Raw genomic sequence first — 124,502 nt, 5'->3', positions numbered from 1 at the left:
GTTGGAGCCAATGTCGCTCTAGTGGCATCCATCGGAGTCTCTGTAGGATGCTATCTCAAACAGCTTTTAAAAGGTTGAAAAACCTTTTCATCTTCCCCTGGAATGAAAGGGGGAAGCAAGAGCAGCATATGGATGAAGTCTTGGAAGAATAGCTTTTTTTTGCAACACAGCAGAGGGGCTGGGCTCCGAGGCAAGTCTGCCAGAGCTTAATCACTGCTCAAAGTTGTTTTGAAAACTCCTATCTAATTAGGAGGAATCAGGGCTGACGTGCTCCAATGTAGTTTTTAGTGTTTATGGACTAAGGAATACCGCCAATATTTGAGGACTTACAACATTTGTTTAAAAAGAAAGATGGCAACACCAAGGAGGAGAAAAGGAATAGGAGTGCCATTGACCCCTCCCACACCTCCCTTGGCAAAGGCTTCGAGAAGTGATGAAAATACAGAGGAGTTACTTGGTCTGATAAAAACTTTGTCTTTGCAATTTGCCGAACAGGCTAAGAGACTGGATACAATCCAAAATTCCATCACCATGCTGCAAGGGGCTGTGGACTTAATTAACAACTCTTGGCAAAAAATGGTGGCGAAGGTTAACGAGCTGCAAGATCGAGTGGCAGTGCAGGAGACTGTCTCACAAGCTTTTCACAACAATTTTTCTGCACGAATCTCCCAATTGGAGGCTTTAAAACACAGAACAAATGTGCGTATTATTGGTATCAAAGATCTATCTACTGATGGAAATTTGCTTACTTTTGTAGATAAGCTCCTGCATGAGATACTTCCTTTGTCATCTGATTATGTACTTGACATTGAGCATACATTCCGTGTGCCAAATGCTAAGGGACTGACTATACGACTATAGTTCAATTTGCAAGAATCTCCACAAAAAATCATATCCTGCGCTTGGCAAGACAGTGGGGAAATTTTTCTTGGGGATCAAAACGAGATAGAGTTATGTTATTTCCGGATTACACCAAAGAAGTTGTTGATAAAAGAAGCTATTTACCAAGGCGAGAAACCTGGCAAAACAAATGAATCTACAATATCATTTAAAATATCCTGCTATGTTTTGCATTTTCTCTGAAGGTCAGATAAAGAAGTTTCTAAATCACGAAATGGCAGAGGTGTGGCTAATTGGAAAAACATGTGAGACTTCTGCTCCAGCTCCATGAACTGGAATTTACAAACATGTTTAGTCTGTAAGATCCAGACTAGGCCAGAGATAGCTGATTATGTATATCCGTTCTTTTTTTTCATCCTTTTCCTTTTTTTTTCTTCTTCTCTTAAAATGGATATGATAGACTGTATTTAAATCTTCTGTGTGAGGGTGTACAAAACTGTGCACACATTTATACATTTAGAAATGATACTATCTAAAATATAGGTAGTATAAAATATATTAGTGATTGTTCTATTTTTTTGTTATTTTTTATCCTTTATAATCTCTTTCTTTTCCTTTTAATTATTATTATCTATATTATTAATATTATGATACTAGGATTAGTAAATATTTCTGGCTGGTTGTTCTTAAGCTTTATCATTATATAGTAGCTAAAAGGCATGATATGGCCAATGGAAATGAACTGTAAGCTTGCTTCTTTGTTATAAGCCTGAAGATATAATATGGAAATTGATTACTTATGCTGTATTGACCTGTAAGATTGGTATAATTTTTAAGTAGAGTGATATTTGAAATTTATGTGTAATGTAGTTCAAATTTAAGTTTGTTATGTAAACTTCTGTTTATATTTTGCTTTGTTTTCCTCTGTTTTTGTGTTTTTTCTTCTTTTTTCCTGTTTCCTTCCCCTTTGCCCTTCTCTCTCCTTTTTATATTATCTCCTTTCTTTTTCTCTTTTTTTCTCTATTTCATTATTGATGGGTCCTCTTAAGAATACTGTAATGTTGGAAACTGTAGAAGATGATTATGTTGTTGGTGTCCTTTGGTTCATTTATAAAGATAAAAGTAGAATAAAAAGTATTAGAAAAAAGGAAGGAAGGAAGGAAGGAAGGAAGGGGGGGTCCATCCCTTTTCTGCTCAACCCATTACAGTTGTGCTTATGACAGGCTGGTCAAAGCTTAGCCATTCTCTGGGTCACCTGGACTATAACAGCAGACTAAGTAGCAACCATCCAGAAGTGACACAATTCAAGGGCCAAGCCTGAATCTGTGTGGAAGTCTGGCGCTTCTTCTGTCATGGCTGGCTCCTGCGATGCCCCACTTGGAAGTCTCATCTCAGAGTCTCAAAATTATCTGGTTTTGTTTACATAGCTCATGAAAGGTGATGGGGGTGAGGGAAAAAATTCCATTCTTGAGAATCCTCCTGCACTGCTCTTCTTTGGCCTGGTCTACCTGTGCAACATCATGAGGTGACAGAATGCTGGAATGGGGGTATGGACTGTTCCAATTATTCCAGTATAGATGATCCTATTTTTGTCCATCCCCCCACCCCCGATAAAACCTCTCTGTAAATAGGAAACTAGCACAGCAGACAAAGGGTTAGATTAGAACATTTCTCCCCTAGCCTATTGTGTTCATTTTCTATTTCCAGGGAGGATTTTTATTTTATTTTAACGTGGAGAAGTATTTTAAAAATGGTACCCACCATCTGCAGTCTGAAGTGGTGCAGCCCATTCTGCCATCCCAGCATTGGCTACTGCTTCATTTTCCAAATACAGCCAAGGTCCCAATCCAGTCTTCTGGGGTTCCTTAGAAGGCTCCCCACACCTTCCCCTGGCCCCACTCCCTTGACCACACACTGTTTAGTGGTTTCCTGTCTGTTGTGTCATCCCCACCCTCCCATTCTAAAAGGTTGACATGCCTCCCTTAAGGCGTAGTTACTGGCAGTAACAGCTGTGAGTTAAAAAAAAAAAATATTTTTGTATTTTTGTCCCTGCCCCTTTTTGCCTTTGCCCCACCCACTACTGGAATGCGGCCCCCAAGAACTTATCCAAAATGGAATCTGGCCCTCAGCCTGAAAGAGGTTCTGCACGCCTGATCTAGAAAAACCGTGACAGAAGGATGTCCCCTCACCCCTTATTATAGGTCCTGCTACTAAAGATAGCGTGGTTGCTTGCCTGGTTCTCTTATACAGGCAATGTAACAGCAAAGTGAGACACGGCACGTCTGTCAGGTTTTAGTAAAAAACAGGTGGAAATGTACTAGCTCATTACCTGTCTCAAAGTAACGGATTTTCTAACCTACCAGTAAGCCAGCTTTCTCCAAGCTGGCGCCCTCCATGCTGGCTGGCAATCATGGGCGCTCCAGTCCAACACATCTGGAGGGCACCAGGCTGGAGAAGGCTGCAGTAGGCAAACTAGGTGTTCACACAGTTATCAAGTGTAGGAGGTGCCGCCCAAACTCCTAACAGGCCAGGCCCATCTCAGGGGCTCAGGGAATAACTGCAGAATATAATCGTTCCTCTTGCCTCGAGGATAAAGAGTTCAAAAATAGGCAGAGCTGCTTCTTTTTTTTTACACTACTGTGTCTTTCTAAACTGGTGATATCCTGCCTCTAGTCTAATGTTTACCATAATTGGGTATAGGTTTGTAGCTCTCCCATTCACATGCTAAGGGTTCAATCCTATGCATGTTTAGACAGAAAAAAGGCCTGCAACTCCTGGCATGCCCCTTGCTGGCTGGGACATGCTGGGAGTTGTAGGCCTTTTCTCTGTCTAAACATGCATAGGATTGCACCCTTACTTGCCGAGTACAGCATTCTTTCCTGTTCTGATCAGAAGTTCCAGTTTCAGTATGTCTTGGACATGGGTAAATGGCAGCTATTTGCTCTGATGGGCTGGACAGCTGAAGTTCCTCTTTTTGGTAAATGCTGGAGAAGTAACCATGTTAGCCTCTTACAAGAAACACACCAAAAAATGAGTGGCACCTTAAAGACAGGTTTATTGTTGCATCTGATGAAGTTGGTTTTAGTCCATGAAGGTTTGTGCCATGACCAATCTATTAGTCTTTAAGGCAGGGGTGCAGAAACTCGGGCCTGGGTTCCCAATCCAGCCTGCCAGGGGTCTCAATTGCCATGTTCCCTTTTGCCTGACCATCAGTCGTTTCCTGGTTTCCTGGCCAGTTTCCGTATATCTTGAGAACATGGGTAAACGTCAAGCATTTGCTGTGCTGGGCTCGATGCTCAAGATAGCTCAGGTACCTCTTTTCTGTAAATCTCAGAGGGGTAGGCACGTGCATCTGTTGCAAGAAACAGAAAAAGAAACAAGGGAGTCTCATCGTGCCTTAAAGACTGTGGGCCGGTTCACATGGCGTGATGGGTTGGTTAATAGGTTGGTTAATTGCTTGCTAAGCCATGCTGCTGCTGACAGACAATCAGGGGCTCGGTGGCTTGCCATGGTATGTTTTCTCCTTCGGATTCCCATCTGCGCCCAGCATGTATCCCAGGGGCCTTTGCAGCACAATGTGTCTATACCCCTGCTGTGATGAGATTCTGCCCACCCACTCTTTCTTGCCTTGCAAAGCACCTACATTGACATATATATATGACATATCTTTGGAATGGAGAGTAGGGGGCTTACCGTACCTTTCAGGACGATGTGGCTGAGGGTTTTATTTATTATGCGTAATTGACTTACCTCTGGGTAAGAAGATGTGGCCCCAATTTGGTACTGTTGTGATTTGGCAAGATGGGATGGGATTTAAGCTTTTCTCCCTTCTGTTTTAATGCTGAAATCCCCCCACACCCCAAATGGGCAATGGTTAAAAAAAGAAAAAAATAGTTGGGACTTTCCCCTCCTTTTTTTTACCCCCACCAATTGGGGGAGGGAAATTTTGGCATGAAGACAAGAGGGGGGAAAGCTTAAATCCCACCCTCCCGAATCACCATTGTCCCATATTGGGGCTGTGCTTACCCAGAGGCGTGTCAGTCATGCTTACACACGTAGCTCATAAGGGGATAAAGGCAGTCACTGTCAAATGAAGTGCCAAGCTGGAGGAGGACGAGCAAAGGGCACTGTGAGAATTTTTTCACCGCTTGGGTTTTTCACCACTCTTGCCTGGCATCTCTGTAGCCCTTTCAAGCAAGCCATGCAGAACCCACGCTGCTGGTTTCAAACGTCACGACAAGCCACCTTGAAAACAAGCCACCTTGAAAAACCCAGCAATAAGCCGTGGGTTCTCAGGGTGGCTTGTGCATGGTTAACAACCCACACTTAAGCCACTGTGCCATGTTTCACTGCCTCTATTCAATCGTCCATATGCCGCCCAGCGGAGCTTTTTAGGGTTGTCCGGGGCCCTTTTACATTCTGGCCCTAAGGACACTATGGAACCATCTGAGGCCTGCTGTAATGCACTGGCTAGGCACTTCCAGAATAAAATCCCTTGCATCTGCCAGGACTTAAGTCTCCAGTATTACTGCAGGTGAATCTGGTGCGGTATCCAGAGCACAGTCTTGTCCAGTTTTCTTGGATGAGTTTTAGTTGGTACAGCTCGAGGACGTGGACAAGGTGCTTGGACAGGTTCATGCAGCCACTTCCATATTGGATAGGGGTGTACAAAACCCCACTTACCTGTCTCCGCTGGGGTTCGCAGGTGGGGGGAAGCGATCGTTCCTCCCCCCAGAATCCTCAATGGGGGGGGGGAGGCAATCCGTTCCTCCCCCCCGGAATCCTGCCTGGCTGGCTCTGCTCTGCGGCTAGGTGGCTTTCAGTACCATCGACCATGGCATCCTTCTGGGACGGCTCTCTGAGCTGGGAGTGGGAGGCACTGCATTGCAATGGTTTTGCTCCTACTTGGAGGGTCACCTCCAGAAGGTAGTGCTTGGGGAACACTGCTCGGCTCCATGGATTCTCCAGTATGGGGTTCCACAGGGGTCAGTTTTGTCCCCCATGCTGTTCAACATCTACATGAAACTGCGGAGTGTGGTCATCTGGAGTTTTGGAGTGCGTTGTCATCAGTATGCTGATGACACGCAGCTCTATTTCTCCTTTTCATCTTCTGCAAGTGAGGCTGTGGATGTGCTGAATTAGTGCTTGTCTGCAACACTGGACTGGGTGAGGGCTAATAAACTGAAACTCAATCCAGACAAGACTGAGATGTTGTTGGTGGGTGGTTATGAAGACTAGATGGAGGGTGTTCAACCTGTTCTGGATAGGGTTGCACTCCCCCTGAAGGAACAGGTCCGTAGCTTGTGGGTCCTCCTGGAGCCATGTTTGTCACTTGAGGCTCAGGTGGCCTCAGTGGCACGGACTGCCTTCTCTCAACTTCGGTTGGTGGCCCTGCTATGCCCCTATCTGGACAGGGATAACTTGGCTTCACTTGTCTATGCTCTGGTAATCTTCAAGTTAGATTACTGCAATGCACTCTGCATGGGTCTGCCTTTGAAGATGGTTTGAAAGCTGCAGCTTGTGCAAAATGCAGCAGCCAGATTGCTAACAGAGGGTTCGAACATATAAGACTGACTCTGGCCCGCTTGCACTGGCTGCCTATATGCTTCCAAGCTCAATTCAAGGTGCCGGTTTTAACCTATAAGGTCCTATATGGCTTGGGACTGCAATACCTGATGGCATGCCTCTCCCAAAACGAACCTACCCGTACACTACACTTAGCATCTAAGGCCCTCCTCCGTGTGCCTTCTCCAAGGGAAGCTTGGAAGGCAGCAACGAGGGAGAGGGCCTTTTCAGTGGTTGCCCCCTATCTGTGGATCAAGCTCCCAGATGAGGTCTGCCTGTCGCCATCATTATTATCTTTGAGGTGCCAGGTTAAGACCGATCTCTTTTCCCAGGCATTTGGCAGCACATGATGACTTTTAATCCGTCCTGGATGTGTCTTTGGTATATTGGCCCTTTGAGCATTTCTGTATGAGGCTTTTATTGTATGCTCATGATTGGTTACTCACAGAAGTTCATGGTTCCTTTACATGATGTTGTCAATCTCCAGGGCATTTCCTGTGATTTCTGACCTTTATCCTGGTTTAAAAAAGACAGGGGGTAATGCAGTAATGTTAATCCATTTTAATGGCCATGTGAAATTGTACAGTTCTGCTATAACACAGCGCCATCCAGTGGCTGTATAATAAAATATTTAGAATTTGCAGACAAAGGTAGTCCCAGAAAAAAAGCTCATGTCAGCCCATCTAAGGAGCCAATCTTAATCCAACAAATCCAGAAGCAGAAGCTGCGGTACATTATGGGATAAAAAGCCTTGTGTGGAGAAGCCCATAATGATAGCAATAACAGGAACACCAGAAAACATCATGTTACATCCTGCCCCCCCTTCCCAGACACATATTCAGCATCTCTCTTAGCTGCCTCATCACTGAGCAATGAGCCAGAAACTGCATTCCATCTTGAGCTGCATTTCTTGTCTCAATTTATTTATTTATATGGCGATTTCTATTCTGCCCTTTTAAGGCCTGTGCTCAGGGCAGCTTACAACAATTAAAAATCACCATCTCATAAAAATATATTGAATATACATTAAAAATGCATTAAAAATGCAACACAAGCAAAGACATAGCCTTCATATAGTCTTTTGCAAGCCACCCTGGAGATTGTTTGATCGATCGAAAGACAGAGTAGAAATGCCTTAAATGCTTGTGCTGTTTCCCACATGGTCAGCTTCCCATACAAACTGGGTATTCGAGCCATAACTCTCCATAACATACATTGTAGCAGGGTGAGGGCAGGGTGGGGACAGTGGTGCAGCTAGGCAATTTTAGACTCTGGACTTAATAGTTTTATGGGGGTACCCTTTAGACGGCCTTGTGTATTACTTCAGTTGTGACGCACATAATGAACATTCCTCTTCTCCCCCCCCCCCCGCCCCATGGCTGTGATTACATGCTTTACAACTGCTTCTACATTCCCTATATGTCAGGATGTTTGCCAACCCTGATACCCCTCCAATTCTCTGAGCATGCGCAGTTCTGCATTTTGAACTCACTTAAATCATATCACCATCATGACTACAGGGACAAAATGGAGTTTGTCTCCGTCACCCTGATGGTCTCTGGTGGTCATTTAGAAGGCGCCTGGGCTGTGGGGCCCTGAACTTTGGCCCCAAAGGTCCAGCCCTAGGTGCCCCACTGGTGGGGTCCATGTTATCCTGTCTTTTCACTCAAGGATACTTTTGCCCCATCCAGTCTGAGCACGCACAAGTGTCTGAGTTGGCCCTGTCTCACCAGCGCAGTGATTTATTTATTAAGGGTGCAATCCTATGCATGTTTAGTCAGAAAAAGTCCTACAACTCCCAGCATTCCCCAGCCTGCATTCCCCGGCTGGCTGGGGAATGCTGGGAATTGTAAGACCTTTTTCTGTCTAAACCTGCATAGGAGTGCCCCTTAAAGTAGGTGTGTGTGTGCGTGAGAGTTGCCCACTTGCGAACCCACTTGGAAGCTCTGCCTCTCCACACAGCCAGCACCATGAGCGCCATTTTTTGGTAGAAATGGCAGGTATTCGGGATGCTGGAGAAATTCGAGAACAACCAAAACGAGTTCAGATTTCTAAGAATCTGACCTGCAGAATCCACCGCGAACAGGCCTCCTCGGGCCATGCAGAGTCCGAGGACTTTCAGGTCTTTTTATTTGTACCGTCCTGAAATTTACATAAATTTATTTGGAGGAAAATATGCATGTTTCTGCTGAGACTGGTGATATACGTGGGGAAACGTTGAATGGAATGGATGACAATATGCTCTGTTACAGACTAACGTAAATTACATACGGCGTTGCGAACCCTCCTACGGAATTATTTGCGTATTTTCCTGCATAATGAAAAAAAAATCAATCTGCGACCGGAGGCTGGACTGAACGACGCTGCACAATCCATGAAACACACACGGGGCGGACTGCACAAAATCCCTAGCGGGTACAAATAAAATAAATACATAAATCCCGAAAGTCCGGGGAGGGAGGGCACTCTGGTTTGCTCAGAGCCGCGCTTTTAAAATTATTATTTTACACGCTCAAGGAATGATCTCAAAGGAAAAACAAACTAGTAACAACGCAGCAACGGTTGCGTTCTTTTCCCCCGGAGAAGGCGTCGGCTGGCACTTTGCGGGAACCAACCGCCTCCCGAAGGGAACAGAAGACAAGGCTGGGATTGAGCTGGAGAGTTCAGCAGCGCCCGGCGGTTTCGCAGGCCCCGAAAGTTTCCCCGGTCCCTCCAAACGGGCCGCCTGCCAGCATAGGCGAGGCGAGGGCAAGGGGCGGCCGGGGGCGCGCTTCCCCCCCTTCCCTCCTCTCCTCTCCCCCCCCGTTCCCTCCTCGCAGCGCCCGAGGCCAGTCCGCTCCGCCAGCGCCTCTCCTCCCTCGCCAGCGCCGGCGAGGTGCGCTCCTGGGCGTGGCGAGCCAGGCCGCTGCCGGCTGATGGCGCTTGACCCGACGGGCAAGCGCTGGAGCGAGATCCGGCCCCTGGGCACCGCGCGGCCTCGCCCCCTCGGTGCGCTCGCTGTCTAGGCAGGCGCCGCTCGCTCCATAAAAGTGCGGGGACGTGGCGGCGCCCGCTTTTTCTCGCCGCGACAGCCGGAGGAGGACGCCGACGCCCGGCACGCCCGTCGCTTCGGCCAACTCCTGCGGCGGACTTTCTGGCCCTCCTCGGCACCTCGGGCGGCGGCGGTGGCAGCAGCAGCGATGGCCCCGCCGGAGCTGTACCACAAGGAGTTTGCCAACGCGGGCCGGAAGGCTGGTCTGCAGATCTGGAGGATCGAGAAGCTGGACCTGGTGCCGGTCCCCGAACCTTTGCACGGCAATTTCTACGTGGGCGACGCCTACCTGGCGCTGCTCTCCGTCAAGAGGGGCAGCGCCACCTTCTACAATCTCCACTACTGGCTGGGTAGGTGGGGCGTGGGGGGGGGGGCATCGCCCAGGGCTGGGTGGACGTGGGCTGCTTGGAGGGCCGGAGGGCGCTTGGCTGGAGTCGCTCACACACTGGTGGCGCAAACACACCAGTGAGCTCCCAGCTTGGGACCTTCCAGATGCGGTGGACTGCCACACCCACCATCCCCACCTCTGAGATGTGCTTGGATTTGCAGAGTACAAGAGCGCAGATCCCAGCCCCCAAGGAGCTTACAATTTTGACCAACCTCGTGCTGTCCGGATGTGTTGGACTACAACTATCTAGCATGGTCATGCTGGCTGGGGATGATGGGGATTTGAGTCCAAGACATCTGGAAGGCACCAGTCTTGACCAGCCTTCCCCAGCCTGGTGCTCTCCAGATGTGTTGGACTGCAGGTCCCATCAAGCCCATGGCTGGCTGATTAATTGGCCGACAATTCTGTGTGCGCTTACCTGGAGGTAAATCCCTTTGAACTTGTATTGCTATTCTGTAAGGCAGCCTTCACCAAGCTGGCACCCTCCAGATATGTTGGACTACAAGTCCCAGCATGGTGGCTGGGGATGCTGGGAGTTGTGCTCCAACAAATCTTGAGGGCTCCACCTTAGGGAAGGCTGCTTTTAAAGTGTGGCTTCCTAGGAGAAGTGAACCCACTGCTACTCTTCAGGACATTACTGATGCTCAAATCTTGCTTGCTTCTGAGATTCATTGTGCCCAAGGAAGGGACACCCCGAGAATAGTTTTAGTGTTCTGTTCTCTTGCAGTTTAGCTGAGGCACTTGGTTCACATGAGCTTGGGAAACTAGCCCAGTGGGGATGGGAAAAGGGAGAGAGAGAGAGAACCTTTCAGGGGGAGTGACTGGGAAAGACAGCCCCAAATGAGTTGGAACGACCACCCAGTCTTAAGAGCCAGTTTATGAATTCATGCAATGTTCTCCTTTTGGGAAGCACTCCTGTTCTCAAGGAGTCCTGCTTCCTGTGGTGCTGCTACACATTCTGAACTTGCTGTCAAAGGGTTTAGGCAGTATTGCCCAATTGGTTCCCCTGGTTAGGGGTGGCGGATCTAGACTGTAAGGTGCCACAAGATTCCTTTTGTGGTTTATGGGAGTTTCTGCATTACTTCTGTCCTTCGGGGCATGTCATGGGTTGTAAAGATACAGCAGTAACAGCTGGGAGAAATGTGTATGTCTTCATTCAGCTTGGCACAGAGTTTCAGGGTTGGTGCCAGGGGATGGGAGTTACTCATCTGCTTGTGTAAGAAGAAGTGATCTTTCTTGCAGGTGCTACAAAAGGAATCTTGTGGCACCTTACAGTCTATATCGGTATTCCAGCCCTGGGCCCATCAGACCTGACTATTGGTCTTGCTGAACGGGGTTGATGGGAGTTGTAGTCCAAAACACCTGGGGGGTGCTGGGTTGGGGAAGATTGGGCTAGATTAGCCTTCCCTAACCCGGTGCCTTCCAGATGTGTTGGAGTCAACCTCCAATCATTCCTAGCCAGGCTGGGGTGATGGGAGTTGTAGTCCAACACATCTGGACAGCACCAGGTTGCGGGAGTCTGCTCTAGATTGTAAGCTTGCTTCAAGGCTTTGCTGTATCAAACTACAGGCTATTTCAATCTGTGCGAAGCCGGATCCACTCACTAGCAATAATATAATAATAACGACCATGATAGATTTATAATGGTATTCCTACCATGCATGCTAAATCTGCTAACTTGTCGGTGACAGATTTCAGAAGGGTGGAGCCAGATTAGTCTCTTATTGTAAAGGCAAGAAAGAATCCTGTGTCACAATAAATCTGTTAGCCTTCAAGGTGACACAAGATTCTGTTTTTGCGTTCAGTGTAACAAATGCTACCTTTCCCTTTCTGGCACTTGCAGGCAGGGCTGGTATCAGGTGTAGGCATAGCTGGGTACTTGCCAAGGCCCACACCCCTGTAGGGCCACACTGTCAATCCCCAGAGCCTCCTGGCCTTGCTCCCCTTCTCTTTGCTGTCACTGTGTTGTTCCACTTTCCTTCTCAGAACATGCAGACAGTGTCCAGAGTGAGAATTTAAGAATTAAGGAAGAAGGCTTCTTTCTAAAACAGATGGTGGGATTCCTATACAGGCCTGTTTTTTTTTTTTTTAAATTATATTTTTATCCCACTCTTCCTCTAAGACACACATGGTTCTCTCCTCCTTATCCTCACAACAGCCCTGTGAGGTAGGTTAGATTGAGAGAGAATGACTGGCCCAAGTTACACAGTAAGCTTTGTGGCAGAGTAGGGTTTGGAACCTGGGTCTCTCTGCTGTTTGTCCAACACCTGAACCACTACACCATACTGGCTCTCAGTAAACGAAATGAAACTATGTCCCCACGTGCTCTGACAACTTCTAAGTACACAGTCCTTAAAAAAAAAGTTTAGTGCTTATGGGTGCGGCAGGGTAGTTGGCGTTCGGGATCCTCAAGCGACTCAGGCCCTGACCTATGGCAGTCGGTAACTGTGGTGGCACCATTTTCTTTTGGTTGGTTGTTCAAGTGGGTGTGGTTTGTTTTGGTAGTAAACAGCATGTCAGTTGAATCTCACCTGTGCCCGCTATGTGGCTGCACTCTGGGCGAGAGCCTATGCTTAGCCACCCGTAGATGTTTAGCTGGTAGCAGACATTGACGCCAGTGTATCTGGGTAATTCAGATTATGCTTGGCAAAAAAAATAAAATAAATTGTATTGCCTGGGGGTGGCAGAATGAGAACCACCGAGAGTCTCAGTGCCTGGTGTATGTTCAAATGAGTGATGTGCACATGAAATCTGGTAAACTCCTTTTTCTGCCGAAAGCCCTGGAGGCTGTTGGCAAGTCTGAGTAGCTAGTGTTTTTGCTAATGAATTTTCCCACCCTCGGTACCGTGTTGTGTGGTATTAGGTTTCATGTGTCTCCTATGATCTATAGCAGAGGCATATCAGCAGAATACCCAGAGCTGTGTAAATCTTCTCTAGTTAACTGTGTGCGCTTCTGCATCCATGAGTGACAGGGAAACAGTCCAGCTGAAGAGCTGTCTCTGCTATTTTTCATTTCCAGCTGTGGTTGGACAGAGTTCTTCGAGATCAAGAATTTTATTTCTTTATTTTCTTGTTTCATCAGATGCCGCTTCTTTGCAACAGGCAAAGCACAGCACTGGCGCTGCTGATAATTACTTTGGCTGCGTGTGGTGGGAAATGATAACTAGCACTGTGATTAAACATTATATTGGAAGCGTGCATCGCCAGTATTTCTAAAGTGCGGGCAGAGCATCTAAATGACGCTTTAAATTAGATTTGGGTGGATAATTCTGCATTCACATGGGGATGCAGACATCAAGAATGCTATAGCACTCAGTTCAGTAGGACCCAAATTGGTAGAGTTCAAACTGAACTTCTTTGAAGACGAAAAGATAATAGAATATAATAGATAATAGAATAGAATAGAGAATATAATAGAATTTGCCCATTACCATTATAGGGATAGTTCAAACATAAAGTGCTTCCAGATGAGACTTTTATTGTGCCATTGACCTGCACGATAAAAATTCACAAATTTTATTGGGGGTCCGGATGACACCATCTTCTATGCGTAACCCTCCTGTGTTTTTCCACCACCACTTTTGTCTTTTTTCGTACTGCTGAAAATTTGTTAAGAAAAAAAAAGATGGAATAGCTGCACAATGCCTTCTGATTGGTAGCGCTAAGAGCCCTCCATCTGGAAGAATCCATAATGTCAAACCCTGGTTTCTGACCCTGGTTTGGAGGAAAGTGCAAACCATAGTTTGCCTACCTGGATGAATTGGCACACTGTGGTTTCCCTCAAACTAGGGTAAGAGATGGGGGAATCACCCAATGCTGGGGGAAGAGGGTGTGTGCATTGCTGAGGCTCCAGTCATTGCTCATTCACATAATGCCAAACCATCATTTGGCATGATATCTGAACCACCTGACAGGCTCAATTCAGACATTATACCAAACCATGGCTTGCACTAACCATAGTTTAGAACCCAAATCGTGAATTAATTTTCAAAACGGACAGAAGGCAGACCATGGTTTGACGCTCCTTGACTGCTTTAGCTTTCTATTCTCCCAGCACTTTGCTTCATAATTTCATTCCTGCCTTCTTGGGCCTACAGCACCCACTGGAGATAGGGGGATGGCCGTAACTATATTTTGTCAGTTCAGTCATCATGCTAAAATATAGCGAGCTGAAACCATGGTTTGCAAACCCATTTAAAACCTTGGTTTCTGATTCTAGTTTGCTGGCTGGTTGCAAACCCTGGTTGACCAATTCAGACATCATGCCAAATGATAGTTGAGCATTCTTAACTATGGTTCGGCCTAATGGGTGAACTGAGGTATAGCATGTGGGCTGACCTGGTCTCTTCACACTCTGTTACCTTTACCATACCACAATAACAGTTTCACATGAACCCACTTTCAGTCTGGTTCAGTGGGGAAAGTCAGGTGTTCGTGGCTTGTTTGCTTGCTCTTTGTGTAGCTGCGCACTCATTTACACGGACGGTCTTAATCATGGCATTTCAGAATGGTGGGTAGCACAGATACTCCTAAAGGAGGTTAATCAACAACAGCCCACCAGTGTTTTCTAAGTACATCCCACTTAGTCTGGATGACCTCAAACGGGTCAGCAGTGGGGGCTGCTAAGACAAATCCAGGCTCTAAAGAGATTCAGTCTGGTCCCACAATTTCCAAGCTAGAGGTGAAAAGTGTGGAGACTGTGGTACATGTGGTATATAAATTCCTAGCAGGCTACTCTGGCCAACTACCACTTAATCCCATCTCAAAACTCTGCTCCAGGAAGGAAAAAAAAAGGTGCTAACTAGGCTAAAAAAAGGTTCCCAACAGTGACATATGTGGATGGATGATGCCATAGAATTACAGAGTTGGAGGGGCCTTGTGGACTGTCTAGTCCAGCAACATGCTTGATGCATGAAACCCAGAGTTAGAGCATTCCCAACAGATAGCAGCCTCTCCTTGGAGACTTCCAGCGAGAGACAGCGCCTCCCCCCCATGTAATTGGCTCCAATGTCAAACTGCTCTTGCCATCAATAAGTTTCTCCTAACGTTCAATGGAGATCCACTCTCCTATAACATGTTCAGTCCTGACTTTGGGGGCAGCAGAGAACAGGTTTTTGCCATCTTCTATGTGACAGCCCTTCAGCTATTTGAAGAGTGCTTCTCCTAAGCTTCCATAGATTCTCCCATGCTCCCTCACCAAACTGAACTCCCTAGTTCCTTAGGAGGAAGCAATGATATCTAAACTGCTGTAACTGTGTAGTACATGCCTTTAATTCACAGTCTCTCCCCCTGTTCTACTGCTTTGCTCTTCTAAATGGGATAATGCCATCTTATTTTAGGAAAAGAATGCACTCAGGATGAAAGCACTGCAGCGGCAATCTTTACGGTTCAGATGGATGATTATCTTGGAGGAAAGCCTGTGCAGCATCGAGAAATCCAAGGATATGAGTCTACCCAATTTGTTGGATACTTCAAAGGTGGCATTAAGTATAAGGTATGCAATAGTGTGATTATGTGATGTTTCTCCTAGAATTGGTCTCTCACACACATACACACACACACAGGGTACCCAAAAAGCAGAAGTAAGGGTGAAGTCACACTAACATAAAAAGCAGGAGTTGAAGTGAGTTCTTCCCTTGTGAATGTGACGTTGCAGTTTACATAATCAATATACATATCACTGCATCCCTTCAGCCAAAAAGTCACAGGCTCAGTGGGAGAGTTCGGACAATCATATCATGGCTTCATAAGCCAGGATATGAAAAGACGTTTGTCTGTACATGCAGTCCCTTTGCTCCTCCCTTGTGTGAGTGGGCAAATAAACCAGAAAGTGTTCCCTTAACTATAGTTTTCCGTTTTGTCTGAACCGGGAAACGTTGGTTAACAGCTTCAGAACAAGCAGGATTTTAAGCCAACTTTAAACCATGGTTTATATCCTGACTTGTTCCAAAACTGCTAATCATCATTTTCTGCGTCAGATGAAATGGGAAACTATAAGTGGAATACTTCCTGATTTGTTTGGGGAGGGGCAGTAGCTCAGTGGTAGACACCTGCTTTGCATGCAGAAGGTTCCAGGTTTGATCCCTGGCATCTCCAGGTAGGGCAGGAAAAAATCCTGCCTGAAACTCTGGACAGCTGCAGCCAGTCAGTGTTGACAGTACTTGGCTAGATGGACCAAATGACTGACTTGGTGTAAGGCTGCTTCCTATGGCCTCTGGTTGTTTGCTTGCTCATGTGAAGGGAGGAGTGAAAGGGCGGTGTTCATCATCAAAAGGCTTGTTCATATCGCAGCTTATGTTTGTCCAAACGTAGACAATGAAGCTGTTGTGGACACTTCTGGTTCCCAACTGAACATGGCCATACGTGGGGCTGTCTGTTCTTCATAATACTCTGGCCCTAACTGTGGCTGTATTCACAATACTTTTCTTGAGTCTGTGGCCTCTTATGCAAAACTGCTCTGGGAACTGGGATTGAGGAGGAGGGTTTGTGGCTGGCTCCAGCCAATCAGCATTGTCCACAACTGGCTTCTTTTGCCATTTTCTTTAGAGTTCACACCGGGGGTGGTGGGAGGGATTATATGTGGTGAGGGTGTTACCCAACCAGTCCCACTGCCCTATAAATATTACTAGGGTCCTAAGTCTAAGTCTTCTCTAGAAAATGATAGCAACTTCCCTATGAGGGAAGCTTACAACAGCTGGGATTGTTTTGCTTGGAAAAAAGGTGAGTAAGGGGAGACATGATAGAGGTGTACAGACTTATGCATGGTGTGGAGAAAGTGAATAGGGAGATGTTTTTCTCCCTCTCTCAAAATACTAGAACCTGGACTCATCCCATGAAGCTGATTGGTGGGAGATTCAGGACAGATAAAAGGAAGCACTAGCAAAAAGCACAGTATGGAATTCGCTACCACAAGATGTAGTGATGGCCACCAGTTTGGATGGCTTTAAAAGGTGTTAGACAAATTCCTGGAGGAGAAGGCTCTCAATGGCTACTAGTTCCAGTGGCTCTATGCTACCTCCAGTTTCAAAGGCTGTGTACACCAGTCACTGGGGAACATGGGTGGGAGGGTCCTGTTGCACTCAGGTCCTGCTTGTGGGTTTCCCGTGGGCAGCTTGTTGGCCACTGAGTGAACATAATGCTGGACTAGATGGGCCCTTGGTCTGATCCAGCATCACTCTTCTTATGTTCTTACCTTGATATGCCCTGATTGTGCATCAGCTACAGCCTTCCGCAACTTGGTGCCCTCCAGATGCTTTGGACTACATCTCCCACCATTCCTGACCATTGCCTATGATATGTGGGGATGTTGGGAGTTGGAAGTCCCAAACGTCTGGAATACACCAGGCTGGGGAAGGCTAAATTATACCAACGTTGGATATAATCTGTTGGGAACACAAACTCTGCTGAATGCATGGAAATGATGCAAAAAGCACACGTTGCATGTAAAGCAACACTAGAAATTCTCAATCATTGTCACTATAATATGTGTTTCATGCCTTTACTCATGCCCAAAGTCAGTTTTGTCTATTGATTCAAATATTTAATGTAATTGGTGGTGCTGAGAACAAGGACAAGCCACCAGGCACAAGTCCTTTGAAACCACTGGAGCAGGGGTGGGCAACTTGTGGCCCCCTAGATGTTTTGTGCTAAAACTCAGCCCTAGCCATCAGCCCTAGCCAGCGTAGCCAGTGGTGTGGGATGATGAGAGTTGTAGTCCAAAACTTCTGGAGGGCCACAAGTTGCCCACCCCTGCACCCAGAGGACAGCTGAACTGAACTGAACAAACCCTAGCCCCTTTCAGATGTTACACTGACTGTGGTACAGGAAAGAGCAGGACTGTGCCCAGTCCAACTCTGCTCTCTATGCAGGTTCATGTGAAAACGACTTCTGTGTTTCCTTTGTAACACTACAGTCAGGCTTGGGGAGCACTTGCAGGAGATAATTGGCCAGTAGGAATGGTGTGTGACCCTTCCCTAGCCACTGATTCTTCCATGCAAATCCCACTCCCCCATGCCTGGCTAGAGGAAAAGTGGTTTAGTCAAGAGAGGTGAAAATTGCAGCCATGGGATGAGCATCCTGAGAGCCAGTGTGGTGTAGTGGTTAGAGTGTTGGTCTGGGACTCGGGAGATCTGAGTTCTAGTCCCTACTCAGCCATGGAACTCACTGGGTGACTTCGGGTCAGTCACTGACTCTCAGTCTAAGCTACCTCACTGGGTTGTTGTGAGGATAAAATGGAAAGGAGGAGGACCATATAAGCTGCCTTGGGTTCCTTGCAAGAGGAATAAAGGCAAGATATAAATGTAATAATAAATAAATCCCTCCACATCAATCCTCCTTTGCAAGCAGCACCTCATCCTGTCTTTCCATTGTCTTGGCAAAAGTAGGTTTGGGACTGTGCTGTTGCCGAAACAGTGACTGCATTCAGATGGTTGTATCTCAGCTTGTTAAGCCAAGATCTGCTTGTACCTTTTGCCCATGCATGCAACCCCTTCCCTCCTCCCTTTGGCATGAGCCACGACTAAATCGGGAAGCTGTTCTGGGGAGGTTTGGTCTCATTAAGGTTTTTCTAAAGTGTTTTTTAAACTTCTGTACCATCTCAGGGTCCCTGAGCATGCTGAACCTCTTGAGTCTTGGAGATTCCATTTCTGTTGGCACTGCCAACAGCTACATCTGTTTTTTTTTCATTTTTATACTAGGGTAAGTACAGGGGGCCTGGTCCAGATTGGTATCTTGGTGTGGTGGGTAGGGGGGCTTTAACCACTATGGCCTGAACTGGATTGGAGACCCCACACCTGCCACTTATACTGCAAAATAGTGCTCAGTTTGCTTTAATGGATCACTATTTGCAATATAAATTGCAGGCATGGGGGGTCTGATCTGGATCAGGACTTCATCAGGGGAAAAGGGTTAAAGCCCTCTCTTCCTCCCCGCCAGGGTCCCACTGCAGATTGGGGGCCCTGCACTTACTCTAGAGAAAAAATGAAAAAAGGTGTAGCTGCTAGCAACATCTTTAAAGTAATATTTACCTTGGCCCTGATTGTTGTTATAGATAATGAAAAATCTTAATAACCTGCTGGCACGGAAAAAAGCACACTGTACAAACTAATGCTGAGAAGCTGAAGAACAGAAGCAGACAGGCATCTCTAAACTACAGCTGACTTGTTGTATGTCTTAACGTTCAAACCATGGCATGGATTCTGAACTCTGTGGTTAGTGCAAACATGGTTTGGTGGGGTACCTGAACTGCTACTGCGCATGTAGCAAAGGTCTAGGTTTTCTTATATGGTTGACCACACAAACCAACTAAACATTTGTCGTTTTCTTCACTTAGGCAGGTGGTGTTGCCTCAGGTTTTAAGCATGTCATCACAAATGACCTAAGCGCACGGAGACTTCTGCATATCAAAGGTCGGAGGGTGATTAGAGCCACAGAAGTTCCTCTTAGCTGGGACAGCTTCAACAAAGGAGACTGCTTCATTGTAGATCTCGGAACAGTAAGTTGTCACAAAGCTAAGTTTTCTAAAACAAACAAAACTTCGTACAAATCCCATGAACCCTTTCCTCCCAGCATCCTCCAGCTGGCTGGGGGATGCTGGGAGTTGTAGTCTGACACATCTGGATAGCACCAGGTTGGGAAAGGCTATTAAGGGGTTAGACTTAAAATATTGTGCGCCGTAAGCATTTACACTTGCTGCTGGCCGCTCTCCTTGAAGCACATTTTTAGAAAATGATTTGAGTAGAAAAAGACCCACAGGAAATCCTATTTGTTAACCCCCCCCCCCCGAATCTCTAATTGCAACATCAGCCAGTTGAAAGAAACTGATATATCAAAGTAGAGAACATTTTTATCTTGAATTATTTCTAGCTAAAAGGCAAAATGGCACCAGTATGTGAGAAGCAAATGAATTCTCACAAGATTAGAATCAGACTTGCTATTTCCTCCATCTTATTTACTCCCATGGTGTGTGGTCAAGAGACAAAACCTTGATGAACACAATGTCATGGTCCTGCTTAAGGATGTAGCATTCACGATCAGCTGTTATCATGGGACTCAGGCCGAATGCTAATGATGTAAATTATGGAAAACTGAGAGTAAGCAGTACATTGCAAAAGGAAACCGTGATTGCAGAACCAAGATGCTATGACCAATGGCATTGAAAAACAACAGGGCAAGAGTGAATCATAAGTACCTGTGAGATGTCAGCAAACCATGCCACTTTTTCCTATGGCATGCAAAGAAAAGCAAACTGGAAAATGCAGGAGATGAATTCTCTTGTAGGCACAGAAATATCACGTACCAAGGGTAAGGATGTGGAAGATAGAATTCTAGTTGATAGGGACTTAAGGGAAGTATAGTAGTATTATACACTGAATGCAGGCTACAAGCCTATGTGTGTGTTCTCCCATCGTGCAATTAACTTCATGAGATGGGAGAACAGGTCCTTCCCTCTGGCCCCATTGCCACCATCACTTCCACTCCAGACCCACCTCCCTTCCCGCTCATTAGGGAAGGTCTGAAGAGGGGAGCATAGATTCCTTCCATGATTTAGAATCCTGAAAGAACAGGGTTCTACAGGATGGGGGGAATCAATGCATGCAGAGCAGACTACCCCCCTCTTTAGACCATTCCGATCTGTAGGTCTGGCAAGGCCGAGGTGGGGGCAGAGCCTGCTCTCCCCTTCAGACAATGTTAACTGTGTGAGAGGATAACGCCTGATTAGGGCATTTTGTAACTATAGAGCACAGATCCCAGGTGTGGTCTGTAGACTCATGATGTAGCAACGCTGCTGAAGCTAAGCAGACTTAGGTTCGTGTAGTGCCTAGATGTGAAATTGCCCGGGACCGCTATGTATGTTACAGTGAGTTCCATCATGGAAGAAAATTGGAATATAAATATAGTAATTTTAACAGTTTTTATCTAAGAATCCCCCTTTTCCCGTATAAGCCACCCTGGTCTTTACGTTCTGAGGAGGAGGCCTTGCTTACAGCGCCACAGCCTAATGATGCACATGTGGCCATGGGTTGAGGGAAGGCCGTCTCCCGTGTGGCACTCACCATGTGGCATGATCTCATCGAGGTCAGGCAAGCTCCTAGTTTCTGCTGACAACTAAAGACATATTTGTTTGCTCGGGTGTTTTCCTGACTGCTAGCATTGGCAGCTACATCTCATTAATTAATGAGACATTTTACTGTTTTATTGTTTTATTGGCTGGCTTTATTGCATTTTCTTATGATTTTACTTGGTGAACTGCTTTGGGATTTTTAAAAAAATGAGAAGTGGTATAAAACTTTTCTGGAATAAATAAATGAAATACAGACAATACAGACAACATTAAGCTAAGGGCTTCTTAAGACATTACCCCTCCCATTGGAAGACGTCATCTACATGTTGGAGGAGGGAAGAAAACAAAGCAAATGTTTATAGCAACAGAACTATCTAGTAGGTAGATTTTGATACAAAGGTTGGGACTGGAGCCAGCAGTACTCAGTATAGCAGTACTAGCAGTATTATGTGTAGATTCAGCCAAGCAGACATTCTTTGTACTGCTGTGCATGTTCACACGTGTTTTTGATTAAAGAAAAGCTTCGCCTGGGAAAAAAAGTGATGTTTGGAAGGGCTGTATATCTGAGACAGAGAAAATGAGGCCTATGAAGCATGTGTAGCTTTCTAGTTGCTTATATAGGAATGTCAGCTTTCAAAGAAACAAGAATATGGTAGAACAGCCTTCCCACAACCTGGCGCTTGCCAGATGTGTTGGATTGCAACTCCTGGCAACCCCAGCCCTCACTTCCATGGGCTGTGCTGACTGGGGATGATGGGATTTGTCATCCAACACATCTGGAGGGGAAGGCAGTCCAAGACTAAAAAGGCAAGTTTGAAAACTTGAGGGAACAAGTGTAAAGGTAGTGTCGGGTTTAGGAGCATGAGCTAAGTGACGAGAGTCTCTGGTTCAAATCTAACTCAGCTATGAACTTTCGGGATGGTTTCAGAAGGTGCTTTCCTGCTGCTATCTGTCATGGAGATAATAATGCTTACCTGCATTACAGAGGTGTAGGAAGTATTGAGGCAATGTGTATCAAGTGCTTTGAGTGCTTAGTAAGATGCTTCATAAACACTGTATTATTACAGGGATTGAAAGCGAGGTAAGGAAGAACGTTTCTGAATAATTTGCCCACTCTCATGCGTCTTGCATTGACTGGAGAGGGGCTGTAGCTCAGGCGCAGCGGCCATGCTTTGCATCCAGAAGCCCCCAGGTCCAGTCCCTGGCATCTCCAGTTAAAAGGACGTAAAATCACAGGTGATAGAAAAACCTCCGTGTGCCTTCTCCAAGGGAAGCTTGGAAGGCAGCAACGAGGGAGAGGGCCTTTTCAGTGGTTGCCCCCTATCTGTGGATCAAGCTCCCAGATGAGGTCTGCCTGTCGCCATCATTATTATCTTTGAGGTGCCAGGTTAAGACCGATCTCTTTTCCCAGGCATTTGGCAGCACATGATGACTTTTAATCCGTCCTGGATGTGTCTTTGGTATATTGGCCCTTTGAGCATTTCTGTATGAGGCTTTTATTGTATGCTCATGATTGGTTACTCACAGAAGTTCATGGTTCCTTTACATGATGTTGTCAATCTCCAGGGCATTTCCTGTGATTTCTGACCTTTATCCTGGTTTAAAAAAGACAGGGGGTAATGCAGTAATGTTAATCCATTTTAATGGCCATGTGAAATTGTACAGTTCTGCTATAACACAGCGCCATCCAGTGGCTGTATAATAAAATATTTAGAATTTGCAGACAAAGGTAGTCCCAGAAAAAAAGCTCATGTCAGCCCATCTAAGGAGCCAATCTTAATCCAACAAATCCAGAAGCAGAAGCTGCGGTACATTATGGGATAAAAAGCCTTGTGTGGAGAAGCCCATAATGATAGCAATAACAGGAACACCAGAAAACATCATGTTACATCCTGCCCCCCCTTCCCAGACACATATTCAGCATCTCTCTTAGCTGCCTCATCACTGAGCAATGAGCCAGAAACTGCATTCCATCTTGAGCTGCATTTCTTGTCTCAATTTATTTATTTATATGGCGATTTCTATTCTGCCCTTTTAAGGCCTGTGCTCAGGGCAGCTTACAACAATTAAAAATCACCATCTCATAAAAATATATTGAATATACATTAAAAATGCATTAAAAATGCAACACAAGCAAAGACATAGCCTTCATATAGTCTTTTGCAAGCCACCCTGGAGATTGTTTGATCGATCGAAAGACAGAGTAGAACTGCCTGAGACCCTGTCTGCCTGAGACCCTGGAGAGCTACTGCCAGTCTGAGTTGACAGTAATAGGCTTGATGGATACACCTGGCATAAGGCAGCTTCTTATGATGTATCTAGATTTTTTAAGGAAAGACTCATCCTTTTTTTTTTTTTCTGAAGAAGGATATTGGAGAAGAAATATAACATGGCCATAATTATAGATGTGGATCCCAAGTTGAAGAAAATAGTTAGCTAAGGGCGCAATCCTATGCATGTTTAGACAGAAAAAAGTCCTACAATTTCCAGCATGCCCCAGCCAGTGTGGCTGGCTGGGGCATGCTAGAAATTGTGGGACTTTTTTCTGTCTAAACATGCATAGGATTGCGCCCTTATTCTGTTAACATTCAGATTTGCCTCAAGAAGCATTTCCAAAACCAGCCTCTGTACTTAGGGTGGCCGTATGTCATACTTCAGAGAGGACAGTCCTCTGTTTGAAAGTGTCCTCCGTTTCAAGGGCTGTTCAGTCCAAGTCTGGTTTAAAGATAAAGAACCATCAGAAGGGACTGCAGCAGGGGCCTTGAAGTTGCCCATCAACAGTTAGCACCTGGAAAGCAGACTGGGCACAGGTCACCCGGTTGCAGTGTGGGGAGGTGCATTGTATTTCTATTAAAATTATAGAATTTACAGAATTAAATGTGCATCAATCCATATAAATTAGCATATTCAAATATGATGCAAATCGGTATCCTCTTTTTTGTCCCCCATCTGTGCTTTATGCGTTTCCTCACCGCTAGGCCTAAATCATCCATACAACTCATCTTGTTCCTCTAGAGCCGGAAGCTGCAGAAGTAGCTCTGGGAGAAATTCATGCATTTATAGGAAAACAATGTGCTGAAGGAAACCCTGGGTGGCCATGCAATTACCCGCTCCTACTAATGATTAACTTGTTTAATTCTGCTCCTTCCATTTGTCTGTTCAAAATGCAGGTGGAAAGTCCTATAGTAACGTAGCTAAATGGAATATGAGAGAGTTTTCCAGGGATGTAAACCTGTCTGTGATTTAGGAGTGGGAGTCATCTGATGGGCTCCTGGAAAAGGGCAGGGGAGAAAATATTAATGCTGCATAGTCTATTTCTTTGATGGGAAGATAAATGGGAGATGCTGCCTCAGTGAACAATTAACTTTACTGAACATGGTGTTACAGCTGGACATTTAGGCTGTGCATACTAGTAGCTGTTATAGAGAATCACCGTCACAAAGTGGATTGTACCCATGTTGCAGATATGAGGGCAGGGGTAGACATACCCCTTAGGCTGAGAACAAGAACATCGCTATCTCTCTATCTCTATATATGTTTTAGTTTTGTTTGTTTGTCTTGTAGCCCACCTTTCTACCAAAAATGCCACTCAAGGTGGCTTACAAACACTAATAAAACTTGATAATAATAAAACAAATACATTAAACATAATTAAATGTGCAACAATAGCAGGGCAAAAACAGCTGCCAATCCAACAGGCCCACTTACACATCAAAGGTCTGTTTGAATAAAGTGGTCTTTGCCTGCCGGTGGAAGGACAGCAGAGAGGAATCAAACCTAGCCTCCCTTGGCAGGGAGTTCCACAGCCAGGGAGCAGCCACCGAGAAGACCCTCTTTCGTGTTGCCACCAAACACGCCTCTGAAGGCGGTGGTCTCGAAAGGAGGGCGGCTCTCGAAGATCTTAAGAACCAGGCAGGCTCGTATGGGAGAAGGCAGTCTTTCAGGCAGCCTTTAGGCTAAAGCGTGTGTGTTTGTCCCCCTCAATATTTGTAACATGGGTACAATACTACTGACCTACACTGCGTATAACCTACATTATTTATTATTTGGTCCTGCTATTCTTCTGTTGTGGTGTCCTTTCTTGTCAAAGGCCATCAGGACCACCATAAAGCCCAAGAGGTGCCAGCTGACACTATCAGTGCTGTGATGAATGGGTGAAGGAAGGGTGGGGGAGAGATTCCCTGGTCTTGTTGCAGGGGTGTCTGCCTTACTCCCTTTTGCTCTGCTGGTGGCAGACTGCAAAGGAAGGAAGCCCTCCCTGCCTCCCATCACAGTGAACTCTGGCTACTTTGAACATATTATTTATTTCCAATACTGGCTAAACACACATACATACACCTACGCCCCAAGATAATATGGGTCATATATTATTTTGGTCCAGACCTGCATGGCATGGATGTCTCAACAGCTTATGGTAGCAGTGAAACATTTCAGTCTGAACAGGATGTTTCTCCAAAGTTCTTCATGTTGGAAAATAGAAGTTATTAATGGAAACCTTTAAACCATCTGTTTTCTTACAAGTGTAGCTATGATTTAGTATTTTAAAAACAGTTTTAAAGTGTTTGCAAGGTCTCATGCTCATATCCCTCAGCTTCACATCGGTTTTGTCTTATAAAAGCAAAAATGAAAGAACCACTGATTTCCCTTTTGTGCTTTAGCACTATAAACTTTGTTTTCAGCACCAGGGTTGTCAGATAACACAGGCCTAACCAACCAGTACTCTTCAGTCAGCTGGGCAATTGCTCTTGTCTTCACATGTTCTATCAAAGATTGCTCTGGAAGTTTCCTTGTCTTCAGAAACAGACTGCTGTTCGAGGAGAATAAAGACCCATGGCATGAAAAGTTACTCATGTTATGTCTTTGGACTGTAGCCTGTAACTACAGGATTACTAAAGGGTGCTTCCAGATGAGGCTTTTATTGTGCAATCGCCCTGCTTCATTCATGGAATTCTACAGGGTGTCCAGATGAGGTTGCCTTCAATTTGTAAAAAACACACACCATCTTTTCCCATTGCTGCTTCTGTCTTTTTCTTACCAGAAAAATATCTGTTAAGGAGGAAAAGACAGAATAGCTACATATTGGCTTTTGATTGGTAGTGCAAGGAGTCCTCTGTCTGGAAGCACCCCAGGTTTAAATATGAGCAATAACCATCTGCAAACAACGAATGCCATGTGAAGTTGGTTTGACAGCTAGTAGAGGTTTGCACTTGCTGATGCCATAGTTGGCAATTCACAACTGGGTAGTTTTTGAGTGCCCTATTCCTTAGCGCTGTTTTTTGAAGGTAAAAAAAAGAGAGGTGGTAATGCTCCTTTGTGTTAAAGGCAGGACCATGTAACTACAACTGGGTGCGCACAACATGATAAGCTATGATGGTTTATTTTTTGGAATTAGCCATGATGGTTTATTGTGTCGTCTGCGAGAGGTTTTCCCCAACCACGGTGGTTTATTTAGCCAAAATAAGCCATACTGATAAGCCATGGTCTGATAAGCCATGGTTTATTTTAACCATCATAGCTTATCGTGTTGTCTGGCGCTCCAGAGTGGTTTAAACAGATCGCCTGCAGAGTCGCCTGGCAAGAGCAGTCAAAACCACTGCAGGCACTCTGCTCCTCTTGGGCACTCTCTGTTTCCGAGATCTGCCTAGCAATACATTGCGCTTTCCGTCCATCTCCGCTCTCACCCCTCCCTCGGCGGTGCACTCTGCAAACTTCCAAAGCGTCATACCCCCACGTTTCCCATGGAGAGGCATAGCTGTACAGGGTTTTAGTTCTGCCTTGGATGCCTCTCCATGATGGGAACCTTTGTATGAAATTTCATCCCATTCCTGCAAGTTTCCAAGGGTTTAGAGCCACCACCCTCTTTTTGGTGCAAAGGTGCTTTCACTCGCACGTGTCTGTAATCACACAGGGTTTTGGTTGTGCTCGGGTGCCTCCCTACAAGGGGGACCTGTATATGAAACTTTGTCCCGTTCCTGCAAATTTCCAAGAGATTAGAACCTCTACCCCCTTTTTGGTTCGGGCAGGCAGGGGGAAAGGGCGGTGCAAGAAGAGGTAGGGAGCACTGCAGCTTGGGTGGGGTGATGGCGGTGGGGTGCTGGGAAGCAGGTAAGGATCGATGCTGGGGTGAGATCGGCAGTGACAAGGCAAAGACGGAAGATGCCCCCTAGCATGCAGCCAGCCAATCAGAGAGCAGAACGTGATGTAGCTGCTGCTCAAGGGGCGGCGGAGAATGGTATCCAGCACAAAGGAAGCTGGGATACCATCTTGGCCAGGCGGGAGGACTACAGAGCAAGGAGGGGGGAAAAACCCTACTCTGTGTAGCTTATTTGTTTGTTCATGTAAGGGATCACAGCAACTTATTTCCCAAATAAGCTACTGTGAGTAGCTCATAGACCACCATGGCTTAGAGCATCTCTACACCAGCCTAAAATCTTGCATTTAAAATGGGGCTTTCTGCTTCTGTTTTAAATGCAGGATCACAACGACTCCCTTTTTTACTCGCTTCCTTTCCCCCTCCCCTTTCTCCCTTCTTCTCTCCTTTATCTGAGTCTTCCTTAACGTTCCTTGTTCTCGCTCCTCTTCTTGCCACTTTTCCTCTTTTCACGGAGGGAACTGAAGCGGAACGCAACAGGGTAATTTGATAGCTCACTATCTGCGATCTATTTAAAAACGGAACAAAGGGCATTTAGTGCAGGAGATGCCCTGGAGGTTCACAGCATCATGTAAAGAGCCCACAAACTTCCGTGAGAGAGCCATCTTAATAGCAAGGTGAAAGCTCTGTGTGAAGAAAGCCTTAAGTGACATGCAAGCCTGTCCTATCTGTCTGTCCAATTTTGTATATAGTAGGTCACTTCAGAATGTTTTGCTTCTATGTGCTGAAGGATCATGCCACTTATTCGTTTCTTCTTCAGTGTTATCCTTCTGAGGAATTTCAGGATTACGGTGATACAATTTCTTAGACAATATGCCAAATCATTTTGGAGGTGTGGTCGGAAAACACACAACATCTTTCATGTCGTTTATTTATTTATTTATTTTCATTTCTATACCGCCCAATAGCTGAAGCTTTCTGGGCGGTTCACAAAAATTAAAACCAAACAGCACACAATAAAACAATTTAAAATATATAGAGCATTAAAATCACAATATAACAATACAACCACAATAAAACCTAGCAGCAGTGCAGGAGTTTAAAATACAGATTTAAAACAGCAAAGCTAAAAATTTAGAAAGCTAAAAAATGCTAAAATGCCTGGGAAAATAAAAAGGTCTTCACCTGGTGCCGAAAGGAATACAATGTAGGTGCCAGGCGAACCTCACTAGGGAGCTCATTCCAGAGCCGGGGTGCCACAGCAGAAAAAGCCCTCCTCCTAGTAGCCACCGGCCTCATTTCCTTTGGCAGGGGCTCACGGAGAAGGGCCGCTGATGATGATCTTAAGGTCCAGGCAGGCACACATGGGAGGAGGCGATCCTCCAGATAACCTGGCCCCAAGCTGTTAAGGGCTTTGAATGTTAACACCAGCACCTTGAATCGGGCCCGGAAATGGACTGGCAGCCAGTGCAGCTGGAAAAGTAGTGGCATAATATGAGCTTGCAGGCCAGTCCCTGTTAACAGTCTTGCTGCCCTATTTTGGACCAGCTGAAGTTTCCGGACCGTTTTCAAAGGCAGCCCCACATATAACGCATTGCAGTAATCCAGACGAGAAGTTATCAGAGCATGGATAACTGTAGCTATGCTATCTCTGTCCAGGTAAGGGCGTAGTTGGTATACCAGGCTCAGCTGATAAAAAGTGCTCCATGCCACTGAGTTCACCTGTGCCTCAAGTGACAGTTCTGGATCCAAGAGCACCCCCAAACTACGAACCTGATCCTTTAGGGGGAGTGCAACCCCCTCCAGAACAGGTTGAATATCACCTAGCTGGGCAGACGAACCACCCACTAACAGTACCTCTGTCTTGTCTGGATTGAGTTTCAGTTTATTGGCCCTCATCCAGTCCATTACCGTGCCCAGGCACTGATTCAGAACAGCCACTGCCTCACCTGGTTTTGATGAGAAAGAGAGGTAGAGCTGGGTGTCATCCGCATATTGATGGCACCTCAGCCCACACCTCCGGATAACCTCCCCCAGCGGTTTCATGTAGATGTTAAACAGCATAGGGGATAAAATAGAGCCCTGTGGAACCCCATGGCACAATTGCCATGGCACAGAGCAATAATCCCCCAGCACCACCTTCTGGAATCGGCCATCCAAGTAGGAGCGGAACCACTGTAGTGCAGTGCCTCCAACTCCCAACCCAGACAACCTATCCAGAAGGATACCATGGTCGATGGTATCGAAAGCTGCTGAGAGGTCCAGAAGAATCAACAGGGTCGCGCTCCCCCTGTCCCTCTCCTGGCAGAGGTCATCCCACAGGGCGACCAAGGCAGTTTCCGTTCCAAAACCAGGCCTGAAGCCCGATTGAAATGGATCTAGATAATCCATTTCATTCAACAGTGCCTGGAGCTGTCCTACAATCAAGCACCTTGCCCAGGAAGGGGATGTTGGCCACTGACCTGTAATTATTAACATCCTCTGGGTCCAGGTTAGGCTTTTTCAGGAGTGGTCTAATTACCGCCTCTTTTAAAGCGGCAGGCACCACTCCCTCTCTCAAGGAGGAATTTACAACCTCCTGGACCCAGCCAGACATCCCCTCCTTGTTTGATTTAATAAGCCATGAAGGATTGACCCCTTGGGTCAAGCACACAAGTGGTCGATCGGACTTGGCCAAGCACCTTGTCCGCATCCTCAGGCCTCAGTAACTGAAACTCATCCAATAAAACTGGACCAGATGGTGCTCTGAACGCCTCTACCAATGGAACTGCATTAATCGTGGTGTCCAATCCCCTTCATGGATCACTGCCTTGTTGTGGCGAAGGGGCTTGCGTAACTCAGTGAAGCCATAAGCTATGCCGTGCAGGGCCACCCAAGACAGACAAGTCATGGCAGAGAGTTCTGACAAAATGTGGTCCACCGGAGAAGGAAATGGCAACCCACTCCAGTATTCTTGCCAAGAAAACCCCATGGAACGTATCACAAGGCTAAAAGATATGACGCCGGAAGATGAGCCCCTCAGGTCAGAAGGTGTCCAATATACTACTGGGGAAGAGCAGAGGGAATTTCCAAGTAGCGCCAGAAAGAGTGAAGCAGCTGGGCCAAAGCCGAAAGGACACTCAGCTGTGGATGTGTCTGGTGGTGAAAAGAAAATCCGATGCTGTAAAGAACAATATTGTTTAGGAACCTGGAATGTAAGGTCAATGAATCAAGGTAAGCTAGAGGTGGTCAAACATGAGATGGCAAGATTGAACATCGACATCTTGGGAATCAGCAAACTAAAATGGACAGGCATGGGCGAATTTAATTCAGGTGACCATCATATCTACTACTGTGGGCAAGAATCCCTTAGAAGAAATGGAGTAGCACTCATAGTCAACAAAAGGGTGGGAAAAGCAGTACTGGGGTACAATCTTAAAAACGATAGAATGATCTCAGTACGAATCCAAGGCAAACCATTCATCATCACAGTAATTCAAGTCTATGCCCCAACCACTGAGGCCGAAGAAGCTGAGGTTGATCGGTTCTATGAAAACCTACACCACCTTCTAGAACTAACACCAAAAAAAGATGTCCTCTTCATCATCGGGGATTGGAATGCTAAAGTAGGAAGTCAAGAAATCACTGGGATAACAGGCAAGCATAGCCTTGGTGTACAAAATGAAGCAGGACAAAAGCTAATAGAGTTTTGCCAAGAGAACATGCTGTTCATAGCAAACACTCTTTTCCAACCGCACAAGAGGCGACTCTACACATGGACATCACCAGATGGTCAATATCGAAATCAGACTGATTATGTCCTTTGCAGTCAAAGATGGAGAAGCTCTATACAGTCAGTAAAAACAAGACCTGGAGCTGACTGTGGCTCAGATCATGACCACCTTGTTGCAAAATTTCGGCTTAAATTGAAGAACGTAGGGAAAACCTCTAAACCATTCAGGTATGACCTAAATCATATCCCTTATACAGTGGAGGTGAGGAATCGATTTAAGGGATTAGACCTGATAGACAGAGTGCCTGAGGAACTATGGACGGAGGTCCGTAACACTGTTCAGGAGGCAGCAACAAAATCCATCCCAAAGAAAAAGAAATGCAAGAAAGCCAAGTGGCTGTCTGATGAGGCTTTAGAAGTAGCTGAGGAAAGAAGGGAAGCGAAAAGCAAGGGAGAAAGGGGAAGATATATCCAACTGAATGCAGAGTTCCAGAGAATAGCAAGGAGAGACAAGAAGGCCTTCTTAAATGAACAATGCAAAGAAATCGAGGAAAACAACAGAATGGGAAAGACTAGAGATCTCTTCAAGAAAATCAGAGATATGAAGGGAACGTTTTGCGCAAAGATGGGCATGATAAAGGACAAAGAAGGCAGTGACCTAACAGAAGCAGATGAGGTTAAGAAGAGGTGGCAAGAATACACAGAAGAACTATACAGGAAAGATCTGAATGTCCCTGATAACCATGATAGTACGGTCACTGAACTGGAGCCGGACATCCTAGAGAGTGAAGTCAAGTGGGCCTTAGGAAGCATTACTAACAACAAAGCTAGCGGAGATGACAGTCTTCCAGCTGAGCTATTTAAAATCCTAAAAGATGATGCTGTTAAAGTGCTGCATTCAATATGCCAACAAATTTGGAACACTCAACAATGGCCGCAAGACTGGAAAAGGTCAGTTTACATTCCAATGCCAAAGAAGGGCAACGCCAAAGAGTGTTCAAACTACCGCACAATTGCGCTCATTTCACATGCCAGCAAGGTGATGCTCAAAATCCTACAAGCTAGGCTTCAGCAGTATGCGAACCGAGAACTACCGGAAGTACAAGCTGGGTTTCGAAGAGGAAGAGGAACTAGAGATCAAATCGCCAACGTTCGCTGGATCATGGAGAAAGCAAGAGAATTCCAGAAAAACGTCTATTTCTGCTTTATTGACTATGCTAAAGCCTTTGATTGTGTGGATCACAACAAAATGTGGCAAATTCTTAAAGTGATGGGTGTACTAGACCACCTTACCTGTCTCCTGAGAAACCTGTATGAGGGTCAAGAAGCAACAGTAAGAACCAGAGATGGAACAACCGATTGGTTCAAAATTGGGAAAGGAGTACGACAAGGCTGCATATTGTCACCCTGCTTATTTAACTTATATGCAGAGTACGTCATGAGAAACGCCGGGTTGGATGAATCACAGGTCGGAATTAAGATTGCTGGGAGAATTATCAACAACCTCCGATATGCAGACGATACCATCCTAATGGCAGAAAGCGAAGAGGATCTCAAGAGCCTCTTGTTGAGGGTGAAAGAGGAGAGTGCAAAAGCTGGTTTGAAACTCAACATTAAAAAAGCTAAGATCATGGCATCTGGCTCCATCACTTCCTGGCATATAGAAGGGGAAGAAATGGAAGCAGTGACAGATTTTACTTTCTTGGGCTCCAAGATCACTGCAGACGGTGACTGTAGCCATGAAATTAAAAGACGCTTGCTCCTTGGGAGGAAAGCTATGGCGAAGCTAGACAGCATAGTAAGAAGCAGAGACATCACCTTGCCGACAAAGGTCCATCTAATCAAAGCTATGGTTTTCCCAGTAGTAATGTATGGCTGTGAGAGCTGGACTATAAGGAAGGCTGAGCGCCGAAGAATTGACGCTTTCGAACTGTGGTGCTGGAGAAGACTCTTACGAGTCCCCTGGACTGCAAGGAGGTCAAATCAGTCCATCCTAAAGGAAATCAACCCTGAGTGCTCATTGGAAGGACAGATACTGAAGCTGAAGCTCAAATATTTTGGCCACCTAATGCGAAGAGAAAACTCTCTGGAAAAGACCCTGATGCTGGGAAAGATTGAAGGCAAAAGGAGAAGGGGACGACAGAGGATGAGATGGCTAGATAGCATCACCGATGCAATTAATATGAACTTGAGCACACTCCGGGAGAGAGAGCAGGACAGGAAGGCCTGGCGTGCTGTGGTCCATGGGGTCACGAAGAGTCGGACACGACTGAACGACTGAACAACAACAACAACCAATTCATGACGAATCTGAGCAACTTTATCTTCAAAGTGCCGTGCAAACTCATCACAGCGTGCCACCGAGGGTTCCACCGTCTCTCTCCCTGGCCCAGAATGTAACATGCCGCGAACCACTCGGAAAATCTCCGCTGGATGACACTGAGAAGATGCAATGCTGGTGGAAAAGAACTGTCTCTTTTCCACCCTCACTGCCACAGAGTAGGCTTGATAATGGGCTCTTACCTGTGTTCGGTCAGACTCAGCATGAGTTTTCCTCCACCTGCATTCTAGCCGTCTCCCCTCTTGCTTCATTGCCTTCAGCTCAGGTGTATACCAAGGAGCTGGCCAGGCTCTGCTCAGAGGGAGAAGGCTCTTGGGCGCGATCGTGTCAACCGCCCGAGTCATCTCTGCATTCCACAGAGCGACCTGGGCTTCAACAGGAGCACCAGCCATACCAGCAGGAAAATCCGCCAGAGCCCTCTGGAATCCATGAGAATCCATTAATCTCCGGTGGTGGACCATTTTAATAGGTTCCCCACCCTTGCAGAGGGGGAAAGCCGCCAGGAGTCTAAACCTCAGCAGGAAGTGATCTGACCATGACAAAGGGACAGATGTTAATTCCTCCACTTTCAGATCACCATCCTCCTGCCCAGTTGAGAAAACCAGATCAAGCGTGTGTCGTTTTATATGCGTTGGGCCGGTGACATGTTGGGACAGCCCCATGGTTGTCATGGTGACCATGAAGTCCTGAGCCGCCCCAGATACAGCGGCCTCGGCATGAAAATTGAGATCCCCCAGGACCATCATCCTAGGGGTCCTCAACACCAAGTCCGAGACCACCTCCGTCAGCTCAGGCAGGGAGTCTGATGGGCAGCAGGGTGGGCAGTACACCAACAGAATCCCTAATCTGTCCCGGGTACCCAACACAAGGTACAAACACTCAAGATCTGCACTTGAATGAGCAGGAAGCCTGGAGAGGGAGATTGAATTCCTATAGACCACGGCAATCCCCCCTCCCCGACCCTCAAGTCAGTGTTGGTGCTGCACCGAGTACCCAGGAGGGCACAGCTGGGAGACAGTGACCCCTCCCAGTCTCCCCCCCCAGGTCTCAGTAATACATACCAGGTCAGCCCCCTCATCCACAATCAAATCATGGATGAGGGAGATTTTATTTTGGGCCGACCTGGCATTCAGCACCACCAGACCCGAGGGCAGACTGGTAAGGCTGCCAGGAACCATCAGGTTGGGGGAAGAACCAGAAGAGGGGACAGCTATAAGGTGTCTAGCCCCTCTTTTCCTCAGCTGGCCTGTTAATCCCCCAATACCATACCTCCCCCTGCCCGTGACCACAGTTATAGTGGCACCCCCCCCAACCCCTTGAGTTGCCCAATAGTCCTCCCAGGCACATACTAAAATGTTAGGGTATAAAATGTTCAACAGTGTAAAAGAATATAAAAGAGAAAAGAGATAAAAGAGAACAGCAGCTAAGAAGGAGCAGATAAAGTCCACGTTTGCCCCTTTCTCCCTCGTCTTTAAAGCTGCTGCCCTCTGCTGCTGCTATTTGCTGCTGGTATCTGTGGCTGCTGGTGTCTCTGGAGAGGCAGGTGGGTGGGTCTTCAGGTGCTGTTCTGTGCGACTCCAAGTGCGATGCTGAGGTGCTGCCTCTGGCAGCCCCGCCTTAAGTACCTGTTTGGCGGGGGCAGAAGCAGGCTCAGGATCCACCTGGTGCAGCTGTCTGGTCCTCCTTCCCACAGGCTCCTGATTTACTTTCACAACCAGATCAAGGCTGTGTGTCTCAGATATACCTTCCTCATCCATGCAGCATATTTTCAGCCCCTCTTTGAACATTTTTAAAATTTTTCTTTGAGGTTTGTTTTCTATTTCACAAGCTTACTATATTTCAGTTAAACCAAGAAATGTTGAGATGTTATCATTTCATATCCTAACATGACTTTTCACTTCTTCCATCTGTTTGGAACTTGCTACACACAAAGCAGGCACTGGAGATGCAGAAGCTTGACAAAACAATATGATTAATTTGGCAAACCTTCCATAGCAAACACACGCTAGTGTTGCTAAATGAGAATGATCTGCTTCATTTGCATGAAGCAGTCACCAACAAATAGCCTGATGAAAATGCAGAGTACATTGTAATATAGAGGTGGTATTGTTAGCTGCCACAGAAATAACATTTATCTAGAATTTGATTGATGCATTAAAACTGAGAAGGGCCTCAGAAGTGGTGCCCCACTTATGGAAGAAACTCCTCAAAGAGGTTTGCCTTGCACCTACATCGTCATCTTTTTGCCACCAGGCAAAGAACTTTCTTTTCTCCCTGGCATTTTAGAGACCTAGTTCTAGGTTACTATGGCTGTTTTATCGATTCCTGTGCTGTTTATTGTTTTGCATTATATTGTATTTTATTCTTTGAAATATTTATATTGTATTTAATATTTTTTACTGTTCTGTGGCATTTTAGTTTTTTTAACAGTTTGTAATCCACCCAGAGAACAATAGTTATTGAGTGGATTAGAAATGTTATAAATAAATCAAGTAGGAACTTGAAAAGTGCTCTTGGCTGGAGTTCTAGCCAACTAGTAATGCCTTTTTACAGGTTACTTTATTCCACCACCCCTTCCCATGTTTCCTCCCTCCCCCACCACAAAAAAAAGTCAATTGGTGTTTTGTTCCCACTGAGCATGCTCAGTCCTCATTGGGCTACCCCCCCCCCCTTAGGGTGTTTTTTAAATATATTTTTTGGGCTTCTGCAAACTTTGGGGTCTCTCCAGGTCTTATGCATGGATGGTACTATTTGGGCTACATAAGGATCCACACTCAGAGAATGAGTTCACTATTAGTATATAGAATGATTAAATCCAGGCAACAGAAACAAATAGGCTGCCTCAGGAAGTATATCCTTTCTAGATGGATGGCTCAGTATAGATGCAGACTAGTGATGGAATGAATTCGCCCAAAACTAACTGAACTAATTAAAAAAGATGTTTGCTTAGAAACATATCAGTATTGAGACTCATTTCTATTTTTGTTCTTAAAAAAAACACCCCTGTATGCTATAAAGTTAATAGAGATATTAGTCTCAGATATTTTAGATCAGCTACCCCCAGCCTGGTGCACTCCAGATGTTTCGGACTACAAATCCCATAATCTCTAGCCAGAATATCAAATGGCCACACTAGCTGGGGATGATGCAAGTTGTAGTCCAACACATCTGGAAGGCACCAGGTTGGGGAAGGCTGTTTTAGATGGTTCTGCAGAAGTAGAAAAAAATCCCAAAGGTGCTTAAAATATGATGTTGTCTAGGAATTTCTCTAGTCCTGTACCTCTTTTGGGAGTGTGCCTAGTATTCATTATCAGCCAAGAGCTCCTTGAGCCAAAGGACACGCTGTTTGTTGTTGGAAGATAAATTTAGGCAAAATGCATAAATTTGAAACTGGCTTTTTTTAAAGACTCATCTTTTTCACTTCCCTCCTTCTCTGCTTTCATATTACCTGCATATGTTCATTTCATGAGTTGCTCTCAACAGTGCAACAGTGACAGCAGTTAATGAAAGCTCTCCAAGCTGTAAAGCAGTAGTTAAAACCCAACTATACCATATGCTAGAACATATTTTTTTAATGTTAATTCCCTCCCCGCCACTTATAAAAAATGCAGACAACATCTTAGGAGAACTATTGCCCTTTCAATCTCACACAGTGGTATCAGCTGCAACATATACATGCACCAAAGAAAGTTTGCTTTTCTTCAAAGTGGTTGTTTTAGTTATCTGCATATTTAATTGATTGAAAACTAATCTGATTGATCAACTAAGATTTCCCTAATTGGATGGTAGCTGTACTTAAAGCCAGTAGGTGGAGAACACAGTCTGCTCTACATAGATGTCCCTTCGTTGGACTTTCCTTTTTTTTTTTAATCCCTAGAAGAGTTTTATGGAAAGTTTTCAGCTTTTGATTTGCTTTTAAGCAGGAAACATTGCTGGCTGAAGATAACATTTTCTTTGTGCAGAAAGAACTATTTGCACATGGCATGCCTTCTGAAGAGAGCAAGTCAAAATGCCTGAATAGCTGTTAGTGGTTAGTTTGATGTCAGAACTGGTTTAGCTAGGATATGCTTTAGTAGACAGTAAAACACATAATAGCTTAACTAGTTCTGGCACCAACTGATCCTGGGATTGTTTACCAATAACAAGTGTGCCTTCTTCTTAAATCATGGGTAGAGATACTTGTTTTGCCTACAGTGAACAATTTCAAATCTTCTGAAATGAGTCAAAGGCAGTGTGAATAATGAGATTAAAAAGCATGGACACTTTAAAGAAAGCTTTCGTCATCATTTAATTTATCCATTTCCTAAAATCTGTCCAGAATGAAAAAGATTGATACATTTCCTTTTGTCCTGTAAAAATATTTGTAAGAATCTCAAAGTCTTTAATTTCTACCTCAAAGCTCACCTTTTCCGGAAAGCTTCTGGATCATCTGCCTACTTCCTTCACCTTATTGTAACTAATAAGCGAAAGAACATGTAATTGAAATCATTGTATATTCTTGCTCTGCTTACCCATGCCTCTATTTCTCCTCTTCCTCTGATGTTTCCCTGTGCCTATTTTAGATTGGGGTAGGACTGGTCATACATATTCTTTGTAAAGTGTATAGATGATACTATATAATAAATAAATTGATAAATAAAGTTACCTTATTAGTTCCAAAGTTTTTCAACATTTTTCCGGTAGCCAAACTGAATCAAACTTGGAGAAATGACAGGTTGAGAGTAAAATCTTATCTTGAAAGAGGCATTAAACCCTGATCCAGTGATTTATGTGCATGGGACAACACATTAATTCCCATAGATGGAGCAAATCCATGTGCACAAAGAAAAGCACATGCTGATCTGTTTCTTCCATTTAAATGAATGGTGGAACTTTAGAGCAGGAGTGGGCAACTCGTGGCCCTCCAGAGGTTTTGGCCTACAACTTCTATCAGCCTTAGCCAGGATAGCCAGTGGTGAGGGATCGTGGGGATTGTAGGCCAAAACATCTAGAGGGCCAGATTTTGCCCACCCCTGCCTTAGAGTATGTATGTGGGAGGTCCAGACATGCATTGGATTCATGAATACATTACAAATACACGCGCGCGCGCACCGTTTTCGAGTGCCTGGATGAGCTGGTGCAAAAACATTGCATAAATCTGAACTGCACAAGTACTAAAGCAGAACCGAAACACTCCTTTTGAGAGCAATGGGATTTTCATGTTGAATGTTTTCCGAAGAGCTGTTTCTATATCACAAGAGAAAGAAGGGCAACCTGTTCGTTTCTTTATTAGCTTCAATTTAGGTGGCAAGATCAAAGGTCTTTCTGCAAACTATTCTTAGAATGGTTACCGGTTCATATGAGATTAGACTGTGGGTTGCTGCACACTTTCCATAAAGCTGTTCCATATTAATTCTATTAACCGAAGGTATCTCTGTTTTGTTCTAGGAGATATACCAGTGGTGTGGCTCTACATGCAATAAATTTGAGCGCCTGAAAGCTACTCAGGTTGCTGTGGGCATTCGGGACACTGAACGAAATGGAAGAGCTCAGTTGATTGTTGCGGATGAAGGAAGCGAGCCAAAAGAACTCCTAAAGGTATTGTATATTCACTTGCTTTTCAACCAGCTGTTAGCTGCACAGTTTATATGGCCAGCCCAACAGTCTTCCTGCCTCAGGCTATAGCTCCAGATCTCATGAAGTAAACAGAATGGGGATTTTATGAATCCGACCCATGGATTCTGCAGCAGACTGGCTTCTCCCTGTCAGGTGGATTCCGTGGACTTGACTGTTGTTTTTTTCTTTCCGGTATTGTATGCAAATTTTGTTGTAGAAAAATATGCAAAAATTAAAAAAACCCAGCTGAAAATGGGCATTTCCCCCATAGGCCAAAGAGTGAAAATACGCATTTTGGGCAAATTTGCACGTGCAAAATGTGAGGCCAGCCAGCCAGATCCCTATGACCATCAGTTGCATGGTAAGTGGTCAAGGAGGCTGGGAGTGGGGTCAGTGTAGGTCTGTCTGTTGCACCTCCTACACAGAGTTTATTTTTTATGTATTTTATTTATTTCATTTCTATACAGCCCAACAGCTGAAGCTCTCTGGGCAGTTCACAAAAAGAGTTGCAAACCAACCAGAAAAATGAAAACATGCTTGGTCGGGTGTTTGATTTCAAACCAGGTTCCAGAAAAGGAAAGGTTTTGTTTTTCTTTACAGCCATTTTCTTTTTTTCCTTTTGGTAGCTCTACACCAGGGCTGGGGAGCTGTCAGGGTGGACACTGAGCCCATAGAATCCCAGAGTAGTTCTGATTCTGTGGAAGAGGAGTTGCTCCTGGGAGAAGAGCACACTCCTCTTTCCCAGGGCCAACAGCTGATGGAGATTCCTCCCACCAGCATTCTTAGCTTAGATAGCAGTCCTGGGAGTGACAGAGCGTGGGAAGCAGACTTGATGGACGCGCAACGCCGACGCAGAGAGCGGCGCCAAATGGAGGGCGCGGAAAGGAGGCATAGTGCCCGGTTGGCGTGCAAACAACGGCTGTGCCCAGAGGATCCAAGGGAAAAGGGGAGGGACTCAGTTCAGGGGTCTGCCAGTAATTCCCTTTCAGATGGGGACCAACTGTTCCAACGTAGGGCATAGGTACTCTGCTGCTCATATCTAGTTGCTAACAGTAGAGTTGTTAAGTTGTAAAAGAGGAATAAAGCTTTGAAAATAATCCATTTGTCTGTGTCTGGACTTGGCTACTGGATTAGACTGAGAGAGGCCTCCAAGGAGCCCTTGACAGGAGCCTTTTTCAGCCCGAGAGCCAGATTCAATTTCAGAAAAGCTCTTAGGGCCATTCTGGTGGTGGACAAAGCTGTAGGCAGAGGAATTGGGGCCCGAAATGCCAGCATACTGCAGTTTAATGCGCTCACTGCCAATAACTAAGCCTTAGGTGAGGCATGTCAACCTTTTGGAATGGGGACAAAACTGCAGAAAATCTGGTTTGGGGAAAGGGGGTGGGGCCGGGGAAAGGTGGCGTGCCCATCTGGGAAGCTCAGGAGGGCTGGATTTGGCCCCTGGGCCTAAGGTTTCCCACCCCCGCTCTATACCTTAAGTGACTAAGGGCACGATCCTCTGCACGTTTGCACAGAAAAAAGTCCTACAACTCCCAGCTGGCTTTGGGATGCTGGGAGTTGTAGCACTTTTTTTCCTGTTTAAACATGCATAGGGTTACAGCCAAAGTAGCTTCTGCACTAGTGTTCATGCTCAGACCAGCCCCAAACTGTTGGGCTCTATCTCCTGTGTCTCTCCCTAGACAGACAACTTTTTGGACTATTCTACTAATTCATTTTAGAAAAATGAATATTGCTTGTTTTCCACCCTGCTGTATCATTGGAAGCTGATAGAAAAAGGTATGTTGCATTTTAAACATCAGTGTGTTTTTGACTGTTGAGAAATCAGCATAAACTGGTCTGAAAGCACATCAGGTTAAGAACTACTGACCGAAGTTATGATGAATTGCCAGTTAATTACATTTTTAATATAATTCCGCTTTCCCTCTGTTTGTAATGGAAAAACAAGTAAATAATGAAATATGCACAATAGGACTCTTGAATAAACCAATGGAGTGAATTTGCTTCACTGCTGTTTGGAATATTAATCTTGGTTTGGATGGGAGTTTCCTCACATTATCTGCTTGATGGAGTGTGCTTTGTTGTGGATATTTGCACCTCTGGTTTTTCATGCCAGTTGTGGCTAATAATTGTTTGAGCAACAAAGTATGACAGACGTTACGCCTTCAGGCATATTAGTCCCATATGATTTCCTGATGCTTGAGCTGTGGGGGAGGGGAAAGAGTGCCACAGTTGAGCACGGTGTGTAGTTTGAGCTGAACAAAGAAAGATCCATTGTAATTTTAGAAGCCAATTTCTCTTGGCCCCGGTTCATTCTGTTCAGCTGGGAGTGGAGCAGCTAAAATATCATGGTGGAGGCACAAGGCCCTTCCAGGCTGAATCCAGCAGGAATGGCTGATCATTCACATGGTTTGTGTGGAAAGCTTTGTTCATACCAGAGGCCACGTGCATGGTGACACGAAGGGACTTGCCCTGCTTCTCCACCATGCCGTGTCAGTGCTCTCACCGGCTGGATATATGATCCAGAACTTCAGTGTTGAATCCCTTGTAATTAGTGATGGTGTTTCCTACAAATACAAGCACACATTTGACTTGCCTGGGCTCTCCCTGATCTATGGGGCCAAACTAGATGTGAAGTTAATTGTGTGAATGCAATTAATATGCATGTTTTTTTGATATGTAAATAGCAGCCAGGAGGAAGCCTGAGTAGCCTCCAGACCATGTAAGGTGGGTAGGGGAAGTTTAACTCTTTCTCTCCCTGGCATGGTCCTGACAAAAAACCCCTCTCGGAAGCTGTGGTTTTATAGCAAGGGCCATGGGAGGAGTTGCAGTGAGAAACCTAAGCACAGTTTTCATTTCTATTGCTGTTACAAGTTCTTCTGCCAAAGGAAAAAGTGGATCTATACAATCGCCTAAGGAATCCTCCATAAGAATGTAAGAAAAGCCCTGCTGGATCTGACCAAGGGTCCATCTAGTCCAGCATTCTGTTCACACAGTGGCCAACCAGCTGCCCATGGGAAACCCACAGGCAGGACATGAGTGCAATAGCATCCTCCCACTTGTGTTCCCCAGCTGATATACATAGCTGTACTGATATACATAGCTGTACTGCCTCTGATACTGGAGGTAATATATATCCATCATGACTAGTAGCCATTGATAGCCTTGTTGTTGTTGTTGTTGTTCAGTCGTTCAGTCGTGTCCGACTCTTCGTGACCCCATGGACCATAGCACGCCAGGCCTTCCTGTCCTGCGCTCTCTCCCGGAGCGTGCTCAAGTTCATATTCATTGCATCCGTGATGCTATCTAGCCATCTCATCCTCTGCCGTCCCCTTCTCCTTTTGCCTTCAGTCTTTCCCAGCATCAGGGTCTTTTCCAGGGAGTTTTCTCTTCGCATTAGGTGGCCAAAATATTGGAGCTTCAGCTTCATTATCTGTCCTTCCAATGAGCACTCAGGGTTGATTTCCTTTAGGATGGACTGATTTCACCTCCTTGCAGTCCAGGGGACTCGTAAGAGTCTTCTCCAGCACCACAGTTCGAAAGCATCAATTCTGCGGCGCTCAGCCTTCCTTATAGTCCAGCTCTCACAGCCATACATTACTACTGGGAAAACCATAGCTTTGATTAGACGGACCTTTGTCGGCAAGGTGATGTCTCTGCTTCTTACTATGCTGTCTAGGTTTGCCATAGCTTTCCTCCCAAGGAGCAAGCGTCTTTTAATTTCATGGCTACAGTCACCGTCTGCGGTGATCTTGGAGCCCAAGAAAGTAAAATCTGTCACTGCTTCCATTTCTTCCCCTTCTATATGCCGGGAAGTGATAGGGCCAGATGACATGATCTTAGTTTTTTTAATGTTGAGTTTCAAACCAGCTTTTGCACTCTCCTCTTTCACCCTCAACAAGAGGCTCTTGAGATCCTCTTCGCTTTCTGCCATTAGGGTGGTATCGTCTGCATATCGGAGGTTGTTGATAATTCTCCCGGCAATCTTAATTCCGACCTCTGATTCATCCAACCCGGCATTTCTCATGATGTACTCTGCATATAAGTTAAATAAGCAGGGTGACAATATGCAGCCTTGTCGTACTCCTTTCCCAATTTTGAACCAATCGGTTGTTCCATCTCTGGTTCTTACTGTTGCTTCTTGACCCTCGTACAGGTTTCTCAGGAGACAGGTAAGGTGGTGTGGTACTCCCATCACTTTAAGAATTTGCCACAGTTTGTTGTGATCCACACAATCAAAGGCTTTAGTGTAGTCAATGAAGCAGAAATAGACGTTTTTTCTGGAATTCTCTTGCTTTCTCCATGATGCAGCGAATGTTGGCGATTTGATCTCTAGTTCCTCTGCCTCTTCGAAACCCAGCTTGTACTTCCGGTAGTTCTCGGTTCACATACTGCTGAAGCCTAGCTTGTAGGATTTTGAGCATCACCTTGCTGGCATGTGAAATGAGCGCAATTGTGCGGTAGTTTGAACACTCTTTGGCGTTGCCCTTCTTTGGAATTGGAATGTAAACTGACCTTTTCCAGTCTTGTGGCCACTGTTGAGTGTTCCAGATTTGTTGGCATATTGAATGCAGCACTTTAACAGCATCATCTTTTAGGATTTTAAATAGCTCGGCTGGAATACTGTCATCTCCGCTAGCCTTGTTGTTACTAATGCTTCCTAAGGCCCACTTGACTTCACTCTCTAGGATGTCCGGCTCAAGTTCAGTGACCGCACTATCATGGCTATCAGGGACATTCAGATCTTTCCTTTATAGTTCTTCTGTGTATTCTTGCCACCTCTTCTTAATCTCATCTGCTTCTGTTAGGTCCCTGCCTTCTTTGTCCTTTATCATGCCTGTCTTTGCACAAAACGTTCCCTTGAGATCTCCAATTTTCTTGAAGAGATCTCTAGTCTTTCCCATTCTGTTGTTTTCCTCGATTTCTTTGCATTGTTCATTTAAGAAGGCCTTCTTGTCTCTCCTTGCTATTCTCTGGAACTCTGCATTCAGTTGGATATATCTTCCCCTTTCTCCCTTGCTTTTCGCTTCCCTTCTTTCCTCAGCTACTTGTAAAGCCTCATCAGACAGCCACTTGGCTTTCTTGCATTTCTTTTTCTTTGGGACGGATTTCGTTGCTGCCTCCTGAACAATGTTACGGACCTCCGTCCATAGTTCCTCAGGCACTCTGTCTATCAGGTCTAATCCCTGAAATCTATTCCTCACCTCCACTGTATATTCATCAGGGATATGATTTAGGTCATACCTGAAAGGTTTAGTGGTTTTCCCTACGTTCTTCAATTTAAGCCGAAATTTTGCAAGAAGCAGCTCATGATCTGAGCCACAGTCAGCTCCAGGTTTTGTTTTTACTGACTGTATGGAGCTTCTCCATCTTTGGCTGCAAAGGACATAATCAATCTGATTTCGATATTGACCATCTGGTGACGTCCATGTGTAGAGTCGCCTCTTGTGCTGTTGGAAAAGAGTGTTTGCTATGATCAGCATGTTCTCTTGGCAAAACTCTATTAGCTTTTGTCCTGCTTCATTTTGTACACCAAGGCCATGCCTGCCTGTTATCCCGGTGATTTCTTGACTTCCTACTTTAGCATTCCAATCCCCTATGATGAAGAGGACATCTTTTTTTGGTGTTAGTTCTAGAAGGTGTTGTAGGTCTTCATAGAACCGATCAACCTCAGCTTCTTCGGCCTCAGTGGTTGGGGCATAGACTTGAATTACTGTGATGTTGAATGGTTTGCCTTGGATTCGTACTGAGATCATTCTATCATTTTTAAGATTGTACCCCAGTACTGCTTTTCCCACCCTTTTGTTGACTATGAGTGCTACTCCATTTCTTCTAAGGGATTCTTGCCCACAATAGTAGATATGATGGTCACCTGAATTAAATTCGCCCATGCCTGTCCATTTTAGTTCGCTGATTCCCAAGATGTCGATGTTCAATCTTGCCATCTCAAGTTTGACCACCTCCAGCTTACCTTGATTCATTGATCTGACATTCCAGGTTCCTAAACAATATTGTTCTTTACAGCATCGGATTTTCTTTTCACCGCCAGACACATCCACAGCTGAGTGTCCTTTCGGGTTTGGCCCAGCCGCTTCACTCTTTCTGGCGCTACTTGGAAATACCCTCTGCTCTTCCCCAGTAGCATATTGGACACCTTCCGACCTGAGGGGCTCATCTTCCGGCGTCATATCTTTTAGCCTTGTGATATGTTCCATGGGGTTTTCTTGGCAAGAATACTGGAGTGGGTTGCCATTTCCTTCTGCAGTGGACCACATTTTGTCAGAACTCTCTGCCATGACCTGTCCGTCTTGGGTGGCCCTGCACGGCATAGCTTATGGCTTCACTGAGTTACGCAAGCCCCTTCGCCACAACAAGGCAGTGATCCATGAAGGGGTTGATAGCCTTAGCCTCCCTGAATTTGTGTAAAGCCTTTTTAAAACTATCCAAACTGGTAATTTTGGTCATTCGACCATAATAAAGAGTGATTGATTGATCCAAACTGTTGGCCGTGGTAGCAAATTCCATAGTTTAACTATGCACTGTGTGAAAAAGTACTTCCTTTTATCAGTCCTGAATCTCCCAACATTCAGCTTCCCGTTCACCATTCATTACCCCATGTTCTAGTAGTATGAGAGAGGAAGAAAAACCTGTTCTTATTTACTTTTCCCATACCATGCACCACGACTGCTGACTCCACCCCAGAACTATCTACCAGGCTATATAGACAACCCAAAATATCCACTATCTTTGCACCGGGCAGGCAATTCACCATGCTTTCTATGAGCCTGTTACAGATCTAGCTGTCTCTGTCTAATGATTGAATCGACCATTATTATAAGTCCCCCACTGACACGAATCTCCTACCACACTGGCATTAATAGAAGCATAGCTTCCAAATCCCGGGAAGTACTAGTTCCCCTCTACTTAGCACTGGTTAGGCCTCATCTGGAGTACTGTGTCCAGTTCTGGGCGCCACACTTTAAGAAGGATGCAGACAAACTGGAGAGGGTTCAGAGGAGGGCAACAAAGACGATCAGGGGACTGGAAACAAAGCCCTATGAAGAGAGACTGAAAGAACTGGGCATGTTTAGCCTTGAGAAGAGAAGACTGAGGGGAGATATGATAGCGCTCTTCAAGGACTTGAAAGGTTGTCACAGAGAGGAAGGCCAGGATCTCTTCTTGATCATCCCAGAGTGCAGGACACGGAATAATGGGCTCAAGTGACAGGAAGCCAGATTCCGGCTGAGCATCAGGAAAAATGTCCTGAGTGTTAGAGCAATACGACAATGGAACCAACTACCCAGGGAGGTGGTGGGCTCTCCCACACTGGAGGCGTTCAAGACGAGGCTGGACAGCCATCTGTCAGGGATGCTCTGATTTGGATTCCTGCATTGAGCAGGGGGTTGGACTCGATGGCCTTGTAGGCCCCTTCCAATGCTACTATTCTATGATTCTATGAATCCGCTTCATGGATGACCCTGGATTCTAGTATTATGGGAGAAGGAGAAAAACATCTCCCTATCCACTTTCTCCACATCATGAAGTATTTTGTACACCTCTCACTAGGGGAGGCTGGTGGCTCCAATGCTTTTCACCTTGGATAGCGCCTTTAGAGTTCTGACTGAAACCCAGAGCCGACTCACTGCCCCATTGACATTGGAGCCACCAGCCTTCCCTGCCTCTATCATGTCTCCCTGTACTTGCCTTTTTCTGAGCTAAACCGTTCCAGCCATTGTAGTCTTTCCTCATAGGAAAAGCTTTTTACGAGCTTAATTTGGCAGAACTCCATCAAGGTTGGCACACTCCAATTAACAGCTGCAAAGTCCTTGAAGCTATGAATGTGATGCAACGTTAGTGCACTGAATCCTTTTTAAAGAGGTTGATCTCCAAAAAGAGGGGCAGAATAAAACCTGTGGTACTCGTTCTGCCCAGTGTATGTAATCTGGATTTTAATCTGCACTAGGCAGTCACTTGTTTAAAAGTATGGGATATTTTGCTCTCTATTTAGTCTTTGGAAACAGATCCTTAGCCTTTAAACAAACAGCTCTGGGGTTTTTTTTTAGCACATGCTGGCATCCGTTCAGAGTCAGAGGAAACTTCCTTATAGACTCTATCAACTCATAAAGGTCAAGCACAGTCAGAACTCCCATACTTCTTAACTTGCACATAAGGTGACAAATCGTCCATGCACATTGGCATGGAGTTAAAAAGGCACATGTCAAACAGAAATGCATCTTTTAGAAATGAACAGTGTATATGAGATGCTGTAATGTTTTCATTATAACCTAACCACATGGTACACTAATTGTTTGACGCTGAGGCTTGTCGTACTTTTTACTCTTGTGTAAATGTATGTGGCTCTGATTTGGATCAGGACCACGGCACTCCAGGAGGGTAGCTGTCCTATTCCCTCCCTATAAATCCGCCCCCCTGGGGGGGGGGGGTGGAATTTCAGGAAAAATATGCGTGGGGAGAAGGTTTAACCCTCCTCTCCCAGAGCACCGTGGTCTTGATCCAATAGCTGTAGTTTCTGAAAACACAAAGAAAAAGGGATTCATTCCTGGTAAAGCTCGGAAGGACAGGAGGAAGCCAGGGTCAGGGAAGCCAGCAGGAAGCCAGTGGGGCTGGGAGAGCCAGCTGGTAGCAACCTGGTGTGTTGGAGAGTTGTGTGCAGTGGTTAAGTAATTCTGGACCCTGGACTTAACAGTCTTATGGGGGCCCTTTGGACAGCCTTTGGATCATTGGATCATTCGGTTCATTTGAATGACCCTTTAGATCATTCAGTTGTGAAGCAGACAATTAACATTTCTTCCCCCCACAACCACAACCACCATTCCATGCTTTACAACTGCTTCTCCGTTCCGTATATGTTAGAACAACAACAACAACAAAACTATTTGCCAGCCTTGATTTAAATAATAATACTCTGAGCATGCACAGTTTTGCATTTTAAGGTCACTTGAATCATAGCACCATCGTGACTACAGGAATAAAATTGAGTTTGCGTCTGTTGCCCTCATCACGTGCCACACTCTGTGTGGACATTTGGGGGGCCCTGGGCTGCAGGGTACCACAGTATAGGCGATCTCCTGGGACACCCCCTCCCACAGTGCCTGGCTCTGTGGAAGGACCCCCTCAGAGCCAGGCATTTGGGCCATGCTGGCCACTTTCTCTGGCTGACATGGCTCTACAGAGAGCCTACCCTCTGGCCTACAGTGAGAGGACTCTCATTGTGAGCCAGACAGTGGGTGGCTGAGAGCAGCCGCCCGTCTTCTGTTTCACTCAGAGCAAAACAGAGGGTGGTTGGCTGCTCTGGAGAGCCCCACTGGCTGCTCTCTCACTGTGGCATTTGCCACAGCAGGAGAGGATGGGAGGGGCTCTCTGGGGTACCTGCTACCAATTTGCCACTCCTCCCACTCTGCCTCCCTGCTCCGTGGGAGGCCCAGCCCTGGAGGAGACTCACTCCCAGTCTCCCCGCCCCCCTTGTAGAATGCCAGAGGCCAAGTAAGGAATGAGTATGCCTTAGGTATCAAATTAACATTGGTATGGATTCAGACTTAGTCACGCTTAGAGTAGACCCATTAAAATCAATGGGAAATAGGTTAGTCATGACGTAAGTCATACTGATTTCAGTGCGTCTGTTTTAAGTATGAATATGTCTGGATCCAGCCTGTTGAGAACAAGCGTGCAAAGGAGATCATCAAAGAGCACGAGCCCACGCAAGTGGTAAACCATACCTATCCCTTTGGAGATGGTTTTATGACTATGAGACAATGCTTCATATTAAACAGCATGTCGTCTTCTAAACATAAAATGTTCCAACAGGCAAGCTTGAATGTTTGCTGAGATATTAAATGGAGCTCATTTTAAACCAATATAATTTTTGAACTCATAACTATTTACAGCATTAAATAGTTACACAGAGAAATTGTTTTCTGTTATGACATCTTCTGTGTGTTTGTCCATGTGTGTGTTTGTGTGTGTATCTGTATCTGTATCTCTATCTATCTCTAACTCCATCTCTATCTCTATCTCTATCTCTGTCTCTGTCTATATCTATCGTTTGCTATTTCCTGAGTTGGGTGCCTGTAATGCAAGATTGCAGTACTCATCCAGAGGACTAAATATGGATTTAAGTGACTTGTTAATGTTTCCTCACATGACAATTATTGCAAAGCATGGCATTAATCTTCTACTTCAGGAGAAACTCTACAATGGATGGTTGCAAATGCCCTTTAATTCCTTAGGCAAACTGATGCATTCTTTTATTGGGTGTTTAAACAGCTTTCTAAAGTAATTATGATTTTTTTTTTTAGTGTGTGTTGGGGGAAGTGCCTACAATTAAATTATAGTGTATTAAGTCTGCATGTTGAAATCTACTCAGCTATGCTGTGTGGTCTTCTGCTTGGCATCTTAACTACTTACAAGATTAGAATCTTAGACAGTTATAAATTATTTTCAAGCCTCCACCCTGCAATTATCAAAATGGTGGTTGTTTCTTTTACACACTAGGCTATTATCAAACTGCTATTATTCAGTTGCAGAGAGTGAAATAGAAAATGTTGTTGGTTCCATTTCCCCCTCATCAGATATAGGAAATGAAACGTGGTAGGGAGAGGGTGCCTTCCTGCCTTACCATGGAAGGAGGAGCAGTTTATCCCCAGCCACCCCTGTTTTTGGAACCCAGTCTGTCTCTGCAATTAATCAAAAGCCTTCTGTTATCTGTATTGTTATCTGTATTGCTGAATTGGTTGCACTTACTTTCTCCTGGCTTTCTGTGTTAAGACGCCTTTCCACCTTAGATGAGTCTTCCTGTCATTTGTGGCCAGATACTTTAAAACAGCCTTCCCCAACCTGCTGCCCTCCAGATGCCAGGCTGGCCTGGAAAGATGGAATTGCAGTCCAACACATCTGGAAGGCAGCAGGTTGGGGAAGGCTGGCTTAAGCATTACTGGCCTAGCTTTCTGTTAAACAGTTTTCAAGGCAGCATCCAAATTAACAAAAACAAAATAAACGATCCAGTTACAAATGTAAAATCTGTAAAACAAGAGAAAGCAAGGGTGAAATGCCATTGGGAGAAATAAAGCAGCACAATTACTCTAAAAGGCAGGGGCCCAGTCAAACTGGCACCTAGAACCCGTAAGAGTAGGTGCACCGCAAACAGCTATGGGGAGGTCGCCCCAAAGACAACTTTCCACTACTGAGAAGGACTGTTCCCAGGCATGATTATCTCTGTGCACAGGAAGACACCAAAAACGGCTTTGGTGTGCCACAGCATGAAACGTCATTCCAAGCTGGTTTTATGAAGGAGTATAAATACATCTCCTTGATAACATGTTGGGAACCACACCAACCTGTTCAGCTCTCTTCTTTGTTTTCTGGCACCTGGAGAAGGGACCTTCAGATTATCTCAGCAAACAGGCAGGCTTGTATGGGAGTGTATTGGCCCTGCAGTGGGCGTTGAACTCTTAGGTTAGAGGTGCCAAGATAGTGATAAATCAGATCCAGGTTTACTGATAAAGGAGTACTTTGTTGAGTAACTTACAGCACACAGGCGTACCCAGTGGTTGGATCAGACAGCTTCTCTGAACCCCGAGCCATTGGATACAATGGGTTTTATACTTCACATGTTGGCAATAAGGCAGCATAACAGCAGCAAGCATCCCTAGCATTCATTCCCAGCATAGGCCAGCAGCAGTGCCTGGTTCTCAAGCACAGCTACCTAAGATAAATAGACTGTGCTCCCCAGGCACATCAGAGATAAAGACTCTCCTAATTAGTAAGGAATGCACTAGGAGCCGTGCCTCCCACCTTTTGACTCATCTGGATAAATCAAGAGGCCTGTCAAGGGAAACAGCAGCCCTCTGACCAAAGTCAGAGAGCATTATGGAACTAAGACACTCTACAACTACTAATAGGTTGGTTCAGGCCTGGGGCCTTACAGGGAGCAAGCGGCCCTTACATTATTACTCTCTCTCACGTACAGTTGCTCCCATTACAGCCTGTGTTCTTGTTACTTTCCATGTCCAACCTTTGCAGCATCAACATTTTCTCAGGGGTATAGTGTTGCAAGGATTGCCATGAGCCGTTCTGCTGAAGCTTTCTTCTTCTTTTAATGGAGAACCCATTCTGTTTGGCCATCAGGATTGGAACTCTTCTGCCTATCTCCACAGTATAGCAAGTGGATCCACTATGATATCTGATCACCCATGCTGCCGTTTGCAGTTGCAGACAATAGCCCTATTCAGGCCTTTTGAACCTGAGTAGAGCAAACACATGAGAAGAGGGAGCGCTCCAGCCCCGCCCCCCTGTGTTGTCACATTTGTGGAGGGCATCTGTCCGAAGAGGAGAGCCTCCTGTATCAGTGGAGGGTCTCCACAGGAGCCAGAACTCTGGAAAATTAGCGTTCTAGCTCACACGGAGAGCCTCCATGGATAGAAGAGCCTTGCTTCAGACAAACACCCTCTACAAGTTGAGGGTGACAGACATGATGACAGAGGGGGCAGGGCTGAAGCGTTCCCTCTCCTCATGCATTTACTTTGTTTGGGTTCAGAATGCCTGAATAGAGCTAATGTTTGCATGTTTTATAGACAGACAACTTCAGCCATTGCCAGGTTGGCCACGGACCTAAGAGCCTCAAACCTTCTTAAAATGCCTCTTCTTAAAATGCCTTTCTCTTCTTGGTTGCTTATCAGTTGGACTGTATAACTCCAATTCTTTATGAACTTCATTGCCTATTTGTTTTTGGACTCAGTTTAACATGCTGGTTTTGGCCTTTAAAGCCCTAAATTCCTTAATTGACCAGTCATGGTTTCTATTGGCATTCTGTTTTTTAAAAAGCATGATTTTAAGGTGGTGTTTTAATCTTTTTATTCTTTTACTGTTTTATCTTTTGTGTTCATCGCTCCGAAATCTGTTTTAGATATGGAGTGGTATACAAATATTGTAAATAAATAAATAACCAAATAACCAAATAAATAACTGGTCTCAGAACTGGTTGCTAGGACTGTTATCCCCTACTTGGCTCTGCCTGGACCTTAAGACCAACTTTGGAGGTCTTGCTGTCTGTGCCATCATTCTGGGTGGCAAGTGAGCAAGAGTGATAGGGCCTTTTTAGTGGTAGCACTGCAACACTGGGATACCCTCTCTGTTGGGGATCTATCAGGCTCCTTCTGTTCACTCTAAGCTGAGAACTGATGGTGGTCTGGGGCTTCATAAATGCTTTGTTGTAGAAAGGCTATAGCATGCCTTCTTAACCATTTATTATTTTATGTCTTTATGCATTTGGCAATGGGCATTTTTATTACTAATCTTTTAGGCAGTTCAGACAGTCTTTTGAATGCACAAAATACTTTACAATTTTTATCATCACAACAATCCTGTCAAAGTCTTTAATGAAGTAAAATTGTACTTGCTGAAGTACAATTCATCTGGAGATTCTACTTTGTTTTCTATGGTTTGATAAAGACAAAGTGTTTTTTTTTAATCACACTATATATGTTAATTACCTCACCATTGCAATGATGTCTGTGTCTGTGTTATCACCCAGCAAAGTTTTGTGAATGGCAACTGTTAAGGTAATCATCACTGTCTGTACTTTTTGCATTTCAGTTCCCTCTGACAACAAGGTTCACATCCCCACCCCAAGCCTGTGTATATAAATCTACCAGTTTGAGGTTAACACTTCATACATCTGATGGACAGTGTCCACGAAAGCTTATGCCAGAACATATTTTTTTTAGTCTGTAAAGTGTCACAAGAGTCTTTGTTCCTTTTGTCTTTGTAAGCTACATCCACACAGAGCTTTTGAAAAATGATTGGTTGAAGGCTATGCACGCACCGAAGTACTACCACAGTTATAGTACCTTGACTGTTCTTGATAGGTCAGTCAAATATCCTGGTCTCATACCATAAAGGGCTTTAAAGCTTTAAACCAGAGCTTTGAGTTGGACCTCAAAATGGAAACAAAATGGAAGCCAGAGCACCTGCTTTCAACAAGGGCGTCACATGGTCCTTATATGTGGCCCTGTCAACGTCCTGGCTGCAGCATTTTGGACCAGTTGTAGTTTCTTTGCATTCTTCAAAGGCAGTCCATTGCAGCAATCCAGGTGTGATGTAACCAAGGCATGAGTCACCCTCGCCAAGTCTCGAGCCTCTACAAATGGGCATAGTTCAAGCACCAGCTAAGCTGGGCAAAGGCATGCCTGGCCACAGCTGACATCTGAGCATCCAAGGACAAAATCCTTGCTAAGTAACATGAGATATTCACAGCCCTTATTCTAGCTAGCTGTAGAAACTACAGCTCTCTTCCCTAATATAAACAGCCATCAATTTGTTTGTATTTTTTGCAAATAGTTCTAATGAACTTTTAAAACAACCTGCTCACAATCACTTTCCATTTTCTAATAGTGCCAAGTCAATATTTGTTTTGATCAGGTGGTTAGCTAAGAAAAAGCAACTTGGCAAAAAATCTCACTGTCAAGTCAAAAAGTTTTTGTGGGAATGTTCTTGAAAATAACGCAGTCATGACAATGGGATTAAATTAAACACTGTGGTGATTTACTTATTTATTTAACAGAGAGATGTCTGCCTCACATTTCTAGTGCCCATGCACCACTCAGAACAACTTACAGCAATTTAAAACTGCAATAGAGTATTTAAAAAATGAGATTCTTCTCATGCATGTGGCAGTTGCAGTTCTGAGGCAGTCTTTACTGAATTCCAGCCATGGATCCCATGATTGGGTTGTATGAATTGTGATGCTACAGTTGTATGAGTACTTTCCCCCAGAACTGATAAGACCGATTCATGTCTTCAAAGAAAACATGGAGGGGGGAAATTCTAACCTGAATGCACTTAGAATGCCCTTTCAGACCTTCCAACTCATCGTGCAAAGGAACATTGGGAGCAGGGCCGGTGCCCACACCCATATACCAGGGGTGTCAAATCTGGCCCATGTGGGTTCCAGCCTGGCCCTCTCGGGTTCCCCAGAAGACCACACCCCTTTCCCCCCAACCAGCAATATTTTGGTGGTTCCCTGGCTTTTGTTCAGTTTGTTCCCATACTAAAAGGTTGCAGTGCCTCTCCTAAGGCTTACTTACTGGCAATAGGAGCTTTAAAATATGTTGGCATTTTGACCACACCCCTTTTGCCTTTGACCAACCCTCTTTCCCCCACCAGCCACTGGAATGTGGCTTCCAAGAGCTTCTCTGAAATGCAATTCAGCCTTTAGGCTGAAAGAGGTTAAACACCCTTGCCCTAAATGCTTAATTCTCCCACCATGTCCTTTGAGTGCTCCAATAGGGCTTATAATAGCATGCGAAAGGGCCAAATCATATTGATCTGGTTTGGACAGCTGATTTGGACAAAGCCGTAGTATATGAAGCTGGAAACAAGTGTTGGGCCCTAAAGGTTGTCCATCCCCCCTTTCCTATCACTTGCTGGTTTTGGCCTGAAGATCCTGGCTTGTATCAAGCCACAGTTCTCCGTTATGTCTGAGCCAGGGAACTCTGGCTTAATATGCATTAACAAGCCAGGAAAATAATCCAGGATGTGATTAATATAAGGATATGTCAGAAGTGTGGCTTTTGTTTATTATCTCTTTCTACAAAGTGAAAGAGAAAAAGTTGCAAAGTGAAGAGAAAAAGATGCATAGTTTTTGGTGCAAGATACATAATTTTTGGTGTAGAGTATTGTACTATGGTGAAGAGTATTTGTACCACATCACAGTATACCTTTAGCATATTTCCAAGGAGCAAATGTTTTTGTTTTGTTTTTAATTGGCATGATGCCAAAGTGGAATGACTGGTGTTTTACAAAATTGAGACTGATACACTGTGAGCGAGTAGCCAGGACACTTGCGATGCTGAAAATGGAAATAGCCTGTGAAATTTTGCTGGTGATTTCAATTTCATCTTCCATTTTATAACATCCTATATAGGAGAACATTGGGTTGAACACCCTGGTGCCATACAACCCTGGTTTCCTCCTTGTGTGAAGGAGCTTTAGGTGTGCACTCATGTATGTGTGCAGAACCCCTTCACACACTTGGCCGAACCTGAGCACATGTCAGGAGGGGGCGGAGTAGCTTGCATGGCCTCATGATTCCCCATATGCATTCTTTTAATGTGAATGGGGAGGTCATCTGGATCCCCCCTTTGGCATAAGTAACTTCAGGAAAACAATATCACCAATAAACATGTGCCACATACATGATACGCCCTTCTGAGACTCAACAGTGCCAACAGAGACCAGAAAAAACAGCTGAAAAGCTGGAAACCAAAGTCAAAAAAGAAACAGCTGCACCAATTGAATTCCCTACGTGTTTCAACACTTGGTCTTTATCAAGGGAATAACTCTTGGAGATTCTTTTGGAGTATTCCCTCTCCCTTGCTTCTTCCAAAGAAAAGTCTTCTTTTGGAGGATTCCCTCTCCCTTGCTTCTTCCAAAGAAAAGTCTTCTTTTGGAGGACTCCCTCTCTCTTGCTTTTTCCAAAGAAAAGTCTTCTTTTGGAGGATTCCCTCTCCCTGGCTTCTTCCAAAGAAAAGTCTTCTTTTGGAGTATTCCCTCTCCCTGGCTTCTTCCAAAGAAAAGTTCCAAAGAGAGGGAATCCTCCAAAAGAATCTCCAGGAGTTTTTCCCTTGATAAAGACAAAGTGTCGAAACGTGTCAGGAATTCAATTGATGCAGCTTCTTCTGAGATTCCCCTGCAGCTGCAGGTCTGTGATGTGCAGGCTACTCCCAGGAAAAGCAGTAGTCCTGGGTGGGAACATGCTTGTAGATGTTGATATGGGGGGCATGGAATGGGCTGGCCACAATGAGGGCAGATTTATTTAATTCAAGGCAGTTTAAATTGGTGATTTAAATTACCTCAATTTTTTTTGACTTAAATCAGATTTCACATTGGTACTTCATATATATCCTAACATTTAGGTCATAGAGTAAATAATGATGCATTCATTTTGGTTAATCGCACCACTAAGACAAGTTAATTTAAAACCAGATAGAGAATTTGCATCACTTAAGAGAACTTGATGTTAGAATTGACATCCTTACTAATTTTAGAAAATGTTACATATTTATGCTGCTTATTATTTAATGGACAATTTTATTAGGAATGTTAACTAGAAGTAAATTGCAAATGCATAACAGTACATATATTACGTTTTGTCCAACTGAACATTTTATGGTTACATAAACCTTTCACATTTGCAGGAGTCCAATTAATTCCCTAGGCTGTCCTTAAATTTTTTGAAACAAACAGATCTCATTCCTCTCTTCCCTCTTTTATTCATAGCCTGGAACAGATATATATGGTGTTCTGCTTTTTCAACTCCCAGCTCATGTGTTTTTGCACATGCAGCTTTGTTTAATGACAACTCAGGACCCAGAACTTTCCAGAAGCAAGGGCCTGTTGGTTACTGAACAGAACAGTCTCCCTTTATAAGATGAAAAGGAAATGTCCTTATTTGTTTATAGACTGTAATATGCAGGATCTGAGAACTGAGTATATTGCAGAGCTGAGGTAGTTAAAGATAACAAAAATAAGAGTATATAAAATCACCCAGGTGTGCATATTGGCTGGTCCTCCTAGAGGCAGGATGGCATCTTCTGCAGGCAGGGGCTGTATCCCAGTGCATGTGATGACATGACACTCCCTGGCCCCCAGTATCAAGCCCACGGTAACAATAAATATATGACCCACTGTGCCATATTTTAAAAGCTTGATCTCAAAAAATATTTTTTTCAGGGATGTTGTGGGAGTTAATCTGAGCCTGGCTCGGATACGAAATGTCTGGGTCCTTAAAAGCCAAAAGAGAGGTGGGCTTCTAGGACTGTCTCCAAGCACTGTAAACCTTCTCTGGCTTGGAGTAATATCAGTCCAACCCCCATCTTCCATAAATCCTCTCCACGTTAACTCTTAAAAAAAATGGTGGACTGGCAGCAGCGCCAAGAGAGCATAGAGGAAGGAGGATTTTCTTTCTCTTTCTCCTTGTATCTGTAGCCCCAACACACCCCACAGTATGTGAGAGCTTCCAGAGCAGCTGTAGTCATGTTGTTGTTGTTGTTATTATTGTTATTTTCATTTCTATACCAAGCAATAGCCGAAGCTTTCAGGGCGATTTACAATAATTCACAAGATAATAAAACACAGCATAAAATTTCAATATACAAAATTTCTAACAATTTAAACAGCTAAAAACAATTTCAGTATTTAAAACAATTTAAATAAAATACTAGACCTGTTAAGACAGCTGACATAAATGCCCCATCATATGCCATTAAAAGCCTGGGAGTAGAGGACAGTCTTAACTTGGTGCTTAAAAGATGACAGTGTTGGCACCAGGTGGCCTCAGTGGAGAGATCATTTAATAATCAGAGGGCCACCACTGAAAAGGCCCTCTCCCTTGTTGGCACCTTCCAAGCCTCCCTCAGAGGTGGCACTAGGAGGAAGGCCTCAGATGCTGACTATAGTGTCTGGGCAGGTTCAGATCGGGTCAGGTATTGTGAGCCATGTAAGTCCCGAGTCATATGTATTTGTGTGGTTTACCAAGTCATATTTATTTCTATGGTTTGCCAGCTGTATACCTGGATTTCACTCTCTATCACAGTAAGGAATACAGTATGTATTAGAGAGGACCACTGCTTTCAATAAGGAAGTTGCATTGTGGTGCCAATCTAGTCATAAAGGACATTGATTGTAAATATTGTGATAGCTGCTTTCAAATATTTGACCATAATAGGACTTCCTGCTTCTCATGAAGTAGACTGCAACCTGCAAATGTTTACACGATGATGATGATGTTGGATCCAGATTTTGTCATACTTTGAGACCCATTGAAATCAATAGAACTGAAGCTAGTCATGATTTGACCCATTGATTTCAGTGGGCCTACTCTAAGCATGACTAAGTCTGGATCTAAGTCGCCAAGGTACCACAAAGATTGCTCCTTTGCTGTTCAGAATTTCAGCCTTCTCTTAACAGGAAGATACATTCCAAACTTCATGGCTGTAGAGAGATTTGTAAATTTGAGATCCATATAATCTAAATCTATATTAATTTGCTTCTTTTGTAGTGTTTTCTTTTAGTTATATTTTTTTCTTAATCATAGCTATAAATCTGAACATGAGCTTTCCAGTTAGAGAGATGGCCTTCAATTTTTAGAGCTGTAATCATACTTTCTGGATCATTTCCAGAGACTTATCCTGATAACCCAAAGTAAAAACAAACTTCCTTTATTGAGCTAGCATCACTGAGAACAAGCTTGTAAAACTGGAATGTTGTTGCTGACATGTTTTGGGTTAACCTTCACATGACATCCCTGCCAATAATTCACATTTTCATGTTCGTTTCTCTGCCCTCAACTGCAGTGGGGTGTTTTTTGGGGGCCAGGAATAAATTGTCCCATGTTTTGTATGCTGAGTTGCATTATGAAGCCATGTAAGATATGTGGCTTGTATTACAAACAGGCATCCCCCCCCCCCCCCGCCAGATATATTTATACAAAAGCTTTAGCATCTATAATACCTCCTGTCACTGTTTCAGATCTGTTTGGGTGTGTTTTAATGCTGGAAATATGGAAAATCAAATGATAGTGGCACTTGGAGGAAAGGCTGCACTTGCTGACTTTTTAAGCCTTGTCAGACCTCAGCAAGATGGACTTGTGCATCCTGGTGCATATGCAAATCTGGGCTGAACCCATGGCCAACAGGATGCACACAATCTCTTCACCACAAACTGGAAGCCAGCCTGGGCAGGCTATTTCCTGCAGCTGTTACATGTTTTAATGGCCACCAAAAGTGGCCCTAAATGCCTTGGAAAAGCAGGTAGCTTATTTCTGTGGACAACTGTCTGTGGGTGGAGACCAGGGAAAGCGTCTGGAAACCACGGCAGTGTAGCAAAGCTCGGAATGGATTATTTATTTATTCATTCTTTCATTCATTCAAGTCGTTTCTGGTTGCCTTTTAGTGCATAGGCCTCAGAACAAAATATAAAATACATTACAACCCTCAAACAGTTTTAAAACACTTATAAAAGAGAAAACGATCCAATTGGGGCCACATGCGGCTACACTAGAATTAAAAACAAAGATTAGCCTCAGCTACATGCTGCACAGTTAGCCTAATGTGTAATTTGACCCTAAGGCCCTTAGGAAGAGGCCACCTGGAACAGGTACATTTTTAAGGCCCACATGAAGGCCTGTATTGTGGGCATGGTGTCCATGTGCCCTCCTTTACAGGGGACAGTCCCCTATTTGAAGGTGTCCTGTATTTGAAGGGCTTGTCCAGTCTAAGTTGTATTTAAAGATAAAGGGCCACAAGAAAGGAGAGCAGCAGGGGGGGGCCTTGAAGTTTCTCGTCAACAGTTAGCTCCAGTCTGGACAGCAGAGCGAGCAGATACACAGATCACCTGGTCACAGTCTTGACCATTATGTTGAGATGTACTGTATTTCTAGTAAAATCATAGTAATTATTTCTAAATTTGCATCTATACATATAAATCACCATATGCAAATTTTATGCAAATCTGCATCCTGTTTTTTCCTCTTTTTTTGGTTTGATTTGTAAGTGGCCCCCCCTAATTGCAGGAGCCATACACCATTCAGTTGGAAGAGACTTCCATGACCACGGTGCTTGTGTCTGCCAACGTAATTTATCTCACTGGTGGGCATATGAGCAAGGCCTCCGAAATGGATTTTAACGTACGGGTGAAGGTGGTTCTTCAGATAACCTGGCCCCAAATTGTTTAGGGCTTCCAGGGTTAACAGAAGCACCTTGAATTGGGCCTGGAAATGTAATGGTATAAAAATGGTGTCAAATGTATACCTGAGGGGGAATTCATCCTTTCCCTGGGCCATTTCCTGCCTGCCATAAGGCCGAGCATTTTGCTGGAGACTGAATCTAACCTATCCACCAGGAAGTGAGTGACATGGGTCATGCAGATGAGTGAAGCATTGCCACTGTGCATACCAGCTCAGAAATGAAGTTGTATGTGAAGCAATCGCTTTTTATAACTGTATAATTATTATGTTTATTTTCTGGGACAGAAAGCCATGCAGGTAGCTGGCTGTTTTGAAACATTGAAGGTGTTCACTGTCGTTATCTTTGCACTGCCTGCCTTGGCAGTTTCTCCTTTATCAAATATTTACTTTGTCAACATGGGACCCCATTCTTTATAAATATCTCCTCCGAACCGGGTGCTATTACATTGCACTTATCTTAGTTAAACATTTTACTAGTTGGATATTAAGCCAAATTAAGTAGCCCTTCTCTGGTGAATGTGAAGTGAATTCAGTGACAGATGTCATACTTATCAGCCAGAGGATATGAAGCAGCCAGCCAACTTCGATGACCACTTTGCTCTAATCTTGAGGCTTAGCTTCAATAACTTGCCATAGGCCAAATTCACCTGTGCGGGCATTTTTAGTTAATGGTTGCAAATATGCTCCTTCCTTTGGTCAAAATGGAGGATACGTTTTTAAATAGAAGTCAGATGAGTGATGTCAGAGACGTACCACCTTTGCCAAGGGATGGAAATCAAGCTACCTAAAGTTGTTGGTGCTGCCCCAACCTAAAGGTCAGTATGTAGTTAAGAGGTGCATCTATTCTTATGTTATGCACAGAGGTGGTTTTGTGGACCCTCAGGCAAGAGGTTACAAGTGGGACCCATCTTAGCACTGGTGCTTCCCTGTCCTCCTTTTAGTCATACGGATTTGCATTATCTAAGTAATCATAACATCAGTTAATAGGCCTGCATTATTTTCTCGATATTAGTTAGGGGTTTGCACTGATAACAATTTTTGGTTTGGACCCCAATTCAGCGACTTGGAAAACAGCCTGATTTAGCTCTGACCAATTCACATTCTGGCAGCTTCGACCTGGGTCCGAACCTGAATCTTGATTTGGAAATCCAAATCTTCATGCCTGCCATTGACAATAATTGGAAATTTAAAAAAAGCTATACTTTTTTCCTGTTTGTCAGTCTTTGATGACATTTGCAGGCATAGAATATCTTACAAGGAGACTACACATGCCACATTTCAGACAAATATGTGAAGGGGATTTTGTGCTGTATCTTTAAGTTTCGGTTTTTTTAAAATAAAAAAAATTAAAAAGGGAATTGCTGATAACCTTTTAATTTCTTAATCGAATTGGATGAAATTTGCAGGGATAGTTGCCTCTTCTGAGAGGATCAAGCCTGCTAAGTTTCAGGTACATAGGTGCAGGTAGCATTGTGCAAGAGCAGCCTTTACAGTTTGAGGGTTTCCAGAAAAGGATGTGCTTTAGCCTGCTACATTTTTGTGGGCAACTGTTATAAAAATGACATACAGCATAGAGATGGTGAGCAAGAAATCTACAGAAATTTCAGAAGGATAGGTGCAGGAGCTAGGGAGTTATGACTAATGAAAAACAGTTTAAAAATTTCTTTTCTCCTCAGTTTGCACTAAAATCACAGAATGTGGAATAGGAAAGGAGTGGATAATGGATGGGGAACATACAGTGGCAGAGGCAGAAGGACTTGAACATCCAGCATTTTCCAAGCAAGCACCCCGTGCTACACCCTCCCAGGTCCCCCAGACTCAACAAGCCTCTTTTAATGTCCCTGCTCCTTGGACAGAGCACTAGCATAGTGCACTTAACATTTTGATCAGTTCTGCGTTATATTACTTCAGCATCCCTCCCCCAGAACACTGGGATTGGAGAGTCCTAGAAAAAACATTCACCGTGAGCTGCCTGTCAGAAACGTACACCCTAGCCTCTCCCTCTCCCTGGTATATAGAGAGCTTGGAAAAAAATGTATCCCTCTATTCTTCTGAATCTTGAATATTCAAGAGTTTTCAGATTCAGTCCACTTTGGAGGAGCCCTGTTCCAATTTGGACATCTCCCAAATCTGTCGGAATCCGCCAGATCCAGTTTGGGATTCGGCCAGATTTGAATCACAACCCTACTCTAAATTGTAGATGGACAACTGAGTGGCTTGCATAAAGCCAACTAATCAATTCAGGGTTCCCTTTGATAAGTTGCTTTCTCCTCTTGCTCCCCCCTTTTACCAAATCTTTATTGCTTAGCCAAAGGTCATCACCAGCGATTTAATAATACAATTAAAAGAGGGATTCACAATATGAGTAAAACAAAAGCCTAACACAAGCCATTTCTATGTACAAAGTATATCCAGTATCTTATACAATGATAAAAACTAAAACATGCTATAGAGATGACTAATGGGGAAAAATCAAGATGGAAAATACTTTGTTGAATATATAAGAACTAAAGCAGGAATGGGCAGATTGCGGGCTGCATGCAGCTCCTGTTGCTCCCAGTGTGCCCCTCTGCCCCCTGCTGCCCCTGCCATGCCTATTTTTTTTCCATCAGAAATTCAGTGGCAAACTGCTATGGATGCTTAGAATGGACAAATTTAACTTATTTTGCAACTAAATTTGCCCCGTTGTAAGCCTCCATAGTGGCAAACCATGACTTTTTCTTTATCTGCCCCCCTTTTTTTGTGGTGCAGCAGTGGCAGTGTGGCCCACAGTGGATGCAGGGGGAGAATTAGCCCCCATACTGCCTCAAGTTGCCTACCCCTGAACTAAAGGAACCCAAATATTTCTGAATATTTCCAACAGGCCATATTAGCAAAAATAACTCTGATGTCAGGGATTGGGCAAACTATTACCTGATGGAGCACCTCTCTGTCTATGAGCAGTAACTGTGTCTATCTGGGGGCAATAAGGGACATAGGCTAGCAAGCTATTTAATTTAGGGCACAATCCTATGGGGATACGCGGTCGCCTCCGAACTCGGAGGCGACCGCCTATCCAATGCAGGGCAGGAGAAGCACCGAGGGCATCATCCCCTCCGCAATTCAGCCACCCTGCATTTGCAGCTAGACAGCCGATTTCGGCTGTCTAGCTGCAGGAAGGTGGAGCACGGGGAGGAGGCTGCTGGACGACACATAGGACGTGTCATACCAGCATTTCCGCCCTCCCTGGAACGCCCCATTTTTGCCACTCCGCGCTCCTCTTCCGAGTGTGGGGCCGTTCTGAGCTGCCTGTGAGGCAGCGTGGGAGGGGAGGAAGGTTGGTTCTCCGGGAACTGACCTCGGAGCGTGGGCTCCGAGGTTAGTTCCCAGAAACTGACATGTCCTATGGCTGTCTACCACTGACTAGGAGCCATAAGATTGCTCCCTTATAGAAGCTTTTAAAAATGGCCAATTTGTTCCTTCCTGTTCAATCTAAGTTGGCCATAGTGTTCCTGAATTTCCCTTATAGTCAGTTCCTGTCCCTTGCGTGCATGTGCAGGCTGGGGGTAGGGCTGTGAATTCTTGGTTTTCGCTTTGCTGCCGGAACCATCACTTGTTTATTTTATTTTTGATTATTGCAATTTATTAATGTAAAATGAATTGCTCAATGTGTTTCAACAGTTGTCTTCACTAGGGCGACAACTGACATTTTTCCTCTATAATTAAAAGGTGCTTTCTAAGAGTTTTAATACAATCTTGATGAAGACATTTGTTGAAGCACATTGGGCAATTCATTTTACATTAATAAATTCTCCTTTAGCGCCTGCTGGTGGTTCCCCCCCCCCTTCCCACTTTTCCCACTTTTCATTTGCTTTTCTGACTGTTTTTGTGCTAACTCTCTCTTACGTTTTTGAGCCACTTTCAAGCCATGCAGCAAGAGAGAATAAGCAACACACCTTTGTGTTTTAACCTGGTAAAAGAAAAATGAACCCTCTCCTTTCTCTCTGAACACTGAAAGGAAAAGACCATGATATTTCATGCCATGCAAGTGTGGAAAAATCACACTACAATTTATTTTTAGCACAAAGTAGCCATGAAATTAAAAGACGCTTGCTCCTTGGGACGAAAGCTATGGCAAACCTAGACAGCATAGTAAGAAGCAGAGACATCACCTTGCCGACAAAGGTCCGTCTAATCAAAGCTATGGTTTTCTCAGTAGTAATGTATGGCTGTGAGAGCTGGACTATAAGGAAGGCTGAGCGCCGAAGAATTGATGCTTTCGAACTGTGGTGCTGGAGAAGATTCTTACGAGTCCCCTGGACTGCAAGGAGGTCAGATCAGTCAATCCTAAAGGAAAGCAACCCTGACTGCTCATTGGAAGGACAGATACTGAAGCTCCAATATTTTGGCCACCTAATGCGAAGAGAAAACTCCCTGGAAAAGACCCTGATGCTGGGAAAGATTGAAGGCAAAAGGAGAAGGGGACAGCAGAGGATGAGATGGCTAGATAGCATCACCGATGCAATGAATATGAACTTGAGCACACCCCAGGAGAGAGCGGAGGACAGGAAGGCCTGGCGTGCTATGGTCCATGGGGTCACCAAGAGTCGGACACGACTTAACGACTGAACAACAACACCTTCCATTAATTCTGAAACTAGAAGAAATGGAAAAATTAGAAGGCCAAATAAGCCATATACAAGAGAAAATTCCTTGGCACATGATGCAACAACCTTACTGAAGCCAAACTGGTCAGAGTTTGATCAATTTGATCTAAATGGGAGATCTCATGGGAGTCCTGTGCATGCTGTCTTAATGAAAGTTGCAGCGGAGGCTGGAGTGCTGGGCAAAAAACAACAGAATGAAATTTAATAGGGATAAATGCCAAGTTCTGCACCTAGGAAAAAGAAACCAAATGCACAGTTACAAGATGGGGGATACTTGGCTCAACAATACTACAAATGAGAAGGATCTTGGAGTTGTTGTAGATCACAAGCTGAATAGGTGCCAACAATGTGATGTAGCTGCAAAATAGGCAAATGCTATTTTGGGTTGCATTAATAGAAGCATAGCTTCCAAATCCCATGAGGTATTAGTTCCCCTCTACTCAGCACTGGTTAGGCCTCATCTGGAGTACTGTGTCCAGTTCTGGGCGCCACACTTTAAGAAGGATGCAGACAAACTGGAGAGGGTTCAGAGGAGGGCAACGAACGCGATCAGGGGACTGGAAACAAAGCCCTGTGAAGAGAGACTGAAAGAACTGGGCATGTTTAGCCTTGAGAAGAGAAGACTGAGGGGAGATATGATAGCGCTCTTCAAGGACTTGAAAGGTTGTCACAGAGAAGAAGGCCAGGATCTCTTCTCAGTTATCCCAGAGTGCAGGACACGGAATAATGGGCTCAAGTGACAGGAAGCCAGATTCCGGCTGAACATCAGGAAAAACTTCCTGACTGTTAGAGCAATACGACAATGGAACCAACTACCCAGGGAGGTGGTGGGCTCTCCCACACTGGAGGCAGTCAAGATGAGGCTGGGCAGCCATCTGTTAGGGATGCTTTGACTTAGATTCCTGCATTGAGCAGGGGGTTGGACTCGATGGTCTTGTAGGCCCCTTCCAACCCTACTATTCTGTGATTCTGTGGTGGTTCTGATGTCAGTGGAGCTGCGAATCTGCTCCAGGTTTCAGTTGTAACCAGTCAGAACTTTAAAGGAGCTATTCAAGGTGCTGAGCCATGGGTTCAGCACCTTGGATAGCTCCTTTAGAATTCTGACTAGTTCTGACTGAAACCCAGAGTGGATTCACAGCCCCACTAACATCAGAGCCACCAGCCTCCCCTAGAAAGGTGGAATAGAAATGTAATAAATAAAATGAAAATGAAACCATGATGACTTGTCTGTCATATAGTTCCACTCCTAGGCATGTTTACTTGGAATTTTTGTTCAGTGCCGCTTACTCCCCTGCCGATGTGTTTTGGATTGCAGCCTTAAGTGCGCATAGAGAAAATGAACCCTGCCCCCATGCAAACACGTTTCAAAGCTGGAAAGAAATTTTAAAAATAAACTGTGTTACCAAGTCGCCATCCTGACAGAAAAAAATACAAGGGAGCTAATTTTTTAAAAAAAGTTTATGTAATTTAAAAACCATACAAAAGCAAAGAAACCTGAAAAACAATCAACATATACCGTTCCTATGTAGAATTAGATCAATGTAAAAATAATGATGCAGACAAAATCTGAGAACAAACACCATTAGTCCTATATTTCTGGTTCAAAAATCTGTAGATCATTGCCATTTCCCCACTGATGTTTGGATGGTCTTCTCCGCACTTGTACAATAGCAATAATACAGTGGCAGTCATGGATAAAGCACTTGCTGATATAAGCATTCTACGCATACCCTATCACACATAAATGCACATTTGAGTAGGCACAGACCTGCCCAGCCCAGTGGCATGTTAACTTTATATGCATATGGGCCAACTCACATAAGTACAGTGGTGTAGTGGATGCAGGGCTCGCAGGGATGCAGCCCCGGCACTTTTTCATTAGCAGGAACTCTGATGTCATCTGCCACCCCCTCAGAATTCCCTATTCCCTCTGAGTTTAGCTGTAATCCTCACTAGCTGTGGGGGGAATGAATCTTCCAAGCAACAATATATTGTTCCATGTTGGAATGCAAATTATTTGGGATGACTCAGTCTGGAATGGGCAATTAAGACCTGTTCGCTTTACCAAAGACGTGTTCCTGGTGGACATGAAAACTCTAGAACTGATTTGTTGATATGGATTGACACAGCTGCCTGAAATTTTTGGACTGCCGTTGGAGACTGTTACAATGAGCTCCTGCATTTCCAAATTTACCACTACCCCAACTGTGTGTGTGTGTGTGTGTGTGTGTGTGTGTGTTTCAATCCAGCTGGAGGTATGGACGTTTCTGTTGGAGGGGGAGATATAATGAAGGAACTTAGGGAAAGCTAATGGGTAATGATGGGGCTCTAAGGGAGTGTGCAAGGAGGCTGTTTAAATGACAAAGGATCTGTCCATGAGGGCTGAGTTGAGCAGGTGAAGCTACTGTAGAGTATCATATTTTGAAAACCTACAATGTTTGTGTGTGAGTGAGTGGGTGAAAAAGATTTTAACACCCCTGCATTTTTTCTCAGACGTCCAACGGAAATACCCCTGCCTTACTCTCAGCTGCACTGTTTTTGGATCCCAGTTGAAGGCTGTATATCTCACAAGGTTTTATAATCTTAGAAGGGGCATGGCTGTGAGGTGGCATGGCTGTGACTGTCACAAAGGGGCCCTGCACTTCTGGATTTGCCACTACACTACTGCATAAATACATCTATAAAACATAGCAACGATGTTGTTTAGAAGAGTGAGCTGGTGGATTGGCTGCTGGGCCAATCAACTAAGTAGGCTAGTGGAAAGGCCAAGGTGGAAGCCAAGAGAACTGGCTGCTCTGCAACATGGAGAGCCAAGTAGCCTCCCTGACAGATCACAGGGGTTGGTGGGATTCTGCTGTCTGCTAGGCTGAATGGGCCAAGGTAGGGGCTGTGGACTAGCAGGTAAGTGGGTTACAATCTTGACTCTTCAGGTACAAGTGCTGAATTGCACAAGCCTTGTTATACACAGTAGCTACTGCCACCAGGAGGAATGCTTGATGAATTTGATCTTTGTAAATTCCAGTACGAACCGATCTGATTCACACCTCCCTAACTAATGTGTGGATTGGAACTTTGGATGTGTCCGAATTTTGCAGTACAGTCCTTGGCTCCATTTAAAAACGCATATTTTAGGATAACATACATGGGAAATACATGCGTTTGGATGAAATACATCTAGAAATGTCTATTTTGTGAGAACATATGTTCAAAAATATGTTTAAATACGTATTTATACATGAATTTTCATGTAGATATATATTTTTTAGAAATTGGACATTAATATGGAAATGGGACAGAACAGACATGACAGAAGACATGTGGAATCGACATGGACCAGAAATAGACTGATCCATCCACCCGTAGGCACCAGTCCTGTCCCCCAGGTGCTGGTGCCGTGTTAACCAGCGAGCTGCCGCTTACCTTGGTCAGCTCACTTCCTTCCCTGTTGCAACTTGGGGGGTCTCTCTGCCGGTGCTTTGATCCTAGCAGATGTCCAGGCATGGTGACTGCTGCAGAGCCTCACTTGGACAGAGAAACTGCATGCAAGTTAGGTAGAAGGTGAATGCCTCTTGAGAGACAGTGTGATGCAGTGGTTGGACTGGAACTCAGGAGACCCAGGTTCTAGTCCCCACTCGGCCATGAAGCTCACTGGGTGACTTTGGGCCAGTCACTGACTCTCAGCCTAACCTACCTCACAGGGCTGTTGTGAGGATTAAATGGAGAGGAGCGGGATCATGTAAGCCGCCTTGGGTTCCTTGGAGGAAAGGCAGGATATAAATGTAACAAATAATAGTAATAACCCCAGCAACTATTAATAATTTGTCAGATCCTGAGGCCAACCAAGAGGCTTATGAAAGATCAGGGCACAAGGTCATTCTGCGATTTGGGCTGTTAAAAGGATCCGCTCCTCACTGCTTAAGGAACTTATTTTCAGTTCTCTTGTCCAAAACCATGGGATGATATCAGTTGGTTTTCTCCCAAGTTGGCCATGTGGGAGAATACCTGAATTCGTTCCTTGACCAATCCGATGTGTCTTTTTTACAGTATTAGTCAGGCTTGTTTTCCTCAGTATATTGAGTCTTATGATTGTTTTAAGCTACTGTAAAATATTCACCCCACAGCTGCTCTGTCCTAGAGCATAGTCTGAAGGCACATGTTGTAGCAACCTTGCTGAAGCTAAACAGGTCTGGGTGCAGTCAGTGCTTGGAGGGGCGACTGCTGGGGAACCAGCAGTCCATGGTTGGACTGCTCCTCCATGGAAGAAAGGCAAAGAAAGAAAAAGATGTTGGGAGATCCAATCACAGATCATTCCACATCATGTAAAATTTGGCCCTCAATTGGTCTTTTGAATCTTCAAAATTATCCCAAATTTCTCACCATGCTTCTAATCATTCCTATGTCAAACATGAAATTAAAGGGACTATTTATATTCACCTTGCAGTACAATCTCTTTCTCTCCCCCCGCCCCCTTTTCATTGAAGGTTCTAGGACACAAGCCGGAACTTCGGGAGGGTGATGACGACGATGATGAGGCTGCTGATATCACCAACAGGAGAATTGCGAAACTCTACATGGTAAGAACAGAACCCACCACTTTCTTCAGGCCTGTTTTATGTGGAATATATTTAATCTGCTTCTGCGGTCTGCTGCACTGGAGGCATGTGCTTTTTATTTGCTTGCTTGCTGGTTTATTTATTGTGTTTATATTAACACCCTGCTTTTCAGACAAGGTCAGTTCCCAAAATGGCTTTCAGCATTTTAAATCAGTTACAGAGTTACAATATAAGATAAGCAGCTCACAGGATGTGTATATGACAGGCCCTTCTGGCTCCTAGCAGCTGATGACAGAGTGCAGATTCTAAGTACTTCCCTCCAGAGGGAAAGGGCAGAAGGAGCTCAGGGATGGCCAACTCTTGATAAAAGTGCCAACCTGCAGAAGCAGCCTTCCATTAATCTGCACACTCTTCTTGTGCAGAAGGAACCCTTCCATTGTGCTGGAAGCAGTGGAACAGAAATAGGTTGTGGTGGAGTACTCTCTTTTAAAGGGGGTTAACCTCATAAGAACATAGGCCCAGCTGGTTCCGGCCAAAGGCTTATTTAGTCCAGCATTGTGTTCGCACAGTGGCCAGCCAGATGCCTGTAGGAAGACCACAAGTAGGACATGACTGCAATAGCACCCTCTTGCCCACGTTCCCCAGCAACTGCTGTACATCAGTATACTGCCTCTGACACTGGAGGTAGCATGTAGCCATCATGACTAGTAGCTACTGACAGCCTTATTCTCCATGAATTTGTCTGATTCCCAAACCTCACTTAAATAAAGGCAGGGTTCGTAAGAACATAAAAAGAGCCCTAATGGATCAGATCAGATCTAGTCCAGCATTCTGTTAGCATGTTGGCCAACCAGATGCCCCAAAGGGAAGCCCACGAGTAGGACATGAGGTCCAATAATCTCAGGTACTGAGACAGGACCAGGCATGAGAGACAATTTGTCCTCTTAGTGTAGTTCAAGGCCTCAGCTCCGTTGCTAGTCTAGCACTGTTGTGGAGGGCTCAAGTCCGGTGACGCCAGGCAACCTGGTTGGGCAGCTGCCGAGGGCCTGGTGCCACCATGCTTTCTCCTCCCTCCTGGCCAAGATGCCACTCCCACTTCCTGGGTTTGTGCCTCTGCTGCATCCTCATCTCCTTCCCTGCAGGTGGGGAGGTGTGCCAAGGGCCCAGACAAAGCTGGATCCAGCCCTGGTAGGGTTGTTATCTTTTTATCTGTCAGGGCTGCCGGCTGCATTAGAGGCAGAAGCCCACCCTTTAAGGCTTTCCCATTACTGTGGAACAGACTGTCTTGGGAGGTGGTGGGCTTTTCCTTCAGCCATCTTGAAGAATGGTGCACTTGCATCCTGCATCGTAGGTCCTTCATTGCACAGGGGGTTGGACTAGAAAACCTCCAAGATCCCTTCCAACTCTAAAATTCTGTGATTCCATACTGCATCTCCATTCCAGGAGAAGCTTCACTTGTTTAATATTTGCCTGTTACGCAGCTCTTAAAAGCACCAGAATCCTGCTGGGGTAGTGGTGGGGTAGGGGGGAAGAGTTGACAACTCACTGTTGTTACTCCTCCCCTCCTCCAATGCAATAAATGATAAGGAGGAAGGAGAAAAATGTGATCCATTCTCTCTGCTAACATGGCGTTGTCATTGCAAGGGCTGGCACGAGGCTGCATTCTCTGTAAACAGGGCCAGCCCTAGCATTAGGCAGAGTGAGGTGGTTGCCTCAGGTGGCAGATGCTGGGATGCCGCAGAAAGATGTTGGAGGAGAAAGCTGGGTGCCACGTGGCCTGCTGGGTGCCCCCTAACCTAGCCTGCTGCCTTCAGGTGCAGTGGAGGATGCTGTCCCATTGCCACTGGGTTCAACTGCCTGTCCAGTTAGCTTTTGTATATGGCATGCCAAGAGCAGCAAAATGTCTTGGGTCATCCCTGTCTGTAATGCAGTGGAAGGGTGGAAATGGGAATTCCTTGGGATGCAGGACACACTCAGTAAGCTGTGCCCTGCGTCCCAGCCGTAGGCGCACGCTTCAGGTGCAGCGACACACAAGTCATGATCAGAGCACCTTAAGCTGATCAGGATGCCAGGCAGATTATAACCGAATACTTTGGTTTTACTGGTTTGTGACTTGGGCTATACAAATGGGGGTGGAGTAGCAGGGCGTACTGGGTTTGCTGGTGGTGGTGATGGTGGCAGTGTTGCTCGTGTGATTCTGAAGGGACAGCCTGTCCAGAGAACTTCAGTTCTTTGATTTAATGTCCCCAACTCTTTTTTTAATTATTTTTATTTACAACATACCGTGACCTCTGTGGCGAGATACTGAGAATACCGATATATTATGTAGACATAGAGTTACAGTGAGAGAAAAGAAACCAGCAAAATCATGAAGGATAATAGCACAGCTCCCTCTTTGGGAAATAATGTGGAATGAAGCATTGCTTCAACTGCTTTCATGTATGGAGCAGATTGGATAAGGCAGCCTTCCCCAACCTGGTGCCCTCCAGATGTGTTGGATGGCAACTCCCATAATTACTGGCCAGCATGTCTATCACCGTGATAATGGGAATTATGGGAGTTGCCGTCCAACACATCTGGAGGGCACCAGGTTGGGGAAGGCTGCAATAAAGCAACATTGCATCAGATTTAATGAAAGGCAAGAGAGCCTGAGAGAGCTGTTTCACACTGCTGAGGCATTGCTCTCCCATAATTAGCTGCAAGTGGAATTAAAACAGAGGCTGCACACAGCACTGAATATTGCACTTTATATTATCCTGCATTGCCCTTCCCCATGTCCAAGATCTTTTTATATTGTTTACTCACAAGTAAGTCCCATTCGGCAAAAGATTTTTACAGTGGTCAGTGAAAAGTTTCCTGTTTGCAGGCCCTGTCCATGTTATTGCTTCCTGTTGAACATAACTGTGGAATTAGTAATGAATAACTTTTAGATTTCCCCTTGAATAGCCCCTCTTAATTTTCCCAGTATCCATTTCTGTTCCTGCAGGAGGAGGGGAAAGCTTTGATTTCTGGTTTCTTTGCATTGTTTTTCAATTATATTGTAAAATTGCGCTATTTTGCAAATAAAAATGAAAAGAAAAAAATGAGGGGAAACTAGTAATTAAAACCTTCCCTTCCCATCCCCCATAGGAACAGAAACAACCGGGACAATTAAGAGATGGTATTCAAGAGGAAATTAAGAGGGTATTCATCAATAATCCTCCAGCCTGTTCTCCCTCAGTCTTTCCACAAAGATCCCTTGTTCCATGCCCCTGTTTTTCTCCCTTCCCATTGTCCATCAAAGAAATAATAATTATTTCAGGCATGAGGCATGCTGGAACCTCTTGACCTTTCCACATTTCCTGTTGGGGGAAGCCAGAATGCCCATGAGAATATTCCCTTTTATAATTAATTAATTAATTAATTAATTAATTAAATTTATTAATCGCCCATCTGGCTGGTCACCCAGCCACTCTGGGCGATGTACAAGCATATAATAAAACAGTTTAAAACAATAAAATTCTACAATAAAAACATTTTCTAAAATACCCTAACCCACCCCAAAATACCCTAACCCACCCCAAAGTTTTCAGAGTTTAAAAATGGGGTGGTGGGGGGAACCCTCATGACCTCATTTAAACAAGGCAAGTCAAACACTCCCCCACAACATTGAAAACTTCACAAAATATCTCCCCTCCCCTGAATTACTGATAATTTCAGCCGAGCTCTAAAAAAAGGGAATGAAGGTGGCATATACTTCAAGTCGGATAATGGTGATGATGGTGGTGGTGCTGGTTTCAGCTTAAAATGGATATGCTGTCCTACAAGAAATCTTATGAAACAAACCAGCAAGATACTTTCTTTCTGTCATCTCTTGTTAGTCTAAAAAGAATTAGGGACATGTCTGGCATTCACAGTTCAGTGGCTACTGAATAGCATCTTCTGTAAGCATGCCTCTTATTTTAGACATAAAAAGTACTTTGAAAAATAAAGCAGTATGAAATCTTTACAAAAATACTGAAATGGTGGATCTGGATTTTGAATTATCTAAATCTGAATATCCCACATTACCAGGTATCAGATGCGAGTGGGTCCATGAAGGTTTCGGTTGTTGCAGAAGAAAATCCCTTCTCAAGGGCCATGCTTTTGTCTGAGGAGTGTTTTATACTGGATCAGGGCATAGCTAGAAAGATATTTGTATGGAAAGGTACGTGACAAATCTCTTCTGTTTTTGAATATTATCACTAACAAATAATCCCATAGCACACTTAATGTGCAAGTGCACTGTTCCAGAACCTTGCAGATGTGCAGAATCCCTGCTCATTTCAGTAGAGGGAGTCACAAAACCTGGGCCCTTAAAGGACTGCGCCCCATGATTGTCTCTCACAAGATGGTGCAGTTGTTCTGAGCCTGCGGGAGGAGGTTGTGTGGCCATCAGAGCTCCTGTGCCCAGAACAGATAGTTGGAACAGGATAATTTTTTAAAGCAACCTTTATCTCACTCATCGTCACAATAATCCCATTCGCCATTTGCACCTTATTTAAAGATGGGAGCTGATGTTGGCAGATAGTGACTTGCATGAGGCCACTCAGTGCACTTATGGCTGGATATGTACTTGAACCCAGGGGTTCTGAGTCCGTGTCCAGCTTTGGAACAGAATGTCTACCTCACTATGATATGATCAAGTGAACGTGTCAAGAAGAAATGCTGAATAGCTATAGCTATAACTCTCTCCTTTGCTCATCTGTATAAAAATTACACATAGTGGGTATTATCCAATGTTAGTCCTACTTAGAGTAGACCCATTGAAATGAATGGGATTTAAGGTAGTCAGGACTAACTTAAGTCCCATTCATTTCAAACGGTCTTCTTTGAGCAAAACTGCCAGTGGATACTACCCAATGTATCTCCTATCCAGATTCCTGATCAGGACCATACCTGCTTATCTTTCTCAACAGTAAGGAAAAAAATGATTTGGGGCAGGGGGAGATGCTGTGGTAACACTCATACTCAAGTTTATATCAGGAGTAGGCAGCTTATGGCCCTCCAGATGTTTTGGCCTAAAACTCTGATGATCCCCCACTATTGCCGATGCTGGCTAGGGATGATGGGAGTGGTAGATATCTGGAAGGCCACAAGTTGCCCACCCCTGGTCTATATGATCACCAGAGATTTTGCTGCTGGCATGCACACTTGCCTATTAATTTACTAGTGCCCCTAAAAGTATTGCAGCCCCAAGCAAAGTTGCTTGCATAATAAAATTAGCCCTGTGAAGGGTTGAAAGGATTTTTTCTCTAGGTTAGTTTAGCTAGTAACCCTTGGGGGAGAGATTTTGGTTTCTCCCCCCTCAATGGCATTGCTTTTTTGGTGTCCCCCCCCCCACCCCATTCCTTTACTTCCTGGAATCATCTGAGGCTACAAGCTCTGCTGAAAGCAACCTTCTGTGGTGGGTCTCCTGTCTGCTTGTTTTGCACCTCAGTGAATGTTTTAATTCAAGAGTTAATTACACATTCAGTAGTCAAAAGCAAACACTGTTTATTGTCAAAATCAGTGAAAACACCAGTTTCCACTGTTTTAATAGATGCAGATTTTTAAACAGTTGTACAAAGGCTTTAAGTCATGCAGTTTTAAGTTTGCTGACCTATGTCCAAGGGCATCATAATGAACCTTGAGTCAGCAATAATAAGAATAAGAAGTAAAAATTGATATATCTATCTTAAAATTTCTAGGAGTTTTCCTTCTTTTTCGCTGTTGTAACCTTTGCTATCCTTTGTTTTAACAAGGTAAGAATGCTAATCCGAGTGAGAGGAAAGCAGCCATGAAATCAGCCGAGGAATTCATTCAGCAAATGAATTATCCTGCTAACACTCAGGTATGCCTGTGAGAGAAACAACCACACTTTAGTCCAGATAATTCCTCAAGATATGGTGACTAAGTGTACTTGATATGAGATCATCTTGTCTCCAGTTGCTATAGGGATAGCTGGTATAAAGCACTGGCTAAGGAAGAAGATGTATAACATGTATAGAGTGGTGGAGCTAATCTAGACATGCCCTCACTTAATTCAAGACTATTCCAAGAGATTAATCCATATGAAGAATGGAGATATAGTGGGGAATGTGGCATTTAAAGAAACCAAATGCTGCAAAAGAGGGAATTACACCCCTCCCCCCGCAACACAGTAGGAATATAGGAAGGTACCTTAGACTGAGTCAGACCATGAGTCCATCTAGCTCAGTATTGTTGACACTGACTGGCAGCAGCTCTACAGGGTTTCAGGCAGGAGTTTTTCCAGCCCTACCTGGAGATGCCAGGGATTGAGCCTGGGACTTTCTGCATGCAAGGCAGGTGCTTCACCACTGAGCGACAGCCCCTCCCATAGTAAAAGTTGTATGAGCGACCTAATAAAGACAGGAGGCATTATAAGACTCTACAAGTGGGAGAAATAGCAGCTGTTATTGAATCGCATGATGGGGCACCATGAACATGTAGAAGTATTGCTGTATATTAGGGGTGGGCAACATGCAGCTCGTGGGCCGCATACAGCCCCCAAGTGATTTTGAACACCCCCCATCTCGGTGCTGAATTGGCCACCACGGAAGTGGCAACAAAGGTGCGATTTTGCTGGAAAACAAGGTACATGGGGAGCGCACATCTTGTTTACAACCACAATTGTACTCCCGAAAGCCTCCCGGGAGTACGATTCTGCCTTCTTTTCTTGCAAAATTGTGGGGGGTTTGGCTGCTGCGGTATCAAATTCAGCAGTAGCACTGATTCAGCTGCAGCCAGGAGGGTGCGCCCCTGGTGTGTTCCAGGGGAAGACTGACAGAGAGATCTTCTGATCTGTGATGGGAGATAACAAATGGTAGATAACAAGTGGATTCCCCTTGGTGAGCAGCAGCTGCACACTTGTCCAGTGCTGGTGGGAGCTCCTGCAAGTGCCAGACAAGTGGAATTCACTTGTCCTTCACCTTCCCTCTGAGGGAAAGTTGAAGAACAAGTGAAACCAGGCAGTGCATTTGTCCAGTGCTTCCAGGAGTTCTTGCAAGCACTGGATGAGGGGAAGGCAAAGAACAAGCCAAGCTGAGCAGCTTTGCCTGCCTGACATCATCTTCCCAGGGTGAGAAGGCACAGGGTAGGCAAAGTGGCTTTGCTGTGTGTGGGTCTCCAATGGGAGAAGTCCTGCACACAGCAAAGCTGGTTCCTGGCGGACATGCCAGGTGGATCATCTACCTGGCGCACCCATCTTGGGCCAAATGATGTCAGGTCAGGGGTGTGGCGCCATCCCTTTGATGTCATTGAAGGCCAGGTGGGGGTCATCTGGCCTCCCACCTGATTTTAGTTGTTTGGGTAGGTAGCCCAACAAATACGTTGGATCAAGATGCATAAACAGAAAGACTGGTCTTTTAACCCCCTGTTCTCAGTGGTTGCAACTGAAATAAATAAACCAAAATTGTAGAATTTCACAGAAAATCGTGCCTCATACCGTGTTTTTGAACACAGACCAGAAATTATGGTGTGCATTTTCCATGCAAAAGCAAATGCTGCATCTCTTGAAATATTTGGAGAGGTTTCAAATTGTCTCTATTTCATGAGAGTTAAAAAAAGAGAGAGGATGCCCTTACATTCACAGCTCTTCACTATATTCCTTCACCTTAGGCAAAAGGTTTAAATTCGGTGATGTATATCAAATAAATCCAGCAATTTCAGCAGAAAACCCAGATCCAGAAGAAGATCCCACACTTCACAAATACATAACAATATATGTATTGTTGATGAATGGAATGTAAAAATAGCAACAAAAGATAGGCACAAAATGCACAAACTGTTAAAGGGCCACACTTGTTAGATGTACCAAGTATCACTGCAAAGTGCTGTCCAAGTCCCTTTATCTTTGTGGGAATCATGCAAACGCTCAATACTTAAAATCAAAATACAGACACCCTGATTTGTTCCTACATCTGATGTCTTAAGTCTCACCTAATTTTCTGTGATGTGATTTCCATTCCAGTATGTACTTCATGCAGGGTAAAGCCTCCGAGATTGTTTCATATGCTTTTGCAAAAGATCTTGCAAGGGAAAAGAGCAGTGATTAGATACATAGAATATACCCTTTCACTGTTTTATACATATTAATATCACTGTGCTGGCTGCTCACAGTTGAGAACTCTGCCGCTTTCTGGAGTAGTACCGCCCTGATTATTTGTGTTAAGGGATAGGAGCAGAAGCAAGAAGTTGGACCTTTTGCTATTCAGGTCTGGTAAATATTCAGAGATTGGGTCAACTGGTGGCTGTGTCTACTTTCTCATAGATTAACACACAGTAGTATTCTAGGAAAGAAATAGAGTTATAGTCTTTCCAACCCTTGCCTAATGGTCTTGTTTGATTTCAGATTCAAGTTCTTCCAGAAGGAGGTGAAACACCAATCTTCAAGCAGTTCTTCAGAGACTGGAAGGACAAGGATCAAAGTGACGGCTTTGGAAAAGTGTACGTCACAGAGAGAGTGGCAAGAATTAAGCAGATTGAATTTGATGCTACCAAGTTACATGAGTCTCCACAGATGGCAGCCCAGTACAACATGATCGATGATGGGTCTGGGAAAGTGGAGGTATGTATGCATGTTGTCTTTTCATTGTTATCTTGCTTCTTGACTTAGCTGTTTAATTGTTGTTCATGGTAGATTTGCAACTCTTGGATCCTGCCCCCCATGCAGCTACATACATGTAGCTCATGATTTTATGAGAGGATCACAGATTGTATATATGAGGGCCAGGCTACATGTTACACTTCGTGCTTACCATGAACTACATTTCATGCTTCGTGCTACATTTTTGTTCTTTAATTAATTACAGGTGTGTGGCAGGTGGATCGTTATTGGGATGACAGTGTATAGGGATGGGGGGGGGGGAGATTTTCCTCCCCCTCCCCAGCTGCAATCTGGACAAAAATCTCTCCCTGACCCACTATGAGGTTTTTTTTCTAGCCCTTGTAGATGTGCAGGGTCCCCAATTTTCATCCCGATCACAGCTGGGGAGAAAAGTTATAAACCTTCACTCCCTGCATGCTGAGGTCCTGATAATGATTGCCCCCCCCCCCATACTTGTAATTCATTAAATAAAAGAACAAAGACATCGCTGAAGGGCTTTTCAGAGTACAAAATCCAACAGGTTTGGAGAGGTTCTGTTCTGACCTCTTCCTTCAGTGTTATACTAAAGTGTGGTGTACCAGTGCATGCAGATGAAGTAGTCAAAGTATCATCCCTCTGTCTAGCAAGATTTGGCATATGTTATTGTCACCATGCTGCCCTCATAGAAGGGGTGAGGGTGATATTTATTTGATAAGGTCGGCTCTAGCCTCTGAAAGCTTAAGCTACAATAAAGTAGTCTTTAAGGTGCTGTGGGACTCTTCCTCATTTTTCTTTTTGTCTAATCAAATCTCCTGAGACATAAGAAAACAGAATGAATGAATGAACGAATGAATGAATGTGAACGAACACTTTGCTGCATTTTGACATCTAAATATTAACCCAGAGATGTGCTTTTCATTTTCCGAATATATAACATTGTCAGTCAGAGGTTCTGCATGATTGCCACTGAAGCAGAATAATCCAGGGCCCATGGTGCATTAAAGAGAGAAAAGATCACTGTTTCTGAAAGAAAAGTATCCTCCTACGACACATTCGGTATGACACTTGGATCCTATATTTATACCAGAACGTGGGAGAGACAGTGCAGTTAAAATAAGGCCAACTTTCTTGGTGAGAGTATAAAAGGATTCAAATCTTCCATTGAGGAAAAGCTCCTGGGAATGTAAAACCTTGGATGCTGGTCGAATAAAAATGATCAGTGTATCAAAAAGAATAAAGAATCTTTCCAGGCTAACAGATTTATTGTAAACTGTGATGCCAAAGCCAAACAGTGATGAAATGCATTTCATGGCAGTTTTGGTCTCACTGTTTATAAATGTACTTGTCTGTAGTCACAGGTGTATACAACTGCCAAATGAGGATAATACTTAATACATCTTATGAAGTGGGCTCTAGTCCGGGAAAGCTTATGCCACCATAACAGTGCAATCCTTTATATATCTATTCAGAAGTCAGTCTCACTGAGGCGTACTCCCGGGTAAATGCGTATAGGATGAAAGCCTAAATGAGCTTAGTCTTTAAGATGGCACAAGAGTTTTTATTGGGTTTGCTGCAACAGACTAAAACAGCAATCCTTTATCAAAAACTCTGTTTTGAGAATCCACCAATGCTGATATTTTTCCAATGGCATCTTCCATTTCTTTAGATCTGGCGTGTGGAAAGCAATGGCAGAATCCCTATAGCACCTGAGAGCTATGGGCAGTTTTATGGTGGTGATTGCTACATCATATTGTACACTTATTCCAAAGGACAGATAATCTACACCTGGTATGTTTAGTTGTGCTGCCTCTCAGCTCACTGTTGTGTCCTTGATGTGATGCGAGTAGCCCCCCTGAAAACACTACCATTTTTGGCAGGCCTTCAGAGACAAACTGTGTGCTGTTCTGCGCCTTAAATAGTTAAATCTACAACAGGGATGCCCAGACCATGTTGTAGTTTGGTTTGGGAGGCCCAAACCAGGCCTCCTGGGAGATTTCTTCCCTCTGGCTCGAACTGTGAGGTATAACTCAAGTGGATTATGCAGGGGAGATCTGGGGGTTATGCATATCCTGCAGAGGAGATGTGAAGAGAGCTGACCTGACAAGAGCCTGAATATGGGGTAGTGTGCTCTGATCACATAATCCAAGATCTCCTCAGCTTCCCTTTGTTCTATACTTATTACTGCCTGTCTTATCCTTATAATTCTAATTAAGAGAGCAGTTCTATGTTTTAAAAACCCCAGAGACAGAAGCATCCAAGATTTTAGGCTTAAGAGTATTTTATGCCCTGCTGGGCCTCTGCTGGCAGAGTAGGAGTGACGGAGGTGATTTTTGCATCTCTGTCCTCCTTTCAGGCAATTTTCTACTGGACAGCCCTTTGAGTTGAGTGCTGCTGGTGGCAGGGACAGGAGCTGGGAGGCTGGTGGATCCTGCTGAGTAAGAGTAAGAGTAAGTGCCTCTGCTCTTACTGGCACACCCCTTCCTCCTCATTGAGATTGCATTGTTTCCTGAGGTTGGAACTCCAACCGCAGTTGAGGAAGCTGCAGCGGAGATTTCTGCAGTGTCTGAGGAGGGGTGCAAAGGGAAGGGGGGGAAATCCCCTTGTCAAGGTTGTAACTCTGTCTGTGGCCTCAGGGGTGTGGGAATCTGCCATATCCTGTGGTCCCTGGAATGCCCTCCCAGGGACCATAGGATTACTTTGTGAATGGCTTGGGGTCAGGACATCTGAAAGACTGCCTCCTTCCATATGAAACTTCCCATAATCCATGAACACCATCTGAGGCCCTGTTGCGCGTCCCACTTCCTAAAGAGGTGAGGTTGATGAGCATGCAAGACAGGGCCTTTTGTATAGTAGTAGCACCTCAGTTGTGGAACTCCCTTGCCAAGGAGGTTAGCCCATCTCCTTCCCTGTTGTCGTTTAACTAGCTGGTTAGGACACAATTGTTCATCCAAGCTTTTAATAGTCAATGCTGCTCCCTGACTTTTAGTGACACCTGATTTTATTGTATTGATTGCCTGTTTCGCTTTTGTGTTTTTGAATTTTAGTCTTTTATTGCATTTAATTGTACATCGCCTGGAGTGCTCTTTGAGCAGAGAAGCAATCTGAAATTTTGCTAAAATAAATAAATAAAATTACAAAAAACACACATCTTGCAGATATCCTTGCGGAGCCTTTGAAATGGGATTGGTTACTAATCATAAAAATATAAGCTTTGCAATTCTGAAGGAAGCCCAGACACCTGAAGCCCCTCCAAAAGGTCCCCTTCCCCACAGTTGTAAGTGCCTTGGCCCATATAGGCACGAGTTCCACTTTGCGAAACCCTGCTGGAGATACATTTCAAATGAGACCTCTGCTTTGTTTGTGTCTTCTCCCACAGGCAAGGGGCTCATGCAACTAGAGATGAACTGACTACTTCGGCATTCTTGACTGTCCAGCTTGATCGGGCGCTTGAAGGGCATGCTGTCCAGGTTGGTGCCTTCCTGCTGAGCATGAAAATACTGATGGCGCAAACCAGCAACTTAAATGCAGCACTTTTTGCTTGGTCTATAAGTCAAAACCCACAACCATTTTTTGCTGGATTTCCCACATGTTTTGTTGTAGTATAGCATGAAATAACTTGTCACATGAATTTGTCAGGAAACCATGCTATTTATTCCACAAGTATTTATTTATTATTAACTCACCCTGTGCAATAAATGCGTATGGCATTCAGCTTAAGGCAAAATCCCTCCCCCCGGCCCAAGAATGTGTGCAGTCTAATGGAGGAAAAGGAGAAGAAATAACAGGGAGGGGAAACATTAAAATGTTAACAATATATATATTTTTAGAACAGTTCAGAAAGCATTGAGAGTACAGTGGAAAGGGCCTTGGGGAAGAGGGTACAGAAAAGATTGGATCCTTGAAAGACAGAGGCATGAATACAGGCATTCAGCTGCAATACGTGTGGACCAAAAGTGGGAAGGGGATGTGGGCGCGCAAGTAAGCCCTGCCCCCCAACATCCCTGCATACCCAGCTGCCTTGTAGATCTTTGCACATTTCGTGCAAAGATCTGCAAAGGGTTCTGTATGCATGCTTTGGTGAACATGCTTACAAAGCTCCAATGAGCGGGAACCTGGACATATTAAAGTTCCTGAACATAGGAGTCTTGTAAACACATTCAGCCAAACACACTTACAGAATCCTTTTCAGATCTTCATGCTAAACACAGAAAGATAGATAAGGCAGCTGGGTGCACAGGGATGTTGGGAGTCAAGGCACACGGACACACCCACATCCCTTCCCCAGTTTTGGTCTACTTAGAATTACAGTATAGTTGTCTCATCTGGGCCTCAGGTGTTATTGGGTTGGTTGATTCCACCAGCTAGAGCTATGCATTGCTGAGTTGTAAATGGCTTGTTGGGCAAAGATGACAGATCAAGAAAAGATTGAGGGAGGATGGAAGTGATAATTTGGGTCAGGTAACTGGCCTGATGCTTTGTTTCCATCAGTGTTCATTTGGTGCCCTCTGTGTTTTTTCTGCATTCTTTTTTTTAATACATTTCGCCAAAGACTGTAATTCATGATTTCATCCTTGTAGGCCTCCTTTGGCTCCTTTTCTTTACAATTTCTTGCTTTTTGATGAAGGGCAAGAGTGATGACTGTCACTTTGTTACGCCTAAAAATCGTTTTCTTGAGATGACAAGATTTCAGAACCCTTGATACAGCTGATACCATAATATACTTGAAGTGCAACTGTCTTTTCAAGTCACGAGATGGCACTGCAGCCTACATTACAACCAAAAGGAGGCTCTTCAAATGTTATGCTAATATTCGGAGGTCTCTGTGAATAGTCCTGAACCATGTTTCCTTGGGAAGCTCGGAAAGGACTGGCTGCACCTGCAAATAATTGCCGCCTCCTTCACACATGCAGTTCATAGTGTGTGAAGTTGGTTTCACTGGCCCTCTCCTTCCCTGATCTGCCCGTCCAGCTGTCAGACATGGAGAACTGCATCAATTACAGCCTCCTGCAGTATTGTAAGGGGAAGAGGAAGAACACTGGCTTTAATCCTTCTTGGTGGGGGCGAGGGGTGGTGGTGGAGGGAAAGACTTTCTGTATCTTCCTTCCCCAGCCTGGCAGCCTCCATATGTGTTGGGCTGCAACTCCCATATTTCCCAGCCAGGGTGGCCAGGATTATGGGAGTTGAAGTCATTCATATTCATATATATATTATAAATATATAAATAAAAATTTAAAAAAACCTGGTGCCCTTCATATATATAACCTGGTTGTATATATAACCAGGTTATATATATAATAGTATATATTAGATATATAACCTGGTGCCCTTCATATATATATATGAAGGGCACCAGGTTGGGGAAGTCAGCTCTGCATCTACAGAGATTTGAGCGTTTCTCTCGACCTTAAAACATGCCGTGTTGCACTGAATCGTAATGCTTCACTACAAATGTGAATTGAATTGTGGAGGAGACAAATCAGATTACGTCGAAGAGCGTGGCTGACACAGGCTGCGTTCTACCTGTGTGGCCTCCAATGCCTATTGTGGTGGGTTTGGGAACTCCAATCCCTTTTCCCTGCTCACCTGTAAGGAATGTGGGTTCTTTATCTCCTGCCCCTCCTTCCCCATTCAGCCATTAGGGCAACTCTGTCCATTTTGTGACCAAGCAAAGCAAATACAGCCCTCCCAGACGTTTATCGAGATTGGCTGAGCGCTTGACCCGCTCTCCCACTTTTGCAGTCATAGCAAGAAGCAAGGTATTTTATCAGGCCCCTAGCACCCCATAATATATGGATGGTCAGCTGTGTGCACTTAATGGGTCGCAACTTGTGGAGGCCTGCGTTAGAGGGATATGAACACCCCATGCAAAATATTGAAGGAACCCATTATGCTCTTCAGTGTCTTGTGTAAGATATGAGGCACTAAAGACGCAATTTCCCCTCCCCAGTGTACATCTGTCTGTGGGGTAGCTTTCTTCACACTTGTTGCTTCTGTCCTTTCCCCCCCTGCTTCCATCCTTAGTAGAATGGCAATGTTAACACCCCCCCCAACACACAGTGAGCCTGTTCACACAACAGCCCACTGTGGGTTACTTTACCCATGGGGGCTCTTGCGTTGTGCCAAGTGCCTGCGGGTGCCATGGGTGCTTGGCTTGCCATGGCTTGTTATGTTGTTTGAACCCAAGTGGCAGGGGTTGTGTGAGGGTTAGACAACCCTCAAATAACTGTAAAACAAGCTGTCGGTTATTTGAGGGTTGTTTAACCCTCAAACAACCCTTGCCGCTTGGGTTTGCACAAACCGACAATCCATGGCAAGCTGGGTGCCCACAGGTGCCATGCAAAGATGGCACCCAGCATAACAGAACGGCTCTGGCAGATAAATTAACCCACAGTGGGCTGTCGTGTCGTGTGAACCAGGTCATTCTGTTTTCTTGGCCTGTCTCTCCTTTCTTCAACTCTCCATCGTTGTCCTGGGTTCTGTAATGCAGGAGGGAAAGTTCTTTGGATGTTCAGCTGTTACCATTTCTGCTTGCCCCAGATAATTCTCCATGTCTTGAAGCAACACTGGTAAAGCCATGCTGGTTTTCAGTAGTGGTCTTAATGCTCCTTGTCCTTACCTTCCAACCTTTCCATTGCCTTCTCTTCCCTTATCTTTCAGCTCTTATCTCCCACTATATCCCTGCCTGTGACTTCTGCTCCTCCAACGCCACCCCCACCCTGCTGCTACTTGAAGGTCTCCTGATTTCTCCAAAGGCGCTGCCCTGTGTGCTTGGAACTGCCTCTCAGGACACTTCTATGATGCTAACCCCCTTGACATTTCTCCTCAAAACTCGTATTTTCTGTGAAGTCTTTCGCTCAACCCCTGACGGCAGCCTTCTCATTTTGGTGCCCTCCAGATATTTTGGACTACAGCTCCCATCGTCCCTAACCATTGGCCATGCTAGCTGAGGCTGATGGGCATTGTCATCTAAGTCATCTAGAGGGCACCAGGTGGGGAAGGTTACATTCCTGTAACTAAGCCTGTAACTACAAGAGTAAGCACTTGTCACTTCCCCTGTTTATTCCTGTCTCCCCTTCCCTTCCTCTGTTGCCCCCCCCCCCCCCCGTGTCACCTTTTGGATTGTAAGTTCCTTGGAACAGGGACTTGCTCCTTGCACTGCAACTTAGACACAGGGCAGTTTGGGTGTGTCAGAACAGACAATAAGAGATCCTTATAGTTCGGTTACAGTAGAGCAGGGATGAAGAACAAGAACCTCAGGCTCGTGGGCCAAATCCAGCCTGCCTGGGGGCCAAATTTGGTCCTCTGATGGTCCCCAGATGGCTCCACCCCTTCCCTGGCCCTTTCCCCCATCAGCCTGTCATTTGGTGGTTTCCTGGCCTTTGTGCACTTTTTTCCCCATCCTAAAAGGATGAAATGCTTCTCCTAAAGCTTAGTGACTTGCGGTGAGAGCTTTAAGCTACAATTTGCTGGTGTTTTGGCCTCATGCTCTTTGCTTTCCGCCCCACCCCATTTTGCTTTCCACCCGCCGCTGGAATTTGGCCCCCTGAGAACATCTTCAAAATGGAATTTGGCCCTCAGGGTGAAAGAAGTTCAGCCCCCCTGCAGCAAGGGGCTATCTGAAGGTTCCAAAACCTTGAATGTGAAGATTCATGCTCTGGCTATGCTGGCTGACGGACATTTTTATTCTTATCTGCCATGTGTTGGACTGTTCTGTACTTTTTATAAGCCACAGCAGTTGCTGGCTGCCACCCGTTCCTATGACAGTAAACTCTGCAGAACAATTGTACTGTTTTTGGTGAGAAAGATTTGCTTTTTTCAAGAATTCTTCTCACATCAATCCTAAATGGCAGCTTTTCTGTTAATCAGCATAGTTTGTAAATTTGCATTCCCAGATGGCTTTATGCTCCTTGCATTCTTCCAACTTCAGGCAGATATATAAACTGGGTGAAAACAGATACGATGATATGCTGCTTTCTGCTGCATTTCAGTGCAGGCCTCCCTGAACCAAACATACACACGCATGCGAATGTTTTGTTATTAAGATTGGAACAGGCATGTCACATTTCTGCTAGCATGAGAGACTGAGCAAGTTTAGAGTGCCATGGCTGCATGCCCGCTGAAGTCACACAAGCTTAAATTATTCAAGAAAACTTGTCGCTCTTAATTCTTGCCATCCTCCTTACCCTATGAAGCATCTGTTGTCCAGGTCAGGCTAGGATGGTAGGCAGCCTCTCACACGGCTTGTAATGCCCTCCCTCCCCTGTGCTGTTACATTCAAACATTTCCACAGATCAGAGTCAGCCAAGGCAAGGAGCCTCCACACTTGCTGAGTTTGTTCAAAGACAAGCCGCTCATCGTTTACAAGGATGGGACTTCCAAGAAAGGGGGTCAGGTGCCTGCTCCTCCGACACGCCTGTTCCAAATCCGCAGAAACCTGGCAACCATCACCAGGATTGTAGAGGTAACCAATTCACCTTCACGTAGACAGACACCTGTGTATCTTCTCTGCTGCTGTAAGCATGTCAGATGGGAAGTGGGGAGTCACATCTTAGGTCTGTCTTGGTTGCGTGTGTGCATGCGTGTGTGTGCGTGTGAAGCCTGGAGGAGGTTACAACATGAAGTCACAGATCAATCAAAGGTCCAAGCCAGCAAGGCTCAAACAAAGAGTACCATGCCAGCCAAAGAAAAGTCCAAATGCAAAGTCACAAGGCAATCCAGGGTCTGCTCATAGGAGGTCTGTCAGCGGGATGGCTAGAGAGTCAAGGCGAAAAAGGTCAGGCATCAAAACTGGCATAAATACATTGTTCCAGCAGCTCTTCCTGCTGAGGACTGAAGCTTATAAACTTCCAGAGCTCCACCCAGGACTTAGCTGCAGAACATGAGAGGCTTCTGGAAGAAGTCCTCATGAGGAGGGCCCCGCTCATGAAGAGCCCCTTGCTCACAAAGAGTCTTCCTCCTCTGCAGTCAGGCACTTCTTGCAGAGGTGGTTCTGGCCTGTCTCTTGAGAAGCCGTCACTATCGGGGGTTAGGTGGTCCCTCAGCCTCTATCTCAGAGGTGAAACTCCCTTCCTCTTGTGGGGATGGACCTGAAGGTCTGTCTCCTGGTCGCTTGGCATGGGCTGCTCCTTGCTATCTCCTTGTAAAAGATAAGGGTAAGGAGTGCAGAACCCTCCCCCATCTTCCCTGCAGCCTGTCTCTCCAACTTCCCTTCTTCCAGCTGAGCTCACTTCTGGAATCAAAGCTCATCTGAGGAAAAAAGCATTTAGGGGGACTGACTGTGTGGACCACAGATGGGCAATTTGTGGCCTTCCAGATACTTTGGACTACAACTTGAATCATCCCTCACCATTGGCTATGCTGGCTGGGGCTGATGAGAGTTGTAGGCCAAAACATCTGGGGGGCCACAAGTTGCCCACCCCTGCTGTAAACTGTGGTGGTGGTGTGGGGGGGAGGGTTCAGCACCCTTCAAACCTGCATCTCCTTTGCTGTTAAAGCTCACGCAACCCCTCTTTCTGTATGATATGGGCAGAGCTGTGTTTAAATACACAGAACCTGCAGCATCATGTCAAGTGGGGCCCTGAGCATAAAATACATAATTTAATATTGCTAACCTGAGCAGCATGTCATTTTGAATAATAAGGTCGCAATACTAAGGGAGGACCTTGCCCGAAGTTCAGTTGCACCCCCCAATTCCACCGTGCTCCATCATTGCAGGCTTTGAAGAAGGCCTTAAACATGTATTATTTTACCATGGCTTTCTCTTGATATGACTGCTGTTGTTGCTGTTGGTTTTATTGTCGGCTTTTATTGTTGCTTTTATTCGCTATTGTATTGTGTTTATGTTTTTATTGCTTTTAGTATTTTAACTGTTTTTATGTGTTTTATTGCGGTGAGCAGCCTTGGGAGGGCTTCTGCCCTGAAAGGCGGCCAAGAAATTGTGTAAATAAATAAATATAACTAAAATTCCGTTAGCATGGAAATGAGAGGTATAAATACCAGCAGCTCACAGGTAAGGGGTTCTCTCTCTCTCTCTCTCTCTCTCTCTGAGGATCTAGAGGCCAGTTAGGTGCATTGGCAGGAACCAGTCACGGTTATGTGGACTTGTACGTACTCAGTGCATACATGTGCATGCACACTTACTTGGCAGTATACATTTACACAGATGCTCTCCCTACCCCATTCAGCAACAAGAAGGAAAGCTTGGCATACCTTGACCCAGCCTGCCTGCCAACTTTCCTTTTTGCTGATGTGTGAATGATGGCTTTACAAATAAAAGCTCTGTGCACATAACAGTGAATGAACACTTCATTCAACTGCTGCGGAGAGGGTCAGGCTCTGTTTTCCTCTGGAAAAGAGACCTGCAGTGACCCACAGATGAGTCATCAAAAGATCACTGTCTTTTTATGTATTGATTTCAGGTTTCACGCATGGGATGTTTGCTGGATCTGTGATTTCTTTGCCACGCTGAAGCTGTATTAAATTGAAGCTCTTACGCCTGTTTCAGTACTTCCTAGGAAGTGCCAAAAGCACTTTAAGAACTTTTTTCGGAGGTGGGGGGAATACAGTAAAACCTTCTTTTCTAGTTTATTTTTAACAGTATAATTGACAATTTGCCTCTCTTTGATGGGTCTTTGATTTCCAAGAGCATTTATCTAGAGTTGTTCTGGGGTTAAATTAATTTTGCATATTGTGCAAAAATCAGAAAGAGAAAAATCAAAAGAAGACTGAAGCTTTCTTGCTCTTGTCTCAGGTCGATGTTGATGCCACTTCGTTGAATTCCAATGATGTTTTTGTTTTGAAATTGCCAAGTAACTCTGGATATACCTGGGTTGGTAAAGGAGCGAGCGGAGAAGAAGAAAAAGGAGCTCAGTATACAGCAAATGTCCTGAGATGTCAAACCTTGAGGATAGAAGAAGGCCAGGAACCAAGTGAGTGTAAAGTCCTTGGGAAATGGGTAAGTGGCTACCTAGCATTGGAAAGAGTACATCAAGACTGACAGTGTGTATGTGTGGATGCCTCTCTCTCTCTCTCTCTTTCTCTTTCTCTCCTGGTAGGACTGAGAGAGTGCTCACATGCAGAAATGTTGGGGTGGGGGAAAGAGGAAGGTGAGACGAAGAAAAGATGGATGGACGCTGGGAACAGAAAGTGGGTGACTATTCCCTCAATGCTTGTTTGCAGAGCATATCACCAAGGAAATGTTGTGTTATGTATTCCAGAAGAATTTTGGAGCGCCCTCGGTGGAAAGAGAAAATACCAGACATCTGCACAATTACTGACTGAGTCAGAAGACCATCCTCCCCGTCTTTATGGCTGTTCTAATAAGACTGGCAGGTTTATAGTAAGTATAAGATGAATATGTTCTGCTCTCTCCATTGACTACCATGGTCATTCCATCTCTAATTCATGAATGAGGCTATTCACATCCCTTGCAGGGCAAGGAGAAATTTCCTTTGCAGGCACAAGGGGGCAAGTTTATTGTAGCATAGAGGTTCAGACATATGCTGCCTCATGGTTGGTGATATTATATGGTGCGGTGAACAACTTGTGGCCCTCCAGATTTTTTGACCTAACAACTCCCATGATCTCTTACCATTAGCACTGCTGGCTAGGGCTGAAAGGTATTGTAGGCCAAAACATCTGGAGGGCCACAAGTTGTCCACTCCTGTTATAAAGGGATGCTGCCATTCATGGCAAACCTGCCATTCTATCCTTTTCTTCTCTTTTTATTTTCTTCTGGTCAATGTTTTTTCTCTCCATGCTCTGACCATACCTTACAGTATATATTTACTTATAATGTACCATGGTCAAACCCTTTGTTGGTGTGGCTTTGGCAACTTTGGGCACTTAGATGTGCCAAGTTCGGAATACAAGCTTGAATGCAATTTCTTCTGCCTCAAGTATATTTCATAGTTAGAAAAGTCCTGCAGAAATGTAACAGGACTGAAGACAGTGGTGTTCTTTAAGAATTTTGAGTCATCAGCCCAGAATACACTCTGTTCAGAGAAGGTGACTTCACCCAATTTCCAAGGATTCCCCCCTTTCCCTCAGCCCCCCAACCACAGACTACCACATTCAGGGGGCCAGAGGGGCTGCTGTGGAAGAGGGGATGGGGCAGTCTGCTTCCACCAGTCCAGGTACACATACCTAATTCTGGCTCTAACCTCATATCTTTTACTCCAGCTGATTTTAAAAATCTGTAAGCCACACAAAGAATCTTCATAGGGTTTGGGTGATCAGTATAGAAGCTATTTTTGTTCTTGGCCTATTTGGACTTACTTAGCAATTTGATTCTTTTCTGTGGAAACAAAGGATGCTTTGGGGTAGTTCATGTTAATGGATCAATAGTTCAGCTTGGTGCTGGAAATACACAATTTCTGCAGTGAGTTTGAAATTATGTTAGAGGGCTTAAATTTTGTTTAGATTTAATGAGAAGGGTTGAAATATCCCATTTAATTGTGTCATTTTTCAGCAGTTCTGTTGCTCCAGCAAGCACATTCTGTTAATGATCTGAACTTCTTAGCATTCTTCTCTATTTGTTAGCTTTACATCTAATCAAATGGTAGCAGCTAACTCATTAGTCAAATGACAGGTGCAATGCAAATTCCCACACACATCTGCCCTGGTTTACAAAAACACAATGTTCTGTACCAAAACCATTTCTCATGAAGAAAATTTGCTAATTGTTTTTTTTTTTTTGTAACGTGGCCGGGTGTCTACTTAATCTAACAGATTTACTGAATTTGATTCTTTATTTAAATCCTTTCTGAACCTGGTTCTGCACTGAATGTACAATATGTACATTGCTTATTTAACAGTCACCATCAGCCTTAAATTCATTGTTCAAATAAGTTTCCTGGCAGCTGAATCACAAGCACTGCAGTGGATCTGTAGGAACATCTCTGTCCAGTGGCTAGTCCTAGTTTCTGACTGGTCAAGAAGAATGGGTGCCACATTCCTTGGTTTGTGGAAATATGAATCATGGAAATTATAATGTCCTATTTGGCCAGGATTCTAGTCTTTATTTTTATTTATTTATTTATTTTGTTTCATTTCTATACCGCCCAATAGCCGAAGCTCTAGAACAACCTAGTCAGGTTTTTCATGTTTCATAAGCAGTGCTTATACACTGCTTTGAGCCCAATAACTGCAAACTACCCTTTGTTTACTGCCTTGTTCTTGGCTCTCCTCATACTTTACCTTGAACTACTGTATCCTGACTGTGAGTCTGTTTCCAGCTGATCTCATGGCTACAATCTCTTTTGTTCAACCGTCTGCAAAATATAGGTTAATTTTTTACCTGTGATTTTGACTCAATCTTCACTAACAGTTATATGACTTCCGCCAGTCCTAACATAATCTAACGCTCAAAACCTCAGTACCTTGGTGTTAAACTACTTCACTCATAAATCAGAGACAAAAATATAATAGTCTCTGCTGTTTTATTTAGGAGAATGTACAGAACAGTAAAGATTTTCTAAAATATATTATAGATTGAGGAGGTTCCTGGAGAATTCACTCAGGACGATTTGGCTGAAGACGACGTCATGTTGTTAGATACTTGGGATCAGGTAAGACTTTTTAAAAATTAATGAAATTCTGTGGGACAAGAGATACGCAAGAGCTGGTCTACACACGTAGCAGCATTAGGCGGTAGAAAGTGCAAGTGGAAGAGTGGGCTGCACCACTTCAGACTACAGGTGGAAGAATCACATTTTCAAATCCCACCCACTGTTAAATCTCTCTGCAAATAGAAAAGCAGCACAGCAGGCAAAGGTCTAGGCTAGGAACTCTCTCTCTCTCTCTCTCTCTCTCTCTCTCTGTTAGGCTTTTCGTGTGTGTGTGTGTGTGTGTGTGTTTACCTAGGGAAAGAAAAGCAGTATCCCCCACTTGTAATTTAAAGTGGTACAGCCCATTCTAGGCTCATTCTGCTGAATGTGTGGCCTCTGTCTAATTAAACTGATGTAATGGAGTAAACAGTTTAAAAGGATAAAGTACTAGAATTCACTTTTAAGGAAATGAATGGGGGAACATACTTTCCTAAAAATGAGGTCAAGGAGGAGCTTTGAGGGGAAAGAATTCTTTAAAAATGACAGTCACAACAGATGTTGAAACTAAGTTTCTTTGGATATATTTAATATATTACTCAATATCATTTTATTTTTGCCATAGGAACATCCTAGCTGCTTGGGGTTTTGGTGGGCCTGTTTCAACATAACATTTGGCATCTCTGGCATGGCAATCGAGCAATTCCCTTAGGTGCAGATGCATGAGAACATTTTGATTGAATGGGTCATTCACACCACTTTGTCATAGAAGACCCTAAGAAATTAGCCATTTTTATTTGGCGGGGTGGCGGTGGTGGTATGTACTATCTTGTATTGTATTGTGCATGCGGCTGTGAAGCCTCACCACAAACTGACTTGTTGACTAAGCAGGGAGGGCAGGGGTTGGTTGAGTGTGCTTCTTAGTGACTGTGAAAGCATCTTTAAAAAAAAAACCCTTTCCCTTCATGGTTCACTAGTTGCTGTCCCACTAGCCCACTCATCTCAGCAGAACAGTTACCGCTCCCTAACCCATGAAGAAAGCACCATTGCCAGCACTTGTTCCCTCAGCTGTGGAGGGGGAACAAAGCAAATTTCTTATCAGCCACCTTGTGCTCTTCCTCGGTATTCTGTCTGTTCGCTACCATTCCAGTTTTGAAAGAGGAGGGTGAGAAACTACACAGACAGGGCCAGCCCTACCATTAGGCAGAGTGAGGCACTGCCTCAGGCTGCAGGTTTGGGGTGGGGGCAGTGGCAGCAGCTTGCCCAACTGTTCTTCCTGAGCTCCTGGACTTTCCCCTCTATTGGAGGACAGAATTATGTGTGCTCCGCAGCCTGTCCTGAGCCCCCTAAACTAGATTGCTGCCTCAAGTGGATGGAGGACATGCCCTCACCAGTGTTGAAGGAAGATTCCATTGCTGGTGCATTTGGCTTCTGTACATGGAATGGGGAGGGCTGCCATCTTGTCCTTAGCCTCAGGTATTAATGTGTCTTGGGCCAGCCCTGTAATAGGACTTCTTGTCTGTGTCCTCCAAGTTCAGTTTTGCTATTCCTACCCTTAAGGAATGGCTGAAGCTCAGTGCTTTATGTTCAGAAGTTCCCAAGTTCAATCCCCGGCACTTGTAGGTAGGACTGGGAAAGACTCCCGTCTGAAACCCTGTAGAGCTAGCTGAAACAATTATCTGACTCAGTATAAGGCAACTTCCTGCGATCGTAGCCCTGGGATAGGCAGAGAATGAGAGCTCACCTATGGCAGAGGATCATGGAAGAAGAATGCACTTTTGGGAGGAGTTGCTAGAAAAGAGATTGCGGAGGGCAGGGAGAGTCACCAGAGTAGATTTATGTGGAGCAGGATTAGTTTCTCAGATTCCACAAAATACTGGCAAAGGAAGTGAGGACACTTTTAAATTTAAAAAGAGAGGTACTACAGCTCAGGCCTGTGAAGAATGCACGCCACGTCCTATATCTAGTTCAACTTGTGTGGGGGCAGTAGCAAGCTGTAGTTGTTTAGTGGCTTGAGGAATGTACCACGTGCATGGTTGGAGGCAATTTTGTATACACATTTGTGGACTCGGCCCTGACATTGAAAACAGAATCCAGGAATGAGGCCTAGCATGCTTAAAAAGTACTTCCAGACAGAGGGCTCCTAACACTACTAGTCAAAAGTCACTGTGCAGCTATTTTGCCTTTCCTTCCTTGATCACTTTTTTTCTGGTAAGGAACAGAAGAAGCGGTGGGAAAACACGAGAGGGTTGCAAATGAAAGATGGTGTCATCTGGACCCCACCTCACTCCAAATTCCATGAATTAGGCAGGGCAATTTCACAATAAAAATGGCAGAGCACTATTATCTGTGTGATTTGGGTGGGCAAGGTTTCTTTTTAAACACATCAAATGTATGTATGCATGTTCATGGTTTGTGTTTGTTGGAGTGGATTATGACAGGACATTAAAACTGTATGCCAGTTTTAACCATTTCCACCCCACTCCACCATAATCTGTGATGAGAAACCAAAAGGTGACATTTTCCCTGCATAGAGATATAGGAAACAAACAACATATATCTTCATGAATGAAATGTAATATGAGAGGTTTTTTCACTGTGAAAACATGCCAAGGGTACAGCCCAGATGTACCATCCCACATGCAGTAACCAGTTAGCTGTTCTGGGGCTCGGAGCAGAGTCTCACCAACTCCTGCCCTCCCCATTCTAGGCAGTCCTTTGCTCATCACAGGATCAACTACTCTTTGCTCCCCCACTAATAAGGAGCTTGCTTGCTTATTTATTTATACATACATACATACATACCCCGGAGAGCAGGCTCCAAAAAGTTAAAATTATAATTAAACATAAATATTGAGAATAGGAACATTAAAACACCACAGTGTAATATAAAAGAGTGGTATAACAGTAGTCACAGGAATTAAAACACCAAGCATCATAAGAGCAACATACAATTGAAAAGCCTGGGAAAATAAAAGCCATTATACCATTTGCTGCCTTTTTCTGGCACCAAAATGACATAAAGTTAGGCACCAGGTGAGCTTGCCTGGCAAAAATATTTTGCAGTTGGGAGCCACCGCTAACTAGGCCCTTTTCCCTGTAGCCACGTTATGTACCTCAGATGATAGGGGCACCCAAAGAAGAACCTCTGTTGAAGATCGTATGGTGCAGGCAGACACATATGGTATCTTGGTCCCAAGCTGTGAAGGGCATCGGAACCAGCACTTTGAATTGAGCCTGGATCATAGTGCAATGGCACTCCAAGTTTCCCTTCTCTCATTAAAAACAAGCAAACAATCCCTTGCTCCTGAGAAGCAGAGTCCTAAGAGGGCCATGCAGATTGGAGGAAAGAGGGACATAGGAATACACTGATAGCCAATACAGGTGTGGGTAGAAGCCTAGCGATAGGAGGAATTCTGTGGTGGTGGTATCACCGGCATAGCACAGACACAAAAGAGACAATGTCAAGGCCAGGGAGCCCACAGAGGTGGGCAGGAAACTCATGGTGTTGAACTTCAAATATTGATTAGAAATCACCGCCATCTTTGCCTGCGTGCCACTGGTATTTTCTAGAGCTCCGTATGTGGGGTTGTGTCCAATTTATGCAACTGTCTGTGTCTTTTGATCGTGTTTAGGTATTTGTCTGGATTGGCAAAGATGCGAATGAAATGGAACGTACCGAATCAGTTAAATCTGGTAAGATACCAAATAGTTAATTCAATTCTAACGGATGCCAAAATAGTTAGATGAATGAAAGAGGATGTTTGAAGGGCTGCTCCATACATTTGTCGGAGGAGCTAGTAATTGGCCCTGAAGACACTGGGCCTGTTCTCAGATTACCTTTGTGATATAGGGCTTTTTCACATGAGGCTGTTAATTGGCTGTTAATTGGCTGTATTTGTGCAAGAGCTCACAGAGACAGATCAATGGTCCTGAATACCCTCTGTCTACACCAGGTGTTCACAACCTTGTTGGCTTCTCCCAGAAACCTCAAGCAACCTGGCCATCCAGGCTCCTGGCCCTTCTCCCTGCTCTAATCCACTCTTTTGCCAAAGGATCCTGACATCCCACACTCTTTTACCTGGAACCTTTTCAGAAAAAAATCCCCAGGGTTGGGGGGGAGAGGAAGAAATAGGCTCTATGGTTTCTGCTATAGAATTCCCATTCCTGGAGCATCCTAGGAGCCAGGTAGGAACCTTCAAGTGCTGCTTCCTAGGACTGTCCAGGGATGCTCTAGGGAGAAGGCTTCTATGGCAGGAACCATTGAGCCCATTACTAGAACATTTCCCTCGCCCCCCCCCCCCGGTTTTTCTTCTGGGGGTCAGCCCCCCCCCCCCCCCCGGACTTGAGAACGCACTTTTTGCATGCCTACTCAAACATATCCCATTCCTTATATGGGCATTTTGCTAATTATTAAAATACATGCCGGATTCAGATCTTTATCAGTTGGATGGAAAGGATCTGCTTTGAATTTGTAACGTTTTATTTGTTAAATTTCCAGATTTCTCTGTAGCAGAAGTTTAGGTGGTTCACAATACAAGGTTAAAAGAAGAAAATGAATAAATCAACAAATTGCCGATAATACTACACATAGTTAAACACCTAATCAATGGAGCTCCAATAACAGTGTTTAGGATGGTGCTGTTAGACACTTATAATGCAATTCTGTGACCCCTGGGAAGGTGTCTTATGGGTCACAGGAAATAATGGGATCTCCCCCTGTGACCTTGGAGGAAGAAATGCAACCTCAGATCCCCCCCTCCCAGCCCTGGCAGAAAGCTCAGTATTGCTCAACTCCCCCACATTGGCACTCTGAAAAGGGGGCAGACTGGGGGAGGCCTTGGGTTTGCAGGTTCCAAAGCTTCCCTGGTCCTCGAACATGCTTCCGACATGGTGGAGGGGAATTTATACCAGCCCTAGGAGGGAAATATCTTTTTTAAAAGATCTGGGTGGGAGAATGCTGCTCATGCCTCACTTCTGCCCTGCTGGCAGGAGCCAGTCAGGACTTTGGCTACATTGGATGCTCTGACCCTGGAGCAATCTTATGCATGTTTACTTAGAAGTAAGTCCAACTGAGTTCAATGGGGCTTACTCCCTATGATTGCAGTCTGAAAAACAGAATAATGGCCCAGACTTCTGACTGTACGAGTAGGATTGCTCTGCCCCAGTGCAATCTTATGCATGTTTACTTAGAAGTAAGTCCGACTGAGTTCAATGGGGCGTACTCCCTATGATTGCAGTCTGAAAAACAGAATAATGGCCCAGACTTCGAGGGTGGGCTGGCTCACATATCTGTATCAGGAAGATTCAGTGATCCTGATTTGATGGAGAACCAATTCAGAAGTGAAGAAAGCAGTGCCAGGTTGTACATTGGGTTGCCCTTCATTACCTGATATGGACTTCACCATTTGTACTGATAGTAGGTTCCTCTGGTTTGCCACGTATACTAAGGGATCAGGACAGGGCCAGTACAGATGTGCTTTTCAGCGATCAAGTGCACTGATACCACATATTAGAGGGGAGAGGAGGGAAAACTATATGGTAATACTTTGCCAGGTAGGTTTTGTCCTTTCATTTCACTGCAGAGAACATTTCACACCCCTACGTGCACACGGAGAGGTGCGCACGAAGCAGACTCTCTATTGATGTGAGTGGAAAAGGGAGCTCAGTACAGGAACAGTGATTTATGGTTGAGCTACAAAATGGAAATTACATTTTTTTCCTCATGATAACATATTACTAACATAATACTATTTATGTGTTTCAGCCAAACGTTACATTGAGACTGATCCTTCTGGACGAGATAAAGGGACTCCACTTGTTATTGTGCAACAGGGTTACGAACCCCCAACATTCACAGGCTGGTTCTTGGGCTGGGATTACAACAAATGGAAAAACTGAACAGCCACAGAAGCCTCAAACCCAGAACAGATATCAGAGCACAGCCATTCTCCGGCAACTTTAAGCATGTACTTGCATATTAGTGTATATGCTGCTGTTGTGGTCCATGTCCCTATCGTGTTTGTGTGTGTATACTGTAACACACACACACACACATTCTATCAGCATAGAAGCATGTTGCAGGATGGAACTGGAAATGCCCCTTCCCCAAATCTATGGGTTGTTCAAGTGTGTGAAGGGGGAAGTCCTTTACCTCTGTGCAATGTTTCTAGATGCCATTGCAAATCCCACTTTCCCCAAAGGCTAGGTCAAGTTTGAAAAGGGACTATGGGACTCTCACAGCGTAGCCTTCTATTCTTTCTGTGGCTTGGCTTATTATGTGCTTCAGTGCAGGCCTCTGTAACGAGCTGTGATGAGCGAATTACCCTCAGGGCCGCTCAGAACTAGCTTGGTAATTGAGAGCTTTCTCAGTGAGCATTCAGCAAAAGCTGTTCTGGTTCTGTCCTAGCTTATAATGTTGGTGCAGCCTTTTTAGCTTTGCTTTCATTTTAGTTATTGCCATAAAGCACCTGTATTTGTCATCAATTTTAGTCCAAGTCCCAGATGCTAATCACAGCTCATCGTCCAAAAGCTGATGTTTAAGGCTCCAGCAAATAGTTGCAGTGAGCTATTGCCACTGGGCACAGCTCAGGGAAGCTGCCAAACCTCAGGGGCAACGGAACTCTGCAGTCCTTCAACTCGTCTGCCCAAGCTCAGGGAAGTTCTTTGACCCAAGCGAACTGAAGCTTATGCAGAGTCTCTCGATATGTCTAAACTTTCTCTAAACTTTCCCCCTAACCCATTTGACTGGCAAAAGCCCTAGAGGGAGACACTGTAGCTTTTTCACCACTGTTCCGAATGCACAGCTGTGATCCCAATGCTGAAAACTATGTATTTTTGCTTTCCGTGCCAAAACTGTGGTCTTTACATTTCAACAATGCCTGGTTGCATACCATCCTACTGCTTTGGGTGTACCATAGTCCTCACACAATCATGAGAAGGGGCCATATTAGGGTGCTTCCAAATGAGGCTTTTATTGTGCCATCTCCCTGCCACATTCACAGAATTTTACAGGGTGTCTAGACCACATTATCTTCCACTCATCAAGCTGTCATGTTTTCCCACCACCTCCTCTGTCTTTTTTCTTACTTTTTTCCTTCTATTCCATATTCTCTTACATCAGGATTGCCATCACCATTTCTCCAGATCAGTCCACATAATCCAGACCACGCTGTGTTATGAGCAGAGGTGAAAAGTGATTAACGGTGCAATCCTATGCATGTTTAGACAGAAAAAAAGACCTACATCTCCCAGCATTCCCCACTCAGCATGGCTGGCTGGGGAATGCTGGGAGCTGTCAGACTTTTTTCTGTTAAACATGCATAGGTCTGTGCCCTAAGATGCCTGCAGAATTGGTACTGAATGCAAGTGTGCATTGCTAATGTAGCATGCAATTTTGGTCAAGACGTTCCCATCCTCAGGAGAATTTATTGGTATGTGCATTAGACAGCAGTGCTAATGGGGATCACAATAGATGTGCATTGCTATTTGGATACTAATCTGGATGTGTACCCAGATCACACGCTCTCTCTATGGGCTTTTCTACACAAGGCGTTTATTGCACGCTCATCATTCCCTACTCACAGTTGTTTACGGGTCTTTAGATGATGTTGTGATGCTCCAGTTTCACTTCTGTGTCTTAAGAGCGCTTTTGGCAAGATTTTTTTAGAGCAGGGAAAATGTGGTATTTAATCATAAAAGTGAAAGTGAAAAAAACGCTTTTGTCACTTGTGTATTTGTGCTGTTCTGCTATACCACAGTGCAACCTAGAGGTTATGCAGCGGAAAGACAGGAAAGGAAAAGCTCTTCATGTAGTGCTCAGATCTCAATTCTGTGTTGAAACAAAAAGTAGATACAGTGGATTAACAGCTGTAATTTTTGAAACATTGTGTAGAAAAGCTCTATATGTATGGATCCTGGTCCAGCAAGGAAACCACATGTGAGGACCTGTTTACTCATACAGCTCTCCCTTCCTGAACCTGGGCACCTGTGTGCTAAGTTGGACTTTTATATAGAATACTGATATAAAAAAATCAAAGAAGCATATACACCATCATAAAGTGACAATAAATGACAATGACAAGTTTCTACACTGATTTAATAATTGGGTTTTTATATAATAAATACGAGAGACTCATTTATAGATGTATGAATCTTATGCTAGCAATTAATAAATGCTTTCCAATTCTGAACAAGCTTTTTACATTGTTGACTTCTTTCTTTTATCCTAATATAACTATATTTGACATAGTATATTCAAGGAGTTTATTTTCCCATTCATTTACCGTGGAGACAGATTATGTTCTCCAGTATTTAGCATAGCTTATTCTGGCAGATGTAATTGTTCATATTTGTTACATTTTTATCTCACCCTTTCTCCAAGGAATTCAGAACATTATATAGTGATGAGAAAAAAATTGTGAACCCTAATGATAATTACGGAAATTCCATAGCTTTACCATGTTAGCCTTTGTGAATCAAAACCAGTCCTTTTCTAAATATCCAATAGGGTTTATATTAACCAATTCTGTGTCTTATGAAATAAAATGATGTATACATTAGGAAAACAATGAGTACTTCAGAGTCAGGGTATGTGCAAAAGTGAACACCTGGTTACATCAGCTCAATTAAAGGGAATAATTAGAATCAGGTGTCTAAGTAATAGGTAGATCTTCAAGTGTGAGTTTGGGAGGCCTCATCCTATAAAAGGATCAGAAACTTTGTGAGTTTGGTCTTCACCATATGGTTGTAGGGATGGCAGAGAATTCTGCCACGGATTCCAGTAAGGCCGGATTCTGTAGAATCCGCCCCCCCGGAATCCGTGGCGGAACGGCCTCTTGCCCGCCCGCCCCCCCCCCGCGGAATCCCCCAGGATGGAACTTACCTGGGGCGGATGCGGCGGTGGCGGCGGCTGGTCTCCTGGCTGGGCTGCTGCAGCCGCCGTTGCCGTCCTTGCAGCTGTGATAGGTTACGTAAGAATTTACGTAGCCTATCATGGCTAACCCCCCCAAAAAAAACCCCGCGTATGCAAATGGCGGCGGCTACAGCGGCTGCCATTTGCGTTCCATACCTTTTGACGTTCTAGCCTACGTAAATATTTACGTAGGCAATTACAGCGAAAAAAAAGGGAACCACAAATAGCGTAGTGGGTGCTATTTGCGTTCTTTTTTTCCTCACCGTTTTATCCTACGTAAATATTTACGTAGGCTTTCACGGCGGAAAAAAAAGAAATGCAAATAGCGCCCACTACGCTATTTGCAGTTCCCTTTTTTTTCGCCGTAATTGCCTATGTAAATATTTATGTAGGCTAGAACGGCGAAAAATAGGGAACACAAATGGCAGCTGCCGTAGCCACCGCCTTTTGCGTACGCTGTTTTTTTGGTGTGTTTTTTGGGCATGCTGTGATAGGCTATGTAAATACTTATGTAGCCTATCATGGCAGCCTTGAAGGACGCAAATGGCGGCTGCTATGGCGGCTGCCATTTGCGTCTCCGGCTGCGGACGGCCCTGGCTGACTGCTCTGCGGAGCCACTGTGAAGCAGAGCCAGCGGGGCAGGATTCTGAGGGGGAGGACCGGATCGCCTCCCCCCCCTTCGAGGATTCCTGGGGGGAGGGGCGGAGCACCTCCCCCCCCAGCAGATACCCTGACTGGAACCAGGTGTTTCGTACATTATGCCACAATCAAAAGACATCTCTGAGGACCTCAGAAAAACAGTTATTGCTACTCATCAGTCCAGAAAGGGCTACAAAACAATTTCTAAGGTTTGGGGGCTCCACCAATCCATTCTTGGACAGACAGTTTACAAATGCAGAAGGTTCAAAACTACAGTCACTCTACCCAGGAGCGGTCATCCTACCAAAATCTCTCCAAGAGCAAACTGGCGCATCATCCAGGAAGTAAAAAAAACCACCCAGAGTAACATCCAAGGATCTGCAGGCCACCTTCGCTTTGGCTAATGTGAGTGTTCATGATTAGAAAAAGACTGAACAAGAATGGTGTTCATGGGAGGATAGCCAGGAGGAAACCACTGCTCTCCAAAAATAACATTGCTCCCTGTTAGAAGTTCGCTAAAGTTCATATAGATGATCCCCAATACTTCAGGAGCAATGTTCTCTGGTCAGACGTGTCAAACGTAGAACTTGGCCTCAATGTGAAACATTACATTTGGCAAAAACTAAACAGGAGAACCTCCTCTGGACGCCACATCCTTCTCCCCGGCGCTAATGGAATGATACAGTTGGATACTATCCCATGTTTCCATATATAATCCTATATTTTGGAGTGTACATGTCCCCCAATATTCTGTTCCCAACTAATATAGCTCTTTACTTGTTCTGTTTCTAAATATAAATCCAGCAAGATTTTACATGTTCTAGAGACAAGATTTTATTTTGTGATACTACTACACTTTTCAATGCAGTTAAATCTCTCAAGTCAAAACCCTGATTATTTATTCCCTGCCCCCACAACATATGCCCACACTTATAAAATATTTGAAAGAGATTTTATTGTCCATCATACATTTACTATCTCTGTAAGATCAGGTCTGATGTCACCTAATGTTGTTGGACTCCCAACTCCGATTGCCCCCAACTGGCAGTGGCAATGGTTAGAGATTATGAGAACAGATTCTCAACCCCACTCTGAATAGATATTTGTACACATAAAAATCATTTTGGAATCAGGTTAAAACATATTTATCTGCCCAGCCATTTTAAAGTATGCTGGTTTGTTTGCTCTGTTGTATTTATGCTTTTAGTGTGGTCATCTTGTGTTGTTTTATTATCTTATTGTATTCTATTGTGTCATATTTTACGCCTCTTGTATACCTCCTTGATATTTTAGGATGAAGGGCAGATTAAAAATACTCTCAATAAATACATTAATTAAAAATATTTCCTCAGAAGTTACCTAAATCACAATTAGGACTGAAATCTAAGGCTGAAATCCTATTCGCATTTACTTTGGAGTAAGTCCTTATTTCTGGGTAGATATGCATCAGATTATGCTGTAATCAAATATTTCTGTAGCAACTGGAGGTTTGCCAGGTCAGTTGGGCATAAAGAAATGCTGATAACTGAATCTTATTTTGAGACTGGGGATATTAATATAGGATTATTTTCATCCTACACAAATAACTCGAATACAGGATCTCCTTTTCGCAAGAGGAAGGACTCCACATGCACAAATTCCCTCCGCCTGATTTTTGGGCATTCCCCCTCCCACACATACCGCACTTCATCCCATTCAACATTCCTGAATTAGCCTTGTTGGCTGGAAGCAATGGGAGTTGGCAAAACATCTGGAGGGCACCAGGTTGAGGAAGGCATTGCCTTACTCCTGTCCTGACACGGTGATTCTTCATAGTCTGCTAAAATTCAAACAGTCTACATCAAGCTTTACTTCCTTCTTAATATACACCACTTTTTATGACCTATGTATGGATAGTACTCGTGGGGGTACTATCATGTCTGACTGGCTCCCCCCCCCCCCCCGCCCCGCTCATCCCATTACAGGCAGGTTGATTGAAACGCCACATGAGATTAAAACATTGAATATATTGTAGTTAAAACAAACAAACACCACTTACTACTGGCCACCATACCTCATGTGCAGAGAGATATCTAAAGAGAGACCCTTTCAAACCTTAGATCTATTGCTTTTTAAAGCTTGTCTCCAGATATGCAGAACAAACAGATTTGTGCATCTGCATCCCATTTCCTCATAACAGATTTGCACAGCTTGTAAGTTAGAGGTCACCTTACAGAAAACAACAAAGCCTATTACTATTTGCTCTAACACACAAATTTCCTTATATAATGCAATCAGTAAAAGACAAATGTGTTGCTATAGTTCCCCCGCATCAGTAAACAACTTAAATTATTGTCTTAGTTTACAGATTCTGACAGCAACACAGCAGCTAAAATGGTTGAATTCCTACGCTTCCTAGTAATATTATCTGTACTTTGCAGATGTTTCCAGATGAGGCTTTTATCATGCTATCGCTCTGCCTCACTCAGGGAATTTTACTGGGGGTCCAGACATGATCATCTTCAATTTGCAATCCCCCACCCTATGTTTTCTCACTGCTTCTTCCATCTTTTCCTCCCACAAAAATTCCAATAAGAAAGAAAAGATGGAATAGTTGCACAAAATCTTTCGATTGGTAGTGCTAGGAACCCTCTGTCTAGAAGCACCCTGGGTGCGTATTAATGTAATACTTCTGTCTCCTTGGGAAAGTATATACACTTAAAGGAAAATTATGTTTGCAAGATATTAATCATTTTTATTGGAAAGTTTATAATGTTACGTGTGCCTGGATTCAATGTTGTCAGCTGTAATTACAGTATTATGACAAAATGCAAAAAGCCAGTATTATAAATTAAACGCATTAAGTGCATGTCTATCATGAAGACATCATAATCATTAATCAAGTTGATAAATACAATTAATAGTTAAGAACTTCTAGAATGAAAATGTTAGTGGCATTCACTTGGACTTACAGGTATTGGAGGACAGAGGTGTGTGTGCTGTGTGGTCTGTCCTAGGCCTCCTAAGATAGCCTGCGGAGGGCGCAATCCTATTGGGATAGGTGGCCGCCTCTGAACTTGGCGGCGACTGCCTATCCAATGCAGGGTGGGCGGAGCATCTTCTCTGCGCTCCGGCTGCCCTGCATTCATGGCTAGATAGCTGATTTCAGCTGTCTAGCCACAGGACTTCAGAGTGGGGAGGCCAGACGATGCATACAAAGCGTCGTACCGGCACTTCTGCACTCCCTGCCCCCAGGAACACCCCCTTTTGTCCCGCTCCACACTGATCTTCTGAGCACGGAGCCTGGGGTTGATCCGCGCTGCCTATTATGCAGTGTGGGCGGGCGTGGGGAGGAGGTTTTCCAGGAACTGACCTTAGCTCCAAGATCGGTTCCTGGAAACCGAACAGTCCTATGGCCGTCTAGCTGCTGTCTAGCGGCCATAGGATTGCGCCCTAAGTCTCCTAAGGGTGCAATCCTATTCATGTTTAGGCAGAAAAAGTCTTGCAATGCTGGCTGGGGAATGCTGGGAGTTGTAGGAGTTTTTTCTGCCTAAACATGCATAGGATTGTGCCCTAAGCCTCCTAAGCTAGGTGCAGTGAATGGTGCTGTTCCATCACCAGTGTTGAAGTGAGATTCAACTGCCAGTCCAATCAGCTTCTGTACATGGAATGGCATGGGAGAAAATCTTGTCCTTTGGCTCAGGCAGCAAAATGCCTTGAGTTGCCTCTGACAAGAGTCAGATGGGGAGGATAATTTCTCTTAGACAGCTGTGTGAGGGCATCCACATGACCATATACTCTAGATCAGCCTTCCCCAACCTGGTACTCTCCCTCAGCCAATATAGCCATTGGTCATGCTGGCTGGGAGTGCTGGGTGTTGTAGCGTACCAAGCTGGGGAAGGCTGATCTAGATGGCATCTCAAAAAGTAAAATCTTTTTTGTGTTTTGCGTTTACTGTATCTGCAGTTTGAGTGCAAAGTGTACATTGACTAGAATGTACATTTAATTTTAAAAATGGGATTTTCTTTCCCATGTTAACATCATTCACAAGACATGCATTCCAGAGCAAAAAGTAATTAGTGTCACTTGTGAAAATGCCCTAATGTGGACTTTGCAGGGAGGTCAGAAATAATATCAGATCCATTCACCTGGAGGAGGTGGGGATCGACTTTTAAAAAGTAAGGTGTAGTACCTTTCTGTCTGTCTTGTGGCTGAGTTAGTCAGATAACCACATGAACATATCCACTATTCAGACTCAGACCATTTGAAGGAAAATATCAACCAAGATTTAATATTTTATTGTCAAGGCCAGCTGGATACCAGATTCTATGAGATCTCTGTGATTGCATCATTGTACTATGAAACTATAATCAAAGCAAGCCAGATTTTTCTTTAATTTAAAAGAGGTACTGCTGTCTGGGACAACAAAGAAAACCTTGCCGTGCCTATACACGTACACCTAGTTATAAGCTGGTACAGATAAGTGTATTGTAATTTTATCTAAAGATTCTATTTTGCAATTTAAGAATAGGAACTTGGCAGAATAAATCATTTGCTTCCTATCAAGTCAGCATTTTCAGTCTGGTATCTGAAGTCATTTGGATTTTTTCCATAAACTACAGAGACAGCAGTATGAGGTCTAAGGTCTCTCAGTGGATGGAAAACACTAATACAGTTTTTAGGCAGGTGGCAGGAAAAGACCCCTGCTTGTTGTGTTGCTCTAATCAGACCTTTCCATCCTCCACTCCTACTTTTGTTTGTGCTTCCCTCTCTCTATTTTTTTTGGCTATAATCTTGGATTGGAGACTCCCAGCCTCAGGAACAAGCACCGACTTTATAATGACAGGACAATCCCTAGCAGAAATAGCCATTAATAATTTCCAAAATAATAGTGGCAACAGTTCTACAAGTAGCCTGTAACAAACCACAATAATGATCTTCAACACCACTTTTTTTGTCTGTGGATTAACTGGAACAATGATCAAGGTTCAAATAGGCTTTGCTCCTAATTGATTTCACTAGCACATAAAGAGCTTACCTGTGTCTGGAGTTTGTGGCTAACTGAGCCCCCTTTCTGAACAATGCATATTTTTTTACTGTGTGTGTGTGAAGCAGGTACTGGTAAAACCTGATTAGTAAAGGAGGGTTGTTTAGCCTGCCTGATGTTGCTTGGTGGTATGTTTGCCACTTGATACTTGTTTGATTGATTGATTGATGGATTGATTGATTAACCCCTCATCTGGCTGGCTACCCGGTCACTCTAGGCCACGTACAATACTAATAACATAAATACAACAAATTTACATAATCAGCTGAACAAAACAACATAACAAAACCACACTGTTCTAAACAAACCCTAACCCGCCCCAAATGCCTGCCTGAACAGCCAGGTTTCTAAAGCCTGGCAGAAACTCATCAAAGAGGGGGCATGGCGGAGGTCACTAGGGAGGGAATTCCACAGAGTGGGGGCCACCACAGAAAAGGCCCTCTCCCTAGTCCTCACCAGCCTAGCTGTCCTGGCTGATGGGACAGAGAGAAGGCCTACTGAGGCTGATCTTGCTGAGTGGCATTCCTGGTGTTGTTGGAGGCGCTCCTTAAGATAGACTGGGCCAGAACCATATAGGGTTTTAAAGGTCAATGCCAACACCTTGAATTGGGCCCAGAAAACAACTGGTAACCAGTGCAACTCCCTCAGCAGTGGAGTGATGTGGTCTTGCTGATGGCTGCCTTTAAGCAGGCAGGCCGCCACATTCTGCACCAGCTACAACTTCCAAACTGTCTTCAAGGGTAACCCCACATAGAGCTCCAACTGACAGTTCCCTGGGACTGCAGACTCTAGCCTCATCCATTGGCTGGAGAACTGAGGGCCACTGGGCGGCTGCACCACCTGCCTTTTGGGAAGAACATCACTATAAAGGAGAGACCAGCCTGGTCCATTGGCCAGAGAGGGAGGAGCTGCAGGGAGCTTGCTCCACCCCTCCCTGCTAGAAAGATCACACAGCTTTCGGTCAACCCCAAAAGGCTTATAACTTGGGTGAATCACTCAGGGGAGGCACAAGGGAGCAGAGGGCCTGGGTTGTAGTTTTTTAAAATTGTTGGTGGGTGGTGGGCTTTGGGCTTGTGTTTATGATTTTAGGGGTGGGGTGCCCACCTGATAGGTGGAAGTGAAGAAGGCATGTGTCCACCTGGTGGAGGCAGTGGGGGGAGTTCTGGGGGCCAGAACATACCGAGGCTGAGCAGCAGATGCTGGCGGAGAGCTAGGGGCAGGCCATGCCGGGTAAGGGGAACAGGGGAGAGATGCGTAATATCTGTCCCCTGTTCTAGGCCTGTCCAGAGCCGGAGGATGGCTGGGGGATGCATGACTCCATCTTCTGGCCTTCATCTGCTGCTGTGTAATGCCAGGTCCGTTGCCCATAAAACATCTCTCATCTATGACATGATCCTGTATGAGGGTGCAGACCTGGCATGTATTGTAGAGACCTGGCTAGATGAGGCCACTGCTCCCACTCTTGTGGCCATTTGCCCAGCTGGATTTTCATATGTGCAGCAGCCGAGGGCTGGGGGTCAGGAAGGGGGAGTGGCTGTTATCCTCACCAGACTCCCCCTCCAGGAGACCAGGGTGGCTAATTGCATGTACTGGAGGTTGGGCCTGAAGGGCAGTCTGGGGATTCTGCTTGTGTGCTGTCCACCCTGCTGCACAACAGAGTCCCTGGCCAAGGTGCTTGAGGTGGTCTCTGATGTGCGTGTGCAGTCCCCTAACTTGTTGGTGTTGGGGGACTTCAATATGCAGTTGGAGGCCATCCTTGTGGGGGTGCCTCAGGACTTCGTGGAGACCATGACTCCCCATGTAGCCAGTCATGCATTAGACCTTTTGTTTGTTTCCAGAGAGGTGGGGAGTGATCTGGAAATTGGAGGTATATCCACAACCCTCTTGTCATGGTTAGATCACTACCTGGTGGGGTTGGACTTCTTGGTTCCACAACCCCTCTGCAGGGGTGGAGGGCCCATTAAGATGGTCCGCCCCAGGCATCTTATGGATCCAAATGAATTCCTGACTGAACTTGGGGATTCTTTGGAGCACGCAAATGGCCCCTTGGTTGAAACGTTGGTGGATGGCTGGAATGCTGCAATCACCGGGGCATTAGACCGTGTGGCTCCAAAATCCCCTCTCCCCCTGAACAGAGCTCAGACTGCACCATGGTTCACCCCACAGTTGCGAGCTCTGAAGTGGGAGGTGAGACGGCTAGAGAGCCAATGGCGGAAATCTTGCTCTGAAGACGATCGGACATGGGTTAGAGCTGTAGCTTCAGACTACCACATGGCGATAACATGATAATAAAGAATTTTTATGCTGCCTCTATCGCATCTGCAGAGTGCTGTCCCAGGAGGCTGTTCCAAGTGGTCTGGAACCTGGTTGGTCCAGTTGTTCCAGAACCAATGGAGTATTCTAAGGCCTCCTGTAATGAGTTTGCAAAGCACCTTGCAGATAAAATCGACTGGATCAGAAGTGCTATCCTTTATGCTGTGGATACAGTTAGTGAACGAGGGGCGGCCAGTGGCAGACCGGTTGTGTAGGATCGGTTCCAGCTTCTTCCTTCTGAGGAAGTGGACAAAGTGCTTTTATCTTTAAGGCTGACCACCGGCTTCCTCGATGTTTTAGTAGTAAAATTTAGTATCACTAAATAAGGAACCATTTCTTGAAGAAGAAGAAAAATGGAACAGGTGGCAAGCCTAATTGCTGATGTGCTGATTGGCTGCAGTTAGTTGGAATCCACAGTCTCTGGGTTAAATCCAACACTGTGCAGGCAAACCTCCACTCATGCAATGGGACTCCTCCTTGCTCTCCTCCTCCCTGCAGCACCCTGCATACCCCCAAATTGATCCAGAGGGTCCTTCAACCCCCCCAGAGCCAATTTGGGGAACATGAGGGGGGAGGGAAAATCAGTTCCGCTGGCAGAAGGATCCAACCCCTCTGTTATGACTGTGCGGGGTGGGCAGTTTAGACTTTTACTTCAACTGGAGTATTTTTTATTTACCTCCTCACTTTTACAGACGTAACATTATTGGATGTGGAACTGAGCACGCTGCAATGCCTCCAATTTCAGCCAGATACACTGGCAGTATTCTAATGGTCCCCTTCATGGATCACTGCCTTGTTGTGGCGAAGGGGCTTGCATAACTCAGTGAAGCCATAAGCTATGCCGTGCAGGGCCACCCAAGACGGACAGGTCATGGCAGAGAGTTCTGACAAAATGTGGTCCACTGGAGAAGGAAATGGCAACCCACTCCAGTATTCTTGCCAAGAAAACCCCATGGAACGTATCACAAGGCTAAAAGAGATGACGCCGGAAGATGAGCCCCTCAGGTCGGAAGGTGTCCAATATGCTACTGGGGAAGAGCAGAGGGTATTTCCAAGTAGCGCCAGAAAGAGTGAAGCGGCTGGGCCAAACCCGAAAGGACACTCAGCTGTGGATGTGTCTGGTGGTGAAAAGAAAATCCGATGCTGTAAAGAACAATATTGTTTAGGAACCTGGAATGTCAGATCAATGAATCAAGGTAAGCTGGAGGTGGTCAAACATGAGATGGCAAGATTGAACATCGACATCTTGGGAATCAGCGAACTAAAATGGACAGGCATGGGCGAATTTAATTCAGGTGACCATCATATCTACTACTGTGGGCAAGAATCCCTTAGAAGAAATGGAGTAGCATTCATAGTCAACAAAAGGGTGGGAAAAGCAGTACTGGGGTACAATCTTAAAAATGATAGAATGATCTCAGTACGAATCCAAGGCAAACCATTCAACATCACAGTAATTCAAGTCTATGCCCCAACCACTGAGGCCGAAGAAGCTGAGGTTGATCGGTTCTATGAAGACCTACAACACCTTCTAGAACTAACACCAAAAAAAGATGTCCTCTTCATCATAGGGGATTGGAATGCTAAAGTAGGAAGTCAAGAAATCACCGGGATAACAGGCAGGCATGGCCTTGGTGTACAAAATGAAGCAGGACAAAAGCTAATAGAGTTTTGCCAAGAGAACATGCTGATCATAGCAAACACTCTTTTCCAACAGCACAAGAGGCGACTCTACACATGGACGTCACCAGATGGTCAATATCGAAATCAGATTGATTATGTCCTTTGCAGCCAAAGATGGAGAAGCTCCATGCAGTCAGTAAAAATAAGACCGGGAGCTGACTGTGGCTCAGATCATGAGCTGCTTCTTGCAAAATTTCGGCTTAAATTGAAGAACGTCGGGAAAACCACTAAACCGTTCAGGTATGACCTAAATCATATCCCTGATGAATATACAGTGGAGGTGAGGAATAGATTTCAGGGATTAGACCTGATAGACAGAGTGCCTGAGGAACTATGGACGGAGGTCCGTAACATTGTTCAGGAGGCAGCAACTCAATCCATCCCAAAGAAAAAGAAATGCAAGAAAGCAAAGTGGCTGTCTGATGAGGCTTTACAAGTAGCTCACGAAAGAAGGGAAGCGAAAAGCAAGGGAGAAAGGGGAAGATATATCCAACTGAATGCAGAGTTCCAGAGAATAGCAAGGAGAGACAAGAAGGCCTTCTTAAGTGAACAATGCAAAGAAATCGAGGAAAACAACAGAATGGGAAAGACTAGAGATCTCTTCAAGAAAATTGGAGATCTCAAGGGAACGTTTTGTGCAAAGACAGGCATGATAAAGGACAAAGAAGGCAGGGACCTAACAGAAGCAGATGAGATTAAGAAGAGGTGGCAAGAATACACAGAAGAACTATACAGGAAAGATCTGAATGTCCCTGATAGCCATGATAGTGTGGTCACTGAACTTGAGCCGGACATCCTAGAGAGTGAAGTCAAGTGGGCCTTAGGAAGCATTAGTAACAATAAAGCTAGCGGAGATGACAGTATTCCAGCCGAGCTATTTAAAATCCTAAAAGATGATGCTGTTAAAGTGCTGCATTCAATATGCCAACAAATCTGGAACACTCAACAGTGGCCACAAGACTGGAAAAGGTCAGTTTACATTCCAATTCCAAAGAAGGGCAACGCCAAAGAGTGTTCAAACTACCGCACCATTGCGCTCATTTCACATGCCAGCAAGGTGATGCTCAAAATCCTACAAGCTAGGCTTCAGCAGTATGCGAACCGAGAACTACCGGAAGTACAAGCTGGGTTTAGAAGAGGCAGAGGAACTAGAGATCAAATCGCCAACATTCGCTGCATCATGGAGAAAGCAAGAGAATTCCGGAAAAACGTCTATTTCTGCTTCATTGACTACGCTAAAGCCTTTGACTGTGTGGATCACAACAAACTGTGGCAAATTCTTAAAGTGATGGGAGTACCAGACCACCTTACCTGTCTCCTGAGAAACCTGTACGAGGGTCAAGAAGCAACAGTAAGAACCAGACATGGAACAACCGATTGGTTCAAAATTGGGAAAGGAGTACGACAAGGCTGCATATTGTCACCCTGCTTATTTAACTTATATGCAGAGTACATCATGAGAAATGCCGGGTTGGATGAATCAGAGGTCGGAATTAAGATTGCTGGGAGAATTATCAACAACCTCCGATATGCAGACGATACCACCCTAATGGCAGAAAGCGAAGAGGATCTCAAGAGCCTCTTGTTGAGGGTGAAAGAGGAGAGTGCAAAAGCTGGTTTGAAACTCAACATTAAAAAAACGAAGATCATGGCATCTGGCCCCATCACTTCCTGGCATATAGAAGGGGAAGAAATGGAAGCAGTGACAGATTTTACTTTCTTGGGCTCCAAGATCACCGCAGACGGTGACTGTAGCCATGAAATTAAAAGACGCTTGCTCCTTGGGAGGAAAGCTATGGCCAACCTAGACAGCATAGTAAGAAGCAGAGACATCACCTTGCCGACAAAGGTCCGTCTAATCAAAGCTATGGTTTTCCCAGTAGTAATGTATGGCTGTGAGAGCTGGACTATAAGGAAGGCTGAGCGCCGAAGAATTGATGCTTTCGAATTGTGGTGCTGGAGAAGACTCTTACGAGTCCCCTGGACTGCAAGGAGGTCAAATCAGTCCATCCTAAAGGAAATCAACCCTGAGTGCTCATTGGAAGGACAGATACTGAAGCTGAAGCTCCAATATTTTGGCCACCTAATGCGAAGAGAAAACTCCCTGGAAAAGACCCTGATGCTGGGAAAGACTGAAGGCAAAAGGAGAAGGGGACGGCAGAGGATGAGATGGCTAGATAGCATCACCGATGCAATGAATATGAACTTGAGCACGCTCCGGGAGAGAGCGCAGGACAGGAAGGCCTGGCGTGCTATGGTCCATGGGGTCACGAAGAGTCGGACACGACTGAACGACTGAACAACAACAATTCTAATGGCATAAGGATTCTGCAATAGGGGCACTGTGCTGACATACATGTCTTATGCTAAAATACCTCTGAGCTCTGCTTGGGTGGGGTGGATTTAGGGGCAGTCCTGACTTCACCCAGATAGCTTAAAAGATTGCAATATTAATCAAAGCAACCCAATATGTGAATATAAATGATATAAACCACTTCCAACTCCTGCTGTTCATAACCTCTGTTATTTTCTGAAGAGCAAAATATTTTTTTTGTCCAGCAACTACTTTTTCCAGTATCAAAGCAAAACCACTCAGACTGGCAACATGCAAATTATCACATGAGTATTCAACGGACATTGCAGAGATTATGAAAATTTTCTTTGTTCAAATTACATTGCATGGCAGTTAAATGTGCTTGTTATTTGCATTGGGTTGGATCCAGATTTAATCATACTGTTATGCATGTGCTCCTCCATGCCCGAGCTATGAGAGGTTTCAGCCGTTTGCCAGCACTTACTAAGGGCTCACTGTCCATAGAAGGAGGTCACTGGAGACATACACAGTTTTTGTGACGTAAGGTTCATTTACACATATATACAGGCTGAGCATAAGATGAGGGTTCACAGCACTGACACACCAACAGATTCATACTCCCCATCAAAGGTCTAGGGGAACCCACAGGGCCATAGAGCTTCCTGCAGAGGGCAAAGCCGGCCCTCTGCCTCCTTTTCAGATCCAGTCCTAGCACAGACTGCCTGTCACCGATATACACAGACTTGGCTTGCTTCTGTTGTTCTCACAGCAGATTGAATAAGCACATGCCTCCGGGAGGAGGAAGACCAAGGTAAGCCCCTTTCAGCACAGTCTATCCTGTGGCGACCTCTGAGGACAGCCTCCACTCAGCTAATTTCCCTAACAGTAAGGAATCTACAGGCCCATTTGCCCAACTGGTTTGACCCATTCTAGCAATCTCTTTTTCACAATCCCAGACTCACAGCGTTGGGGGTGGGTGAGAATCCCTGAGAGGTCGTTCAGAGTAATCTCCCCCCCCCCCCGCCCCCGCCGGCTCCGCCACAATATCTCACTGCAACGAGTAGACCCACTGACATTCAACAAGTTAGGTATGAATTACTTAATTCCCATGGATTTCAAGAGGTCTACTCTTAAGTATGACTGAATCTGGATCCAAACCATTAATATTATGCTTCCCCACATTCCCAGTCCATTGACAAGAACCTACTAATAAAACTTCTATAGATCAGGCATGACACTTTGCCCAGAACAAATACAAATGCATTCAAAAAAGCAAAAGCAAATGGATTCATTCTAAGAAATAATTGACTTTAAAATGAGAATTAAATAATGAAACAGTAGTTCTATGTTCACAACGTTCCCTTATGGTATTCTGAAAATCCTTTTGCATCTTCCCAAAAATATGCCCCTAGCTTGCTGAAGAACTTCCACTGTTTTTTTTTTTTTTTTTTCCAGCCAATGGGCCAAATGCTACCCTTACTTTCTATTTCTCCAGATGAAGGGATCCTAGCACTAGCAGTCAGAAGGCATTGTGCAGCTATGTGTTCTTCCTTTTCTTAACAGATTTTCTGCATTAAGAAAAAAGATGGAAGAAGTGGTGGGGAAACATGGGAGGGTTATGAGTAGAAGATGTCTGGACCCCCCTATAAACTTCCGTGAATGAGGCAGGGCAATGGCATGATAAAAGTCTCATCTGGAAGCAGTATTTGACTAGTGAAGTAGCCAACGTTTTCAGCCACAGTGCTACAAATAAAGTCCAGTATCAGATGATACCACTCTACTATACACACCAATACACATAAAGAACAAAGAATCTTGTGGCACCTTAAAAAGCTAACCAATTAATCATACAACATAAGCATTTGTGGACTACAGTCCACTTCATCAGATGCATGAAGTGTTATCCTGAGATACAAGTATATATACACACATGGTTGGAGAAGGAGAACTATAAATAGTGAGGTAAGATGGAATTGAAATGCAGAAAGTACAGACAGTTAAAAATTCTTCACTGTGACCATATATAAAAGAATTGTTAGGTCATAGCACAGACATGTTTGCATTAGTAAGCTGATTTACACATGCTGAGGTAGTTTCACATTCCAGACTAAAGTTGGTGATCTGACAGCACAACGCTGGGAAAGCAGGAGATTTGTCCATTTTGGATTAGAATTTAAAATTAGTCTTTATACTGATGTTCTTTTGTTTATCTCGAGACTCCAGTCATCGATTCCAGCATTGATGAAATTGATTAATACTTTTGGTGAATTGTCCGGTTATTCAATTAATTGGTCAAAGTCGGAAATAATGCCAATTGGACATAGGATATACTCTAGTGTATTAGCGAATTGGCAACTTCGACAGTGCCCAGAGTTTATTACATATTTGGGAATAATTATTCCTAGAGATATATCTCAAATGATTAGTTTAAATTTAAACAAGTTGATTAATGATATTCCACGAGATATAGATAGATGGGCATCTTTAAAGTTGAGTTTATGGGGTAAGGTGAATACACTTAAGATGAATACCATACCCCGAATTATTTATGTTATATGTGGGATTCCTATACTTATACCTGACTAATATTTCTAAAAACTCAGTGCTTTGTTTTTGTAAATTCTTTCCTCTCCACCAAGAATATCTTTAAAAAGGATGCAACTTCCAATTAATGAAGGCAGGTTCGGTTTTCTGGATCTAGGTAGGTACCATTGGGCCTATTTGCTGACCTCTACTAAATTTTGGTCTTTTCCACTCAAATCAGATTTTTCTCCATGGTCAGTATTGGAATTTTCTTGTCTGGATCCTTTCTTTAAATGGATGGCATTAGGTTCTCAGCATATTAAGGTAGACAGAGCTCCTCCCACAATTTTGGCAGTTAGGGAAGTTTGGCATATAATGTCATGTCAATTACAGTTTGATCCATTTTCCCATGCTAAATTGACTTTATGGGGAAATCCAGATTTAAGAATTGGCAAGAAAATGTTTTTATGGTGGACCTGGACAGATAAGATGATCTTTACTTTAGATCAGTTAGTGGGGGTTGATGAGTTTTTGGTATTTTAAACTTTGCAAGATCAATTTGATCTGCCGGCTTCAGCGGAATGGCTTCAGCGGAATGCAAGTTTCAACTTGTAATTGAAACATTTGTTGGTATCTAGATTCAGTCCCGCTGCTTTTACTGCCCCGGAGTCTCCTTCACTATCGGAAATAGTTATTGAACCTGGCCAGATATATCAACCTACGATTCATGTTTATAAATATTTATTAAAAGGTAAAGGTAAAGGTGTCCCCAACCAGTCATGTCCGACTCTAGGGTGCGGTGCTCATCCCCGTTTCTAAGCCGAAGAGCCAGCGCTGTCCGAAGATGCTTCCGTGGTCATGTGGCCGGCATGACTGAACACCGAGGTGCACGGAACGCTGTTACCTTTCCCGCCGAGGCGGTACCTATTTATCTACTTGCAATTTCTGTTTTCGAACTGCTAGGTTGGCAGAAGCTGGGACTGAAGACGGGAGCTCACTCCGTCACGCGGCACTCGGGTCTCGAACTGCTGACCTGCTGACCTTCCAGTCTGCAGTTCAGCGTCTTAACCACTAAGCCACCGCGGCCCCACTATTATTATTATTGATAATAAATATTTATTATCAATGAATAAATATGAAACAAGCGGTTTACAGCAGGAATGGAACAGGGAATTGGAATGTCCTATTTGCTTAATCAATGGACTGCCGTTTTGGCATCTGTATCAGACATTTAAGTGGATCTTTGGTTATGCCTTATTCAGCAAAAGCTCTTGTTTTGGGTCTATTGGACGCCACAACGTCTTTTTAGTAAAGGCTTGTCAAATTCGTCTAATTGTTGGAGGTGTAATTCAGTCAGTGCTTCTTTTATTCATGTGTTTTGGAAATGTCCAATGACCGCCTCCTTTTGGGAGGAAGTTATTGTACGGATAAATTTTGTATTGGAAAACTCTTTAATATTTACTGATGTAAATGTTCTTTTAAACTACTTACCTGCTTCTTGGAATGTAACACATGGTCATCATAAATTGATTTTTTGCACCCTTTTGGTTGCTAAAAGACTGATACTACGATATTGGAAGGATAAAAGCTCATCGCCTATAATGCAATGGACTGAAGACTTAACAACACTAGCAACATTTGAAAGGGTGGTATATAAGCGTAACTTGCAAATGGACTTATATACGGATATTTGGTCTGCTTTCACTGAAGTTTGTGTGTAATCTTCCCCCCCAAAAAACTTTTTTTTCTCGAATGTTATGATGTTAGAAACTGAGGATTTTGAACAAGTTGATGTATTTTTATTTCGTTCTTTTTTTTTAGGGTTTGTAATGGTTTTGTTTTGTAAAAATTCACAATAAAAGATTAAAAAAAACTGCTGGGAAGGCAGGAAATATTCTGTAGGCGGCAATCTGTGCCATAGCCTTGTCTGCAACCCTTCTGCTCCTGTTCAGCTGTGTACAGTAAGAAGTCCTGTGAAAGATGCAACAGGTTGGCCATCCACGACTGAAGAGTCTCTTTGGTTGTTGTTTTTCTTTTGTTGAATTATTGTGCTGTATCATTTGTGTTTTATGACACTGTGGAATTAGAAATGAAAGACGACACATACATATTTCAAATAGATACGTTAGTACCCTTTTGATTGCTCCCGACCACTTGGGGTCAATTCTGTGAGGAATGAGCCCTGGCTGCAGTACAAATATTTGAAGTGGTGTGTGGGCAGACAAAGACAAGTCAACTTAAGTAGGATGGAGGGGCAATCTTTTTCTCTTGGAAACATTTCATTCAGCAGCTGCAATTCATCAGCGTGACCTGCTCGTGTGAAGAGGCGTGCAGGGATTTCCCAGGGCTAGCATTGCCATTTTCTAAGCAGACGCCCGAGTCTTCAACAACAGAACAGTCAAGAAATTCAGCAAGTGTATTTCCTAGCATGCAACCCTATTTGAAATATTTCTATACCGCCCTTTAATTCCACAATATCTTAAAACACAGCAATAATACACAACAATAGATCTTTAGGCTGCAATCCTATACATATCTACCTGGGAGTAACTCCCACTGAATCCAGTGGGGCTTACTTCAGAGTAGACCTGCCGAGGATTGCACTGCCAGTTCCCCCTTCTTCAACGAGTAGCCCTCGAGCGGGAAAGACGGCTACTCTCTCGCCCAGAAGGGCTTCAGGGAATAAACGCGGGAAAAGCCTCCGAGGAAACAGGCAGAATCAGGCCTGGGAGGCGGCGTCAGGTCAGGGGGCGCGGCCTAGGCCGGGCAACGGCAGAGGCGCGAGAGTGGGCGGGACCACGGCGCCGGGTTGGACCGGTGGACACGCGGCCAAGGCGCGGACAGGTCACGTGACTCGGCACACGGGCTGACGGGCCGGAGAGAGTGGAGCATGCCGCGAGCGCACGGAACTCCTCGGGGGAGGCGTGGCTATCGGGAAAGACGAGTCATCGGGGCGGGGCGTCGATGCGCTGTCGGTTGGCCTCTATGCCGGCTGCTATTTGAATGGGGTTGCTAGGATACGGGTGCGCGAGGGGGCCAATGGAGAGGCTCTTCGGTTATTACTATGACGTTCCACCCGTCTGAGGGGGCAAGGCGAAAGACCGGAGGGTCAGAGGGCTACGGCCAAAGCGGCCGCCTCCTTCCTCTTTTCATTCCTCCGCCTTTTGCGGGGAGAGGGGCGAAATCGCGCGAGCTCGGCGTCTCGTCTTCCTCGTCCCCCCGCTCGTGACGGAAGAAAACGACGGTTGCTCCGGGTAGCGCTTCCAGAGACGGACCTCAGCGCGGCTACAGGTGGGAGGAGTGGCGGAAATAGGAACCAATGGGCTACTTGGTGTGGCCCCGAAATGCCGGGGGCGCAAGAGGTCGGGTGCCCTGTCAGGAAAGGGGCGGCGCGGAGGGGGCGGGCAGATCCGAGCGCTCGCTACATCTCTCCCCCTCTCCCCGAAAGCGGGTTGGGAGGCAACGGGAGGAGGCGACTCCTTTTCCCTAGAACGTCCAAAGGGGCCGGGCGCTGCAGCACGTTCCGTCCCCGGCTGCTGCGAGCGGGCCGCGGGCGGGGCAGAACCGGGATGGCCGCGGGGAGGCAACACGCGCTTCCTCCCGCCTTCCCGCAGCTTCGTAGCGACCAATGGGGAAGAAAGCGGCAGGAGCGACCTGGTCGAGCGGCAGTTGCCGGGGCCAATGAGGGAAGAGAGAGCCCGGGGCCCGGGCCTCGTTGCCCCGCCTGATGGCTCCCCCGCCGCAGCTTTCTCCGTCCAATGAGAGGCGGGCTATGTGAAAAGGGGCGGGAATAGCGCGGGGTTAGGTGGCTCGGGAGGAGGCGCGGCCCCGCCATAGGCACTGGCGGGCCTTTGCGGCGGCGTTGGAGGGACCCTTGCGGGAGCTTCTGGGGAAGGAGCGGCTTCGCTAAGGGGGCGGTGGGGGGCACCTCTCGGCAGGGTTTCCCCGGCGCCCGCGGCCTGCTTCCTTCCCGCCCTGCGATCCTCCTGTGGGTCTGAGCCTGCCCTTGTGTCGTTATCAGAAAAGGACCGTGACCGGGAGCCTGAGACCAGCGGCGGCTTGAGGCGGCGGCGGGCCACTGGTGCCCCTGCTCGCCTCGGGCCCCTCCCCTGCGATGGGGAATGGGTTGTCGGAGCAGACGCCGATCCTGTCGAGCCTGCCTGCCTTCCAGTGCTTCCACATCGTGATTCTGGGGCTGGATTGCGCCGGAAAGACCACCGTCCTCTACCGGCTGCAGTTCAACGAGTTCGTCAACACGGTCCCCACCAAAGGTTTCAACACGGAGAAGATCAAGGTGACGCTGGGCAACAACAAGACGGTCACTTTCCACTTCTGGGACGTGGGCGGCCAGGAGAAACTGCGGCCCCTCTGGAAGTCCTACACCCGCTGCACGGACGGCATCATCTTCGTGGTGGATTCCGTGGACGTGGAAAGGATGGAAGAAGCCAAAACAGAACTGCACAAAATCACGCGGATCTCAGAGAACCAAGGGGTTCCTGTGCTCATCGTGGCTAACAAGCAGGACTTGAGACACTCGCTGTCGCTCTCGGAGATGGAAAAGATGTTGGCTACTGGCGAGCTGAGTTCTTCCACGCCCTGGCACCTGCAGCCCACCTGTGCCATCATAGGGGATGGTCTCAAAGAGGGACTCGAGAAACTGCACGATATGATAATTAAGAGAAGGAAAATGCTGAGGCAGCAAAAAAAGAAGAGATGAGCTGCTGTGACCATGAAGGGTAATTCCTTCTTGGCGTTTGACTAAAACAGTTTCCAGCGCCTGGTCTGCCTGTTTGGATCTTGTACAGCCTAACTAATAAACACTCAGCCTGGTGGGAAACTTTGCAGACACATACATGCTACATGGTTCCCCAGAAGTTTTTTTTTGGTGGGGGCCCCCCACTGCTACTTTTTAAAAACAAAAGAAAAACAGCTCTCTTGTTACATAGTACAAAGTGATCAGGAAACAGATGGGTGGGTAAATGTGACCTGGATATCTAAATAGCCAAATAAAACAATGAAGAGTGTTCTGCTTGATGGTGTAGTTATGTTTGAGAGTGCCTTTGCAAGAAAATTGCATTTAAGGCATTCAGTGTTTTCAACTGCTTGTATAAGTGGAGTGTTTAGATGAAGATATACAGCTTTAAAATAGTACCCTTTAACATATATGGAGCTAGTAAACCATTATTTAAGGAGGCTGTGAATGTGGAGCAGTTTTAAATGAAAGGTTGGCTGTATGGTATGCTTTTAAACTGGTTCTCTTAAAATCTTGGCGCTCAGATGATTTGAACTGTGTTATTCATGTTATCTGAAGCTTGAAAGTGGAAAAGGTATGGAATATGTAAGAGCATGGATGCGTTTCCTGATAATGTAGCATGCCTTGGTGTGTAGGGATTCTTTAGAAATAGCTGTTCATCGTTAAACAGTGCTAATCAGGTTTGGACCATACTTGTTTGTCCTAGGGAGACACGTTCTACAAAGTTTGCTGTCCAAGAAGACCCTGAACAATTAGACAAAAGCAAACTACTACCATAAGGGACTTGGGTTTCAGGATTCTTATAGTGCAATATTACCTTTAAATGAAATTGATGGCAATAAAATTTGATCATAATTAAGTGTAAATCAAACTAAAATCAGCAGAACTACATGTCCCATGTGCCCAGTGCTGTTAAAATGTACTGCCAGGTCTTTTAAAAAAAATTAATCTTGCAGTACTGTTAAGAATGTATTGAAGCTTTTTACACTTGAAAATTTTGACACTGTGGAAAAACAAGAATTTAAAGATGACCTGTGTCTTCTGTAATTATGCTTTAAGCTTTCCTTGTTTACAGTCATGCAAACAGTGTTAAATAAGGGGGTGGGACTGCATATGATATAAAGAGATGGTTTTTCTTACTGGTACATTTTTTTTTAAAGTTGGGCAATTTGGGTAGCAGGTTAAAGGGCTAAATTAAAGCCTGTATTACTCTACTGGTGCTTTAAAATGTAATAATTCCATTGTAAAATGAGAGAGAACAGCTTAAAAGGAGAAAGACTTGTCCTCCCCTTTGCACAACCAACAAAGTTACTGTGTCCTCTTACCTACTAGCTACAACTAGGGAGGAATAACTACAGTTCTGAATGTCAGGAAATATAACTTGTATAAAATCAAATTTTATAGCCAGAAACTGCTTATAAGGTAACCAAAAATGCACTTTAGTGTTTTCCAATACTGAAAGTGACAGCTTTTAAAAAAACTAATGAAATCCTGGTCCTTTTTGAAAGAATTGAAGTAGCTTCCAATGGAGCTTTTGTACGTTGGTTATATGTACCTGCACTAGTGACACTAAAAGTCACTTAATGTCTATATTTATAGAAATGTGGATAACTTCTTAAACCTCAGTAAACTCAACTCCAAATGAGTCATCGGCGACAGAAGTTGACAACATTTTGCTGTGCGGATCTTGCTTTTTATCAGAACTGTCTGCATGAAATTGAACCCTTTATTCATGTGAGATTTGTAAAATGTGACAATGTTTAAAAATCACAGGTATCTCATTAAAGATTTAATGGCAATTTGCATTATGTGCTGTATATTTACAACAGAAAATGTACTTATCAATACATTTACTTCTGTATTATCTTTTGTGATTATGGGGCCTGATAATCTCTAGTATAAAATAACTATTGTGGAATTATGGAATATCTGACTGGTGTAAAGTGCTGCGACAACACTTCTTTATAACTTGCTTGTCACAGTCCAGCAGCCTTCATAACTGTTAGTAAAGTCTGAGGCCCTATGTACACAATTGAAAACAAAGTGTAAGGGGCTAACACTAGTGATCTCTTCCTTCCTTGCTAGCATATACGTTTTCAGAAGTGTAAATGAGGATTACAGCACTTCTAGGTTCAGAGCTTGAAGGTACACTTCCGCAAGTATAAATTGTGTACTCTCACAGCAGTTAATGCTGAAAAAGAAAACACTAGTGGCATTTAGTTGAGGGTATTATGTTACCACAGACCGTATAATGTTCTACCATGCATTTCTAGTGTTGGGTAGTATAGGTTTAACAGGTTAACAACTGGCTGTGTATATGAGGGGTGAAAGTACCTGGAGTTGCCCAAAATACCTCTGCTTTGGTCCTGTGGACTTCAGTAGTTTAATTCTGAGAGTCAGGGTTGTACTATTTTTGGTTAAACTCATGTACTCCTAAAGTCTTTCAGCATTCTAGTATTTGCATGTAGTAAACATAATGAAAATGAAATTGTCAAAGAAAGGGTGATACCCCATTAAAGCAGTGGAATTTTGCTGTGCTTTTTGGAGGCTGAATAGCCGATTTAGCTGATCTAGATGGAGCCAGCTGTCTGCTGAGTATTCCTTTTCAATGTTTTAATAAAGGTGTGCCCTCTTAAAACTACAGTGATGAGACTTTACAGTGATGAGACACAGGAAAGTGTTTGATCCCCCCTCCCCCCCAGCAAAGGAAGAACTAAGTATTCTACTGCAGGGAGAGGATCTGGATTGTGTTTTTTTTGTTGTTGCTGGTGAAGGAAGAAGCTAATCAGGTTATTTTCTTTTGGATCTTTTTTTCTTCCCCCTGCCCCCCTCCCCCAAGCAGGATCTAGTGGACCTGGTTCAACCTCCTTTTACTATTGAGTGAGATATACCTGCTAGGAGCAGAAGGTAGTTACTTTCTAGTAAAACTACTCTGGGTTAGATCAGTTATTGGAAATAGGAAAAATCTTCCAGTAAAATGGTCAGGCAAAGGAAGAAAAACATGCTGAAAGAAACACTTGGAGGGGAACATATTTCCCTGTTCTGTGTTTTAATCATCCTTCCTCTACATGATTTTGATGTAGATTAACAGAATTTATTCTGTAAGTCAGGAGTGGTTCCTGTATAGCTCTTGTAGCATTTAGTAGCCACATCTGAGGCACATTTTTAACGGGGAAGGAGGAAAAAGACTATTTTCATTGGTAGGTAGAAGTCATTGTATTATCCATTACGCTTGGCTCACTCAATTTTGCAAGAGCTCGGGGCAGCTAGACATACTTAATTTGCCTACTGAAATTCTGCTATACTCATGCAGATTTTTTTTTAATTGAAAATTGTAGGAAACTATAATCTAATGAAAGAAACTCTCATGTTAGCATCAGAAGCCATTTAATGATGTACCAAGTCTTGGATAATCAAAACATCTTCTGGTAGAAGTATAGGAAATGGTGCAGGTGCACATTTGCTTGTCCCACTAGCTATACCTACTTAACTATATATTGAGATGACAATGAAGTTGGCTAGCATTTACTATATGGAGAATATATTTATTTACAACATTTATATACCACTCCACCTTTAGACAGATTCTGGAGTGGTATAAGTATCCAGACACTTGAAAACATCATCATTTCAATGCATTTTACTAATTCTTATATCTGACCAAGCAGAGTCAGGAAATTCAGCCAGGCATTTGACAGAGCTAAAGAAACTGCAGGGAGAGGAGGATGAGAGAGGGTTGATTACAGCTCTTCCATGGGGAAATCTGAAGCATGTGTTGCAGTGATTAACTGAAATGCTGCCTGACCTCTTTTCCTGTCTTAATATTTTGAAAGAAGTGCTGTCATGCTTGATAAGCTAAAGATATGTAGACTTTGTAAACAAACATATCATGCTGAGATGGGATCCATTGGTATTGTTGTGGCAAGGCTTCCAGATACCCTATGTGCAAGTTTTGCTCAGCTGTGGAAATGTTTTGGGGGTTGTTTTGGGGCAGAGGGGGAGGTGTTTTGGGTGGGGGATGGCAAAAGTGGAATTCAAGGGTGGTCTGATAACTGCATAGGTAGGATTTAATGAGCCTTTGGGACTACCTTGGATCCCTTGCATAGTTGCACTGGCGTAGACTTGTCTAGCACAGGGTGCTGTTCTTTAGCTGCAGTGGCGCAACCCTCTTTGTACAACACTAGCTGAAGTGGTATCATAATAAGATAGGCCTGTAATTCTTTTGCCTCTTCTCCCTCCCCCACCTTTTTTTGAGCTCTTGTTTTTTAGCTTCCCAGAAGAAAGCTGTTTGGGAGTAACTGAGGGCCTGCCAGAGCTCCAGTTTGTCCAATTCCTTAGCAAACTTCAGTCTTTGTTCTTCAGTCACAAGTCCCATAAGGGCTGGGAACTACTGTGATCGATAGGCATGGCAGAATCGATCAAAGGTGGGTAGGTAAAAGGAAGATAATTGAGGGCCTGGACTGGAAACTTTGCAAGTGGACTGTACTGTAAATCATTTGGAAGCAAAATATTCTTATTTATATGAACTTAGTTATCTTCTGTAAGCTGCCTTATGAGGGCTTTGCCCTGAAAGGTGGCATATACGCATGCTAAATAAATGAAGTGTTAAAATTAGTATTTTTCTGCAACATTAAGGCTGCAGTCCTATACACACTTTTCTGAGAGTAAGTTCAACTGAGCTCGGTAGGACTTCTGACTGCACAGTCAATAACTTAAAACAATGGGTTGGGTCCAGACTTAATCATTCTTAAGAGTAGTCCCACTGATTTCTGTAGGTCTGATCAAAATGTGAGTCTGGATCCAACACAGTGTATTTACTTGGCAGAGTTCTCAAAGGTTTGGAGGTGAAAGTAGCTTTGAGCTGGTGTGACTTCAGAAGCTTACAAAGAAACAGTCTAAAGCATGGCTTTTCTGTTGTTTAAGTTAGCCAGGGAAAGTCCCGCAAAGCTGGCTTATCTGAGAGACAATGGAAAGGTAGAGTATTTTAGGCTTGTGTACAATAGGGACAATTTCTAAAAATAACCCACTGTTGCTAAGATCAGATGAGCGTCGTTGTATAGGCAGCCTTAGGGAGCCCTGCTCCAAATGCTCTGCTGGCATTTTTAACACCATCTCATGACCTGACCTGGCGTTCAATGTTTATAGCATCTGACAGATCTCAATTACAACAGGTCTCATGCTTTGTGCTAGAAACAGACACCAAACACTTCCAGAAAACTTCTGCACTACTGGGCTATTTCATTTTTCTTTTCTTTTTTTAATTGGTCTTAAAATGTATGTAGCAAATGTAATACCTACTTGTTTTGGAAATGTATTATTTATTGAGAACATTTTTACCCCACTCGTCAGCCAAAAAAGGTTCCCAGAGCAGCGTACAAAGATTAATAAGACAGTCCCTGAGCCTCGTGTGGCGCAGAGTCGTAGTAGGCGGCAGTATTGCAACCAAAACTCTTCCCACGACTTGAGTTCGATCCCAGCGGAAGCCGGGTCTTGGGTAGCTGGCTCAGATCGACTCAGCCTTCCATCCTTCCGAGGTCGGTAAAATGAGTACCCAGCTGGCTGGGGGAAAGGCAGTCACAGCTGGGGAAGGCAATGGCAAACCACCC

The 124,502-nt window shown here is 44.6% G+C and overlaps 2 protein-coding genes and 1 long non-coding RNA gene across 3 annotated transcripts; 2 read left to right on the top strand and 1 right to left on the bottom strand.

Annotated features, from left to right (window-relative positions):
• Nucleotides 1-3,872: 3,872 nt before the first annotated feature.
• Nucleotides 3,873-9,716, bottom strand: LOC146344955 (uncharacterized). Its single transcript, XR_014792366.1, has 3 exons — nt 8,470-9,716; nt 6,852-6,921; nt 3,873-4,192 (listed from the first exon to the last, which is right to left on the bottom strand). It is a non-coding gene; the product is annotated as an uncharacterized LOC146344955 (long non-coding RNA).
• On the top strand, nt 9,313-98,934 carry SCIN (scinderin). The gene is made up of 16 exons (XM_084858669.1): nt 9,313-9,786; nt 15,164-15,318; nt 19,156-19,317; nt 38,458-38,607; nt 68,511-68,603; nt 72,636-72,768; nt 74,345-74,433; nt 76,954-77,169; nt 78,854-78,975; nt 80,564-80,654; nt 85,478-85,648; nt 87,938-88,115; nt 88,404-88,525; nt 90,678-90,755; nt 94,367-94,427; nt 96,499-98,934. Exons 1-16 carry the CDS (start codon nt 9,585-9,587, stop codon nt 96,630-96,632), a joined length of 2,157 nt encoding a protein of 718 aa, XP_084714795.1. The 5' UTR covers nt 9,313-9,584; the 3' UTR covers nt 96,633-98,934.
• Nucleotides 98,935-117,106: 18,172 nt separating this feature from the next.
• Nucleotides 117,107-120,695, top strand: ARL4A (ARF like GTPase 4A). The gene is made up of 2 exons (XM_084858662.1): nt 117,107-117,434; nt 118,165-120,695. Exon 2 carries the CDS (start codon nt 118,258-118,260, stop codon nt 118,858-118,860), a length of 603 nt encoding a protein of 200 aa, XP_084714788.1. The 5' UTR covers nt 117,107-117,434; nt 118,165-118,257; the 3' UTR covers nt 118,861-120,695.
• Nucleotides 120,696-124,502: the final 3,807 nt, after the last annotated feature.

The sequence above is a fragment of the Heloderma suspectum genome, chromosome 5 (assembly GCF_057233095.1).
Source record: "Heloderma suspectum isolate Gila_16-S chromosome 5, 16-S_ref, whole genome shotgun sequence".
In the NCBI taxonomy this organism is placed as follows: Eukaryota; Metazoa; Chordata; class Lepidosauria; order Squamata; family Helodermatidae; genus Heloderma; species Heloderma suspectum.
The sequence above is the reverse complement of the archived record's forward strand: the minus strand, read 5'-3'. Positions and strand labels throughout refer to the sequence as shown.

Excerpts from the sequence above, each read along its gene's own strand:
- SCIN (XM_084858669.1), top strand. The coding sequence starts at position 9,585 with ATGGCCCCGCCGGAGCTGTACCACAAGGAGTTTGCCAACGCGGGCCGG. Across the intron at positions 77,170-78,853 it reads ATGGGTCTGGGAAAGTGGAG|ATCTGGCGTGTGGAAAGCAA; the intron begins GTATGTATGCAT and ends CCATTTCTTTAG. Across the intron at positions 88,116-88,403 it reads AGAAGAAGGCCAGGAACCAA|AAGAATTTTGGAGCGCCCTC; the intron begins GTGAGTGTAAAG and ends TATGTATTCCAG.
- ARL4A (XM_084858662.1), top strand. The coding sequence starts at position 118,258 with ATGGGGAATGGGTTGTCGGAGCAGACGCCGATCCTGTCGAGCCTGCCT.